Raw genomic sequence first — 144,179 nt, forward strand, 5'->3', positions numbered from 1 at the left:
CGGAGGTTCTAACCACATCCTCGCACATTCGAAAGTCTTAGATTGTAAAAGAAAAGAAAAAAAGGGTCAGAGACTGACTGAGGGAAACCTGCAAATTAAGTGGATTTACGCTTGGGGAAGGGAACCCCATGAACTGTGTTGAATTGAACTATTGGAAAGGCTACAAGCCCAAATGAGGGAGACCTGTGTTGAATTTAGAAACTGTGTTTGAACTGTGAAAAGAAAAGGCGTGAACTTTGTTCAACGTTAACGTGGAAGGCCAAGCGGGCCCAATCCATGTTTATGAAGTGCCTTTTGATGTTTTGAGCCAGAGTGTGTCATCCTTCCGATGTGTACCGCCTTACTCTGTGCTGTCCAACGTGGGGAAGAGAGATGACTCAACCCCTTTTTTTTTTTTTTATTAATTTCATTATAACACTGACTTTCCTTTGCATACACATTCCCCTTTGCACATTTTGCATAAGAGATAGGGCAGGCATTCGTATTTTTTAGTATAGGCCATTTTGATTTGATAAAGATGGACTAGGAGTGTGTTTTCTTTATTATTTGATGGCGAGACTACTCCCATTGCAGCTATAGGGCAAAGTAGGAGTTTTACAAACCCCAAGAACTTAATAAAGGTTTTCGAAACTGGTAACTTTTGTGTCAATGTCATACCTGTGATACCATGTATCCCTTACATGCAGAAGATGGTAAGAAATGGAACAGTGAAAGAGGAGCAGTATTCAGAAGAAATGAAGAACCAGAAACAATTAGAAGAGGGGAGCATCAGTCAGCTGAAGAGCAAAGCCATGCACCTCAAGGCCTGACTGAAGGAATAACCAGTGCAAGAATGCGTGACTCATAAGAAGAGGGACTAAGCGTGCCCAGGTGGGAAAAGAACCCAGGAAAGTTAGGCGACTATGAACTTTATTACATTTGTATCATATTCAAGGAGGTGTGTGCAACCTAGTCTGCTTTCGGTCTCTGTACCCTGTCATCGTGCAAGGACATACGCAAGAGGCAGAGGCCGAGGCGCGGGAGCAGTGCGTAGGAAGGCGCGCGCAGTGGGAGGGAGAGGAAATGCTGCAGGGTTTGTGGTGCTCTCTCCCAAGACTTTACAGAGGTATTCTGTCTTCTTTAATATAAAGACCAGTAATCAGTGTGATAAATAAACCACATCTCTAAATAACCAAACCTGAGTGAAGCCTCATTTAAGGGTTGTGTGCACTTTGTTGAAACGCACACCTAACCACAAAAGCCTTCCTGCTGTCTGAAATTTCACTATACCCTCTTTTCTATAAACTATGTCTTCACTTCAGTTCTCCCTCTGAGCCTTTATTGAATTGTTTTCGTATGAATAGGCTTCGGCGGCAGCATTTCATGTGCTTTGAAGTCTGTTCTGTTTTTCCAGAATCTCCATACCTTCGGGTGTGTGCGTAAAACCCGGAAAACGCCGGAACGGTACTTTAATATATAAAAAGGCAGCAAAACCCACCTGAAAATGATGCAAACACAAATGAACAATATTTTGGAAATGAGAAAGCTACAACAATATGCTCTTCATTAACTAATTACGGGCCAAAATATACATTTTATCACGAAAAGGTATCTGGTGCAGTACCATAACATACAAAATGGATGCAAAACCCACCTGAAAATGTTTCAAACATGCACGAAGAACATTTTGGAAATTAGGAAGGTTGAACAATGTGCTGTCATTAACCCATTACTGCCCAAAATCTACATTTTAACACAAAATGGTACCCGGAACGGGGCACAAAAGTACCTCAATATATAAAATTGCCGTTTACGTACAACTAGCCCTTCCTCCAGCCGGCGAAGTTCTTCCATTTTCTGGGCCGCCTCTGCTATTCTTTCTCTCCTCTCGGCATCGTTGGACTGCGCCTGGAGGTCTAACTGTGAAATCTCATTTCTGAGTTTATTTTCTATCAGGGCCCTCTCTCTTTTCTTGGCAGCCCCCTCCCTCATCAGTATACCCCTCCATGTCGCCTTTCCCGCCTCCAACACTGTGTTTCTGGACACCTCCCCCGTATTATTCAGTTCAAAATATTCTGTGATTTCCTTCGATAATTGCTCCCGGAATATGGGGTCTTTCCAACGTGACTGTTACAGAGCCATTTTGAGTTTTTGTGCGGCACCGCTATAAGACTAAGGGTAACGGTGACCATATCGTGGTCCGACCAGGAGATGGGGGTGATCACTGCTGTGGACATTGCATCGATTAAGCTGGGGGTGAGATATATGTAGTCAATTCTTGTATATGTGGAGTGTGGGTTCGAGTAAAATCCCGCCTGATGGGGGTGTAAGTGACACCACGTGTCATGTAATCTGTATATGTTCATCATTTTGATCACTTTGGTGCGGCTGCTATCGGTGGTTCATTCGCTCGTGGGTTGCCGGCTTGTCTGTCAAGTGTAGGGGCTGCCCACATATTAAAATCGCCTCCAAAAATAACTTCCCCTTCGGCCTCAAGCATCACCTTTGGGACCATATGCTGGAGGTAGCAGGACTGTCCTGTGTTGGATGCATAAATGCAGGCTAGTGTGATGGTAGTGTTGTGTAGACTACCTACTAGTACGATTGCTCTACCTACCACATCCGACCAGGTTTTGCTAACCTCGAATTTGAGTCCCTTTCTGATCAGGATACCCACCATGGCTTTCTGTAGGGGGCCTGAGCTCCAATATTCAAGCCCAAACCTGGTGTAGAGAACCTTGCGTTCTTCCCCACATATATATCTAGTCTCCTGGAGAAAGAGTATGTCAAGTTCTGCAGCATGGGGTCTGGCATGGATTCACATGCTCATGAATATTCTCCGTCGTCAGACTGGGAATACTTGGTAAAGAAAAAAATCAGTATCAGTTTTGTTTCTGATCTGTCTTTCTTAGTAGTAACCAATCACTGGTCTCTGGGTCATACTGCCCCCAGCCAATGACTGCCCTCTCCCTAAGCCCTGCCCCTGGCAGCCATCCTCAGATTTTTACTGCACGTTCAAGTGTTGGGAGTCCTTGTGCTGAGCTCTCAAGCTTTTTTCTGCGTTTTGCGCTTTTTCAAAGAGTTTATTCTCATTTTTCGATCAATCGAGCCTCAAGCTCCACCGTTTCTACTTCCGATCAACGGGGACCCGTTTTGTATTTTTCCACGCCCCTCAAAGGCGATGTTTTCTTCGAGTTACCCTTCTTGGAGGATTCCAGAAGATTCTGCGTCCTACCTCGTGGACATGGCCCAGGACTAGGGAAGCTCGACACCTGGATCCGAGCTGTTTAGGAACTGCCGTGGATGCGGATTACAGAATGTGTTCAAGGAGGACGGGCATTCGAGATGTCTCTACTGCCTTCACGAAGACAAGACGCACGTGGAGAAGGACTGTGCGTTTTGCATGACCATGTCGGAATGGACTATGAAGGATCGTTGGTCCCGCCTCGCCAACTGGCTGGAAGGAAAGAGCCCAGCAGGGGAGAAGAGGAAGAAGTCTGATCCGTCTCCTAAATCCTGTGAGGGCACTCGGGCGACGGGGGCCCAACAAAAGGCAAAGCACCGCAAGTCCGCAGGCACTGGGAGCGCCGAACGGTCGTGCTCCTCGGCTGCCAGGCAGGGCGTACTTTCTCCGACGGCATCAACCATGAGCCAACGCTCTGGCTCGGGGAAGAGAAAATCCAAGAACCCGGCTAACCTTCTGGAGAGGCCCCGGTCGATCTCGAAGGAACCAGCCGAGGGGGAGCGTGGCAGTGACCCTTCCCCCAAGGTGAAGGCCTCTAGCGCACACAAGGTGTCGAAGGCCTTGATTCACCCGGCTAAGGCCTCTATCGAGGGAGTCGCGGCGGCCCTGGCAAAGCCTGTGGAGGCTACCCCAGTGGAGGCGACCTTCTTGGGGCCCAGAGTTTCTCTGCCACCACGGAGGGAATCCTCTTTTCAGCCCATCGAGAAAAAACCTGTGAAGACCCCGGTGGAAAAAGAGGGGGGGGCGCGGTGGCCGTTGCAGACATGGACACAGCTGCATAGGAGGACCTGGTTGAAGTCGTGAAGGGCCTCGACAGGAGGTTTGAGGAGGTCCGATCCCACAGGAGGGACCCCGAGGAGGCGGACGAAGAGCGCGATGGTGGCACTGACGAGGCTCCTGTGGAGGAACGGCAACCATCACGCCCGTCGCAACCAGTGCCCGAGCCTCAGGAAAGCTCGGCGGCCATTTTGATGGCAATCCAAACCTTATGTACGGAGATAAGTCCGAGATTGCCCCTCACCCCGACGGACGATCCAGCAGAACCGGGCCCGTCGGGAAGCCCTCCAAGCAAGCGGAGGAGAGTTCATCCCCCTCCGCCTTTCCAGCCCTTGCGGCCCACTCAGCCTTCATCCCCTTCCCCTGATCCAAGGGATGACACGGGAACGGATACGGACATGACGGGGACGGATGACGACGGTGGTGACAACGGGATGGGTCTTCTGTCACCACTCCCTTGGGCCTCACCGCCCGACGAGATTGGCTCCTTCCACGCCATGATTGCCAGGGCATCCAAGCTTATCCAGCTCTGCCCCGAAGAGCAGAAGAAGGAAGGCTTCCTCTATCAGCGGCGCGAGGCCAAGAGGAAGACGGTCCTCGTGGTACCATTGATTGACGATATCTGGGAGGAGGGACTGTCTCTCCTGAAGAACCCATCCACGATGCCTGCCAAGAGGCATAGGTACGAGAAGAAGTACCGGGTCCCCGATTCTGCCCCATTGTGCTTTAGGGCACAGCCAACCCCCGACTCGGTCGTCTCGGTGGCGGCCAAGAAGAAGGCGGTGGGGGTGTCATCCTCAACTTCGACCTCCCCACCAGATGGCGAGGGGAAGATGCTGGACGCAATGGGACGACGAGTCATCTCGTCCGCGGCTGTTAGGCAGAATCCTGTGCAGTTCCCTTAGGGAGCACTACACAAGATTAGGACTACAGGCGAGAGCAATAAATCCCCTTTGGTATCAGTCTGTACCACAAAGATTTAGTTGGTAGCTGTGGCTGAGCAGTCAGACTTATCTCAAGAGGGAGATGAGCAGTATTCAGGGTTTACACAATAGGCCTACTGTACTATGGCACAAGGAAACACTGACCAAAGCTTTGTATTAAAAAGTAGATATATTTATTTTATACACTTCTAATAAAACACATGTATCACAGTCATCAAGCAAGCTAAATTAAGTCAAAGGAAAAATATACACACATACAAGTTAAATTGTAGGCCAAGTGAACCAGAGTGAAAACTGAGCAAAACGGCACAGTGACAACTATACACAAGGGATCCTCTAACAATTCCTCACAAGGGAGGAAAAGCACAAGTTATCTAGAAATAGGTTCTTATACACCCTAGTACCACTTCCCATCAGTTTGCGAACCAGTTCAGCAAGACAATGCATCAGTATAGGCAATACTTAAAATGAAAACTGAGTAAAATGGCATTTCACAATGATTAGAAAAGGGAAGGAAGGGGTGGTTGTAAGAATTAGGTGCACCAACACAGTTCTCAGTGAGACTCAATCTAAAGAAAGCAGGTCTAACAAATGTGACCAGAGTCAGTAGGCCTGTGCCAGAGTCGGTGGTACAGGGCAAGGGCCCAGGAGCAAAATGTTCTTGTAGCTGCAGTCAAGTCTTTGGTTAACGATTTTGAAAAGGTGGATGCAGAGGGCGAAAGACAATGTTAAGAGAGCGGGGCGGCCAACCCAACAGGTAGGTAAAGGATTTAAAACACCTTTAGTGCTACCGCGTGATGAAAAGGCGGCCTGGCGGAACATTGTACCTTAAAATGAAGAAGTGGCTCCTGTGGTGGCGGTTGTTCCTGGTAGTTCCTGCTGTTCGGGTAATCCAGCAGAGGAAGAGAGGCTCTCGTCATGGAGGAAGGTTTGAGTTACTGCACTACCCAGGGATGAAACCAGCCGTGGTGCTGCCCGACGAATAAAAGGTACGCTCCTTTAAATCGCGGTCTGGGTGGACTGGTGCCTGGCTATCTGGCCTCCGAGTACAGGGTACGGGAGATTCGACCTAGGCAGGTGCGGGAATGCGATTGGCAAACTGGTTGGCCCCACCAGCTCAAGGGAAGAAGGCTCTTGCAGGTGAAGATCTTCTCTCGTCGTGTGGAAAAAAGTGGTGAGACGCTGCAGCAGGGCTTCACCGGTGGTTCAGTCGTTGCAGATGTCTTTGGCTTCTCTCCTCTTAGGCTTCTTAGTTCCAGTGGCGACGTCTTGCTCTTCCAGTCCTCAAGACCCTGATTTTATGCAAAAAGACCCACATTCATACAGCCTAGCTGTCACTCACACAGTGGAGTGGTCATCTTGGTGGGAGACCCTCCAGCCTATCAGGATAGAGTGCGACATGGGTTTCTGAGGCAACCCTGTCCAGGGGTCCTACTCCCCCTCCCACACAATGGACCCACCCCAGACTCAGTGGCGCAGAAAGGAGGGTTTCTTGGTGGAAGCCCGCCAAACGGACGAACAAAGGATCCCCGACCTGGGTTAGGAGAGACACGAGAAAGAATTCATATTAAAGTTCTGGCAAATGAAACCTACTGGAGCAAAGTTAATATTAAAATGCACCGGTGGTATGTTAGAGGCTGTCAGAAAAAGTGGTAGCCTCGAACAATGGGAAAATCCCACAGGGAAATATTTGCGGTCGAATATTTATGGTAGTAACCACTGCCACCAGCCAGAAACTTTTGAGAGAGGGACTTTATGGTACCCCCTCGAAAATGAACCTAAGGGAAAACTATTAACCCTTTCCAGTACCTCCATAGTAAGATGGGTTGCACTGGTCAAGTTCATAAGATTTGACTAGTAAAGTCAATGAGGACTTTACATGCCCTAGGAGACAGTCGTCAGTCCCAGGGTATGGAGTCTATGTTTGGGGGTCACTATGGCACCCCTGTGTCACTCCACTGAGGGTGCTGTGTAACACATGTAAATAAAGATGGTTCCTATGGGGGAGAGAAAATCCCATAGGCATTAAACACAAACATAGCCTAGAACACACATAGCAAAAATGCCTAAGAGTGGGAAAAAGAGTCTCGCTCTTAGCAGGTAAAAAGAAACAAACCTTCAAATCCAGCAAAGCTGCTGGGGGACTCTATAGGTAAGGGAAATTAGCCATAGAATGAGAACTCTCCCTAACACTCGCCCCTCCCCCCCATACCAAGGGACAGGAGGATCTAATCCACTCCTGGATGAGTCTCTTACCTCTAGACGGTTATAAACATCCTCGAGAGACCATCAACATTTTGGTGGTGACATCCTGACCTGTGCTCAATGGTAAAATCAAATCCTTGGAGGCAGATTGACCATCTTAGCAGTTTTGGGTTTTCCCCTTTCATTTACATTAACCATCTCAAGGGTTGGTGGTCTGTTTAAATGATGAAAGTAGATCCATACATGTATGGTCTAAACTTCTTCAAAGCCCACATAATGGCAAAACATTCTCTCTCAATAGTTGCCCACCTTGTTTCAGGTTCCTTCAGTTTCCTACTGATAAAGCAAATGGGGTGCTCCCTACCTTTCTCATCCAGTTGACCGAGTACTACACCTATACCTATATTGGAAGCATCTGTTTGTACAAAGAAGGGTTGGTGGTAGTCAGGAGCTTTGAGAACTGGAGCTTGACAAAGGGCTTTGTTCAGGCTTTCAAAGGCCTGATTGCACTTCTCATTCCATTTGATATTTTTAGGGAACTTAGGTGAAGAGATTACATTCAGTGGAGAAGCTATGGACCCATAGTTATCAATGAAATTCCTGTAGTACCCAGTGAGGCCTAGGAATGCTCTCACCTGGGTTTGAGTAGAAAGGGTTGTCCAATTTTGCACAGCTTCAATCTTGCTGAACAAAGGCCTTATTTCCTCCACCTCCTACCTCATGCCCAAGGTAGACCACTTTACTCTGACCAATTTGGCACTTGCTTGCTTTTATGGTGAGATGGGCCTGTTCAAGAGCCTGCGAAACAAATCCTAGGTGGTCATGTTCTTTCCAAGTAGGGCTGAACACTGCAATGTCATCCAAGTATGCCATGCAGAAGTCCTCCATCCCATTCAGAACCTGATTAACCATCCTTTGGAATGCAGCAGGTGCATTATTTAACCCAAAAGGCATAACCTTAAATTGGTATAAACCAACTGGGGTGGAGAATGCAGTTTTCTCCTTGGCATGGTCAGTCAGGGCTATTTGCCAATAGCCTGACGTGAGGTCAAATGTGCTGAGGAACTTGGCTGAACCAAGTCTATCCACCAGCTCATCTGTCCTTGGCAAAGGATGGGCATCAGTCTTAGTGACTGCATTTAGAGCTCTATAGTCCACACAGAATCTCAACTCCTTGGATCCTGCCTTTGGTACTAACACAACTGGGCTAGACTATGGACTAGTAGAGGGCTCTATTACACCGAGATCAAGCATCTTGTTGACCTCTCCTTTGATGTGGGTTCTTACATTTTCTGACATATTGTAGCCCCTGCTTTTGACAGGTAAACAGTCACCACCAGTTTGGATATCATGCTGGCCCCAAGGGGTCAAGCCTGGTGCTAGAGAAAACAGGGAGGCAAATTGATTCAACAAAACTTTGCACTCCTTCTGTTGCTCAGGTGTCAGATTAGAAGAGAGATTAACTCCTTCTATTTTCTCATCCAAAGGTTTTCCTCTGAGGAGGTCAGGTAGAGGTTCACTCTCCACCTCCTCTTGAGCTGAAGCTAGAAGCAAAGCTCCCAGTTCTGGTCTCGAGTCATAAGCTTTTAGACGGTTGATGTGAAAGACTCTAGGAGCCTCCTTAGGATTGCCTAAGTCCACCAGATAGTTCACCTCTCCAAGTTTTCCCACATCCTTGAAGGGTCCCATCCATTTGTCCTGTAAGGCCCTGTGCCTTGTTGGGACCATAACAAGAACTAGCTGGTCTTGAGCGAACTCAACCATGTTGGCCTTCTGGTCATGCCAATGCTTGACCAGGGCCTGACCTGCTTTCAAGTTATCACTTGCCTCAGCCATCATGTGTGACATTCTCCTCTGGAGTCCTATCACATAGTCAGTGACTCTGACTGGCGTGGGGGAAGGAGCACTCTCCAACCCCTCCTTGATGAGGGCCAATGGACCTCTGACCGGATGGCCATAGAGAGGTTCAAAGGGACTGTAACCCACTCCCTCCTGAGGGACTTCTCTATATGCAAAGAGAAGGCATGGCAGTAGTAGACCCACTTTTTCTTAAGAGGGTCCTCTAAAGCTCCTATCATGCTCTTCATGGTTCTGTTAAACCTTTCTACCAACCAATTTGTCTGAGGGTGGTATGCTGTTGAGAACTTGTAGGTAACTCCACAGTTTTTCCTCATGGCCTTCATGTAGTGGGACCTCCTGTCGGATATTACCTCCGTAGGAAACCCAACCCTGGTTAAAATACCAAGGAGGGCTTTAGCTACAGCCGGAGCTGTAACAGTCCTCATAGGAATTGCTTCAGGGAACCTAGTAGCATGGTCTACTACAAGTATAAACCTGTTGCCTGAAGAAGTTGGAGGATCAAGGGGACCAACAATGTCGATTCCTACCCTCTCAAATGGTACTCCCACCACAGGGAGAGGCACTAGAGGTGCCACGTTCTTGGAGCCACTTTTACCAGAGGTTTGGCAAGTGTGGCAACTCTTGCAATGCGTATCTACCTCAGCCCCCATTTTAGGCCAATAAAAGTAGATAGAGAGCCTTTCCTTGGTCTTCTTGAAGCTCAAGTGACCAGCCAAAGGTATCTCATGGGCTAGTTGCAAGAATTGGGGTCAGTTTGCTTGGGGTACTACAAGTCTTTTGTAGTCCCCAGGGAGTGACTCTGTTGGTTCACTATAGAAGAGACCATCTTCCCAGTGTAACCTATACTTTTCAGGCTCTTGCCCTTGAAGCTGAGAAGCTGCCTGGTGGCGAAGACCTTCCAGAGTTGGACATTCTCCTTGTCCCTTACTGAAGTCTGCCCTTTGGGCTCAACCTTCTGCAAGCAAAGACTGCAGCTCAGGATGGTCCACAGGGTCAAGATCTCCAATGAGTTCCTGGCCTCCTACTAGATCTGAATCTTCAGGCTCTAGTTCAACCACACAGGGTTGTACCTCACTCTCAGCCTCAAATGGAGGAGGAATCACAGGTGTGATTTTTGACAACCTAGGAGATTTCCTGGTTGGCAGTACTGGAGGGTTCTCTGCTGGTTTCTTCATTGAAGTCTTGGGTTTCCCCTTTGCTTCTGGTTGCTTGGAAATAGCAGTTAATAACTCCAGTGGAGTAGGAGTGATTTATGTTTCTAACATCTCCTCAGGAGAGCCTCTCAAGGTCCTCTCCCTTGAAGGTCTGGAAAACTCCTGTAATCTCTTACTAGGAGGTCTGGGAGTACTTGACACTACTCCCAGGTCTTTCAGATCATTGCCCAACAGCACCCTTCCTGGTACTTCAGATTGTACACTCACGGTTATCCTGACATTCATTTCATTGCACTGGATGAGAGCTGGTAATTGGGGAAGAATCTGCACAGGCCCTCCAGCTAACTTGGTGAGGCGTTTGGGTGCCTTAGCATCATCCTCCACCTTGAAAAAAGATTTGTCCATCACAGTTATGCTGGCCCCAGTGTCTCTAATGGCAGGAGTCTCCTGACCATTGACTAGGACGCTGTCTTTATAATACTCTTTAGTATTAGGAGGGATAGAATTATACACATCTAAATTCTGTTGTTCCCGCAACCCTAGAGATACTAAAGATACACTAGCTGAGACTCCAATGGGATCTTCAGCTAGTAGTTGAAAGTTTCCACTGACCATATGTACTTCCTCCTCTGGAGCGAAGGTTAAGGAGACAGTGTGGACCCCTGAAGGTTTACCCTTACATCTGGCATCCCCTTTCACATGATCAGTAGAGCCACAAACATAACATTTCCCAAATGTCTTTATGAATGGTGGCTTGTTCTGACCTCCTTCTGGTCTGGGACCAGAGGGTGCACTAGCCCGATTAGGTTTCCCTTGTGGCTTACCCTTCGAATTTTGTTTGGGGCCCTCTTTGGAATTGGAATTATTTGAATTCTCTTTGTTGTCTTTCTTAGGCTGCTGTCCCTCATCCTTTTGCTGAGTTACCCCTGAATCCTTGTGAGTAGCCCTGTTGGCAACCCACAAGTCAGCAGCCTTAGCTAGCTTCTTAGAATCAAGTTCCTTAGAATCAGCCAAGTGCTGTCTGAACTCAGGAGAGCAGGCATCATAGATAGACTCCATCATGACACGATTTCTCATTCCTTCATAAGTGTTAACTCTATAACCCTTAATCCATACCTCTAAGTTCTTCAAACACTCATTCACCCAAGTAGCCCAAGGGGTACTATCATGCTTTTTGAGGGTCCTAAACCTCTTAAGGTACTGGGAAGGAGTCTTCCCAAATCTAGCTATTAAAGCTAACTTTACACATTCATAATCCATCCTATCCACCCCCCCAACTCCATTACCACATCAGGTGCAACAGGGGGGAGCCTAGAGAATAACCAGGGGATCAACTGATTCCCTGTGATATCCTGGAGCCCATGATTATATTCAAACATAGCAAGCCAATCTAATACATCCAACGTAGGTTCATACATACCCACAATCTCTTTAGGCATCCAGGGTCTTTTTGGACTGGAAGATCTAGAGGATTCGGGGAGAGAAGCATTTTCCAAAGACAATTTCTTCATCTCAAGCTCATGGTTGAGCTCCATTTCTTTGAGCCTTAGTTCCTGATGTCTCTGTTCAGTTTGGGCACTAATTCTTTTGAATTTAAGTTCAAGTCTCATTTTTTCTAGAGGGATACATTCAGGACTTAATGTGGGACCTGGTAAGGGTCCATTAGCTACTGGTCGAGGCCTTTGAGCAGGTAGAGGGCCAGAGGGGGTGACATTGTTATCCTCCTCTTCCTCATCTGTCTCAACAATAACATCTTCAACATTATCCTCATTACTCTTTGCTACATTTGCTGGGGTAGTGGGCACTACAGCACCACTATCCACACTTTGTTTCTCTAACAGTCTATCAATCATTTCTTGTTTCTTGCCTTTGACAGGAAGACCTTTCTGTCTACACAGATCCCTTAAATAATCAGCAGTATTAGTAAGGAGGGTCTCTGGCTGTAACTTTCCATAACTTTGACATTTGTTTAAAATAAACTTGTTGTGATAGTTAGCCTTGTGGTTATTTGAACCAAAGCACTAGCAGAACTCTAAAATTTAAATCCAATACTTTTATCCTCACCGCTGTACACCAGTGTTAGGCAGAATCCTGTGCATTTCCCTTAAGGAGCACTACACAAGATTAGGACTACAGGTGAGAGCAATAAATCCCCTTTGGTATCAGTCTGTACCACAAAGATTTAGTTGGTAGCTGTGGCGGAGCAGTCAGACTTATCTCAAGAGGGAGATGAGCAGTATTCAGGGTTTACACAATAGGCCTACTGTACTATGGCACAAGGAAACACTGACCAAAGCTTTGTATTAAAAAGTAGATATATATTTATTTTAAAACACATGTATCACAGTCATCAAGCAAGCTAAATTAAGTCAAAGGAAAAATATACACACTCCCAAGTTAAATTGAAGACCAAGTGAACCAGAGTGAAAACTGAGCAAAACGGCACAGTGACAACTATACACAAGGGATCCTCTAACAATTCCTCACAAGGGAGGGAAAGCACAAGCTATCTAGAAATAGGTTCTTATACATCCTAGCAACACTTCCCATCAGTTTGTGAACCAGTTCAGCAAGACAGTGCATCAATATGGGCAATACTTAAAATGAAAACTGAGCAAAATGGCATTTCACAATGATTAGAAAAGGGAAGCAAGGGGTGGTTGTAAGAGTTAGGTGCACCAACACAGTTCTCAGTGAGAATCAATCTAAAGAAAGCAGGTCTAACAAATGTGACCAGAGTCAGTAGGCCTGTGCCAGAGTCAGTGGTACAGGCAAGGGCCCAGGAGCAAAATGTTCTTGTAGCTGCAGTCAAGTCTTTGGTTAACGATTTTGAAAAGGTGGATGCAGGGGGCGAAAGACAATGTTAAGAGAGAGGGGCGGCCAACCCAACAGGTAGGTGAAGGATTTAAAACACCTTTAGTGCTACCGCGTGATGAAAGGACGGCCTGGCGGAACAATGTACCTTAAAATGAAGAAGTGGCTCCTGCGGTGGCGGTTGTTCCTGGTAGTTCCTGCAGCGCGGGTGATCCAGCAGAGGGAAAGAGGCTCTCATCGTGGAGGAAGGTTCGAGTTACTGCACTACCCAGGGATGAAACCAGCCGCGGTGCTGCCCGACGAATAAAAGGTACGCTCCTTTAAATCGCGGTCCGGGTGGACTGGTGCCTGGCTATCCGGCCTCCGAGTACAGGGTACGGGAGATTTGACCAAGGCAGGTCCGGGAATGCGATTGGCAAACTGGTTGGCCCCACCAGCTCAAGGGAAGAAGGCTCTTGCAGATTAAGATCTTCTCTCGTCGTGTGGAGAAAAGTGGTGAGACGCTGCAGCAGGGCTTCACCGGTGGTTCAGTCATTGCAGATGTCTTTGGCTTCTCTCCTCTTCGGCTTCTTAGTTCCAGTGTCGACGTCTTGCTCTTCCAGTCCTCAGGACCCTGCTTTTATGCAAATAGAGCCCCATTCATACAGCCTAGCTGTCACTCACACAGTGGAGTGGTCATCTTGGTGGGAGACCCTCCAGCCTATCAGGATAGAGTGCGACAAGTTGCTGAGGCAACCCTGTCCAGGGGTCCTACTCCCCCTCCCAGACAATGGACCCATCCCAGACTCAGTGGTGCCGAAAGGAGGGCTTCTTGGTGGAAGCCCGCCAAACGTACGAACAAAGGATCCCCGACCTGGGTTAGGAGTTTAGAGAAAGACACGAGAAAGAAGTTATATTAAAGTTCTGGCAAATAAATCCTACCGGAGCAAAGTTAATATTAAAATGCACCGGCAGTATGTTAGAGGCTGTCAGAAAAAGTGGTAGCCTCGAACAATGGGAAAATCCCATAGGGAAATATTTGCGGTCGAATATTTATGGTAGTAACCACTGCCACCAGCCAGAAACCTTTGAGAGAGGGACTTTACGGTACCCCCTCGAAAATGAACCTAAGGGAAAACTATTAACCCTTTCCAGTACCTCCATAGTAAGATGGGTTGTACTGGTTAAGTTCATAAGATTTGACCAGTAAAGTCAATGGGGACTTTACATGCCCTGGGAGACAGTAGTCAGTCCCAGGGTATGGAGTCTATGTTTGGGGGTCGCTACGACACCCCTGTGTCCCTGCACTGAGGGTGCTGTGTAACACATGTGAATAAAGATGGTTCCTATGGGGGAGAGAAAATCCCATAGGCATTAAACACAAAAATAGCCTAGAACACACATAGCAAAAATGCGAGTGGGAAAAAGAGTCTCACTCTTAGCAGGTAAAATGAAACAAACCCTTCAAATCCAGCAAAGCTGCTGGGGGACTCTATAGGTAAGGGAAATTAGCCATAGAATGAGAATTCTCCCTAACAGCGGCGACGACGATTAAAGCGGCCAACGCCCTAGCGATTGTGGCCCGCTACGACAGGAGCTGTGGTACAAGATCGCTCCCCTGCTGGACTTCCTACCAGACGACAAGAGGTCGGAGGCCCTGGAGATCCTGTAGGAAGGTGAGGTGCCTTCGGACCACACCATGACGGTGGCCACGGATATCGTTGACACCGGATTCCGCCAGTTGGGCAACAGTGTTTGCCTCCGACGGCGGGGATGACTCAAGGCAACTGATTTCCGCCAGGACGTGCAAACCAGAGTTCTGGAAATGCCCTTCGATGGAAAAAACCTGTTTGGGAAAACAGTGGATGAGTCGCTTCAGGCCATCAAGACCGACACAGAGACAGCTCGGGTCTTGGGAGTGTTGCAGCAACGACGGCCGCCCTTTCGGAACGCTGAAAGCAGACAGGGTGCCACCAAGGGATCCGGTGGCGGCTCCTCAACATACCACCAGGCATCCCTCTCCTCATCGCAGGAGGCCTACAGAGGACGCAGCAAGTCAGGAGGATCTCGTTGTCGTCGCCAACGAGGACAAGGCGGCAAGGCCGCTCCAAGCAGGATTGAACTGGCCGTAGCGTCGGGCCCCCACCGAAGCACCCCGGTGGGAGGCCGGCTGGCGAAGTTCGTTAGCGTGTGGGAATCCATCTCCACCGACCATTGGGTGCTGGATGCCCTGGCCCACAGGAAGATTCTTGAATTTCTAAAGAGGTGTCCCTGCATTCCTTGTGTGGCCAGGAAGGAAAATCACATCCCTCAACTGCTGTTGAAGTAAGGGCGAAGCTCAAGAAGGGTGCCATTGAGCTTGTCCCGAAGAGGCTCCGGGGCTCCGGAGTGTACTCAAGGTACTTCCTCGTCAGAAAGAAGACAGGCGGTTGGCGCCCCAACCTGGACCTGCGACGGCTAAACAAATACATCAAGGCACAAACGTTCAGGATGGTCACCATCCAGCATGTGCTGGGACAGCTGGAGGAGGGTGACTTCCTATCGTCGCTGGACTTGGAGGATGCTTACTTCCACATCCCCATTCTAAAAGGGCACCGAAGGTTTCTGAGATTCGTAGTCCAAGGACGGCACTACCAATTCAAGGCCCTACCATTCGGACTGAAGTTGGCACCCAAGGTGTTTACCAAGTGCCTCGTGCCAGTGGCGGCACGGCTGCGCCTGCAGGGGATCCACGTCTACCCCACCTGGATGACTGGCTCATCCGTGCAAGGACAAGAGAACTGGCCATCGAACACACAGCGGAGACTGTCCAACTTCTCACGGATCTGGGATTCTCCATCAACTACTCGAAATCCCACCTGGTCCCGGCGCAGGTCGCACTGTTTCTGGGAGCCAAGCTCGATACAGTGGCACGGTTGGCCTCGCCGTCGTAGGAGAGGACGAGGACCATCTTGGGCAAGGTGCAGCGCCTCCTGGCCATGGATGTGGCCAGGGTGAGATCCATCAAGTCTCTGCTAGGAATGATGTCCTCATGCATCTACCTGGTGCGCCTGTGCAGGCTACCGATGCGTCCTCTACAAGAGTTCCTCGACGCCCGTTGGATGCAAGCGACGGGCAGCTTCGAAGACAGGTTCCCGCTAAACGAGGTTTTCTGCCAAGCGATTCGATGGTGGGGCACCCGCACGCATCTCGCGGCGGGCAAGGACTTTCAGACCCCGGCACATCAGGAGACGGTGACGACGGACGCCGAGAGGCCTTCGGCTCCCGGAGGAGAGGTTTCTCCAAATCAACATCCTGGAACTCCGAGCAGTGTTCTGGGCCCTCAGGTCGTTTCTCCCGTCCCTCAAGGGCAAGGTGGTGAGGATCTTCACTGACAACACCACCACGATGTTCTACATCCAGAAGCAGGGAGGCACCAGATCCCCAGCCCTCTCCAAAGAAGCCCAGGATCTGTGGCACTGGGCCGTCACCCAGGGGATGTTTCTGGTTCCCTTCCATCTAGCAGGAATAAAGAACGTCGTTGTCGACTCACTCAGCAGGGAGCTGCGCTTGTGCCATGAGTGGGAACTGCATCAGGATCAAGTGGATCAACTTTTCCAACGATGGGGCAAACCCCAGATCGACCTGTTTGCGACGGCGACAAACTCCAAGTGCCAGAGGTTCGCCAGCAGGTTTCCCCAGCGGAGGAGCATGGGTGATGCTTTCTCATTCCCCTGGGACGGCCTGTTCCTTTATGCATTCCCCCCATTGCCGTTGCTGCTCCGACTCATCAACCAACTCAAGAGGTCCCGGTGTAGGATGATCCTCGTCGCACCGGCGTGGCCGAGGCAGATCTGGTTCCCGGACCTTCTGGACTTGTCAGCGTCCCCCCAGTCAGACTGTCGACGGACACAGATCTTCTCTCCAGAGAAGGAGGCGCCATCCTCCATCACGACCCGGAGTCACTGAACCTGCAGGCCTGGCTCCTGCAGCGCTAGAGTTTGGAGGGTACAATATCCTGGTGGACTGCAAGGAGGTGCTTGCAAAGGCCAGGGCGTCCTTGACTCTAAAATGCTATGGACACAAGTGGAAGAGGTTCTCTGTCTGGTGCCATGCACAGAAGATTAACCCTCTGCGAATTACGGCCCCCCCAAGTGCTGCCGTACCTGCTGTCGCTGGCCAAGGCGGGGCTGGCTCACGCTTCCATCAAGATCCATCTTGCAGCGATTTCCCGTTACACCAGAACTACGGGACGGTCATCCCTGTGGTCTCATCACCTGGTGAAGGAATTTATGAAGGGACTGTTCCGATCGTTCCCGCCGGTGAAAGCTCCAGCCCCGGCGTGGGAGCTCAACGTGGGGCTGACCAGGCTCATGGGGCCGCCATTCGAGCCTCTGCATTCGGCACCATTGAAATTTCTGTCGTGGAAAACAGCGTTCCTTGTGGCCATCACCTCCGCACGACGAGTGGGGCTGATCCAGGCCCTATCTTGCAAGCCTCCATACTTGACTTTCCACGAGACGAGGGTAGTGCTGAGGACTCACTCCTCCTTCATGCCCAAGTTGCCGTCGGACTTCCACCTCAACGAGCCCTTGGTGGTGCCAGTTTTCTTCCCGTTGCCTTCATCGCCGGCCGAGAGGACTTTGCACTCGCTGGATGTAGCTAGAGCGCTAAAGTTCTACGTGGACTGCACGAAGAGTTATCGGAGGACATCACAGCTTTTTGTGAACTTTGGACCTGTGAATCAAGGGAAGGCTCTCTCGAAGGCTTCCATTTCCAGATGGGTCTACGGCTGCATCATGCACTGTCATCGGTTGGCAAAAAGAACACTACACGCAGTGTACCGACCGTTGCCCGGACGTCCAAGAGCCCATTCGACCAGAGCGATCGCTGCTACCACGGCGTTCCTGTCTGGTGTGCCCCTGCTGGACATCTGCAGGGCTGCTACGTGGAGGTCGACGCACACCTTCACGAGATTCTACTGCGTCGACCGGGATTCCAGGGAGGAGTCCAGAGTTGGCCAAGCAGTGCTGCGCAACCTGTTCGCCTGAAGGTGGGCCTGGTGAGGAGGTAAGAGTTGCTTAATGTTGAGTTTATGTAATGCTTAATGTTGAGCCTTGCCACCTCCCGTGGTTGTGCATGTGTGTACTGCTATGTATTCTTATATTCATGCCAGACCCCATGCTGGAGAAGGAACAAGTTACTTGCCTGTAACTGTTGTTCTCCAGCATGGTCTGGCATGGATTCACATGCGACCCCTCCCTCCTACCCCTCTGCGGCTCTTCACTTGGTCATACTGCCACTTTACGTGCTACAAAATCTGAGGATGGCTGCCAGGGGCGGGGCTTAGGGAGAGGGCAGTCATTGGCTGGGGGCAGTATGACCCAGAGACCAGTGATTAGTTACTAGTAAGAAAGACAGATCAGAAACGAAACTGATACTGATTTTTTTCTTTACCGAGGATTCCCAGCCTGACGATGGGGAATATTCATGAGCATGTGAATCCATGCCAGACCCATGCTGGAGAACAACAGTTACAGGTAAGTAACTTGTTCCATTGGCTCTTTTGAATTCTTGGGAGACTAGTGGCCTTTTTGTGGAAGAATTAAGTCCCTTGACGTTCAAAGTGCCAGTCTTGATGGATCCGGGTCTGTAAGCTATTGTGTCAGCTATCTGCGCCATCAATATTTTGCCTGATCATTGGTTCCCACCTGTTACAATTCAATGTCAACATTCTAAAGTTACATGCCACATTATTTTCGCCTGTCGCAACCATTTTGTCTGCACCTCTTCCTCCCTCCTGCCCCACTTTGAACATTCGTGGCGTCCGATCCATCTGGGTTATCTTGACCAGATCAGTTTCGGACCACCAGTGAAGATCTTACCCCATTTGGTCCTTAAACTTAACACTTCTATTTAAAGTGAGGCCCCCATAGTTCCCCCTTATTCCGTTTCCGTTCCAAAAGCAATCAACACTTCTACTGCAAATGAGTTCCTCGTGTTTTCCCTCCCCCCCATTTGTTTTCGGATCACTTCTTCGTTAGAATCTTACTTTCTATTAGGTCTATCAGTCTTGCCCATTTGTTAGTTTATGTCTGGCCTCGAGGTTGGAGCACTGTGCTCGGAACAAGCCAGTAAATTTCCCTCTCGGATCGACTTTTGATCAACTTCTTCGATCTGATCTTAGATGTTCAGTGTTCCATGTCGGATGGTGCATTCATCCTCCTAAACTTCCATGCGCCAGGGATCTTCTTTCATCTTGCTCCTTTGACCCTCCACTCTACGTCTCTATTTCTTGCATTGTCAGAGGCTGATCCTCCGTCCTGCCCTCCGACCATGTCCGCTATTCATCCGGCAATGTCCTTTTCAGTTTTCAGTTGTATCGCGTTGCCCTCCCATTCAAATGATAGTGAGAAGGGGTATACCCACCGATATCTTACTGCCTTATCTTTTAAGAATTTGGTGAGTGGGAGACACTTCCTCCTCATAGCCAAGGTAAGGTAAGAGAAGAGAGATCTTGGTAGATGGTTATATTTGCTCCTTCCAAGGGGATGTGCGTACCACGCCTGACCTTGTCTAGGACACAAGCCTTATCTGTGTAGTTGTGGAATCTGGCCAGTATTGTTCTTGGACCTCCAGATGTTCTGCCTGCACGATGAATGCAGTCGAGTTTTGGCTCGTCAATTTGAGTCGCCTTCAAAGAGTATTTTTATCAATGCGTGTAGTGTTATTTTTAGCTCAAGGCCCGTTTCCTCCTCTTTTTCAGGAACACCAAAGACACAATCACAGCTCTTTAAACTACATAGAGGTGTCTAGCCGTGGAGTCTTGGTTCGGCTGAGTTAAGCAAGGATGCCTTCAGACTGATTCCAGGAATTAGTTATAATGTTGATGCCTTTTCTGGGTTTATTGTGGGCTTGACAAGACCGGTATGTTGCAGTGAGGAGAGAATGGGGGGAAACCGCTTTGTTTTGTTTCACCAGAGGTTCCTCTTTACTCACACCGCATGGCTGTTCAAGATGGGGACTGATGCGTGTCCCCTAAAGGCACTCAAGTGTGGGACCTTGTACCGTTCTCCAAACTTTGGATGAAGGGCCGGTACAGTGGTAGAGGGGTCCCGGGCTTTATGGATTCCTTTCTCCACTCCGGTTTTGCTGTGCGGGGGGCTGCGTGTGCTTGAGGCCACGTAGTCTATTGAAGTGATGGACGTTCTGTGCAGCGATAGTCGATGTGTTTATGTGGTTCACCCTGTGGTATGGTTCCGTCTCTGTTTCCTTTACTTCTTGCTCCCAGTGGTGCGTGTTGTCAGGCGTTTCATGGTGAGAACAATATTGGATTGACTACTGATTGGGTTCCCCCCTTCTTGTGTAGTGTGGCCTAATGTTCCTTAAATGAGTTGTGGGCTCAGATTGGGCCGTGGCCTTACCCACCGCAACGGCACTAGAGCGGTGCATGAAATGTGACTGATTTGTGAGTTTAAGCAGTGGTCACTCACCATTCTTTTCTTGCTGCATTTTGGTTCTCCGCCTCATGGATGGTGGTGCTTCGGAGATCTTGTGCCTCTTCCGGGGTCTTGGGGCCTTCCGCTTTGTGCAGTCCCCGGGTGTGTTAGCATGGTCTTGGGGAAGCTTGGGCTATGGGACGACACCCCAGCGTTTTTTGTCCCGGTCCTTTCCGGGTGGTGCCTCTTTCTGTGTCGGTTAAGTGGTCAAGTATTTCTGTGTTTGCACACCGCAGGCGCTTCAAGGCGGTGCACCGTCTAGGCCAAGGTGAGTCCAGCGGTGACCGCTCCTTGCCGTTGCCGTGATGCGTGGTTCTGAGGCTCAGGCGAGCATGTTGTTACGGAGCCCAGGTCTGCTCGCTGTCCTTGTTTCTATCCTCGGAAGAGTCTCTATTTAGTCCTTATTTCTCTCGAGGATAGTGTAAGGTGACCTGCGTGGCAGACACCTACGCTGCGCTGCAGAGTAGTACCTCGGCCTGGCTGTCCCGAGAATTTCACATGCGCCTACACCAGTTTCAATTTTGTGCAGCCGGAGCTCTGAGCACCGTCATTTGCAGATGGTGATTTCATGGGGAGTTCTTCTCCAATTTTCACTGGGTTTTCTTCTGCTGGGCGGAGGACACTCATAAAGCTGTGACCCAATTTCTGTCCATGGGGGACCCCAGGAGTCCACTGCAAGGACCATAGGGGCAGAGCTTACACAGAGTGAGTGATCATCCATGCGCCCCCTGGTGGCCAGTCACCAAAATCTACATTTTAACACAAAAAAGGACCTGGAAAAAATCGGAACAGTACCATAATATATAAAAAGGCAGTAAAACCCACCTGAAAATGATACAAACACTGAGGAGAACATTTTGGAAATGAGGCTGGTTAAGCAATGTGCTTTCATTTATCCACTAATGCCCAGAATCTAAATTTTAACACAAAAAAGTACACAAAAGGTACCATTATAAATAAAAACTCAGTGAAACCCATGTGAAAATGATGCAGACACGCATGAAGAACATTTTGCAAATGAGAAAGGTGAAACAATGTGGTTTCATTAACCCATTACTGCCCAAAATCGACATTTATCACGAAAAAGTGCCCGGAACGGGCCAGGACGATACCCTAATAAATAAAAAGGCAGCAAAACCCACCTAAAAAAGCTGCAAACCCATTATTCACTCGTGATGTATCTGCCAGTACCCAGTATGGTATGGTAATGTTTATTTATAAAGCGCTTATACACAAGGCAAGTGTTTCAAAGCGCTCAAGGAGGGTGGGAACATGGGGAAAAAACAGTCGTTCCGAACCCTTGAAATTCTGAGACGATAATCGTCTGCACAGCAGAGTAAGTGCGTATAATACAATTAACAGTTGAGACACAGAATAGGCATGACAACGATTTAGCAGTTTTACCAAGTGCAATTAAGGGGTGAAGACAGGGGAGAACAGACAGACGATCTTCAGGCACGATGCATTTGGATCGTGCAAGTGAATAGACGGTTACCAGGGAGGGGGGTTCCAAGTGCGCCCAATCGGTGGAGACTGGGGTAGGTGCAGAGAGAGACACTCTCTGGGTCATTTCTTAAGTGCGAGAGAGGACTGGCGGGGGAGCCAGGGTCCTGTGAGACTCTGAGGTTTGCCAGGCGGCCAGTCAGCAAGCTGTTAGGAAAAGGAGGGCAGGGTAGAGGGAGAGAGAATGAAGAGAAGAAGAGGAAGGTCTTAAGGAGCTACTAAAATAAAGCTTTAAGTAGCTAGAAAAAGGCATTGTTCACAGCTAAGTCACTTTTTTTATCGACAAAAATCTCAACTGCAATAAACCATCCTCAAAAACTATTTAAAACCATTGCTGACTTTGTTAAGCAGAATACATATGCACCAGTGAAGGCCTCATCTGTGACCCACGCTAATGGCTTAAATAACTTTTTCAGAGACAACATTTTGAATATTGAAAAAAATATTAGATCTCGCAGAAATCGAGATAAAATCCTGCAACGTGAGGTTGTCAGCCAAACTATAGAACATATGGGACCAATAATCCAGTTCAGTTTTAAGCAATTATCAGCTGAGGATATTATAACACTCCTATCTGAGCTAAAACCCACAAATGATTCATTCTTCCCATTGCCAGCCTTGGTTGCTAAACGATTCTGTTTGGAACTTACACCTTTCATGACTAACTTCGTCAACCTTTCACTCGCCCAGGGATTAGACCTGGATGCTTTGAAAATTTCGATTGTCACTCCTTTGCTGAAAAAGGTTGGACTGGACCCGGAAGATTATGGCAATTATCGCCCTATCGCGGGTTTCCCCTGGCCTGGCAAAATCCTAGAGAACGTAGTTACTAAACAGTTATAGGATTTTGTTGAAGAACATTGCTTACTCCATCCCTTGCAATCTGGTTTCCGTCCATACACGGGACAGAGACTGCACTGATGGCGGTTTGGGACGATATGTTGCAGGCAGGGGATGCGGGGAAACTCTCCCTGCTTGTAATGCTTGATCTCTCAGCCGCATTTGATATGGTGGACCATGGCATTTTGCTAGATCGTCTAAATGATCTGGTTAACGTGGACCCTGGGGCACTTCAGTGGTTTACATCCTTTCTCACCAATCGTCAACAAAGTGTCTGGTTTGGAGGATTCCTTTCAGAAATCCTCCTCCAGTGCTGTGGTGTGCCACAGGGATCGGCTCTCTCCCCACTCCCGTTCAATATTTATCTTCGTGCCTTGATGAATATCCTGGAAAAATACCATCTCAGGTTTCACTTTATGCTGATGATACTCAGCTGTACATCAGGCTCGATGATGTAGAGGATGCTCTGGCCCTGGTTACCAGATGTTTAGAGGAAATAGGTACATGGATGGAAGAAAACTGGCTGCAACTGAACCCAAAGAAAAAGGAGGTGATTTTGTTTGGCCCTAAACATCTTTTTGACGGAGGAAAATGTCCTTGCGGTGGAAGATCGGATTAAATGTAAGACTGGTTGCCTGGTCTATAGATGTTTGCATGGGATGGCATGAGTATATCTGATAAATAAATTGAAACAATACCAACCCACCCGCACCCTTAGGTCAGAGGATCAACTCCTCCTTGTAATTCCTAGGATGAAGTGCAGATCTAGAGGAGACCGTTGCTTTTCAGTGACCGGACCCAGATTGTGGAATAATCTCCCGTTATACCTGAGACAAGCTAACTCTCTGATGAGTTTTAGAGCAGGTGTCAAAACCTATCTTTTCAAAAAATCCTAAGATCTTGGATTACTCCTCAGTTTGTGTTGTTTTCAATATGATCCTGTTGTTCCTCTCTGCCAACTTCACTGTTGGTTCACTGTTTTTCGCTCCATCTGCGCCAGGATACGATTTGGTTCATTGTGCGCGCGTTTACAAATGCTTAAAAAATTCAAATTCAAAAATCAAATTCAAATTCAAGGAGTTTCCTGGACTTAAGGAGATCAGGCTCAAGACGGAGGGCGGCAGGGAGGCTATTCCAGATGGAGCTCCCCGGCGAGAATAAAGATCTCCCTCCAAAGATCTGCTTAGAGAACCGGCTCACTCGCACAAAGTTGGAGATAGATGAGCGGAGGGCTCTTGAGGGACAGTATTTAGGAAGGCAGCGTTGTAGATAGGTAGGTCCCAGGCCCCAGAAAGCCTTGTGGACAATGCAGATGGTCTTGAACTTGATCCTTGCAGCCACGGGGAGCCAGTGAAGGGAGAGAGATTCTGTCCCTGGGCTTGAGGCCAAGGATAAGTCTAACGGTTCTGTTCTGGATGAGTTGCAGAGGGCGCAGGGCAGAAGCAGGGAGGTTGAGGAAGAGGCTGTGGCAGTAGTTCAGCCTGGAGATAACCAGAGCTCTGGAGATAGTGAGACGCTGGGGGGAAGTGAGAAAAGGTAGAGTACCTCTGAGGATGTGTAGCTGATAGTTAGACTTTTTAGAGATGTCTGAGATGTGAGAGGAGATGTGAAAGGAGAAGGAGAGAGTGGAGTCGAAAATTACCCCAAAGTTTTTAGCCTTGCAGGTGGGTGCGGGAAAAGGACCAAGGGAGGCCGGCCAGAGTGAGAATGGGAAAGCGGGAGCATATGAGATATATGGAGTATAACAGATAAAGGTATCAGGGTATGCCAGAAGGGCCGGGAGGATAGCTCGGAGGCAATGCGTTTGTGCGGGTCGTCCACATAATTTGTATAATAGATGCCCATGCCATCAAGGATTTCGAATAGGGGTTTGGTAAAGATATTTTACAGGTTAGGTGAGACACAGGAGCCTTGGGGCATGCCGCAAGAGATGAGGGAAGAAGCTGGCGTTTTGATGCCAAAAGCGGCAAATGATTTTAATGATATGGGCACTTGTATTCAGAGGGAGAGCCATGGCCCGACCTGGGTTGCGTCCCAGTTGCGCACACCCACAGCCCGGGCTACGGCCCAGTCCAGCAGAGCAGTCCACGGCTGGGGCAGGTGGGGTACCAGGAACCAGGGAGCTGATCTCTTCCACCATAGGGGGGTCTGTGACCCAGCAGACAGACTGGGACATCTGGCCAGGGTTGGCTTAACCTTCCGGTTCGGGAATTCCCAGTCATGTACCGGAGATGGAGCCCTGAATGGCCACCTTTCCTCTCCGAGCTGGCCCCTTGCCTTGCAGATGCGCACACCCACAGCCCGGGGCGCCCTTTGCTCTATGGTCTGGTCCAGCAGAGCAGACCGCGGCCGGGGCAGGTGGGGAACCGGGAGCAGGATCCCTTCCACTGGAGGGGCGGCCGCAGCTCAGCAGATGGGCGGGGACATCTGGCAGGGTTAGCTTAACCTTCAGGGGGGAGCATCCCCAGCCACGCACTGGAGAGGGAACCCTGAGTGGCCTCCTCGCTTCTCTGAGCTGGCTCCTGAGCCTCTATACCAGACGAGCGCGCTCCTCTCTCTGACCTGGGGGTGTTGGTGGGTGCAACCAGGTCGGAAGGGAAGTCCTGAGTGGGGGCAGGCGGGAGTCGAGGGAAACCTGGCTTTTCTTGAAGGATGACTACCCCGGTAGACAGGGGCCCGGGACGCTGGTCAAGCTCTGAGCCATGGTGCAGCTGGGCCTACTCGGCGGTCGGGCGTTTAGGTTCCTGTAACGGATTTAAAGACACAGCACACTCCAGACCAGGACTCTTTCCACTGGCACACTCACAAGGGATGTGGCGCACAATAAATACTCTTTTGAATTTTATTGATTTCGGATTCTGCTTTAAGAAGGCACCCAACCCGTCTCACGCCCCCCCCCCCCCCCTGACAAACACCCTGTGTCACAATGGACCATGAACCAGGCCGGTGTGTAATAATGATATATTTATTTATTTTTTAAATTCAAATGCAAAATCAAACAAATCAAATTTAGGGCAGCAATCACCAGTGGGGTGATAAGATGCAGAAAAATGTTATAATACAAATAATTTAACTTTCTGACATTTGACACATAAGTTTTAAATGGATATGGAAGCAAAGTCACTTTTTGCCATACTTATAGAGAGCACAACTGTTAGGCACTCCCCCTGCAACACTCCCCAAAACACCTGCTGACTAAGTTTTGTGCGGCTGGAAAGGAGGGACAAGGAGTCACAAATAAGAAGGAGGAATCGGATTGTAAATTCGACCTACAACCCCAGAATGGGAAGCCAAAACGAAAATGGAACCCTTGAAAAAGAAGCAAAATGGCACTCAAAATTCACTGGATAGCTAGAGGTCAGTTTACATGTGCGCTAGAATAGATAGGACAGGAATTTGTGTGGCTGTACTAAAGAGGCAAGAAAGCTTACAAGCTATAAGGCAGGGAACTAAAGCAACATGAATACAGGTAATAGAATTGACTTTGGGAAGGAAAGCAATGCAGCAAAAATCACACGTGGCATAATTACAATTTTTTATTTTTCACGGATTTAAACAAGCACACAGCGAAGAAACTGGGCTAAACAATCAAAATCGGAAATCGTTTTTTCTGATAAAGTACAAAGGCACATAGCAGATAGAATGCTGAAGTGAATGGAGGACTCTTATGGGGTGACAGTAAGGGTTTCTTTATAGGAAATGCAAATCGGATTTTATAATCAAAGCAATCACACGGGTTAAAATCGGTTTTGCTCACAAAATGATTTGTTCTACTGAGACAGTATTTTAGTGGCTAGATTATTAAAGAAAGACACTGCACGCAAAGAGGTTAAATAGCAATTTTAACCAATTTGCGCCGCACACCTCCTTATGGGGGAATTAATTATTTTATTTCAAAAGTGGTGCTAAGGATTTACACAACTAGTTGAAAGGATTTGAAAAGAATTACACTAACAGATATATACTACACAGAATCTTCTAAGGACCAGATAAACAGAGGATGCTGAAAATTTGGGAAATCACTAGGGTTCTTATGGGATTTTTATAGGGTTTGGACAGAATGCAAGGTAACATAGCGGGTATGCAGCATTTTGGTACTGGGGAGGGTGATACTTACAAAATGCACTTGAGTTGGGTAATTTGGACAGCTAACTGGGTCTCTGGACAGCGAGGCTAGGGTCTGGTCACAAGCAGCGGCTGGGCTCTCCTTTATGGGAACAGCTGGGGAATAGGGGTCTGGACTCTGGATTCTCCCAAAGGGAATCAGCGGCCTCTCCTCTTTTCTCCCTGGATTTCTGGGTCTTCCTGGATCTAGATGGGTGGTACTGCCTGGATATGGATCAGGATAGGTGGTTCGGGATCAGGATAGGTGGTCTGGGGTCTTGTAATCTTGCAGGGTGAATTTTGAATGTCTGGGTTTTTTTAATGTCCTGAATCTCCCTATGCCTCCTTCTTATATAGGCAGGATGACATCAGAGGATTTTTACAATGTGGGCAGAGGTAATCTGAACATACCCCTTGGATGCGATAGCTCAGGCTATGGGTGTCCCCTCCTCCCTGTGGGCGCTTTGGTTCCAGGGAAGTGACAACTTTTTTTTTAAATTTAAAATGTTTTTTGGTTTATATAATTACACCTTTACATTTGTATTTATCAAAGAAGGAGCTAGATACATCGGTAAAACAGGAAAAACGAAAAGAAAGAAAAAGACATTTTAAGACTTTGGAGTTTCCAAAACAGAGGACAATATTAAACTAGATTTGGGATATAATGTCAATCCAAAAGCGAATCACAGCAGTAATCATTCTTTGATTGTTTCCAGATAATATAAGCGACCATCGTTCATCTGGATCCAAAGGTCTTGTCGAAGTTAAGTATAGCCGCGCAATTGCCATGTGTTTTCCTACAAGTGTAGTACATTCCATCAAGAGATGGTATATTGTTTCAATCGAGGCCTCTTGCATACAGAATCTGCACGACAGATTGTGATTTGTGGAGCGGTTTCGGATCCCATTAATTTGCGGTGTAGGTAAAATATTCAATCCTAGACGAAGGAATAGGTCTCTGATTAGCTGATCTGGAAATAGGTTGAGATAAGGTGGAAGATCATTTGTCGCTCTGTTGTCATTTGAACAATTCAGCGTTAATTTGTATTGATTTTTAATGGTTTGGGTTCTTATCCAGTCCAATCTTGTTAATTGCAGTTTCGCTTTTTGCGGCCTATGGAGCAGGGTGTCCATCGTGATGTCATTATCGACCATTTGTGCTTGAACAAAGTCTTTACATTTGGTCAGAGCTGCAGCATTGATATTCGTTAAATTGGCACATAATATGTCCCATGCAGGAATAAGGTCATCATTCAAAAGTTTTCTTAGCAAATCCATTTTTTTTCCATTTTATTAAAGAACTCAGGGATTGCAGGCTCAGTTCAAATCTAATACGGGCAGCAGGGACAGCATTTGGCAATGAGAGGACTTTTGACCAGAAGATACGTTCCAATTTATTCCATAAATGATCCTGAAGGTTGATCATGGTCTCTCTGCCATATGTAAGGATTGGGGCTGCCTTCTGCTTGTAAAAAAGGATGATCGGTTTAAATGAATTTTTTGTGGATAATTGAGCCTTGACATGCTAACATTCTTACTTTGGCTATTTAATGAACTGCCCAAGGTTGTTCAGTTTTAGAATGGTTAATCCACATCCCCAAGTATTTGAATGTTTTGACTTGGGTGATTTTTTCACTATTCAGAAAGAAAGAGGTAGTCTTAACTGAGGAGCCACATTCCGAAACGAGAGCCATCGCTTTAGTTTTTTTGATGTTTATTTCAAGCTCATTAGTGATCATGTTGTTGTGCATGTTGTTCAATGTGAGTTGCAGTCCTCTTGGAGTCTTTGAGAAGAGCACAATGTCGTCTGAGTATAATATCGTTGGAATCAGTGTAGAATTCAGTTTCGGGGGGTTAATTAAGGGAGAGGCTAGTGAATCTTCAAAATCTGAGGTGAAGAGGTTATAAAGCGCAGCCGCTACGGGGCAGCCTTGCTTCAATCCATGCCATACTTTGATGGGTTTAGATACAAGGCTGGCTTTAGATAGTCTGATCCGAATTTCAGTGTTTGAGTACAGGAACTTTATTGGTTCTATGATGTTATGTGGACATCCCCATTTCGTTAACTTAGACCATAGGATGTTTCTATTCATTTTGTCGAAGGCCAAGTGGAGGTCAATGAAAGCAGAGTACGTCTGGGTTTTAGTTCTGTACGATTCATGTTTTATTAGATTCAAGATAAACAGGTTAGTCGTCGTGCCCACGAATTTCGTGAATCCTGTCTGTCTTGTCGCAAGTCTTTTCGCTCTCACTGCCCATTTATTAAGCTGCTGTAATGGTAGGTTTGCGAAGAGTTTTCCCAGTGGGTCTAAAAGGGCAATAGGTCTGTAATTTGAGGGCTTGTCAGACGGGCCTTGTTTGTAAATTGATATCAGAAGGCTCTTTGCCATGAGCACGGTATGATGTTTGTTTTGTTCATTAAATCGAGAATTTGGATAAATAATGTGGCCCATATGTCGGGGTCTTTTTTGATAATAGACTTAGTGAGGCCATCCGGCCCTGGGCCTCTTGACACATTGAGCTTACTGATCGCTTCAGTAATGTCGACAAGGGACCAGTTGAGAGTCCATTTAGCATCATAGGGGGCCAGGTCTTCACCATGTCTGGTCGGGCGTTGTCGGTATAGGTGTTGGAAATGTAGTTTCCAGTTCTCTTTGGAAACTTCAGAAATCTGATTATCACTTTTCGATCATTGGTGATTTAGGAGCTTCCATAAGTGGCGGGTATTACCTGGTCCCAGTGCTGGCAGCATGGCCTCTGCATCATGTTGTTCCACTATCATCTTAGTATTTTTCATCCAATTTTTGAATTTTTGCTTGGCTTTTTTGATTTGAGCGTTCTGAGTAATGGAAGGGCCTTTTGTTAGTTGTTTTATCCATTGCCTTAGCTCTTTCTTCATCTTGCAGCGATTTCCCGTTACACCAGAACTACGGGACGGTCATCCCTGTGGTCTCATCGCCTGGTGAAGGAATTTATGAAGGGACTGTTCCGATCGTTCCCGCCGGTGAAAGCTCCAGCCCTGGCGTGGGAGCTCAACGTGGTGCTGACCAGGCTCATGGGGCCACCATTCGAGCCTCTGCATTCGGCACCGTTGAAATTTCTGTTGTGGAATACAGCATTCCTTGTGGCCATCACCTCCGCACGACGAGTGGGGCTGATCCAGGCCCTATCTTGCAAGCCTCCATACTTGACTTTCCACGAGACGAGGGTAGTGCTGAGGACTCACCCCTCCTTCATGCCCAAGTTGCCGTCGGACTTCCACCTCAACAAGCCCTTGGTGCTGCCAGTTTTCTTCCCGTTGCCTTCATCGCCGGCCGAGAGGACTTTGCACTCGCTGGATGTAGCTAGAGCGCTAAAGTTCTACGTGGACTGCACGAAGAGTTATCGGAGGACATCACAGCTTTTTGTGAACTTTGGACCTGTGAATCAAGGGAAGGCTCTCTCGAAGGCTTCCATTTCCAGATGGGTCTACGGCTGCATCATGCACTGTCATCGGTTGGCAAAAAGAACACTACACGCAGTGTACCGACCGTTGCCCGGACGTCCAAGAGCCCATTCGACCAGAGCGATCGCTGCTACCACGGCGTTCCTGTCTGGTGTGCCCCTGCTGGACATCTGCAGGGCTGCTACGTGGAGGTCGACGCACACCTTCACGTGATTCTACTGCGTCGACCGGGATTCCAGGGAGGAGTCCAGAGTTGGCCAAGCAGTGCTGCGCAACCTGTTCGCCTGAAGGTGGGCCTGGTGAGGAGGTAAGAGTTGCTTAATGTTGAGTTTATGTAATGCTTAATGTTGAGCCTTGCCACCTCCCGTGGTTGTGCATGTGTGTACTGCTATGTATTCTTATATTCATGAGCATGTGAATGCATGCCAGACCTCATGCTGGAGAAGGAACAAGTTACTTGCCTGTAACTGTTGTTTTCCAGCATGGGTCTGGCATGGATTCACATGCTCATGAATATTCCCCGTCGTCAGGCTGGGAATCCTCGGTAAAGAAAAAAATCAGTATCAGTTTCGTTTCTGATCTGTCTTTCTTAATAGTAACCAATCACTGGTCTCTGGGTCATACTGCCCCCAGCCAAGTAGCTAGAATGAAGAGAAGAGGAAGGTCTTAAGGAGCTACTAAAATAAAGCTTTAAGTAGCTAGAAAAAGGCATTGTTCACAGCTAAGTCACTTTTTTTATCGACAAAAATCTCAACTGCAATAAACCATCCTCAAAAACTATTTAAAACCATTGCTGACTTTGTTAAGCAGAATACATATGCACCAGTGAAGGCCTCATCTGTGACCCACGCTAATGGCTTAAATAACTTTTTCAGAGACAACATTTTGAATATTCAAAAGAATATTAGGTCTCACAGAAATCGAGATAAAATCCTGCAACGTGAGGTTGTCAGCCAAACTATAGAACATACGGGACCAATAATCCAGTTCTGGTTGCTAAACGATTCTGTTTGGAACTTACACCTTTCATGACTAACTTCGTCAACCTTTCACTCGCCCAGGGATTAGACCCGGATGCTTTGAAAATTTCGATTGTCACTCCTTTGCTGAAAAAGGTTGGACTGGACCCGGAAGATTATGGCAATTATCGCCCTATCGCGGGTTTCCCCTGGCCTGGCAAAATCCTAGAGAACGTAGTTACTAAACAGTTATAGGATTTTGTTGAAGAACATTGCTTACTCCATCCCTTGCAATCTGGTTTCCGTCCATACACGGGACAGAGACTGCACTGATGGCGGTTTGGGACGATATGTTGCAGGCAGGGGATGCGGGGAAACTCTCCCTGCTTGTAATGCTTGATCTCTCAGCCGCATTTGATATGGTGGACCATGGCATTTTGCTAGATCGTCTAAATGATCTGGTTAACGTGGACCCTGGGGCACTTCAGTGGTTTACATCCTTTCTCACCAATCGTCAACAAAGTGTCTGGTTTGGAGGATTCCTTTCAGAAATCCTCCTCCAGTGCTGTGGTGTGCCACAGGGATTGGCTCTCTCCCCACTCCCGTTCAATATTTATCTTCGTGCCTTGATGAATATCCTGGAAAAATACCATCTCAGGTTTCACTTTATGCTGATGATACTCAGCTGTACATCAGGCTCGATGATGTAGAGGATGCTCTGGCCCTGGTTACCAGATGTTTAGAGGAAATAGGTACATGGATGGAAGAAAACTGGCTGCAACTGAACCCAAAGAAAAAGGAGGTGATTTTGTTTGGCACTAAACATCTTTTTGACGGAGGAAAATGTCCTGACGGTGGAAGATCGGATTAAATGTAAGACTGGTTGCCTGGTCTATAGATGTTTGCATGGGATGGCATGAGTATATCTGATAAATAAATTGAAACAATACCAACCCACCCGCACCCTTAGGTCGGAGGATCAACTCCTCCTTGTAATTCCTAGGATGAAGTGCAGATCTAGAGGAGACCGGTGCTTTTCAGTGACCGGACCCAGATTGTGGAATAGTCTCCCGTTATACCTTAGACAAGCTAACTCTCTGATGAGTTTTAGAGCAGGTGTCAAAACCTATCTTTTCAAAAAATCCTAAAATCTTGGATTACTCCTCAGTTTGTGATGTTTTCAATATGATCCAGTTGTTCCTCTCTGCCAACTTCACTGTTGGTTCACTGTTTTTCGCTCCATCTGCGCCAGGATACGATTTGGTTCGTTGTGCGCGCGTTTACAAATGCTTAAAAAATTCAAATTCAAAACTCAAATTCAAATTCAAGGAGTTTCCTGAACTTAAGGAGATCAGGCTCAAGACGGAGGGCGGCAGGGAGGCTATTCCAGATGAAGCCCCCCGGCGAGAATAAAGATCTCCCTCCAAAGATCTGCTTAGAGAACCGGCTCACTCGCACAAGGTTGGAGGTAGATGAGCGGAGGGCTCTTGAGGGACAGTATTTAGGAAGGCAGCGTTGTAGATAGGTAGGTCCCAGGCCGCAGAAAGCCTTGTGGACAATGCAGAGGGTCTTGAACTTGATCCTTGCAGCCACGGGGAGCCAGTGAAGGGATTTCAGCGCCAGAGAGATTCTGTCCCTGGGCTTGAGGCCAAGGATAAGTCTAACGGTTCTGTTCTGGATGAGTTGCAGAGGGCACAGGGCAGAAGCAGGGAGGTTGAGGAAGAGGCTGTGGCAGTAGTTCAGCCTGGAGATAACCAGAGCTCTGGAGACAGTGAGACGCTCGGGGAAAGTGAGAAAAGGTAGAGTACCTCTGAGGAGGTGTAGCTGATAATTAGACTTTTTAGAGATGTCTAAGATGTGACAGGAGATGGAGAGAGTGGAGTCGAAAATTACCCCAAAGTTTTTAGCCTTGCAGGTGGGTGCGGGCAAAGGACCAAGGGAGGCCGGCCAGAGTGAGAATGGGAAAGCGGGAGCATATGATATATATGGATATATGGAGTATAACAGATAAAGGTATCAGGGTATGCCAGAAGGGCCGGGAGGATAGCTCAGAGGCAATGCGTTTGTCTTCCAAGACAACGCATAGCAACAAAGGTTTGAATCCCGAACGCGCTCTTAGAAACTGGTCTCCAGTATTAAGAGCGTTATAAAAGAACAATTATAATATAATAATATGCTTTGTGGTAGAAGAGCACAGTCTTATCATGGAAGTGCTCGAACATATTTATTTATTTTAGCATTTATAAAGCGCATTAAACCCATACGCATCAAGGCAATGGTTACATGAGTACAAGCATCGCAATACATCATCAACATCATAACAAGGATAAATTGTTCCAAAACATGGGAGTGCAAAGAGTCTTAGGTAGGGGGTCCAGACAATGGAGCATCCTGAGTGAACAGCAGACTCTTAAGGGGTTTCCGAAAAACCCAATGCGATTGTTCATATCTGAGGTTGTGGGGAAGGGCGTTCCAGTTCTCAGTAGCAATGACCGGGAAGCTCAATACCCTAGATCTCTTAAGTCTGAATCTCGGGGGAACCAGTAGGTTGGTATAGATCGACCGTGTAGGCAAGTGCCTTGGTGCAGTGTTAACAAGGCATTTATGCGTGATAGCCAGAGTTTTGAAGATGATCTGCTGTCGGATAGGGAGCCAGTGCACATTTTTTCTAGCAGCAGTGATATGCTGCCACCTCGGGATGTTCAGTGCAGCACTGAGAGCATTTTTTTGAATGAACCGCAGTTTATTGAGGATTCGAACGGAAGTGCTTGCAAATAAGGCCTTGCAATAGTCCAGTCTTGACCCTATAAACGCCTGGCAATAGTGAGGCAGTTGTCGGCAGAAAGTGCCGGCAGGCATTAATCAGTTTCATAGTCTGTGCAGCAGAAGATGCAATGGCGTTGACCTGCCTGTTTAGTGACAGTGCAGTGTCTAGTTAAATGCCCATGGTTTTGACCGGGCTAGATACTGGTATTGTGATCCTATCAATGGTAAAGGATTTGTAGTTTTGGTCAAGTTTGTTGAGAGTGGTTTGTGAACCAGTCAGGAGGATTTACATCTTCTCATCGTTGAGGTATAACAAGTTTGCGGCCATCCAAGCTTGCAAGGTTTGGTAAATAGAATGCAGTGCCTTAGAGTTTGATGTGTAGTTACCCTTTAGTGGTAGGAGAATGTGCGGGTCGTCCACATAATTTGTATAATAGATGCCCATGTCATCAAGGATTTCGAAAGGGGTTTGGTGAAGATATTTTACAGGGTAGGTGAGACACAGGAGCCTTGGGGGATGCCGCAAGAGATGAGGGAAGAAGCTGGCGTTTTGATGCCAAAAGCGGCAAATGATTTTAATGATATGGGCACTTGTATTCAGAGGGAGAGCCATGGCCCGACCTGGGTTGCGTCCCAGTTGCGCACACCCACAGCCCGGGCTACGGCCCAGTCCAGCAGAGCAGTCCACGGCTGGGGCAGGTGGGGTACCAGGAACCAGGGAGCTGATCTCTTCCACCATAGGGGGGTCTGTGACCCAGCAGACAGACTGGGACATCTGGCCAGGGTTGACTTAACCTTCCGGTTCGGGCATTCCCAGTCATGTACCGGAGATGGAGCCCTGAATGGCCACCTTTCCTCTCCGAGCTGGCCCCTTGCCTTGCAGATGCGCACACCCACAGCCCGGGGCGCCCTTTGCTCTATGGTCTGGTCCAGCAGAGCAGACCGCGGCCGGGGCAGGTGGGGAACCGGGAGCAGGATCCCTTACACTGGAGGGGCGGCCGCAGCTCAGCAGATGGGCGGGGACATCTGGCAGGGTTAGCTTAACCTTCAGGGGGGAGCATCTCCAGCCACGCACTGGAGAGGGAACCCTGAGTGGCCTCCTCGCTTCTCTGAGCTGGCTCCTGAGCCTCTATACCAGACGAGCGCGCTCCTCTCTCTGACCTGGGGGTGTTGGTGGGTGCAACCAGGTCGGAAGGGAAGTCCTGAGTGGGGGCAGCCGGGTGTCGAGGGAAACCTGGCTTTTCTTGAAGGATGACTACCCCGGTAGACAGGGTCCCGGGACGCTGGTCAAGCTCTGAGCCATGGTGCAGCTGGGCCTACACGGCGGTCGGGCGTTTAGGTTCCTGTAACGGATTTAAAGACACAGCACACTCCAGACCAGGACTCTTTCCACTGGCACACTCACAAGGGATGTGGCGCACAATAAATACTCTTTTGAATTTTATTGATTTCGGATTCTGCTTTGAGAAGGCACCCAACCCGTCTCAAGCCCGTCTCACGCCCCCCCCCCCCCACCCCCTGACAAACACCCTGTGTCGCAATGGACCATGAACCAGGCCGGTGTGTAATAATGAAATATTTATTTATTTTTTAAATTCAAATGCAAAATCAAACAAATCAAATTTAGGGCAGCAATCACCAGTGGGGTGATTAGATGCAGCAAAATGTTGTAATACAAATAATTTAACTTTCTGACATTTGACACATAAGTTTTAAATGGATATGGAAGCAAAGTCACTTTTTGGCATACTTATAGAGAGCACAACTGTTAGGCACTCCCCCTGCAACACTCCCCAAAACACCTGCTGACTAAGTTTTGTGCGGCTGGAAAGGAGGGGCAAGGAGTCACAAATAAGAGGGAGAAATCGGATTGTAAATTCGACCTACAACCCCAGAATGGGAAGCCAAAACAAAAATGGAACCCTTGAAAAAGAAGCAAAATGGCACTCAAAATTCACTGGATAGCTAGAGGTCAGTTTACATGTGCGCTAGAATAGATAGGACAGGAATTTGTGTGGCTGTACTAAAGAGGCAAGAAAGCTTACAAGCTATAAGGCAGGGAACTAAAGCAACATGAATACAGGTAAGAGAATCGATTTTGGGAAGGAAAGCAATGCAGCAAAAATCACACGTGGCATAATTGCAATTTTTTATTTTTCACGGATTTAAACAAGCACACAGCTAAGAAACTGGGCTAAACAATCAAAATCGGAAATCGTTTTTTCTGATAAAGTACAAAGGCACATAGCAGATAGAATACTGACGTGAATGGAGGACTCTTATGGGGTGACAGTAAGGGTTTCTTTATAGGAAATGCAAATCGGATTTTATAATCAAAGCAATCACACGGGTTAAAATCGGTTTTGCTCACAAAAGATTTGTTCTACTGAGACAGTATTTTAGTGGTTAGATTATTAAAGAAAGACACTGCACGCAAGGAGGTTAAATAGCAATTTTAACCAATTTGCGCCGCACACCTCCTTATGGGGGAATTAATAATTTTATCTCAAAAGTGGTGCTAAGGACTTACACAACTAGTTGAAAGGATTTGAAAAGAATTACACTAACAGATATATACTACACAGGTTCTTCTAAGGACCAGATAAACAGAGGATGCTGACAATTTGGGAAATCACTAGGGTTCTTATGGGATTTTTATAGGGTTTGGACAGAATGCAAGGTAGCATAGCGGGTATGCAGCATTTTGGTACTGGGGAGGGTGATACTTACAAAATGCACTTGAGTTGGGTAATTTGGACAGCTAACTGGGTCTCTGGACAGCGAGGCTAGGGTCTGGTCACTGGGCAGCGGCTGGGCTCTCCTTTATGGGAACAGCTGGGGAATAGGGGTCTGGACTCTGGATTCCCCCAAAGGGAATCAGTGGCCTCTCCTCTTTTCTCCCTGGATTTCTGGGTCTTCCTGGATCTAGATGGGTGGTACTGCCTGGATATGGATCAGGATAGGTGGTTCGGGATCAGGATAGGTGGTCTGGGGTCTTGGAATCTTGCAGGGTGAATTTTGAATGTCTGGGTTTTTTGAATGTCCTGAATCTCCCTATGCCTCCTTCTTATATAGGCAGGATGACATAAGAGGATTTTTACAATGTGGGCAGAGGTAATCTGAACATACCCCTTGGATGCGATAGCTCAGGCTATGGGTGTCCCCTCCTCCCTGTGGGCGCTTTGGTTCCAGGGAAGTGGCAACTTTTTTTTTTAATTTAAAATGTTTTTTGGTTTATATAATTACACCTTTACATTTGTATTTATCAAAGAAGGAGCTAGATACATCGGTAAAACAGGAAAAACGAAAAGAAAGAAAAAGTAATTTTAAGACTTTGGAGTTTCCAAAACAGAGGACAATATTAAACTAGATTTGGGATATAATGTCAATCCAAAAGCGAATCACAGCAGTAATCATTCTTTGATTGTTTCCAGATAATATAAGCGATCATCGTTCATCTGGATCCAAAGGTCTTGTCGAAGTTAAGTATAGACGCGCAATTGCCATGTGTTTTCCTGCAAGTGTAGTACATTCCATCAAGAGATGGTATATTGTTTCAATCGAGGCCTCTTGCATACAGAATCTGCACGACAGATTGTGATTTGTGGAGCGGTTTCGGATCCCATTAATTTGCTGTGTAGGTAAAATATTCAATCCTAGACAAAGGAATAGGTCTCTGATTAGCTGATCTGGAAATAGGTTGAGATAAGGTGGAAGATCATTTGTCGCTCTGTTGTCATTTGAACAATTCAGCGTTAATTTGTATTGATTTTTAATGGTTTGGGTTCTTATCCAGTCCAATCTTGTTAATTGCAGTTTCGCTTTTTGCGGCCTATGAAGCAGGGTGTCCATCGTGATGTCATTATCGACCATTTGTGCTTGAACAAAGTCTTTCCATTTGGTCAGAGCTGCAGAATTGAAATTCGTTAAATTGGAACATAATATGTCCCATGCAGGAATAAGGTCATCATTCAAAAGTTTTCTTAGCAAATCCATTTTTTTTCCATTTTATTAAAGAACTCAGGGATTGCAGGCTCAGTTCAAATCTAATACGGGCAGCAGGGACAGCATTTGGCAATGAGAGGACTTTTGACCAGAAGATACGTTCAAATTTATTCCATAAATGATCCTGAAGGTTGATCATGGTCTCTCTGCCATATGTAAGGATTGGGGCTGCCTTCTGCTTGTAAAAAAGGATGATCGGTTTAAATGAATTTTTTGTGGATAATTGAGCCTTGACATGCTAACATTCTTACTTTGGCTATTTAATGAACTGCCCAAGGTTGTTCAGTTTTAGAATGGTTAATCCACATCCCCAAGTATTTGAATGTTTTGACTTGGGCGATTTTTTCACTATTCAGAAAGAAAGAGGTAGTCTTAACTGAGGAGCCACATTCCAAAACGAGAGCCATCGCTTTAGTTTTTTTGATGTTTATTTCAAGCTCATTAGTGATCATGTTGTTGTGCATGTTGTTCAATGCGAGTTGCAGTCCTCTTGGAGTCTTTGAGAAGAGCACAATGTCGTCTGAGTATAATATCGTTGGAATCAGTGTAGAATTCAGTTTCGGGGGGTTGATTAAGGGAGAGGCTAGTGAATCTTCAAAATCTGAGGTGAAGAGGTTATAAAGCGCAGCCGCTAGGGGGTAGCCTTGCTTCAATCCATGCCATACTTTGATGGGTTTAGATACAAGGCCGGCTTTAGATAGTCTGATCCGAATTTCAGTGTTTGAGTACAGGAGCTTTATTGGTTCTATGATGTTATGTGGACATCCCCATTTCGTTAACTTAGACCATAGGATGTTTCTATTCATTTTGTCGAAGGCCAAGTGGAGGTCAATGAAAGCAGCGTATGTCTGGGTTTTAGTTCTGTACGATTCATGTTTTATTAGATTCAAGATAAACAGGTTAGTCATCGTGCCCACGAATTTCGTGAATCCTGTCTGTCTTGTCGCAAGTCTTTTCGCTCTCACTGCCCATTTATTAAGCTGCTGTAATGGTAGGTTTGCGAAGAGTTTGCCCAGTGGGTCTAAAAGGGCAATAGGTCTGTAATTTGACGGCTTGTCAGATGGGCCTTGTTTGTAAATTGATATCAGAACGGCTCTTTGCCATGAGCACGGTATGATGTTTCTTTTGTTCATTAAATCGAGAATTTGGATAAATAATGTGGCCCATATGTCGGGGTCTTTTTTGATAATAGACTTAGTGAGGCCATCCAGCCCTGGGCCTCTTGACACATTGAGCTTACTGATCGCTTCAGTAATGTCGACAAGGGACCAGTTGAGAGTCCATTTAGCATCATAGGGGGCCAGGTCTTCACCATGTCTGGTCGGGCGTTGTCGGTATAGGTGTTGGAAATGTAGTTTCCAGTTCTCTTCGGAAACTTCAGAAATCTGATTATCACTTTTCGATCATTGGTGATTTAGGAGCTTCCATAAGTCGCGGGTATTACCTGGTCCCAGTGCTGGCAGCATGGCCGCTGCATCATGTTGTTCCACTATCATCTTAGTATTTTTCATCCAATTTTTGAATTTTTGCTTGGCTTTTTTGATTTGAGCGTTCTGAGTAATGGAAGGGCCTTTTGTTAGTTGTTTAACCATTGCCTTAGCTCTTTCTTCAACTTGCAGCGATTTCCCGTTACACCAGAACTACGGGACGGTCATCCCTGTGGTCTCATCGCCTGGTGAAGGAATTTATGAAGGGACTGTTCCGATCGTTCCCTCCGGTGAAAGCTCCAGCCCCGACGTGGGAGCTCAACGTGGTGCTGACCAGGCTCATGGGGCCACCATTCGAGCCTCTGCATTCGGCACCGTTGAAATTTCTGTCGTGGAAACAGCGTTCCTTGTGGCCATCACCTCTGCACGACGGGTGGGGCAGTTCCAGGCCCTATCTTGCAAGCCTCCATACTTGACTTTCCACAAGACGAGGGTAGTGCTGAGGACTCACCCCTCCTTCATGCCCAAGTTGCCGTCGGACTTCCACCTCAACGAGCCCTTGGTGCTGCCAGTTTTCTTCCCGTTGCCTTCATCGCCGGCCGAGAGGACTTTGCACTCGCTGGATGTAGCTAGAGCGCTAAAGTTCTACGTGGACTGCACGAAGAGTTATTGGAGGACATCACAGGTTTTTGTGAACTTTGGACCTGTGAATCAAGGGAAGGCTCTCTCGAAGGCTTCCATTTCCAGATGGGTCTACGGCTGCATCATGCACTGTCATCGGTTGGCAAAAAGAACACTACACGCAGTGTACCGACCGTTGCCCGGACGTCCAAGAGCCCATTCGACCAGAGCGATCGCTGCTACCACAGCGTTCCTGTCTGGTGTGCCCCTGCTGGACATCTGCAGGGCTGCTACGTGGAGGTCGACGCACACCTTCACGAGATTCTACTGCGTCGACCGGGATTCCAGGGAGGAGTCCAGAGTTGGCCAAGCAGTGCTGCGCAACCTGTTCACCTGAAGGTGGGCCTGGTGAGGAGGTAAGAGTTGCTTAATGTTGAGTTTATGTAATGCTTAATGTTGAGCCTTGCCACCTCCCGTGGTTGTGCATGTGTGTACCGCTATGTATTCTTATATTCATGAGCATGTGAATGCATGCCAGACCCCATGCTGGAGAAGGAACAAGTTACTTGCCTGTAACTGTTGTTCTCCAGCATGGGTCTGGCATGGATTCACATGCGAACCCTCCCTCCTACCCCTCTGCGGCTCTTCACTTGGTCATACTGCCACTTTACGTGCTACAAAATCTGAGGATGGCTGCCAGGGCCGGGGCTTAGGGAGAGGGCAGTCATTGGCTGGGGGCAGTATGACCCAGAGACCAGTGATTGGTTACTAGTAAGAAAGACAGATCAGAAACGAAACTGATACTGATTTTTTTCTTTACCGAGGATTCCCAGCCTGACGACGGGGAATATTCATGAGCATGTGAATCCATGCCAGACCCATGCTGGAGAACAACAGTTACAGGTAAGTAACTTGTTCCATTGGCTCTTTTGAATTCTTGGGAGACTAGTGGCCTTTTTGTGGAAGAATTAAGTCCCTTGACGTTCAAAGTGCCAGTCTTGATGGATCCGGGTCTGTAAGATATTGTGTCAGCTATCTGCGCCATCAATATTTTGCCTGATCATTGGTTCCCACCTGTTACAATTCAATGTCAACATTCTAAAGTTACATGCCACATTATTTTCGCCTGTCGCAACCATTTTGTCTGCACCTCTTCCTCCCCCCAGCCCCACTTTGAACATTCGTGGCGTCCGATCCATCTGGGTTATCTTGACCAGATCAGTTTCGGACCACCAGTGAAGATCTTACCCCATTTGGTCCTTAAACTTAACACTTCTATTTAAAGTGAGGCCCCCATAGTTCCCCCTTATTCCGTTTCCGTTCCATAAGCAATCAACACTTTTACTGAAAATGAGTTCCTCGTGTTTTCCCTCCCCCCCATTCGTATTCGGATCACTTCTTCGTTAGAATCTTACTTTCTATTAGGTCTATCAGTCTTGCCCATTTGTTAGTTTATGTCTGGCCTCGAGGTTGGAGCACTGTGCTCGGAACAAGCCAGTAAATTTCCCTCTCGGATCGACTTTTGATCAACTTCTTCGATCTGATCTCAGATGTTCAGTGTTCCATGTCGGACGGTGCATTCATCCTCCTAAACTTCCATGCGCCAGGGATCTTCTTTCATCTTGCTCCTTTGATCCTCCATTCTACGTCTCTATTTCTTGCATTGTCAGAGGCTGATCCTCCGTCCTGCCCTCCGACCATGTCCGCTATTCATCCGGCAATGTCCTTTTCAGTTTTCAGTTGTATCGCGTTGCCCTCCCATTCAAATGAAAGTGAGAAGGGTTATACCCACCGATATCTTACTGCCTTATCTTTTAAGAATTTGGTGAGTGGGAGACACTTCCTCCTCATAGCCAAGGTAAGGTAAGAGAAGAGAGATCTTGGTAGATGGTTATATTTGCTCCTTCCAAGGGGATGTGCGTACCACGCCTGACCTTGTCTAGGACACAAGCCTTATCTGTGTAGTTGTGGAATCTGGCCAGTATTGTTCTTGGACCTCCAGATGTTCTGCCTGCATGATGAATGCAGTCGAGTTTTGGCTCTTCAATTTGAGTCTCCTTCAAAGAGTATTTTTATCAATGCGTGTAGTGTTATTTTTAGCTCAAGGCCCGTTTCCCCCCTCTTTTTCAGGAACACCAAAGACACAATCACAGCTCTTTTAACTACAGAGAGGTGTCTAGCCGTGGAGTCTTTGTTCGGCTGAGTTAAGCAAGGATGCCTTCAGACTGATTCCAGGAATTAGTTATAATGTTGATGCCTTTTCTGGGTTTATTGTGGGCTTGACAAGACCGGTATGTTGCGGTACTGTATGCGGTTTTTGCAGTGAGGAGAGAATGGGGGGAAACCGCTTTGTTTTGTTTCACCAGAGGTTCCTCTTTACTCACACCGCATGGCTGTTCAAGATGGGGACTGATGCGTGTCCCCTAAAGGCACTCAAGTGTGGGACCTTGTACCGTTCTCCAAACTTTGGATGAAGGGTCGGTACAGTGGTAGAGGGGTCCCGGGCTTTATGGATTCCTTTCTCCACTCCGGTGTTGCTGTGCGGGGGCTGCGTGTGCTTGAGACCACGTAGTCTATTGAAGTGATGGACGTTCTGTGCAGCGATAGTCGATGTGTTTATGTGGTTCACCCTGTGGTATGGTTCCGTCTCTGTTTCCTTTACTTCTTGCCCCCAGTGGTGCGTGTTGTCAGGCGTTTCATGGTGAGAACAATATTGGATTGACAACTGATTGGGTTCCCCCTTTCTTGTGTAGTGTGGCCTAATGTTCCTTAAATGAGTTGTGGGCTCAGATTGGGCCGTGGCCTTACCCACCGCAACGGCACTAGAGCGGTGCATGAAATGTGACTGATTTGTGAGTTTAAGCAGTGTTCACTCACCATTCTTTTCTTGCTGCATTTTGGTTCTCCGCCTCATGGATGGTGGTGCTTCGGAGATCTTGTGCCTCTTCCGGGGTCTTGGGGCCTTCCGCTTTGTGCAGTCCCCGGGTGTGTTAGCATGGTCTTGGGGAAGCTTGGGCTATGGGACGACACCCCAGCGTTTTTTGTCCCGGTCCTTTCCGGGTGGTGCCTCTTTCTGTGTCGGTTAAGTGGTCAAGTATTTCCGTGTTTGCACACCGCAGGCGCTTCAAGGTGGTGCACCGTCTAGGCCAAGGTGAGTCCAGCGGTGACCGCTCCTTGCCGTTGCCGTGATGCGTGGTTCTGAGGCTCAGGGGAGCATGTTGTTACGGAGCCCAGGTCCGCTCGCTGACCTTGTTTCTATCCTCGGAAGAGTCTCTATTTAGTCCTTATTTCTCTCGAGGATATGTAAGGTGACCTGCGTGGCAGACACCTACGCTGCGCTGCAGAGTAGTACCTCGGTCTGGCTGTTCCGAGAATTTCACATGCGTCTACACCAGTTTCAATTTTGTGCAGCCGGAGCTCTGAGCACCGTCATTTGCAGATGGTGATTTCATGGGGAGTTCTTCTCCAATTTTCACTGGGTTTTCTTCTGCTGGGCGGAGGACACTCATAAAGCTGTGACCCAATTTCTGTCCATGGGGGACCCCAGGAGTCCACTGCAAGGACCATAGGGGCAGAGCTTACACAGAGTGAGTGATCATCCATGCGCCCCCTGGTGGCCAGTCACCAAAATCTACATTTTAACACAAAAAAGGACCTGGAAAAAATCGGAACAGTACCATAATATATAAAAAGGCAGTAAAACCCACCTGAAAATGATACAAACACTGAGGAGAACATTTTGGAAATGAGGCTGGTTAAGCAATGTGCTTTCATTTATCCACTAATGCCCAGAATCTAAATTTTAACACAAAAAAGTACACAAAAGGTACCATTATAAATAAAAACTCAGTGAAACCCATGTGAAAATGATGCAGACACGCATGAAGAACATTTTGCAAATGAGAAAGGTGAAACAATGTGGTTTCATTAACCCATTACTGCCCAAAATCGACATTTATCACGAAAAAGTGCCCGGAACGGGCCAGGACGATACCCTAATAAATAAAAAGGCAGCAAAACCCACCTAAAAATGCTGCAAACCCATTACTCACTCCTGATGTATCTGCCAGTACCCGGTATGGTATGGTAATGTTTATTTATAAAGCGCCTATACACAAGGCAAGTGTTTCAAAGCGCTCAAGGAGGGTGGGAACATGGGGGGAAAAAAACAGTCGTTCAGAACCCTTGAAATTCTGAGACGATAATCGTCTGCACAGCAGAGTAAGTGCGTATAATACAATTAACAGTTGAGGCACAGCAAATAGGCTTGACAACGATTTTGCAGTTTTACCAAGTGCAATTAAGGGGTGAAGACAGGGGAGAACAGACAGACGATCTTCAGGCACGATGCATTTGGATCGTGCAAGTTCATAGACGGTTACCAGGGGGGGGTGGGCCAAGTGCGCCCAATCGGTGGAGATTGGGGTAAGTGCAGAGAGAGACACTCTCTGGGTCATTTCTTAAGTGCGAGAGAGGACTGGCGGGGGAGCCAGGGTCCTGTGAGACTCTGAGGTTTGCCAGGCGGCCAGTCAGCAAGCTGTTAGGAAAAGGAGGGCAGGGTAGAGGGAGTGAGAAGGAAGAGAAGAAGAGGAAGGTGTTAAGGACCTACTAAAATAAAGCTTTAAGTAGCTAGAAAAAGGCATTGTTCACAGCTAAGTCACTTTTTTTATCGACAAAAATCTCAACTGCAATAAACCATCCTCAAAAACTATTTAAAACCATTGCTGACTTTGTTAAGCAGAATACATATGCACCAGTGAAGGCCTCATCTGTGACCCACGCTAATGGCTTAAATAACTTTTTCAGAGACAACATTTTGAATATTCAAAAAAATATTAGGTCTCGCAGAAATCGAGATAAAATCCTGCAACGTGAGGTTGTCAGCCAAACTATAGAACATATGGGACCAATAATCCAGTTCAGTTTTAAGCAATTATCAGCTGAGGATATTATAACACTCCTATCTGAGCTAAAACCCACAATTGATTCATTCTTCCCATTGCCAGCCTTGGTTGCTAAACGATTCTGTTTGGAACTTACACCTTTCCTGACTAACTTCGTCAACCTTTCACTCGCCCAGGGATTAGACCCGGATGCTTTGAAAATTTCGATTGTCACTCCTTTGCTGAAAAAGGTTGGACCGGACCCGGAAGATTATGGCAATTATCGCCCTATCGCGGGTTTCCCCTGGCCTGGCAAAATCCTAGAGAACGTAGTTACTAAACAGTTATAGGATTTTGTTGAAGAACATTGCTTACTCCATCCCTTGCAATCTGGTTTCCGTCCATACACGGGACAGAGACTGCACTGATGGCGGTTTGGGACGATATGTTGCAGGCAGGGGATGCGGGGAAACTCTCCCTGCTTGTAATGCTTGATCTCTCAGCCGCATTTGATATGGTGGACCATGGCATTTTGCTAGATCGTCTAAATGATCTGGTTAACGTGGACCCTGGGGCACTTCAGTGGTTTACATCCTTTCTCACCAATCGTCAACAAAGTGTCTGGTTTGGAGGATTCCTTTCAGAAATCCTCCTCCAGTGCTGTGGTGTGCCACAGGGATCGGCTCTCTCCCCACTCCCGTTCAATATTTATCTTCGTGCCTTGATGAATATCCTGGAAAAATACCATCTCAGGTTTCACTTTATGCTGATGATACTCAGCTGTACATCAGGCTCGATGATGTAGAGGATGCTCTGGCCCTGATGTTTAGAGGAAATAGGTACATGGATGGAAGAAAACTGGCTGCAACTGAACCCAAAGAAAAAGGAGGTGATTTTGTTTGGCCCTAAACATCTTTTTGACGGAGGAAAATGTCCTGACGGTGGAAGATCGGATTAAATGTAAGACTGGTTGCCTGGTCTATAGATGTTTGCATGGGATGGCATGAGTATATCTGATAAATAAATTGAAACAATACCAACCCACCCGCACCCTTAGGTCGGAGGATCAACTCCTCCTTGTAATTCCTAGGATGAAGTGCAGATCTAGAGGAGACCAGTGCTTTTCAGTGACCGGACCCAGATTGTGGAATAGTCTCCCGTTATACCTGAGACAAGCTAACTCTCTGATGAGTTTTAGAGCAGGTGTCAAAACCTATCTTTTCAAAAAATCCTAAGATCTTGGATTACTCCTCAGTTTGTGTTGTTTTCAATATGATCCAATTGTTCCTCTCTGCCAACTTCACTGTTGGTTCACTGTTTTTCGCTCCATCTGCGCCAGGATACGATTTGGTTCGTTGTGCGCGCGTTTACAAATGCTTAAAAAATTCAAATTCAAAAATCAAATTCAAATTCAAGGAGTTTCCTGAATTTAAGGAGATCAGGCTCAAGACGGAGGGCGGCAGGGAGGCTATTCCAGATGGAGCCCCCCGGCGAGAATAAAGATCTCCCTCCAAAGATCTGCTTAGAGAACCGGCTCACTCGCACAAAGTTGGAGGTAGATGAGCGGAGGGCTCTTGAGGGACAGTATTTAGGAAGGCAGCGTTGTAGATAGGTAGGTCCCAGGCCCCAGAAAGCCTTGTGGACAATGCAGAGGGTCTTGAACTTGATCCTTGCAGCCACGGGGAGCCAGTGAAGGGATTTCAGCGCCAGAGAGATTCTGTCCCTGGGCTTGAGGCCAAGGATAAGTCTAACGGTTCTGTTCTGGATGAGTTGCAGAGGGCACAGGGCAGAAGCAGGGAGGTTGAGGAAGAGGCTGTGGCAGTAGTTCAGCCTGGAGATAACCAGAGCTCTGGAGACAGTGAGACGCTGGGGGAAAGTGAGAAAAGGTAGAGTACCTCTGAGGAGGTGTAGCTGATAGTTAGACTTTTTAGAGATGTCTGAGATGTGAGAGGAGATGTGAAAGGAGAAGGAGAGAGTGGAGTCGAAAATTACCCCAAGGTTTTTAGCCTTGCAGGTGGGTGCGGGCAAAGGACCAAGGGAGGCCGGCCAGAGTGAGAATGGGAAAGCGGGAGCATATGATATATATGGATATATGGAGTATAACAGATAAAGGTATCAGGGTATGCCAGAAGGGCAGGGAGGATAGCTCAGAGGCAATGCGTTTGTCTTCCAAGACAACGCATAGCAACAAAGGTTTGAATCCCGAACGCGCTCTTAGAAACTGGTCTCCGGTATTAAGAGCGTTATAAAAGAACAATTATAATATAATAATATGCTTTGTGGTAGAAGAGCACAGTCTTATCATGGAAGTGCTCGAACATATTTATTTATTTTAGCATTTATAAAGCGCATTAAACCCATACGCATCAAGGCAATGGTTACATGAGTACAAGCATCGCAATACATCATCAACATCATAACAAGGATAAATTGTTCCAAAACATGGGAGTGCAAAGAGTCTTAGGTAGGGGGTCCAGACAATGGAGCATCCTGAGTGAACAGCAGACTCTTAAGGGGTTTCCGAAAAACCCAATGCGATTGTTCATATCTGAGGTTGTGGGGAAGGGCGTTCCAGTTCTCAGTAGCAATGACCGGGAAGCTCAATACCCTAGATCTCTTAAGTCTGAATCTCGGGGGAACCAGTAGGTTGGTATAGATCGACCGTGTAGGCAAGTGCCTTGGTGCAGTGTTAACAAGGCATTTATGCGTGATAGGCAGAGTTTTGAAGATGATCTGCTGTCGGATAGGGAGCCAGTGCACATTTTTTCTAGCAGCAGTGATATGCTGCCACCTCGGGATGTTCAGTGCAGCACTGAGAGCATTTTTTTGAATGACCCGCAGTTTATTGAGGATTCGAACGGAAGTGCTTGCAAATAAGGCCTTGCAATAGTCCAGTCTTGACCCTATAAACGCCCGGCAATAGTGAGGCAGTTGTCGGCAGAAAGTGCCGGCAGGCATTAATCAGTTTCATAGTCTGTGCAGCAGAAGATGCAATGGCGTTGACCTGCCTGTTTAGTGACAGTGCAGTGTCTAGTTAAATGCCCATGGTTTTGACCGAGCTAGATACTGGTATTGTGATCCTATCAATGGTAAAGGATTTGTAGTTTTGGTCAAGTTTGTTGAGAGTGGTTTGTGAACCAGTCAGGAGGATTTACATCTTCTCATCGTTGAGGTATAACAAGTTTGCGGCCATCCAAGCTTGCAAGGTTTGGTAAATAGAATGCAGTGCCTTAGAGTTTGATGTGTAGTTACCCTTTAGTGGTAGGAGAATGTGCGGGTCGTCCACATAATTTGTATAATAGATGCCCATGTCATCAAGGATTTCGAATAGGGGTTTGGTGAAGATATTTTACAGGGTAGGTGAGACACAGGAGCCTTGGGGGATGCCGCAAGAGATGAGGGAAGAAGCTGGCGTTTTGATGCCAAAAGCGGCAAATGATTTTAATGATATGGGCACTTGTATTCAGAGGGAGAGCCATGGCCCGACCTGGGTTGCGTCCCAGTTGCGCACACCCACAGCCCGGGCTACGGCCCAGTCCAGCAGAGCAGTCCACGGCTGGGGCAGGTGGGGTACCAGGAACCAGGGAGCTGATCTCTTCGACCATAGGGGGGTCTGTGACCCAGAAGACAGACTGGGACATCTGGCCAGGGTTGACTTAACCTTCCGGTTCGGGCATTCCCAGTCATGTACCGGAGATGGAGCCCTGAATGGCCACCTTTCCTCTCCGAGCTGGCCCCTTGCCTTGCAGATGCGCACACCCACAGCCCGGGGTGCCCTTTGCTCTATGGTCTGGTCCAGCAGAGCAGACCGCGGCCGGGGCAGGTGGGGAACCGGGAGCAGGATCCCTTCCACTGCAGGGGCGGCCGCAGCTCAGCAGATGGGCGGGGACATCTGGCAGGGTTAGCTTAACCTTCAGGGGGGAGCATCCCCAGCCACGCACTGGAGAGGGAACCCTGAGTGGCCTCCTCGCTTCTCTGAGCTGGCTCCTGAGCCTCTATACCAGACGAGCGCCCTCCTCTCTCTGACCTGGGGGTGTTGGTGGGTGCAACCAGGTCAGAAGGGAAGTCCTGAGTGGGGGCAGCCGGGAGTCGAGGGAAACCTGGCTTTTCTTGAAGGATGACTACCCCGGTAGACAGGGGCCCGGGACGCTGGTCAAGCTCTGAGCCATGGTGCAGCTGGGCCTACTCGGCGGTCGGGCGTTTAGGTTCCTGTAACGGATTTAAAGACACAGCACACTCCAGACCAGGACTCTTTCCACTGGCACACTCACAAGGGATGTGGCGCACAATAAATACTCTTTTGGATTTTATTGATTTCGGATTCTGCTTTGAGAAGGCACCCAACCCGTCTCAAGCCCGTCTCACGCCCCCCCCCAACCCCTGACAAACACCCTGTGTCGCAATGGACCATGAACCAGGCCGGTGTGTAATAATGAAATATTTATTTATTTTTTAAATTCAAATGCAAAATCAAACAAATCAAATTTATGGGAACAGCTGGGGAATAGGGGTCTGGACTCTGGATTCTCCCAAAGGGAATCAGCGGCCTCTCCTCTTTTCTCCCTGGATTTCTGGGTCTTCCTGGATCTAGATGGGTGGTACTGCCTGGATATGGATCAGGATAGGTGGTTCGGGATCAGGATAGGTGGTCTGGAGTCTCGGAATCTTGCAGGGTGAATTTTGAATGTCTTGGTTTTTTTGAATGTCCTGAATCTCCCTATGCCTCCTTCTTATATAGGCAGGATGACATCAGAGGATTTTTACAATGTGGGCAGAGGTAATCTGAACATACCCCTTGGATGCGATAGCTCAGGCTATGGGTGTCCCCTCCTCCCTGTGGGCGCTTTGGTTCCAGGGAAGTGACAACTTTTTTTTTTTAATTTAAAATGTTTTTTGGTTTATATAATTACACCTATACATTTGTATTTATCAAAGAAGGAGCTAGATACATTGGTAAAACAGGAAAAACGAAAAGAAAGAAAAAGTCATTTTAAGACTTTGGAGTTTCCAAAACAGAGGATAATATTAAACTAGATTTGGGATATAATGTCAATCCAAAAGCGAATCACAGCAGTAATCATTCTTTGATTGTTTCCAGATAATATAAGCGACCATCGTTCATCTGGATCCAAAGGTCTTGTCGAAGTTAAGTATAGCCGCGCAATTGCCATGTGTTTTCCTGCAAGTGTAGTACATTCCATCAAGAGATGGTATATTGTTTCAATCAAGGCCTCTTGCATACAGAATCTACACGACAGATTGTGATTTGTGGAGCGGTTTCGGATCCCATTAATTTGCTGTGTAGGTAAAATATTCAATCCTAGACGAAGGAATAGGTCTCTGATTAGCTGATCTGGAAATAGGTTGAGAAAAGGTGGAAGATCATTTGTCGCTCTGTTGTCATTTGAACAATTCAGCGTTAATTTGTATTGATTTTTAATGGTTTGGGTTCTTATCCAGTCCAATCTTGTTAATTGCAGTTTCGCTTTTTGCGGCCTATGAAGCAGGGTGTCCATCGTGATTTCATTAGCGACCATTTGTGCTTGAACAAAGTCTTTACATTTGGTCAGAGCTGCAGCATTGATATTCGTTAAATTGGCACATAATATGTCCCATGCAGGAATAAGGTCATCATTCAAAAGTTTTCTTAGCAAATCCATTTTTTTTCCATTTTATTAAAGAACTCAGGGATTGCAGAATCAGTTCAAATCTAATACGGGCAGCAGGGACAGCATTTGGCAATGAGAGGACTTTTGACCAGAAGATACGTTCCAATTTATTCCATAAATGATCCTGAAGGTTGATCATGGTCTCTCTGCCATATGTAAGGATTGGGGCTGCCTTCTGCTTGTAAAAAAGGATGATCGGTTTAAATGAATTTTTTGTGGATAATTGAGCCTTGACATGCTAACATTCTTACTTTGGCTATTTAATGAACTGCCCAAGGTTGTTCAGTTTTAGAATGGTTAATCCACATCCCCAAGTATTTGAATGTTTTGACTTGGGTGATTTTTTCACTATTCAGAAAGAAAGAGGTAGTCTTAACTGAGGAGACACATTCCGAAACGAGAGCCATCGCTTTAGTTTTTTTGATGTTTATTTCAAGCTCATTAGTGATCATGTTGTTGTGCATGTTGTTCAATGCGAGTTGCAGTCCTCTTGGAGTCTTTGAGAAGAGCACAATGTCGTCTGAGTATAATATCGTTGGAATCAGTGTAGAATTCAGTTTCGGGGGGTTGATTAAGGGAGAGGCTAGTGAATCTTCAAAATCTGGGGGTAGTCTTGCTTCAATCCATGCCATACTTTGATGGGTTTAGATACAAGGCCGGCTTTAGATAGTCTGATCCGAATTTCAGTGTTTGAGTACAGGAGCTTTATTGGTTCTATGATGTTATGTGGACATCCCCATTTCGTTAACTTAGACCATAGGATGTTTCTATTCATTTTGTCGAAGGCCAAGTGGAGGTCAATGAAAGCAGCGTATGTCTGGGTTTTAGTTCTGTACGATTCATGTTTTATTAGATTCAAGATAAACAGGTTAGTCATCGTGCCCACGAATTTCGTGAATCCTGTCTGTCTTGTCGCAAGTCTTTTCGCTCTCACTGCCCATTTATTAAGCTGCTGTAATGGTAGGTTTGCGAAGAGTTTGCCCAGTGGGTCTAAAAGGGCAATAGGTCTGTAATTTGAGGGCTTGTCAGACGGGCCTTGTTTGTAAATTGATATCAGAACGGCTCTTTGCCATGAGCACAGTATGATGTTTGTTTTGTTCAATAAATCGAGAATTTGGATAAATAATGTGGCCCATATGTCGGGGTCTTTTTTGATAATAGACTTAGTGAGGCCATCCGGCCCTGGGCCTCTTGACACATTGAGCTTACTGATCGCTTCAGTAATGTCGACAAGGGACCAGTTGAGAGTCCATTTAGCATCATAGGGGGCCAGGTCTTCACCATGTCTGGTCGGGCGTTGTCGGTATAGGTGTTGGAAATGTAGTTTCCAGTTCTCTTCGGAAACTTCAGAAATCTGATTATCACTTTTCGATCATTGGTGATTTCGGAGCTTCCATAAGTCGCGGGTATTACCTGGTCCCAGTGCTGGCAGCATGGCCTCTGCATCATGTTGTCCCACTATCATCTTAGTATTTTTCATCCAATTTTTGAATTTTTGCTTGGCTTTTTTGATTTGAGCGTTCTGAGTAATGGAAGGGCCTTTTGTTAGTTGTTTTATCCATTGCCTTAGCTCTTTCTTCATCTTGCAGCGATTTCCCGTTACACCAGAACTACGGGACGGTCATCCCTGCGGTCTCATCGCCTGGTGAAGGAATTTATGAAGGGACTGTTCCGATCGTTCCCGCCTGTGAAAGCTCCAGCCCCGGCGTGGGAGCTCAACGTGGTGCTGACCAGGCTCATGGGGCCACCATTCGAGCCTCTGCATTCGGCACCATTGAAATTTCTGTCGTGGAAAACAGCGTTCCTTGTGGCCATCACATCCGCACGACGGGTGGGGCAGTTCCAGGCCCTATCTTGCAAGCCTCCATACTTGACTTTCCACGAAACGAGGGTAGTGCTGAGGACTCACCCCTCCTTCATGCCCAAGTTGCCGTCGGACTTCCACCTCAACGAGCCCTTGGTGCTGCCAGTTTTCTTCCCGTTGCCTTCATCGCCGGCCGAGAGGACTTTGCACTCGCTGGATGTAGCTAGAGCGCTAAAGTTCTACGTGGACTGCACGAAGAGTTATCGGAGGACATCACAGCTTTTTGTGAACTTTGGACCTGTGAATCAAGGGAAGGCTCTCTCGAAGGCTTCCATTTCCAGATGGGTCTACGGCTGCATCATGCACTGTCATCGGTTGGCAAAAAGAACACTACACGCAGTGTACCGACCGTTGCCCGGACGTCCAAGAGCCCATTCGACCAGAGCGATCGCTGCTACCACGGCGTTCCTGTCTGGTGTGCCCCTGCTGGACATCTGCAGGGCTGCTACGTGGAGGTCGACGCACACCTTCACGAGATTCTACTGCGTCGACCGGGATTCCAGGGAGGAGTCCAGAGTTGGCCAAGCAGTGCTGCGCAACCTGTTCGCCTGAAGGTGGGCCTAGTGAGGAGGTAAGAGTTGCTTAATGTTGAGTTTATGTAATGCTTAATGTTGAGCCTTGCCACCTCCCGTGTTTGTGCATGTGTGTACTGCTATGTATTCTTATATTCATGAGCATGTGAATGCGTGCCAGACCCCATGCTGGAGAAGGAACAAGTTACTTGCCTGTAACTGTTGTTCGCCAGCATGGGTCTGGCATGGATTCACATGCGAACCCTCCCTCCTACCCCTCTGCGGCTCTTCACTTGGTCATACTGCCACTTTACGTGCTACAAAATCTGAGGATGGCTGCCAGGGGCGGGGCTTAAGGAGAGGGCAGTCATTGGCTGGGGGCAGTATGACCCAGAGACCAGTGATTGGTTACTAGTAAGAAAGACAGATCAGAAACGAAACTGATACTGATTTTTTTCTTTACCGAGGATTCCCAGCCTGACGACGGGGAATATTCATGAGCATGTGAATCCATGCCAGACCCATGCTGGAGAACAACAGTTACAGGTAAGTAACTTGTTCCATTGGCTCTTTTGAATTCTTGGGAGACTAGTGGCCTTTTTGTGGAAGAATTAAGTCCCTTGACGTTCAAAGTGCCAGTCTTGATGGATCCGGGTCTGTAAGCTATTGTGTCAGCTATCTGCGCCATCAATATTTTGCCTGATCATTGGTTCCCACCTGTTACAATTCAATGTCAACATTCTAAAGTTAAATGCCACATTATTTTCGCCTGTCGCAACCATTTTGTCTGCACCTCTTCCTCCCCCCTGCCCCACTTTGAACATTCGTGGCGTCCGATCCATCTGGGTTATCTTGACCAGATCAGTTTCGGACCACCAGTGAAGATCTTACCCCATTTGGTCCTTAAACTTAACACTTCTATTTAAAGTGAGGCCCCCATAGTTCCCCCTTATTCCGTTTCCGTTCCATAAGCAATCAACACTTTTACTGAAAATGAGTTCCTCGTGTTTTCCCTCCCCCCCATTCGTTTTCGGATCACTTCTTCGTTAGAATCTTACTTTCTATTAGGTCTATCAGTCTTGCCCATTTGTTAGTTTATGTCTGGCCTCGAGGTTGGAGCACTGTGCTCGGAACAAGCCAGTAAATTTCCCTCTCGGATCGACTTTTGATCAACTTCTTCGATCTGATCTCAGATGTTCAGTGTTCCATGTCGGACGGTGCATTCATCCTCCTAAACTTCCATGCGCCAGGGATCTTCTTTCATCTTGCTCCTTTGATCCTCCACTCTACGTCTCTATTTCTTGCATTGTCAGAGGCTGATCCTCCGTCCTGCCCTCCGACCATGTCCGCTATTCATCCGGCAATGTCCTTTTCAGTTTTCAGTTGTATCGCGTTGCCCTCCCATTCAAATGATAGTGAGAAGGGGTATACCCACCGATATCTTACTGCCTTATCTTTTAAGAATTTGGTGAGTGGGAGACACTTCCTCCTCATAGCCAAGGTAAGGTAAGAGAAGAGAGATCTTGGTAGATGGCTATATTTGCTCCTTCCAAGGGGATGTGCGTACCACGCCTGACCTTGTCTAGGACACAAGCCTTATCTGTGTAGTTGTGGAATCTGGCCAGTATTGTTCTTGGACCTACAGATGTTCTGCCTGCACGATGAATGCAGTCGAGTTTTGGCTTGTCAATTTGAGTCGCCTTCAAAGAGTATTTTTATCAATGCGTGTAGTGTTATTTTTAGCTCAAGGCCCGTTTCCCCCCTCTTTTTCAGGAACACCAAAGACACAATCACAGCTCTTTTAACTACAGAGAGGTGTCTAGCCATGGAGTCTTGGTTCGGCTGAGTTAAGCAAGGATGCCTTCAGACTGATTCCAGGAATTAGTTATAATGTTGATGCCTTTTCTGGGTTTATTGTGGGCTTGACAAGACCGGTATGTTGCAGTACTGTATGCGGTTTTTGCAGTGAGGAGAGAATGGGGGGAAACCGCTTTGTTTTGTTTCACCAGAGGTTCCTCTTTACTCACACCGCATGGCTGTTCAAGATGGGGACTGATGCGTGGCCCCTAAAGGCACTCAAGTGTGGGACCTTGTACCGTTCTCCAAACTTTGGATGAAGGGTCGGTACAGTGGTAGAGGGGTCCCGGGCTTTATGGATTCCTTTTTCCACTCTGGTGTTGCTGTGCGGGGGGCTGTGTGTGCTTGAGGCCACGTAGTCTATTGAAGTGATGGACGTTCTGTGCAGCGATAGTCGATGTGCTTATGTGGTTCACCCTGTGGTATGGTTCCGTCTCTGTTTCCTTTACTTCTTGCTCCCAGTGGTGCGTGTTGTCAGGCGTTTCATGGTGAGAACAATATTGGATTGACAACTGATTGGGTTCCCCCCTTCTTGTGTAGTGTGGCCTAATGTTCCTTAAATGAGTTGTGGGCTCAGATTGGGCCGTGGCCTTACCCACCACAACGGCACTAGAACGGTGCATGAAATGTGACTGATTTGTGAGTTTAAGCAGTGTTCACTCACCATTCTTTTCTTGCTGCATTTTGGTTCTCCGCCTCATGGATGGTGGTGCTTCGGAGATCTTGTGCCTCTTCCGGGGTCTTGGGGCCTTCCGCTTTGTGCAGTCCCCGGGTGTGTTAGCATGGTCTTGGGGAAGCTTGGGCTATGGGACGACACCCCAGCGTTTTTTGTCCCGGTCCTTTCCGGGTGGTCCCTCTTTCTGTGTCGGTTAAGTGATCAAGTATTTCCGTGTTTGCACACCGCAGGCGCTTCAAGGCGGTGCACCGTCTAGGCCAAGGTGAGTCCAGCGGTGACCGCTCCTTGCCGTTGCCGTGATGCGTGGTTCTGAGGCTCAGGCGAGCATGTTGTTACGGAGCCCAGGTCTGCTCGCTGTCCTTGTTTCTATCCTCGGAAGAGTCTCTATTTAGTCCTTATTTCTCTCGAGGATAGTGTAAGGTGACCTGCGTGGCAGACACCTACGCTGCGCTGCAGAGTAGTACCTCGGCCTGGCTGTCCCGAGAATTTCACATGCGCCTACACCAGTTTCAATTTTGTGCAGCCGGAGCTCTGAGCACCGTCATTTGCAGATGGTGATTTCATGGGGAGTTCTTCTCCAATTTTCACTGGGTTTTCTTCTGCTGGGCGGAGGACACTCATAAAGCTGTGACCCAATTTCTGTCCATGGGGGACCCCAGGAGTCCACTGCAAGGACCATAGGGGCAGAGCTTACACAGAGTGAGTGATCATCCATGCGCCCCCTGGTGGCCAGTCACCAAAATCTACATTTTAACACAAAAAAGGACCTGGAAAAAATCGGAACAGTACCATAATATATAAAAAGGCAGTAAAACCCACCTGAAAATGATACAAACACTGAGGAGAACATTTTGGAAATGAGGCTGGTTAAGCAATGTGCTTTCATTTATCCACTAATGCCCAGAATCTAAATTTTAACACAAAAAAGTACACAAAAGGTACCATTATAAATAAAAACTCAGTGAAACCCATGTGAAAATGATGCAGACACGCATGAAGAACATTTTGCAAATGAGAAAGGTGAAACAATGTGGTTTCATTAACCCATTACTGCCCAAAATCGACATTTATCACGAAAAAGTGCCCGGAACGGGCCAGGACGATACCCTAATAAATAAAAAGGCAGCAAAACCCACCTAAAAAAGCTGCAAACCCATTATTCACTCGTGATGTATCTGCCAGTACCCAGTATGGTATGGTAATGTTTATTTATAAAGCGCTTATACACAAGGCAAGTGTTTCAAAGCGCTCAAGGAGGGTGGGAACATGGGGAAAAAACAGTCGTTCCGAACCCTTGAAATTCTGAGACGATAATCGTCTGCACAGCAGAGTAAGTGCGTATAATACAATTAACAGTTGAGACACAGAATAGGCATGACAACGATTTAGCAGTTTTACCAAGTGCAATTAAGGGGTGAAGACAGGGGAGAACAGACAGACGATCTTCAGGCACGATGCATTTGGATCGTGCAAGTTCATAGACGGTTACCAGGGGGGGGTGGGCCAAGTGCGCCCAATCGGTGGAGATTGGGGTAAGTGCAGAGAGAGACACTCTCTGGGTCATTTCTTAAGTGCGAGAGAGGACTGGCGGGGGAGCCAGGGTCCTGTGAGACTCTGAGGTTTGCCAGGCGGCCAGTCAGCAAGCTGTTAGGAAAAGGAGGGCAGGGTAGAGGGAGTGAGAAGGAAGAGAAGAAGAGGAAGGTGTTAAGGACCTACTAAAATAAAGCTTTAAGTAGCTAGAAAAAGGCATTGTTCACAGCTAAGTCACTTTTTTTATCGACAAAAATCTCAACTGCAATAAACCATCCTCAAAAACTATTTAAAACCATTGCTGACTTTGTTAAGCAGAATACATATGCACCAGTGAAGGCCTCATCTGTGACCCACGCTAATGGCTTAAATAACTTTTTCAGAGACAACATTTTGAATATTCAAAAAAATATTAGGTCTCGCAGAAATCGAGATAAAATCCTGCAACGTGAGGTTGTCAGCCAAACTATAGAACATATGGGACCAATAATCCAGTTCAGTTTTAAGCAATTATCAGCTGAGGATATTATAACACTCCTATCTGAGCTAAAACCCACAAATGATTCATTCTTCCCATTGCCAGCCTTGGTTGCTAAACGATTCTGTTTGGAATTTACACCTTTCCTGACTAACTTCGTCAACCTTTCACTCGCCCAGGGATTAGACCCGGATGCTTTGAAAATTTCGATTGTCACTCCTTTGCTGAAAAAGGTTGGACTGGACCCGGAAGATTATGGCAATTATCGCCCTATCGCGGGTTTCCCCTGGCCTGGCAAAATCCTAGAGAACGTAGTTACTAAACAGTTATAGGATTTTGTTGAAGAACATTGCTTACTCCATCCCTTGCAATCTGGTTTCCGTCCATACACGGGACAGAGACTGCACTGATGGCGGTTTGGGACGATATGTTGCAGGCAGGGGATGCGGGGAATCTCTCCCTGCTTGTAATGCTTGATCTCTCAGCCGCATTTGATATGGTGGACCATGGCATTTTGCTAGATCGTCTAAATGATCTGGTTAACGTGGACCCTGGGGCACTTCAGTGGTTTACATCCTTTCTCACCAATCGTCAACAAAGTGTCTGGTTTGGAGGATTCCTTTCAGAAATCCTCCTCCAGTGCTGTGGTGTGCCACAGGGATCGGCTCTCTCCCCACTCCCGTTCAATATTTATCTTCGTGCCTTGATGAATATCCTGGAAAAATACCATCTCAGGTTTCACTTTATGCTGATGATACTCAGCTGTACATCAGGCTCGATGATGTAGAGGATGCTCTGGCCCTGGTTACCAGATGTTTAGAGGAAATAGGTACATGGATGGAAGAAAACTGGCTGCAACTGAACCCAAAGAAAAAGGAGGTGATTTTGTTTGGCCCTAAACATATTTTTGACGGAGGAAAATGTCCTGACGGTGGAAGATCGGATTAAATGTAAGACTGGTTGCCTGGTCTATAGATGTTTGCATGGGATGGCATGAGTATATCTGATAAATAAATTGAAACAATACCAACCCACCCGCACCCTTAGGTCGGAGGATCAACTCCTGCTTGTAATTCCTAGGATGAAGTGCAGATCTAGAGGAGACCGGTGCTTTTCAGTGACCGGACCCAGATTGTGGAATAGTCTCCCGTTATACCTGAGACAAGCTAACTCTCTGATGAGTTTTAGAGCAGGTGTCAAAACCTATCTTTTCAAAAAATCCTAAGATCTTGGATTACTCCTCAGTTTGTGTTGTTTTCAATATGATCCAGTTGTTCCTCTCTGCCAACTTCACTGTTGGTTCACTGTTTTTCGCTCCATCTGCGCCAGGATACGATTTGGTTCGTTGTGCGCGCGTTTACAAATGCTTAAAAAATTCAAATTCAAAAATCAAATTCAAATTCAAGGAGTTTCCTGAATTTAAGGAGATCAGGCTCAAGACGGAGGGCGGCAGGGAGGCTATTCCAGATGGAGCCCCCCGGCGAGAATAAAGATCTCCCTCCAAAGATCTGCTAAGAGAACCGGCTCACTCGCACAAGGTTGGAGGTAGATGAGCGGAGGGCTCTTGAGGGACAGTATTTAGGAAGGCAGCGTTGTAGATAGGTAGGTCCCAGGCCCCAGAAAGCCTTGTGGACAATGCAGAGGGTCTTGAACTTGATCCTTGCAGCCACGGGGAGCCAGTGAAGGGATTTCAGCGCCAGAGAGATTCTGTCCCTGGGCTTGAGGCCAAGGATAAGTCTAACGGTTCTGTTCTGGATGAGTTGCAGAGGGCACAGGGCAGAAGCAGGGAGGTTGAGGAAGAGGCTGTGGCAGTAGTTCAGCCTGGAGATAACCAGAGCTCTGGAGACAGTGAGACGCTGGGGGAAAGTGAGAAAAGGTAGAGTACCTCTGAGGAGGTGTAGCTGATAGTTAGACTTTTTAGAGATGTCTGAGATGTGAGAGGAGATGTGAAAGGAGAAGGAGAGAGTGGAGTCGAAAATTACCCCAAAGTTTTTAGCCTTGCAGGTGGGTGCGGGCAAAGGACCAAGGGAGGCCGGCCAGAGTGAGAATGGGAAAGCGGGAGCATATGATATATATGGATATATGGAGTATAACAGATAAAGGTATCAGGGTATGCCAGAAGGGCCGGGAGGATAGCTCAGAGGCAATGCGTTTGTCTTCCAAGACAACGCATAGCAACAAAGGTTTGAATCCCGAACGCGCTCTTAGAAACTGGTCTCCGGTATTAAGAGCGTTATAAAAGAACAATTATAATATAATAATATGCTTTGTGGTAGAAGAGCACAGTCTTATCATGGAAGTGCTCGAACATATTTATTTATTTTAGCATTTATAAAGCGCATTAAACCCATACGCATCAAGGCAATGGTTACATGAGTACAAGCATCGCAATACATCATCAACATCATAACAAGGATAAATTGTTCCAAAACATGGGAGTGCAAAGAGTCTTAGGTAGGGGGTCCAGACAATGGAGCATCCTGAGTGAACAGCAGACTCTTAAGGGGTTTCCGAAAAACCCAATGCGATTGTTCATATCTGAGGTTGTGGGGAAGGGCGTTCCAGTTCTCAGTAGCAATGACCGGGAAGCTCAATACCCTAGATCTCTTAAGTCTGAATCTCGGGGGAACCAGTAGGTTGGTATAGATCGACCGTGTAGGCAAGTGCCTTGGTGCAGTGTTAACAAGGCATTTATGCGTGATAGCCAGAGTTTTGAAGATGATCTGCTGTCGGATAGGGAGCCAGTGCACATTTTTTCTAGCAGCAGTGATATGCTGCCACCTCGGGATGTTCAGTGCAGCACTGAGAGCATTTTTTTGAATGACCCGCAGTTTATTGAGGATTCGAACGGAAGTGCTTGCAAATAAGGCCTTGCAATAGTCCAGTCTTGACCCTATAAACGCCCGGCAATAGTGAGGCAGTTGTCGGCAGAAAGTGCCGGCAGGCATTAATCAGTTTCATAGTCTGTGCAGCAGAAGATGCAATGGCGTTGACCTGCCTGTTTAGTGACAGTGCAGTGTCTAGTTAAATGCCCATGGTTTTGACCGAGCTAGATACTGGTATTGTGATCCTATCAATGGTAAAGGATTTGTAATTTTGGTCAAGTTTGTTGAGAGTGGTTTGTGAACCAGTCAGGAGGATTTACATCTTCTCATCGTTGAGGTATAACAAGTTTGCGGCCATCCAAGCTTGCAAGGTTTGGTAAATAGAATGCAGTGCCTTAGAGTTTGATGTGTAGTTACCCTTTAGTGGTAGGAGAATGTGCGGGTCGTCCACATAATTTGTATAATAGATGCCCATGTCATCAAGGATTTCGAATAGGGGTTTGGTGAAGATATTTTACAGGGTAGGTGAGACACAGGAGCCTTGGGGGATGCCGCAAGAGATGAGGGAAGAAGCTGGCGTTTTGATGCCAAAAGCGGCAAATGATTTTAATGATATGGGCACTTGTATTCAGAGGGAGAGCCATGGCCCGACCTGGGTTGCGTCCCAGTTGTGCACACCCACAGCCCGGGCTACGGCCCAGTCCAGCAGAGCAGTCCACGGCTGGGGCAGGTGGGGTACCAGGAACCAGGGAGCTGATCTCTTCGACCATAGGGGGGTCTCTGACCCAGAAGACAGACTGGGACATCTGGCCAGGGTTGACTTAACCTTCCGGTTCGGGCATTCCCAGTCATGTACCGGAGATGGAGCCCTGAATGGCCACCTTTCCTCTCCGAGCTGGCCCCTTGCCTTGCAGATGCGCACACCCACAGCCCGGGGTGCCCTTTGCTCTATGGTCTGGTCCAGCAGAGCAGACCGCGGCCGGGGCAGGTGGGGAACCGGGAGCAGGATCCCTTCCACTGCAGGGGCGGCCGCAGCTCAGCAGATGGGCGGGGACATCTGGCAGGGTTAGCTTAACCTTCAGGGGGGAGCATCCCCAGCCACGCACTGGAGAGGGAACCCTGAGTGGCCTCCTCGCTTCTCTGAGCTGGCTCCTGAGCCTCTATACCAGACGAGCGCGCTCCTCTCTCTGACCTGGGGCTGTTGGTGGGTGCAACCAGGTCGGAAGGGAAGTCCTGAGTGGGGGCAGCCGGGAGTCGAGGGAAACCTGGCTTTTCTTGAAGGATGACTACCCCGGTAGACAGGGGCCCGGGACGCTGGTCAAGCTCTGAGCCATGGTGCAGCTGGGCCTACTCGGCGGTCGGGCGTTTAGGTTCCTGTAACGGATTTAAAGACACAGCACACTCCAGACCAGGACTCTTTCCACTGGCACACTCACAAGGGATGTGGCGCACAATAAATACTCTTTTGAATTTTATTGATTTCGGATTCTGCTTTGAGAAGGCACCCAACCCGTCTCAAGCCCGTCTCACGCCCCCCCCAACCCCTGACAAACACCCTGTGTCGCAATGGACCATGAACCAGGCCGGTGTGTAATAATGAAATATTTATTTATTTTTTAAATTCAAATGCAAAATCAAACAAATCAAATTTAGGGCAGCAATCACCAGTGGGGCGATAAGATGCAGCAAAATGTTGTAATACAAATAATTTAACTTTCTGACATTTGACACATAAGTTTTAAATGGATATGGAAGCAAAGTCACTGTTTTGGCATACTTATAGAGAGCACAACTGTTAGGCACTCCCCCTGCAACACTCCCCCATACACCTGCTGACTAAGTTTTGTGCGGCTGGAAAGGAGGGGCAAGGAGTCACAAATAAGAGGGAGAAATCGGATTGTAAATTCGACCTACAACCCCAGAATGGGAAGCCAAAACAAAAATGGAACCCTTGAAAAAGAAGCAAAATGGCACTCAAAATTCACTGGATAGCTAGAGGTCAGTTTACATGTGCGCTAGAATAGATAGGACAGGAATTTGTGTGGCTGTACTAAAGAGGCAAGACAGCTTACAAGCTATAAGGCAGGGAACTAAAGCAACATGAATACAGGTAATAGAATTGACTTTGGGAAGGAAAGCAATGCAGCAAAAACCACACGTGGCATAATTACAATTTTTTATTTTTCACGGATTTAAACAAGCACACAGCTAAGAAACTGGGCTAAACAATCAAAATCGGAAATCGTTTTTTCTGATAAAGTACAAAGGCACATAGCAGATAGAATACTGAAGTGAATGGAGGACTCTTATGGGGTGACAGTAAGGGTTTCTTTATAGGAAATGCAAATCGGATTTTATAATCAAAGCAATCACACGGGTTAAAATCGGTTTTGCTCACAAAATGATTTGTTCTACTGAGACAGTATTTTAGTGGCTAGATTATTAAAGAAAGACACTGCACGCAAGGAGGTTAAATAGCAATTTTAACCAATTTGCGCCGCACACCTCCTTATGGGGGAATTAATTATTTTATCTCAAAAATGGTGCTAAGCACTTACACAACTAGTTGAAAGGATTTGAAAAGAATTACACTAACAAATATATACTACACAGATTCTTCTAAGGACCAGATCAACAGAGGATGCTGACAATTTGGGAAATCACTAGGGTTCTTATGGGATTTTTATAGGGTTTGGACAGAATGCAAGGTAACATAGCGGTGTATGCAGCATTTTGGTACTGGGGAGGGTGATACTTACAAAATGCACTTGAGTTGGGTAATTTGGACAGCTAACTGGGTCTCTGGACAGCGAGGCTAGGGTCTGGTCACTGGGCAGCGGCTGGGCTCTCCTTTATGGGAACAGCTGGGGAATAGGGGTCTGGACTCTGGATTCTCCCAAAGGGAATCAGCGGCCTCTCCTCTTTTCTCCCTGGATTTCTGGGTCTTCCTGGATCTAGATGGGTGGCACTGCTGGATATGGATCAGGATAGGTGGTTCGGGATCAGGATAGGTGGTCTGGGGTCTTGGAATCTTGCAGGGTGAATTTTGAATGTCTGGGTTTTTTGAATGTCCTGAATCTCCCTATGCCTCCTTCTTATATAGGCAGGATGACATCAGAGGATTTTTACAATGTGGGCAGAGGTAATCTGAACATACCCCTTGGATGCGATAGCTCAGGCTATGGGTGTCCCCTCCTCGCTGCGGGCGCTTTGGTTCCAGGGAAGTGACAACTTTTTTTTTTAAATTTAAAATGTTTTTTGATTTATATAATTACACCTTTACATTTGTATTTATCAAAGAAGGAGCTAGATACATCGGTAAAACAGGAAAAACGAAAAGAAAGAAAAAGTCATTTTAAGACTGGAGTTTCCAAAACAGAGGACAATATTAAACTAGATTTGGGATATAATGTCAATCCAAAAGCGAATCACAGCAGTAATCATTCTTCGATTGTTTCCAGATAATATAAGCGACCATCGTTCATCTGGATCCAAAGGTCTTGTCGAAGTTAAGTATAGCCGCGCAATTGCCATGCGTTTTCCTGCAAGTGTAGTACATTCCATCAAGAGATGGTATATTGTTTCAATCGAGGCCTCTTGCATACAGAATCTGCACGACAGATTGTGATTTGTGGAGCGGTTTCGGAACCCATTAATTTGCTGTGTAGGTAAAATATTCAATCCTAGACGAAGGAATAGGTCTCTGATTAGCTGATCTGTAAATAGGTTGAGATAAGGTTGAAGATCATTTGTCGCTCTGTTGTCATTTGAACAATTCAGCGTTAATTTGTATTGATTTTTAATGGTTTGGGTTCTTATCCAGTCCAATCTTGTTAATTGCAGTTTCGCTTTTTGCGGCCTATGAAGCAGGGTGTCCATCGTGATGTCGTTATCGACCATTTGTGCTTGAACCAAGTCTTTCCATTTGGTCAGAGCTGCAGCATTTATATTCGTTAAATTGGCACATAATATGTCCCATGCAGGAATAAGGTCATCATTCAAAAGTTTTCTTAGCAAATCCATTTTTTTTCCATTTTATTAAAGAACTCAGGGATTGCAGGCTCAGTTCAAATCTAATACGGGTAGCAGGGACAGCATTTGGCAATGAGAGGACTTTTGACCAGAAGATCCGTTCCAATTTATTCCATAAATGATCCTGAAGGTTGATCATGGTCTCTCTGCCATATGTAAGGATTGGGGCTGCCTTCTGCTTGTAAAAAAGGATGATCGGTTTAAATGAATTTTTTGTGGATAATTGAGCCTTGACATGCTAACATTCTTACTTTGGCTATTTAATGAACTGCCCAAGGTTGTTCAGTTTTAGAATGGTTAATCCACATCCCCAAGTATTTGAATGTTTTGACTTGGGTGATTTTTTCACTATTCAGAAAGAAAGAGGTAGTCTTAACTGAGGAGCCACATTCCGAAACGAGAGCCATCGTTTTAGTTTTTTTGATGTTTATTTCAAGCTCATTAGTGATCATGTCGTTGTGCATGTTGTTCAATGCGAGTTGCAGTCCTCTTGGAGTCTTTGAGACGAGCACAATGTCGTCTGAGTATAATATCGTTGGAATCAGTGTAGAATTCAGTTTCGGGGGGTTGATTAAGGGAGAGGCTAGTGAATCTTCAAAATCTGAGGTGAAGAGGTTATAAAGCGCAGCCGCTAGGGGGCAGCCTTGCTTCAATCCATGCCATACTTTGATGGGTTTAGATACAAGGCCGGCTTTAGATAGTCTGATCCGAATTTCAGTGTTTGAGTACAGGAGCTTTATTGGTTCTATGATGTTATGTGGACATCCCCATTTCGTTAACTTAGACCATAGGATGTTTCTATTCATTTTGTCAAAGGCCAAGTGGAGGTCAATGAAAGCAGCGTACGTCTGGGTTTTAGTTCTGTACGATTCATGTTTTATTAGATTCAAGATAAACAGGTTAGTCGTCGTGCCCACGAATTTCGTGAATCCTGTCTGTCTTGTCGCAAGTCTTTTCGCTCTCACTGCCCATTTATTAAGCTGCTGTAATGGTAGGTTTGCGAAGAGTTTGCCCAGTGGGTCTAAAAGGGCAATAGGTCTGTAATTTGAGGGCTTGTCAGGCGGGCCTTGTTTGTAAATTGATATCAGAACGGCTCTTTTCCATGAGCACGGTATGATGTTTGTTTTGTTCATTAAATCGAGAATTTGGATAAATAATGTGGCCCATATGTCGGGGTCTTTTTTGATAATAGACTTAGTGAGGCCATCCGGCCCTGGGCCTCTTGACACATTGAGCTGACTGATCGCTTCAGAAATGTCGACAAGGGACCAGTTGAGAGTCCATTCAGCATCATAGGGGGCCAGGTCTTCACCATGTCCAGTCGGGCGTTGTCGGTATAGGTGTTGGAAATGTAGTTTCCAGTTCTGTTCGGAAACTTCAGAAATCTGATTATCACTTTTCGATCATTGGTGATTTAAGAGCTTCCATAAGTCGCGGGTATTACCTGGTCCCAGTGCTGGCAGCATGGCCTCTGCATCATGTTGTTCCACTATCATCTTAGTATTTTTCATCCAATTTTTGAATTTTTGCTTGGCTTTTTTGATTTGAGTGTTCTGAGTAATGGAAGGGCCTTTTGTTAGTTGTTTTATCCATTGCCTTAGCTCTTTCTTCCTTGAAGCTATAATTGGGTAATAGGCATGCTTGTGTTCATGTACTGACGTCGTTTTCTTGTTGTTATTTTTCTGTTGTAAGTTATGAAGTAACCATTGATAGTTTAATTTCTTGTTGTCTTTCATTTTAGTGGAGCAAAAGATTTCAGGGAGTTGGTTGATTTGCGTTTTCGTTAGTTTCAATCGAGTATTTGCGTTATTTATGCCAAGCTGCGGCAGTTCTAAGTATGTCGAGCTATGGCTTGGTGTCAGCCAGTTCTTATTAGAATGTAGTGGTCACTATCTTCGACGTAAATATTTTCTGCACATTGAATGGGTGACCGGATGGTACTTGATCGATATATATAATCAGTGATTCCACTGCTCTGATCTCGTGACCATGTAATGGTGGGTAGGTTCGTTGTTGTGTCAATCGCATCGAGGTGGAGCATATTACGTTGCAGCATCTCTTTAGACCATCTTCTTGCACGCTCTTCTAGTTTATACTCATCAAGTTCTTGGCTCGATTTGGAGAACAAATGTGTGTTCAGGTCCCCACAAATTATGAAGTTAATAGCTGGGTAGGTGAGTGTAGCTTCATCCATTGTGGAGAAGAAGGTATCTATAAAAAGTTTGTCCGTAATACTTTGAGGATTCCAGTATGTGTTTAGCACACCAAGATATTGATGCTCATTGGATGGATGTTGGTAGAATCAGATTCCTGGAGGAGAATTATGATCTGAATCCAGGGGTTGACATTTTCATGTTTAACTTCTTGCAACTGGGTGTCCATCCTAATTAGGGTCAAAAGTCCTGCGGAAGGACGTCCTTCTGGATTTGAAATTGCTGGATTCATGAATAGATTAAAGCCATCACACACCGGCTTTTGGTGGAGCCATGTTTTCTGAAGGCATATCACATCGGCTGTTATGAATTCTGCTCTATTTTGTCCGAAAAGATGACGATGGCCTCTCGTGTTCCATGAACAGACAGTGAGCAAGGTGGGAGCATGGTCGCTTGGTTGCTAATGCTGAGACGTTGTGTCAAAATGTCTGAAGGAATCATTCATCACTCTCTTGATCGGATAACGATCCATCTGGTGATTTGAAAACTCTTGCTTATCTTTTCCGCTAACGTCAGAATAGGTATAGTTTCTCTGATTGGTATTGGTGCTCGAAAATGATGAGCTACTTGATGTCGTAATTTGTGAATACATGGAGATTTTACTGGAGATGTTATGTGAGTCATGTTGCACATCTGGGTTGACTTCAATGGTTCTCAGTTGGAATCCCAGAGTTTGAAAGGCATCTGTTTGAGATGTAATTGTTTTTAGGATATTATTAGAGCTACAATCTATCCATATTGAATCCAGTTTATCTGGATTGGTGAATTCTACCAATTCAATATCCTTTGTTGTTATTGTGGTTAAGCCAGGTATGGCGTGTAGAAGCCGGAGTAAATTTGTTCGATTTAGGATCAGGGTTTTGTCATTTCTGCCCATTCTTTCCAGCTTCAATGTATACCTTGTAGAGAAGTTTAATGGGTCTATGAATTGTGGGAGTTTCAGAGAGACTGGTTCTTGCTGTGGTAATGAAGTGTCGTTTAAAGATGTGTTTGATATTGCTGTACCATCTAGATTTATTCTAGACGGTGAGTCTTCAAGGTGCGCAGATGCTGCAATAGGTGAGCCAAATGAAGAGGCTACCAAAGAGATTTCAGAGCGGGTGTGTTCATAACAATCTATTGTCAGTTGAGAAGATGCATTCAATTGAGGGTCATTATAAGGACTTGGGTTCTTATCTGGATCCGAATACGTCGAAAGATTTATCAGAAGATCCAATGTTTCTGGATCTATGTCAACGTGTTGGGTACTTGCCTTAGCAGGTTATTTGTCTTCAAATCGGTCTATCTTTGATAAGTGCTTACTGGATGGTATAGATTGGTGGGCCGCAGGAAGCGTTAAATTCCTGAGGAAAGCTCTAGATCCCTTTGTTGCCTTTGTTTGGGTGGTTTAGGTACTTGTCGTTTGGATTCAAATATACTGAACATCTCTTTGGCCTCCATAGAAGATTGTTTCATGTCGGTGGGCTTTCCAGGAGCCACGCTTACTGGAGCTTTGTCGTGCAGGGAAGGATCTTTATTAATCGGAACTCTAGGTCGAAATGCCATAGGGGTCGAGTCAGGCAAAAGTTTGTCCTTGGTAAGATCTATAAGTACCACTTTCTCACTGGAGGGTGTGATGAGAATTGGAAGATTCAAGTAGGCATATTTGTTCAGTGGCAGTGCCAGAGGAGCTGTGAGAAGAGGAAGATCAGTTGCATGTGTAATGGGATTTTGGTGATCCTGGGATTGACAGTAAGAATCTGTGGGTTTAGACATATTAGCTCGCATAAGATCGATAAGGGCATCTGTAAGATGAGTTTTTTCCGCCCTGTCTTTGCGAGCTATGTCTGCTAAGCGTTGTTGCCACAGTAGGCTCGCTTCTGCTTCTACTTTGAGTCGAGTTTCCAGATTAAGCATCAGAGCTTCATGTATTTTTTGTTTAGTGAATATGGAGGCAAGAATTGTTACTTGATCTTTAGCAATTTCGGCTTGGGCTTCCTGGAGCTTCATATAAGGTATTAATGCTTGGGTGCATACTGCAATAAGCATGTTTTGAAGGTCCACCATTGTTGTGGCGACGGATTCCTGTGGATTATGTCCCTCTAAGCAGTCTGCGTGGTTTCCACTTTGTGAATTTGGTTGCTTAGGTACGGATATTGGCCCAGTGTGGAGGGCTGCACTGACTGGCGTGCTTGTTGTAGGATAGTTTTGATGTTTGAGATTCAGTGGAGGGTGATTGTGAATCATGGATCCAGGAGCTATTTGATTTTGTAGGGCTTTCTTTTTGGTCTCTTGCAGTTCCATTAATGCTTCTATCTCCATTAGGTCCAACGAGAGTCTCTGTAGATGTTGGTTGCAGACCAGTTGTGAGAATTGATGTTGAGGTAGTGTATTAGAGCGTCGTTCATGGAGAGATTTCCATTTTAGTTTGGCAATCTCGGCTCGCTCTTTCTGTCCAGGGCCTTGGATTATGCCATCTAGTGCTGAGTGTATTGGTGGCGTAGGACCCACCTCGCTTGGAGGGGACTAACAGGTATGCTCTGCTGGACCTCGTTTAATGGAGATGTAGAGGTCATTGTTAGTATTGCGCCAGTAGTCTTGTGTTGATGGGAGGGTGTTTCCAGTAGATTCTGTATTTGAGTCTGATGCCTAGTTTGAGGACCTGCAAAGGCAGTGTGTTGCATTTTCTTGTTTTGTTGCAACAATATCAAGTGGGAGCGCCATAGTCTCAGAACTACCACTTGGTTAATGCTCTTCACAATTTAAGTGAAAATGGGAATAGGCACTGGATGGAGAAGGCTTGTCTGCAGTCCCCACGCAGATGTACATATATTTGACAGTAAAGGCGATTGTTTGTTTGTTATTGACGTTTGAATGAGCCTCGGATAAGAAAACTACCATTTGGTTATTGCGCTTCACAATTTAAGTAAAAATGGGGATAGGCACTGGATGGAGAAGGCTTGTCTGCAGTCCCCACGCAGATGTACATATATTGACAGTAAGGCGCGTGTTTATTTGTTATTCATGTTTGAATGAGCATGAGATCTGAAAAGATCCGAGTGGGTCAAAGGATTACCCGCAGTCCCCACTCGAAAAGATCTCTAAAGGTCAAAGGAATGATGAGAGGGGCTTTCTTCAAAGGTGCTTTAACATTCGGAGAATTCTGCAGAAAGACTGCGTGGGTCAAAGGACTAGCCCGCAGTCCCCACGCGGTTATAAACGCCTGTTACTCGAGCGAAATGGGGAGGGAGATCAAAGGAGCAAATGCAGAGCCCGGGGCACTCGCCGGAGGTGTGTGCCACGCAGACGGTTGTTTGAACTGGGCTAAAGGAGTGAATGGAAACAGGGAAGGGGGTTCAGGGTGACGGGTGACGTTTGATATGAAGCACAGGAGAACAGGCAGTGTTTGCTTACTGTAGCTTACCAGGGTTCCAAAGGCATTAGTGATCCCACGATGCTTGTATGGGTGACAGCGAGGTCAGAGTGGTTAAGCTGCTACGCGCTGCCTCCGCTGTGCCTTCGAACGCCGCCGAACACTGGCAAACACCACTTGCCCTCCACTTTCGCTTGGCTTTCGCTGGGGGAAGTGCTGATAAAGGTTCTTCCTGGTATTCAAGCACCGCCTACAGGCAGTTAAAGGAACAGAGTCAATATTGCACAAAGAAAGGTTCCAACACCTGCAAACACCACTTGCCCTCCACAAAGAATTGTTCCCCGGTGGATGACGCTGAGGTTTTTGCAGGAAAGGTAGGCAATAACCTTGGGCAACTGTTTCCAATGCCCAAGTATCTGAAGTAATAGCCTGCATTCTGTCAGATGCTGTGATAACTTGCCTCCTACTGCAATCTTGTGTACGAAGACCTCAGAGTGGCTTTGGAGAAGATGACGCAGTTGCTGAAGGTAAGGCAGCCACTGCTGTTGCGGTTTTAGTACCTCTCCCCTGTCCACCACTGGGGAATCTTGAATGTCCTCTTTGAGCTGGCTCTCCTCTGCTCTGTCCGAATACGGAATAATAGTGAAAGTACCTACCCCTCCAAGGCGCACCTCTGTGGCAGTTTTGAGTTTGTCTTATTGCAGCTCCAAGGGATTTCTCATGAGCTTTATTTCCAAATAAATTGATATTGATATTTTATTTCTATCGCGCTCGTACACAAGTGTTTCAGAGCGCAAATTTGTGCCGTCAAAGGGCATCTTGAGAAGTCTGGATTGTACGTCTGGGGAAAATCCTGACTTTCGCAACCAAGCAAATCTTTGAATCACTCTACTAGCCGCCATGGCTCTGCTGATACTGTCAACAGAGTTGAGACCAGTCTGGAGGGATTCGCACATCGCATCTTTCCCATCCTTGACAATGTTAAGGAAACCGTCTCGTACCCCCACCTCAGGGATATGGTCGGCTGCCATAAAAACGCACTCCCAAAGGGTGTGGGCAAATCTCGCTAGCGTGCACGTAGCATTGGCAGATTTTAAAGCCATACTGCCAGCCGAGAAAACCTTCTTGGCCATGGTGTCATAACGTTTATCATCTCTATCCTGCGGTATCGTAGGATAGGCATTTTGTCTACCGGAGGGAGTGGCTGCTTGCACTACCAGATTTTCCGGTGCAGGGTGCTTAGTAAAAATGGTCAGAACTAGAGGCTCTGTATTTGGCTGTTAATTTTTTATTCACAGCTGGAATAACCTCTGTTGTTTCTCAATTGGAAGCCACTCTCCTTTGCAAAGCCTGATGGAAAGGGACAATTGGGTCCTCCTGTGGCCCTTTGTCTAGTATATCTGTGAGAACGTCCTGTTCAAAAACAGGCGTGGGTCTCGACCATCCCATATATTGCATCACCCTTGTCATTAGCTCTCTGTTTGCTACCTCTGCATGGTCTCCACGGTCTGCCTTTCCAAAATCAATCTCAGGAGAGGTATCACTAGCTTCATGAAGACATTCCTGAAAATTCTTCATGCGAGAGTCCTCTGATACAAGTTCATCAGGCACTGATGGTGCCCCATATTGCAACCCAAAGGGTTCATAAATTAAAGAGAGTGCTTTAAAGTAATCTGCTTGTGGTAGAGGTGTATACATTTTTTCAATTGAAGTAGGCATCATGGTAGTTATCACAGGAGCTGAAAACGTTGAAATTGTCGGCATTGATGGCCTTGATAAAGGCGTTGATGGCTTCGATGGTTTCGAGGAAAGCGTTGATGGCTTCGACGATTGTGTAGAAGGGATTGACACGTGGCGCTGTGGAGGTCAACACTCGAGACGTCGATGGCTTCTCCATCGTTATTGGCGCCAATAGCGCAGATGACGCACTTTTCGGTCCTGTAATAGAGGTTTCCTTCAACGTCTATGACGTCGTTTTTTTTTCTTTGATGAGAATTTCTCTCGACTCGAGGGATGAGATCGCTCTCGAGGAGACTACGTGGCCGGGTCCGAAGACACACGGCTCTTGTGCTTCTGAGGTCTTTCGACTGGAGCATCACCTTTAGGTGTTGTCGAGGAGGGCAAGGCCACGTTCTCAAACATTTAGCATACAGAGCCGTAACTCCTCCCACTGTGCTGGTGTACTAGATTTGGAAGGACAAACAACCCATTCCCACTGTGCTGGTGTACTAGATTTGGAAGGACAAACAACCCATTCAGGTGAACTGGATGACGAGGTGGATGTCGACCTATGGTACCTCTTTTTTTCCATGCCTCAAAATAGGGGAGTGGTGCGAACCACTTCTCCAACAGGAACATTTAGACCTCTTTCGACAAGAAGTTGTTCTCGACTCGTCTGATATCTTTCGTTTAGATGGAGTAGAGGGGGACTGTTGAGGCTTACCTGTCGCCAACTTCCCGCTACGCTCTCTGAAGGCTTTGGCCGTCATCGACAGGCAATCCTCCCACTCCGAATATGGATGATTTGATCCCAAACACCACAGGCAGATCCTGTACGGGTCCATCACAGACATCTTTGCACTGCAGTCACGGCACTTCTTGAAGCCGGATCGAGGAGTGGGCGACGCCGATAACAAAGCCATGTCGCATTGAAACTCGAAGTAATAATGATGAATTTTCAAAGAAAACTCGAATAAGATTTTGAAAGTATTCCTGTCAGGAACTAGGCGTTACGCATCCGAAGCTCGGAAAAACTGAACTGAGGCCAACGGGAGCTGCGCATGCTACATGTACCTGCGATGACGTCAACATTGAGACGGAGCCCTCTGAGGGATATCGAGTTGACAAACATTGACGCACCGCGCCCCTATTTTAACTATCAAAGATAAGGAATACATGGGAGGACACAATCCATACCAAGAGGGTGAATACTGTGTCTCTCCTAAAAGAGTCATCCCATTCCCTTGGGTCCTTCTACTCCCAGGTGATCATCCAGCTAATACCACCATCAGGGTTAGGATCTGGTAGCGGCTGCCATCCATTGGCCACTGGGTGGAGACTTTAGGCAGGGATTCTGTGGGGACACTGCAGGATTCATCAGAGTAGCCGGCATGTGGACTGGCATCTTTTAATAGTAGCGCAGTACTGCGAGGTCTGTACCTAGGAATGCGCATCCATTGGAATTAGTCCTTGGTCAGGTGTTGATGAAAGAGCCATGTTTTGAGAGATTTGCGAAATTAGAGAATTGTGGCTGCATTCCAAGCAGACACCGGAATTGAGATCCAGAAGGTAGGTGAATGACAGGAGGAGGATTGTTTGCGGGTCCTCTCTTTGCGGACGAGTTGTGATTCAAGTCGGTTGGTTGATTTGCTGTGCAAGGAGTATGTGCCACCAGATATATGGAGCTTAACCGCCAGGTACGCTGGTGTGCTTCTCGTGACTGCTTTGTAGATGATACATGCAGTCTTGAACAGTAGTCTGGCTTGGAGTAGAAGCCAACATAGTTTGCATAGGATTGGAGCGATTCGGTCAAATTTCATGCTCCCATAATAAGAAGTGCTGCAGCGTGGTGGACTGTTTTTCGGGGAGCCAAGTGAGTAGCAGGGAGCCCTGTCAGAAGAGCATTTCCCCCATCGAAGTGCAAGACCACAAGGGCCCGCACTACAGTCCATAGATCCTGCGGCAGGATGAAGGGCTTGATTTTTTTAAGGTTAGAGATTCTGAGTCAGGCTATTTGGGCCTTCTTGTCTATGTGTTTCTGGAAGGACAGGCTGCTGTCAATAGTGAAGCCTAAGTATTTTGTTGAGCCTGAGAATTGTGGATCAAATCCTTCTAGGCTCCTCTTGGGATCTGTTTGAGGGAGCTTTATCAATCAGTAAAATCAAACATCTGCCTGCCAGTGTTATATGCAGTGTTATAGCTAAGCTGTCTGTTGAGAGTTAACAGCTTAATTGTAGCTTTAAATGTGAGACTGGTATAATAGAAATGTCTTAACCAAGTGTGCCTTCAGCAACTATATTTGTTCCATGCACTGAATTCCTGTTAAAAACAAGCATAACAAAATCCTGTATTGTATATGCTATTATATAGGCATTTGCCAGGCACTATTATCACATGGCCACAGAATCATACCACTTTCCGGCTGTTGCCATCTCATGGTCAGGTAGTACAATTATTGTAGTGCCTAACAAATGCCTATCTCATTCATGCTTACACAAAAGCCACTACTACTGGCTTTTTTAAGCTTTGCAATATGTGACAGATTTTTCAAATTCTTGAAAACAGCATATGTAGCACTATGTAAAACACAGAACAAACAAAAAAAGTTATAATCGAACGTCTAATTATAGCCCTTTTAATTTGCTAGGCCTAGTTTAGCAACACATTTTTGTATCAGCCAATGAAATTGATCCAAATATTGGTATCATGGATAATGGGGATCAAAGACCATACCAACAAAGATAACTTCAATTCAAAGTGGTTTATTCGGTATCTATAACAGTGCAGGGGCAAAATAATAAACGAGTATTGCATAAACTCCAATTAAAAAACTTGTCAGGATATGTCAAGTGATTTGTAGTTAGTTCGAGGAAACTCAAAGTTAATGTCTATGAGTCTCAGGAGGTACCAAGATTTCCCTCCTGTAAAGTGTAAAGGGTTGACAAAGAAAAGTCCTCCTCTAGCCAGCCCCCTTTGGTAAGTGTATCCATTTTGCTCCTCTGTTATCTCTTTGTAACTTTGTGTCCCTTTGGTCAGCGGCCGCCTCCCACTCAGAGCTTCGGTCTTCGCTCACTCCTAGATCCCCTCTCTGCTTCAGGTTTTCACCACTGCCACCTTCTGCATCCCTGTGGGCACCACCGATCACTCACTATCTCTCCTACTTCATGTCTATAGGTACAATTGTTTCCTCTTACCAACTCTTTCTCTCCATCATCTACTTCACTCTTTGGACCCCACTTGGGAGACCCGCCCCTCTATCACCTTTCTCGCCCCTTTGGCATCATCTTTCCTCAATCCCCATCTCTCTACATCGAGCACCTTCTTCACCTCTTTGGGTACAATTGTCTCCTCTTGGCAACACTTTCACTTGCCAGATTCTCCCCTCTATCACCTTTGTCGTGCCATTGGTTGCAAGTTACCCCACTCTCTAACTCACGCTCATTATAACCTGCTTCACCTGTTCTGACAGGCTTGTCGCCACTTTCCATTTCTCTACTCCTCTGGCATTCGTCACCTGTTTGTGCAAGTCATCCCTCATTCTACATGTCTCTTCTACTATCACCTGTTTCAACTCTTTGGGCTCATCCCTATCTCAAGTCACCTTTACTGTCTTTTGCCACCACAACGTCACTCCTTAACAGCAGTCCCAGTTGGGTTGTCTCTCACACCTTGTTTTCTGGGTCTCTCCTCCAGGCTCATCCCTCTGGACCTCTCTTTATGCCTTGTGAAAAACCTGAGGATGATCTCTTATTAAGGTGGCCAGGGAAAGACCATCGCTATTGGATCTCGACCCTTGGGGTGGACGAGCAAGGGAGATTCACCTGTGTATGGGGTCCTCAGGGAGTGGGGAAGAAACACCTGAAAGCGAAACATGGTATTCCCCATTTCCTGACAATTATTTGCTCCAACATTCCCTCTTCCTTTATGGGATACTACAACTCCCATGGTTCCCCTCCTTTCTTGTCTAACCCAACTACTGAGATGAGCAAGAGGAGGACTGAGACAAGGCAGGATCAGGCACTCAGTCGCAATCACACACACCTGAAACTCATTTACGCCTACCCAGAGTATAAGAGATGGAGCACAGAAAGACACAGCAAGCGAGTTGGATCCCGAGCAGGAACACAAGCTGGAGATCACACAGGCAGGCGAACTGGGTTGCCAAGTACCCTGTTGGAGAATGGAGAGTCGAGACACTAAGGGCCAAAGAGTTGGAAAGGCTGCAGCAAGCGTGTCGAGGGATCTGTGTCACCACAGAGCCAAAAGGGGGTCGCTTGAGCAGGTGCGCGTTCCCCTTAGCATGTGAGAAAGCCTGGGAGTGTAAGAAAGGCAGCGGAAGAGACCCTGACCTTGACACGTCACACGCGGTAAAGAGAAACACAGCCAGTATGGTATTGTTTATATAGCGCCTATACACAGGCAAGTGTTTGAAAGCGCTCAAGGAGGGTGGGATCATGGGGAATAACAAACAGTCGCTCAGAGCCTTTGAAATACTGAGACAACAATAATCTGCACAGGCAGAGTAAGTGAGTAAAAAATACATTTAACAATTTGGGAGACAGCAAATAGACCTGCCAGCGATTCTGAAGTATTAACAGTGCAATTAAGGGGTGAAGACATGGGAGTACAGACATACGATCTTCAGGAATGGTGCCTAATGATCGAGCAAGTGCAAAGAGGGTCAAAGGGTGGGGGAATCAAGTGCACCCAGTCGATTGAGACTGGGGTAACTGCAGAGAGAGCCACTCTCTGGGGTTAATTTCACAAGTGCATTGAGGGCCCTGTGGCAAGTGCGAAAGAAGACTGGCGGGGGTGCCGAGGACATGTGAGACTCTGAGGTACGCCCAACAGCCAGTCAATGTGCTGTAAGGAAGAGGAGGGAGAAGGGGGAAAATGGAGAACTTGGTTAGCAGGGTAAAGGTAGAGAGAAGGAAGAGGTGAAGAGTAAAGTCTTGAGGAGTTTCTGGAATTTAAGGAGATCAGGCTCAAGATCACGATGTCGTGGTTAACTGTGTCAAGGGCAGAGGAGAGGTCGAGGAGAATGAGGATAGAGGGGGTGTTAGTGTCAAGATTGGAGAGCAAGCCTTCACAGGTGTTCAGAAGAGCAATTTCCATGCCTCTGGATGCTCTGAAGCCAGATTGATTGTCGTGGAAGCAACCAATAGGTTCAGTGTGTAGGGTCAGCTGAGAGATAGCCAACTTCTCCAGGAGTTTGCCCAGGAAAGGAGTGATGGCGATAGGGTGGTAGTTTTCCGGAATGGAAGGGCAGCAGAGGGTTTCTTGAGCAGAGGGTGCACAAGGGAGTGCTTCAGGGCAGTTGGGAAAGCTCCAGTGGAAAAGGAGTGATTACAGAGATCAGCTAAGGCTAGGGCGAGGGAGTCGATATTGTCTTTAATGGTTTTGGAGGGGAAGGGGTCCACCTGTTTCGATGAAGCCTTCATAGATCGGACTTGTCTGGTGACCTCATCTGGTGTGACGGGCGAAAAAAAAGAGAGGGTAAGAGGAGGAGTGGCCAAGGGAGGCTCTGATGTTGGTGAATGCTGCATCTGGAAGAGAGGGTGCAAAGGATGTCTTGGGTTTTTGTGGTGAAATGTGCAGCCAGGGCCGAGCAAAGGTCCTGGGTGGGTGTGACAGAAGACGAGGTGCTGCAGGATTGGCCAGTTCCTTGCAGACTTTGAAAAGTTTGGCCGTGTTGTTTGATGCCGCTGAGGTGCAGGCTTGAATAAAGACTCTTTTCTTGGTGCAGATGCAGAGTCGATAATGCCTTTGAAGGAGGCCGCTGACCAGTTTGTCTGGTGGTTCGCCCGACGCATTCCATTTCTGCTCAGCTGCCCTACACTTGCGTTTAAGGGCAGCCAGGTCGGAGTTGTACCAAGAGTTGAACTTTTTGGAAGGCTTCAGTCGGACCCTCATGACAGGGGAAAGAATGTCAAGAGTGTGAGAGATTGAGGTTAGCGAGGGCTGTGTTAGGGTGGGAGTCAGCCGAAGGTGTGGGTGGAGGAGAGTAGGAGGCGGAAAAGGCAGCCACTGTCACCTTTTTCATGGGTCTGGTGACTTTGAAGCCAAGTGGCTGTGCTGGATGTATTGCTGCAAGAGGAGAGGAGAGCGTCAGGTGTGTTGAGAGAAGAGAGTTGTCATTCCAAGAGAGGGAGGTAGTGAGAGGTGAGTCCAAAGCCGAAGAGCGGTTTGTGAAAGGCATGAGGCGCAAGTGAATTGCATTGTTGCAAAACAAAGACACGCGTGTGACGAGAGACGCGATGAAGATAAAAGCTTCAATGGACCGTTTTGAAAGAGTTTGATAGGAAACAAAGTCACGTCAAGGCAGTGTGTACGTTACACAAACTCAGAAATACTTTTGGAAACTGTAAAGCAGAGAAACAGCATTGCCAAACAGAAGGGAAGCTGTGTAGAGCTCGGAGTGTGAGCGATAGGAAAATTAAAAGCAGTGAAAATATTAAGTCTTTTGGAGTCATCAAAGGGGGTCTCGGACCGTGATGAAAACTGAGAAGAGGGTCTGGGACCCACAAGTCAAATTGGGAAAAACTGTGAAACCAGTTCCAGGGGACACGATTGAAGTAACAGATAGCGCCAGGGGGCACAAACTGTGTAAAAGGCCTGGTAACAGAGTGGCCCCACACAGGGCTGATTCAGATACTGTGCGTTTGAGAAAGTCTCGATTACGAAACTGGAACAGGAAATGCTGGGGGCACGATTGTATGATTAACTGTTTGAGCCTCACCGGCTGTGGGTCCGCACAGGGCTGGCGAATACTGTGCATTTGCGAAGGTCTCTATCAAATGAAGGTTTGTTGAACTGTTGGGGAAGAGATCCCCATTGTAAAAGAAGAAAAGGCTGCTGGAAGAGGCTGCAGCCTTTGTGAAGGTTTGTTGAACTGTTGGGGAAGGGAACCCCATTGTGAAACAAGAGGAAAAGGCTGCCGGAAGAGGCTGCAGCCTTTGTGAAGGTTTGTTGAACTGTTGGGGAAGGGAACCCCATTGTGAAACAAGAGGAAAAGGCTGCCGGAAGAGGCTGCAGCCTTTGTGAAGGTTTGTTGAACTGTTGGGGAAGGGAACCCCATTGTGAAGCAAGAGGAAAAGGCTGCCAGAAGAGGCAGCGCTTTTGTGGAACTGATACTGTGATACATATTTATTTTATTTTGACACTTATAAAGCGCACAAAACCCAGAGGTAGCTAGACTCTTTTAATTTAAGAATACGGTTACAGTAAGTGCTTCAGGTTACAGAAAAGGAAGATGTGAATTACATTGTGGAACGTGCAAAAGGTAATACATCATACGCCAAATGCAAAAGAGCAGTACATGGTGATCACATCCATGCTGCCAGGCGGCAGCAAGATGCAAAGTCAAATCAATGGGACAATACATGGTGTGTATACCCCATGTTGAAGGGCGACAGCAGCACACAGATGTGAAAGTCCAGCAATGGGCAAATACATGGTGCCTACCCCAAGTTGCAGGGCGGCAGCAGCACAAAGACGCAAAAGTCCAGCAATGGGCAAATACATGGTGCGTACCCCATGTTGCAGGGCGGCAGCAGCACACAGATGCAAAAATCCAGCAGTAGGCAGATACATGGTGCCATCCCATGTTGCAGGGCTGCAGCAGCACAAAGATGCAAATGTCCAGCAATGGGCAAATACATGGTGCCTACCCCATGTTGCAGGGCGACAGCAGCACACAAATGCGAAAGTCAATAAATGGGCAACTACAAGGTGCCTACCCTATGATGCAGGGTGGCAGCAGCACACAGATGCAAAGGTCGAAAAATTGGCAAATACATAGTGCCCACCCCATGTTGCAGGGCAGCAGCAGCACACAGATGTGAAAGTCTAGCACTAGGCAAATATATGGTGCCTAACCCTTGTTGCGGGGCGGCAGCAGCACACAGATGCAACATTCAATCAATGGGCAAATACAGGGTGCCAACCCCTTATTGCAGGGTGGCAGTAGCACACAAATGCAAAAGTCAAACAATGGGCAAATACATGGTGCCCACCCCATGTTGCAGGCCAGCAGCAGCACACAGATGTGAAAGTCACACAATGTGCAGGGTGGGGGCACACACAGCTACACAGGCGACCGTGGGGGCGGGTGGGATTGTACACACAGCATCACAGGCTACCGGGGGGGGTGTACTCACAGCATCGCAGGCGACCGGGGTGGTGTGGGGGTACACACAGCATCACAGGCAACCAGGTGGGGGGCTACACACAGCATCACAGGCGACCAAGTGGGTGGTGGGGGTACACACAGCATCACAGGTGACCAGGCGGGGGTGGGGGTACACACAGCATCAGAGGCGACCAGGGGTAGGGGGGTACACAGAGCACCACAGGTAACCAGGAGGAGGGGGTGTGGGTCCACACAGCATTACAGGTGACCGGGGGGGGGGGGTCACGCAGTATCACAGGCAACCGGGGGGGTACACACAGCATCACAGGCGACAGGGGAGGGTACACATAGAATCACAGGCGACCAGTGGGGGCTGCACACAGCATCACAGGTGGCCAGTGGGGGCTACACACCTCATCACAGGCAACCGGGGAGGGGGGTACACACAGCATCACAGGCAACAGGGGGGTACACACAGCATCACAGGCGACCAGGGGGGCTACATACATCATCACAGGCACAATATTGAACTATTCGTGTGTCAGGCAAGGGAAGCCTGAGAGACTTGTGAGAATTCTTTGAACTGTACTTACTAGTCACCTTGAAAGAACATTTAAAGAGCCCCGGTGACTTACACTTGGGGAGGGGAGTTGTGAACCAGCTCCACTGCCATTCTGACTTTCTTTTTGATGCACTCTTTCATTTTTACATACATTTTCCCACCCTTAGTTATTGTAAAGCTTGAGGGCAAGTATAGCTTTCTGACTTTCTTTGTTTGACTGACTGACATGGACTATGTGATTTTACTTTGATAGCCGAGACTACTCCCATTATAGAATTAGGGCCAGTAGGAAGGAAGTCTGCAACCCCATTCAAAGCTTAATAAAGGTGTTGACACGTGCACCTTTGTGTCTGTGTCTGACCTTTGATACCATGCTTGATTCACAGCCTGCAGGGCCTCTTTCACTCTCCTCCAGCTTTCTACAAAGCAGCTTCTGCTTTCTTCTTCTGGTTTCCAGTCCCTTCACCCACTGCTTCAATCCTCAGGATGGGCCTTCTGCTTTTTATAGGGCATTAGGCCTGCCACCCATCCTCTCTCTGGGGGAAGTGTATTCAGGTGTGTCAGCTGGGATGGGACTGACTGTTGCGTTCTACCCCATGGGATGGTCTACAACCCAGGTGTGGATTTGGAATTGACCCACCCCTCCCCTTTGGGGTTTCTCACTCTGTCTGCCACACCTCAGGGCCTACCTATTAGCTTCTCCCTTGGTATAGCGAATACGGCTGTGTCTTTGGGCAGCTGGTGCAGGGATGGACTAATAGGCCTGCCTCTGATGGGGGCTCCTGATTGTAATGTAGGACTTGGGGTTGGCAAGTCTATCCTCTTGGGTGCTCCCCTCATAGATGGTAATGCTTTAGACTGCCCCCCAGAATGGATTCCCTGAATATCCGGGGCGGGCTGGGAAGGGGAGCTAAGGGGAAATTGCCCGCAGGCTGGCTGGGATGTTGCTCCCTGTGACAGAGCTGCAAAATGTAAGGGAAATCATTCAAAAAGGTAAAACCCTTCAGAATCTGGTCTGAGGGCTGAAATGCCTGCTTGGCTATTGTTTTGGTGGGGTGAGATACACATCTTGATAACAGTAATGTTCCAGATGTGTGTCAGTGGCCGCCACACAGTGCGTGTGTGAGAAGGAAAAGAGACTAGCGACACGGGCATGGTCATACCACCCACTGCCAATGTAAGCATTTAAATGACCACCACTGTGGCCATACACCAATGGTCTTTTACAATTTGCTCAGCACCTTATCATAGCTCCTACTTGCCAAGAAAGCAAGCGTCCTTATGTTATTAGTGTTATAGAAATGGCTGTTGCATCGTTTGTGGTACTCACTTTTGGGCACAGTTGTAAAACATGTACAGAAAGATGTGACATTCAGATATTCGTTATTAGTAGACTACAAACTAAGTGGGTCCTTCAAAGCTGGGGGATTCTTTTTATGAACTACCGCTGGAAAAAGTTTGTGAGTGAGGGATCGGAGATGCCCACATTTTCACCCCCTTTCCAGGGCCCACTGTAAAAACCTTTCTTACTGTATTGAAAGGAAATTCCTGCACTTTCCTTCTGTACCGTAAAAAAAGGATAACATTGGATCCAATTTGGCCTTTTTATTCCCGCCTCTTCAGTGGAGGTAAAAAGAGGCACATTTTTTGCCAGAAAGTCTAACTGAAATACTGCCACCATTATTACTGTGGAGAACTGCAAGTGGCATTTTATCAAAACCTGAATTGTACAGACAGTAATATCGATTACATTTACCAAATACAAGGTGGTCTACCATCTACATCTGATCCAGGGCAATGGAAGGAGTGAGTGACAAATAATTGGTGATGGAGCAATGTGGGCAAACAAAGCGGGTACGAGTGAGGGGTTTGAGCTAAGAGTTAAGGCCGGGTTCACAAAATCTCCTTGCCCACTCGCATAGCTGTAGAGATTTCATGAAAGGCGAGGGCCATTCGCATGGGCCTCTCCCTGCATGGCTACTACAGGGATGTAGGAATCTTTAATTACTCCTTCGTCCCGTCCCCTTTCCTCCATACTTATGGGACATTCCCCCATCCTGTGGGACGGGACCGGAGCAGTTTGTAAAAAGCATCACATTTTTCAAAAATGTGTCCTTCTTCTCTTTTTATGCGGGGTACTGCACGATGCCGTAACCCCGCCCTCCTTAGCTCTGCCCAGCGGATGGCCCATCAGTCCTTTTCTCTGCATGTTCGGGGCTGGACGCACTTGCATCTTCGGAAGATTTTTTCCTTCCAGTGTCATTCTATCCTGCTCCAGTTTAGCGGTCGCGTAGTAGTCCGTAAATGCTGGTTCAGTAAGATTTGTTTAGAGTGTTTAGGACCTGTGTGTCTACTGCGATTCCCTGTCGGTCAGGTCACTTCAACGTCGCCTTGAGCGGTGGGAGGAGGTGTTTCAGCACATTCCTCCTCCGCATTTTCAGAGATTTATCAACGAGAAGAAGAGACGTCTGGTAAGTTCTTTAGTTTTTAGGGCACCCCAACCAGGGGACTCCTTCCCAGGGTCTTCCCGGTCCGGGAGGGGCTTTAAAAGCTCTCTTACCGGGGTTTCGCTTGATGTGCCTTTCAGGCCTAAAAAAGGTACCAGAGTTTTCTCCGAGGGCCTCCGTAAGCGGCCTGCCTACACCAGATTACAATCCAAGGCCCCTCCTGTGAGGGCTATTTAATGGCCCGGTTCTACTGAGGCGGTGGGTACCGGAGCTTGCTTCGAGGTCTACTGGTCTGGAGCTTCCCATACAGACACGGGGGCGCGCCGTGAGGCCTCGCTATAGGCTTTCTGTACCGAACCAAGGTTCGAGGCCCCTTGTGAGGGAGCTGTTACCGGACTCAGGTCCGAGGTTCCTCTGTCTGAGGCTAAGGTGACCAACGGAACTGAGAGACTGGTTAAGGTCTTGTCGGTGAGGTGGATTCCTCAACATTCCCGTCTTTGTGGTGATACCGGTTCTGTCGAGCGGGCACAGAGTGAGGTCGCTGACCGTAATTCCTCTGTTACTGCTTCAATCATCTATTATCCATTGTATTTACTGCATTGTATCCATAAAACCATTGTAATTACTGTACTGCATTGTAACATGTAACCAAGCTGCGAATAACCTTGTTGCTCCTGTGCCCTCATCCCCTCGGGTCTGGTGCGCAATACAAATGAATAAACTAAACTAAACTAAACCGGCATTGCCGAGGTTCCTCTTTTAGAGGCTAATTTGGCTAATAGCATGTCTCAGAAACATCCTAGGCCACACAGTACCGGCTCTGCTGAGGTTTCTTGTGTCAAGACTAAAGTCAAAACCCCTGACCCGTCTGTGGAGACCCCAGCCTCACTCACACATGTGACGCAGTTCTCCTCAGGTGCTGACAAAATGGCGCCCATTCCCGTGCAAACAACGGCGGCCATTTTGGATTCTTCCCTTACACCTACGGCCTCGGCATTGGGTGCTGGGAGTGTTTTTTTCAGGTGAACATCGATTTCCTTGTGCGAATCCTTTTCGTCCAGTTTATTACGGAACGCTCGGATGCCATTACCGCACATGGTCTCGCTTCCTGCTGCATCTGCGCCTTTGATCTATGTTAATCCGGCTGGAGAGGACCCTTCTTGGCAGGTCTCTCCCTTACGGCCCTGGAGCTACTCCTCTCATGAGAGGCCTCTGCCCACCCCAGTGTCTAAGCCTTCGGCGGAGGATGCCTTTTTCGAAAAATGGCAGAGGCTCATGCACTCTGACCCCATGAAGGAGTATTTCAGAGGTCTTTTTAGGGAAATCTGCCCTCCAGTGCCCAATCCTGTGCCGACGGTTCATGCTGTAGCACTGGTTAATCCGGCAGCTGTTCCACCTCTACCGATTGGCCCACCTCTAGCCCTTCCGCTCCTGCCTCCCTTGTCTCCAATAGACAAGTCTTCGGCAGAGCCAGATGTGACGCAGGTCGATCCGGACCCGGTGAATGACACGCAAGGGGCTCAGGATAGCGATGACCAGCCCTGTCTGTTAGGGCGTTCCATGACCGGGTGCTGGACATGATGTGTCTACTGGATGTACCAGTACCTGAGGTACCCACTCCGCAATAAGGGGTGCTTTCCGAGGCATTCACCTTGTCTCCTCAGGAGAGTACCGGCTTGTTCCTCCAGAAGGACGTTTTTGCCGAGGTCCGCACGGTCTGGGATAAGCCACACTCTGGACTGCACATTAACAAAAAGATTGACGCTCGTTATAGGCTTCACACTTCGGAGGTGGTAGCCTTAGCGTCTTTCCCGCTCCCTTCCTCCACGGTGGTGGCGGCTGCCACGCTACAATCCAGACAGGCTTCAGCGTCATATACAGCGGCGGCTCAGGTTCTGGCCAAGGAGGACAAGCTGCTTGACTCCTTGGGGAGGAAGATCTTTGCTAATTCAGCCCTGCAGTTGCGCCAGGTGAACGCAGAGCTCATCTTAGTGGTGGCAAATTTGAAAATGTGGAAAGGTCTGTCAGAATTTGAGGAATTCATTCCTGTGGACAAGCTGGATGATTTTAAAGGTGGCTTGTCAGATGCCAGAGTCCTGGCGCAGGATATGCTTGAGGCCGCGGCACATCATGTTGACACTTCGGCTCGGAGCCTCATGCTTGGTGTAGACACCTCTCGTCAGGCTTGGCTTAGTGCCACAAAGTTTTCCAAGGAGGTTCAGGATAAAGTTCTGGACCTGCATTTTGACATCAAAGAACTGTTCCGTTCATCAACGGACGTAGAGCTGACTAAAACTAAGGACAGCACTCAGACAGCCAACTCCCTGTCAGTTCTCGTGAAACCACCATTCAGGGCTCAGAGAACGTCCTCTCAGCCTTAGTCCTCCTCTGGTTTTCGGGGGTTTCTGGATCGAAAGACACACAGAGTCGATCCTCCATCTGGAAACTCCCGTTGGTGTCAGGTGTCTACGTTTTTCTCTCGGGTCTTCTGCCTCTTCCTCAGGATCCCGTAGTCCCGCCACTGAGAAACCCGCTAAATGATGTTTTTCGGCACTCGCACGAGACCCTGCTGGGAGGGTGCATTGCGCATTGTGTCTCACTGGGAGGCGGGGCAGACCATCACCGAGGATCGGTGGGTCTTGTCTATTGATCGAGGCAGGCTTCCGCTTGCCCCTTTCCCCTACCCCACCCTTCAATCCTCCCTTCCAGAAGTCGGGAGACGCCCTCCCTCAGAGCCGAAGTCCAGAAGCTTCTGGATCTCAAGGCGGTGGAACATGACTCCCTTGGGGGAGCGACAGGAGGACTTCTACTCCCGTCTGATTACGGTGCCCAAACCCAACCAGGCTGGCTTGCGCACCATCCTAGACCTTTCCCATTTCAACCGTTCTCTTCCCAAGAGAATTTCAAGATGATAATGCCCGGTCTGATAAAGTCCTCGTTCCAGAAGGGCGTTTGGCTCAGCATGGTGGACCTTCAGGATGTGTATATGCATATCCTCATTTGGAGTCCACATCAGAAATACCTGCGTTTTTCTATGGGGAGGGAGCATTTCCAGTTTTGTGTGCTCCCGTTTGGTCTCAGCTCAGCACTGCGTGTCTTTACGAAGATGATGTCGGTCATCGCAGCTTTTCTTCGGCTACAGGGTATCCATGTGTATCCGTATTTGGACGACTGGCTGCTGCGCAGTCCTTGTCCACTGAAAGCCTCGAGCAACCTTCAGTCTCTCCTCCAGCTCCTGTTCCAACTTGGGCTGACGGTGAACTGGCAGAAATCCACCATGACAGTCTCTCAGGACTTGATTTTCCTGGGTTTTTGTTGAACACGATCAATTGTAGAGCGTACCTGATTGTGGACAGAATGGCAAATCTGTTGGCCACGTGTCAGGTGTTTATGCAGTCGGAGAGCATGTCGGCCTGGTGGTTCCAGAGGCTTCTAGGCCTCATTGCTTTGTGCGTGCCTGCTCTTCCTCTTGCTCGTCTCAAGATGAGGTAGATGCAGCTGGCTCTTCGGAGCTCATGGCTTCAAGCAGTGGATCCAGATTCCAAAATGATACTGGTTCCACCTTTCATGAGGACGGACCTCTTGTGGTGGTCGTCTCTCAGCAATCTGTCGGTGGGTGCTCCTTTCCAGGACCCTTGCCCACTATTGACTGTCACAACGAATTTCTCCCTTTTGGGTTAGGGTTGGATGTTGGATCATCTTCAGGTTTTCGATCTTTGGTCGCCACAGGACAGAGAGCTTCATATAAATTATCTGTAGCTCCTGGCAATTTGCCTGGCGCAGAAAGCGTCAAAACCAGGCAGTTTCAACAAGATGGTCCGTGTCCGCACGGACAATGCTGTGTCCATGTTCTATATCAACAATCTGGGGGTACCAGGTATCCTGCTCTTGTGGACTTTGCCATTCAGATTTGGGAATAGGCTATTCAGCTTGGTATCTGGCTGGTAGCAGTACACTTCCCGGGCCAGCTGAATGTCACTGCAGATACCCTCAGCCGATGAGCAGTGGTCAGCTACGAGTGGGAACTGAACACGAGATCCTCTGGGATATTTTTTGCTGTTCAGGTTTTGGTTCTCTGAGCTTCAGCATCTATCTTTGTGCCCGCCGCTCAAGCTTCTGCTGGCTCCCGAGCTGCTTCACCAGAACAATCGGCAGTTGTGGCACCCTTCCCCACAATCGTTCAGCTTGGCGGCCTGGTACCTGAGTTCAGATCTCTAGAGCATTTCAATTTGTCTGCGAACAACATGCGCATTATTCAGGCGGCCAGGAAACCCTCGACAAGGTCTCAGTATAGGAGTAAATGGCTTTGTTTCTGTCACTGGTGTTTAGCTAGACAGCTGGGCACCAGGGAGGCTACTATTGACATGGCCCTGTCTTTTGTTTCACATTTGCCAGAATCAGGCATTCATGTCTTGTCCTGCAAGACTTATTTATCGCCTGTCGCCGCTTATTTGTCCACTGACCAGTGCTCGTTTTCACTGACTAATCTGGTCATTAAAAGACAATTTGCAGGCCTCCTGCAACTTTACCCTCGTGTTCGCAACCTGCATCCAAGGTGGGATCTGAATGTGGTCCTTATGGCCTTGTGTCATAAGCCTTTTGAGCCCATGGCTACTGTCGATTTTAAGTACCATTCATGGAAAGTGTCCTTTTTGATTGCTGTGATTTTGGCAAGGTGTTTAAGTGAGCTTCAGGCCTTGTCGGTAGAGCATCCGTTCCTGACTGATAAAGATAAGGTTGTCCTGCAGACAAATTCCTCCTTTCTTCTAAAGGTGGTCTCTGATTTTCATTTGAATCAGTCAGTTTCATTGCCTGTCTTCTTTCCAGACCAGGCCTCAGAGGGCGAAAGGGTGCTGCACTCCCTGTACGTTAGACAGAACATCTGAGCCCAGGAACTTGTTGCAGCTTTTTGTGACCTTCAGAAATCCGCAAGGAAAGCCGGCCTCGAAAAAACAACCATCTCCCAATGGATTGCTGCCTGTTTTTCTGAGGCATATACCATTCATGGTCTTCAGGCCCCAAGGGGAATTCATGCTCATCTTGTTAGCGGCACAGCGGCTGCCGGTGCCTTCCAGAAGTATGTCCCCTGGGAGACCATCGCGAAAGCGGCTACGTGGGACTCCACATCAGCTTTTTGTAAACATTACTGTCTGAATCTGAGCTCCAGGGCCTATGCTCGGTTTGGTCAAGCTGTGCTTAAGAACCTGTTTCAATAAGGAGTTTCCATCCACCCGTATTTCCTCCCATAAGTATGGAGGAAAGGGGACGGGACATAGGAGTATAATAAAGACGCTCACCGTAGTGACTACCTTACTCCTAGTCCATAGTCCCCTTTCCTCCATACGCCCTCCCGCCGTCCCCTCTAATAAGTTTCCTCTGTTATTGCTTAAAGGTCTCAGACCTGGCGATAGAAAAGGACTGATGGGCGATGCACTGGGCGGAGCTAAGAAGGGCGGCGTTACGGCCGCGTGCGGTACACCGCTTAAAAAGAGAAGAAGGATACATTTTTGAAAATGTGATGCTTTTTACAAAGTGTTCCGGTCCCGTCCCACAGGACGGAGGAATGTCCCATAAGTATGGAGGAAAGGGGACTATGGACTAGGAGTAAGGTAGTCACTACGGTGAGCAACTTTATTATTGCTATTTACTGCAAACACACATTCTTTGTAGTAAATAGCCAATAGGTGTTTCACTGTGTGCGGCCTATGGGTAGCAGCATTGTGCCACATATGAAATCTATTAATGTGAAATGCACCATTTGACTGAAACCACTTGTAATTTATTATTTATTTTTTTCAAACTCTTTTTATTAACACATAACATTTGACATATCACAAGGCAGTATATTCACGTTATCGGGTGCAAAGCATTAACATAAAGAACAAACAAACAGTGAGACATTTCCGGGAGGCGACCAGAGATTTAGTAGAGGGAACGGTAGAATATTTGCCAAAGCAGAAAACATGGGATAAAATGGAATGGAAGAACCCTTAGTGGTGGAGAGGTTCCTGATCACACGTATTCTTCCAGGATCTCCCCGAGCGAGCTGCTCGAATCAGGTTATGATTGGATAGTCTTTTAAAGGCTGCCCTTTCCAGTCTGCATGTTCTGGTGAGTGAGTCTGACCATTCGGGGACAGTGGGTTGTTTTGCTGCCTTCCAGTGCGTCAGCAGCAGCTTACGTGCTACAAACATCATGAGGTCGATACGTTTGCACTTCAGTGAGTCGTCATGCCATTCTTCGTCGTCGGTACTAAGAATCAGTGCCTTTGGGGTGAGTGGGATGTCCGCCCCTTCAATGTTCGTGATCTTAGCATGGATCTTTTGCCAGTATGGGGTGATGGTGGGGGATGACCACAACATGTGGCCCATTGTTCCCGCCCCGACGCATCCCCTCCAGCACAGTCTCGTGGGCATGAGGCCCATGTTGTGTAGTTTGGCAGGAGTATAATACAGTCTTTGCAGTATTTTGTACTGGATTTCCAAGTTTCTTAGGTCAACAGAGATCGTTGGGATCGACGTAAAACATTGCTGGATGTCTATGGCATTGATTGGCATTTCTAGGTCAACAGACCAGGCTGCTGCGAGGGTCTGTAGCCTATTTTTGTTGTCGGGTATTGCCATTCGGTAGAAAAGTGCGGATGTGCGGGAAGCTGTTGGTGTTTTCATCCATTTCGGTTTTGCAAGGGTTGAGGGTTTGTGAGCGTGTGGCTTGGGTGGTGTGCCTGGCAATCGTGGTGTGAATGGTGTGGTACGCGAACCAGTCACCCACCCTCAGGCCCAGGATCCCGCTTGCGTCTTGGAACGCCATCAGTGCTCCCTCCTCTGTGATGTCCATAATCCGTAACATGGACCAAGAGTTTGGTTGGTTTCAGTGGATCGTTGTGGCTGGTCTGTACTGTAGGATCGATCGTATGCTGGCCCAAGCTGGTGCTTTCTTAGTCTGGATTGCTTGGGTAGCACGCAGAGTTGGCCCAATGATTGGATGGATCTTGGTGCTAGGTGGTATGTACTGTGGTGGGGTTGCCATGAGCTCCACAGGTGAGAGAGGGGCCATTGCCGGTAGCTCCATAGTCCGCCAGCTTGTGTCGTCTTCTGGGTTGAGCCATCTTTTGACCCCGCAGAGATGTGCAGCTTGATGGTATGCTCTGAGGGATGGGACCGCCAGGCCCCCGTTGGGTTTGTCTGCTTGTATTATAGATAGTTGGATCCGTGCTTTCTTGCCACGCCAGAGGAATCTGTAGATAGCTTTATCTAGTGCTCTTAGCATGTGAGGGGTCAGGCCGGTGGGAAGCATCATTGCTACGTAAATTTGCTTTGGGAAGGAGTTCATTTTTAGTGCATTGATTTTGCCTGACATGGACAGAGTCAGCGTGTCCCAACGCTCCAGGTCATTCTGTATATTGCGGAGGGTCCGGGGATAGTTGAGATTGCGGATCTCCGTTATCGTAGCGCTGATATGCAGTCTGAGATATTTTATTGAGTCCAATTGGAGCGAGAAGGGTAGCACCCTGCCTAGATCCCAGGGGATGTCTCTCCGCAGGGGAATGACTTCGGATTTAGCCCAATTGACTTTGTAGCCTGCCATAGGCCCAATGGATTGCAAAATGTTTTTGACGTACAGGAGTGAGGTGGGGGTGTTGCTGATGTAAATGAGCAGATCATCCGTGTATAGCGATACCTTGTGTTCTTCTGTACCCTGTTGTATGCCTGTCCAGTTTGGGTCGAGGCACATCTTTATCGCGACAGGTTCGATAGAGAGGGCATATAGTAGGGGCGATAGTGGGCATCCTTGTCTTGTGCCGGATTGGAGTGTGAACTCTGTGGAGGCCATTCCGTTAGTAACCACGGAGGCTGTAGGGTTGGTGTATAGAAGCTTGATCAGTTGGATATGGTGTGTAGGGAATCCATATGCGGGCAGGACGCGGAACCTGAATTCCCATTGGACCTTGTCGAACACCTTCTCTGCGTCGACTGCGACTATGGCGTCTTGGGGGTCCCTGTCGCCTGCGATTATATGCAGGAGCCTATGGATGTTGTCACTGGAGTGTCGCCCTTTTATGAAGCCGGTTTGATCTCTGTGGACGAGTTGCAGTAGGGTGTTCTCTATCCTTTGGGCCAGGCAATTGGCTAGTATTTTGTCATCTGCGTTAATTAGTGAGATTGGTCTGTATGAGCCGCAGGCCTCTGGGTCTCTGCCGCTTTTGTGAAACACTATGATGTTGGCACCCATCATAGATTCAGGGAGCTGTTTGTGCGTCAGGGCCTCTTTGAATACCACAGTGAGCTTGGGAGCGAGTTCTTCTGCTAACTTCTCATACATGTCGATAGGGATCCCATCCGGTCCCGCTGCTTTCCCCTTGGACAAGGACGTGATTGCCCGTTTGACCTTGGCTGTGGAGATAGGGGCGTCTAGGTCATCTATTTGCTCGGGTGGGATCTGGGGGATGGGTACGGTGCCCAGGAATGCATCTATGGCTTGTGGCGTGCATGTGTCTGCTGCGGTGTAGAGCTCACAATAGTATTCGGCAAATCTCTTGTTGATCAGTTCGTCCCCCACCACCCGGTTGCTGATGTTGTCTCTAATTTAGGTGATTGTCTGTGTGGCCTGGCGTTGCTTGAGGGTGAGCGCCATTCCACTGAGTGGTCTGTCGCCTTCTAGGTAGTATTTTTGTGCCCAGCCGGTGTAGGATTTCTGTACTTTGTTTGTAGTAAACAGTGTGAGTTTGTTCCTCAGTGATTGGAGCTGGGGTCTTATCCAGCTATCGTGAGCCTTCTTGTGCTGTAGCTCTAGTTGTTTCAGCTCCCCTAGAAGCCGGGCCTCTTTGTCCCCCCATCCCCTCCGTTTATGCGCCCACCGCATTGTACACTGTCCTCTGAGATATGCCTTGGAAGCGTCCCAGCACCTGTACTGGGTGTATCCCGGCTTTTCGTTGTTCTCCCAGAATCTTTCAGTGTCTTTGGTTAGTTGTTCTGTTATGTCAGGGTAGTGAAGGGGGCTGAGATTGAGGCACCACGTTGGAAGTCTACGGGGCATATCAGGGATCGTGAGGCTGAGTTTGACTGGTGCATGGTCTGACAGCGTGGTTGATTCGATTGAGCAGTTGTTTATCATATGTGCTGCGTTCTCAGGTATTAGCCAATAGTCTAAGTGGGAATAACTATCGTGACAGTGGGAGTAGAAGGTGAAATCTTGTCTATCTGGATGCATGTATCGTTAGGCGTCGACCAAGCGCAAGTCCTTCATAAGGGTTGTGAGGGCAAGTCTCTTCTTTGCGTTGGATATATTGGCGGGTTTCAGGACTTTGTGGTCCGTGGCTGGGTTTAGGTCTCCAACGATTATTGTGAGACTGCTCATAAATTGGGCACAATCCAGGAAGGCGCTGGTGAAAAACGCTGGGGAGTCTTTCGTGGGCGCGTAAATATTCAGCAGGGTGATCAGGCGTTGTGATAGCCGACCTTGAACTAGTATGTAGTGACCATCCTTATCGCTGTGTGTGTGTGTAGGATCTGTAGTGGAATCTGCTTGTGGATTAAGATGGATACCCCCCGCTTCCCGTGATGGGGTGAATGCGCTGCGGTTCCCACCAAGCCCTGGGTCAATTTCTCAGCTTCCACCTTGTTTAGATGGGTCTCTTGAAGGAAGACGATATCACTGTGGCTGTGTCGCATAGAATTCAGGATCCGCCTGCATTTTATAGGGTGACCTAGACCCTGAATGTTCAGGGTCGCCAGCGTTAGATTAGCCTTTGAAGGGGTGATGATTCCAGAAACGTGGTGAGGGGTCGCTTGGGGGTGTGTGTCCGCATCTCCTCGCGTGCTGGGTCTAGCTGCATATGCCTCTTGTCTCCTGTCAGTTCTTTTCAACCAGTGGGGGAACTTCCACTCTATATCAACTTCATGGTCTATCTATAGACCTAAGTATAAAATTATAACATTGGGTGGGCCATTTTCCCGGCCCATCTTCAATACAAGGCATAAAGGCCCATATATAGGATTGGTGGGTGTGAGCCGGGGGCTTGCTCCCACGTCCCATATATATCCATAGTGGGTATGGGTGTGGTGTTGGAGAGCATGGTTAAGGTGGGTATTGCTCTGACTTTGGCGTCCCATGTCGTCCACCCCTGTGTATGTGTGTAGATCTGATAAGGTGGTTTATTCTTGTCTAATTCTCTATTTTCCGTGTTGTATTATCCTTCAATTTGTATGTTCTCATTTTGTTTTGTTTTTATTTACCGTGTTTGGCCCCTCGGGGGTAAGTACGATTTATTATCTGTCTTGGCTTGGCTTTGGTATGGGCCTTAGGTGGTATTCTATGGTTTGCTACGGTCAGGCTTACATCCTCTGGGCTCTCTGCCCGCTTTTTGCCATCTCCCTTGTTTTGGTGCTGGGCATTCTGATGGTGGGGGGTGGGGTGGAGCGGGCCTGCGGTAGCGGGGGAGGCAGTCTCCCAGTCAACCGTTGTGATGTTTTGCTGTTGCAGAAACTGCCAGGCCCACTCTGGTTTATGGAATGAGTTCCATTGTTTGTTGATTAGCATGCACCATGTCGCTGGGAATTTTAGGTAGTGCCTGTGATCTGACGTTTTCAGTGCTTCGAACAGTGGGTTGAACTCTTTTCTGCATCTGGAGACCTCCACTGAGTAGTCATTAAAGATTTTAACCTCAGAGCCGCTCATGCGTATTGCGGGTGCCGCCCTGTAAGCTTTGAGTATGACCACTTTGTGTTGGAAATTGGGCAGCCTCATTGTTATGACCCTCGGTCGAAGGTTCGGTGGGGGTTGTGGGATTGGGGCTCTATGTACCCGTTCTATGGTAAATTCTCTTGTGTTTGGCAGGTTCAATTCTGCAGGAGCTCGTAGATGTAACCTTCTAGGTCCGGGCCTTCTGCGTTCTCCAGTATCCCGGTCACCCTTAGGTTATTTTGGCACGATCTGTTCTCTTGGTCTTCCATCTTCTCCCCCAGTTGTTGTACCTCCCGGATGACCCCATCTAGGTCTGTTTCCATGGAAGCTTGGTTGTCCTCCACGGTACTTATGCGTTGTTCGTTGTCAGTGGTCCTTTCGGCTTGTGTTGAGAGTTGGTTCGGGACATCTTGGAGGTCCCTTTTGATGTCCTGAACCATCATGTTGGTATCCTGGGTTTGCTGCCCAATCAGTTTAATTTCGGACAAAATGGCCTGCAGTTGCGCCTGGGCACCCGTATCAGTTTTGTTTCCGTGCCGATCTGCGGGGTATGGTTCCTGTCTTCGTTGCGTCCTTGCCGTCGAGCTGGTGTTGCTGGGTGGGTGCAGCGTGTTGCATGCCCCCTGTGTTATGGTTGCTGGATCTTTGGCAGCGCTGGGGGGCTAGTCAGTCACGGTCGGAGACGGGTCGATGGTGGTCCTTCTCTGCCTGGTAGTATTGTTTCTGGGGGTTGTGTCTCACTTATCCCGCTTATGTTTGTAGATGGTGGGTAGATGCGGAGGTAGCACCATCCGGTCGTGGGGCTGTTTCTGTGTCCCTTGTCGTCTTAGTGAGTGACCAGTTTATGATTTCGAGTGTCTCTGGGTCTCCTGAATTTGGGGGTGTTGCTGGAAGTGCTGGGCTTGCGGCCAGCCTCCAAGGGTCTCTCTGTCACTCTACCCAGTTATGCCGCTGAGTTCGGAGCTCATTCAGCCCAATGCCAGGATCTTGTTGGGAGCTCTGGTTATGGCCATATTCCTCCCTCTCTCAGGTCTCTGGAGGAGCATCCTTGATTTTTACGTGGGTTGCGGTTCTTTAGCCAGTGCAGGTGAATGGTCTGCCAGTTTGGAGCGCTGGCTTTCACGGTCTGGGCTCGTGGGGCTGCGTGGTCCGAGGTTAACGTGGTGCCCCCAGCCCCAGCATGCCAACCCCCGGGCGTGGGGAGCACAGCTCGGCTGTCCTCGTTCGCTTTCTCTCAGGTGTCCTGGGAGGTTGGGTCAAGGGTGGCTATCTTTCCCCCGGGAGGCCCGGTGTGATTCCTGCAGTGGCTGCGCGCTATGGTGCTGGGTCCACTCACGGGTGCTCTATTTGAAGTTGCCACGCCAGTCTGCCTTGTGTGTTGTGTTGGCCTCCTCTCCAGGTTGCTGCCTGGTTGTGTGCAAGTTGCTCTATGAGGCTTCCCCCTCCCATGCGCTGCTGGAGTGCGGCGTGTGCGGCCGCTGTGGATTCCCGCTCAGTGCAGGCGTGTGCTGCGTCTTCTCCCTCGTCAGTCGTCGGTCCAGGGATGTGTTAGTGGGCCCAACTAAGTTTGCGCTGCAGGGGCGTCCTGCATTCAGCCTCTGCAGTTATGAAGTGGGTCTTTGTGGGCACCCCACTCAGTCGTGCGGTGGGTGCGGTAGTCCCCTTGCATCTGCTGCGCTGCTCGCGGGGTTTTTACTTGGCTGCCTGGACTGCCGGTGTCTTTGCCATTCTACAGGACCCCACGCAGGTGTCTGTGTGCCTCTCAGCGTGCCCTATCTGGGTGGCAGGTGTGTTCCCATCCTCCGGGTGCCACCTCTCCAAGGGCTGGTGTGCCAGATGTCCAGCCCCTGTGTCCGTAGGTCTTGGATTGGGAACTACTGCAGTCCGGCATTCGTTGTTGTGTTGACACGTCTGCAGGGGTGCGATGCGTCGGTGTCCATGTCCCGCGCCACCAGGGCTGTGTTGGGGCTCGCAGAGGGGCCGTTGTTCGCGCTCAATTGTTGGCGCCTTTTTTGCTCGCCATTGCTGGCCGCCTTGTCGGGCTTTGCTCAGTGATTTCTCTGGAGCCGTAGTACGGTTTTTCCCAGGACTGCGCCAGATGGTGCTGCATCGGTTGTGCTGCTTGTGATCTCCTTTGCTGTGCGGCTGGAAGTGTTTCAAGGGCTGGAAGAGATATGCTCTAATCCACTACCTCCGGAGCTCTCTCAGCCCGCTGACATCTTGCTTGAGCTCTCGAGCGCCCCTCACGTGAAGGCACGTATGTTTATGTTTCCATGCCAGCATGTGCTTGGCTCTTGGCCTGAAGTCATACGCCCTGACTCGGATATACCAATGACTATTCTAATGTGACTAGGCCAGAATGCTGTCCTTGTCAAGAGAGGAAGGTGGAGTCTCAACACAAAACATCATTGAGCTGCTTCTGGCCCTACAGAGAAGACACGCCAACAGAAGGGAACAACATTACTAAACCCCACCCTGGTGCCAGAGTGTTGTGCTGCAATACATCTGTCCCTCATGCCACAGCCAATTCACAAGAGAAGATCAACCGAGGGGCCAGGCAGCAAAACACAGCGCTAGAGGATGAAGAGGCGCAACACTACTGTGACTGCCGCAGACACAGCAGTTTTCTGCAGCTCACCGGCTGGCGAGCCGATGTATTCCCAAATAAAATCCTAGACCATCAGGGACAATGGCAAGGGGTTCAATCCCTCCGTCCTAGGGCTTTAGGAAGTCGGGCAAAAAATACAAACTTGAACATTGCCCATACTGTGCTGTCATTACCGATGGTACGCAGCGAACCCGCATGGAGAAACTGGGTGGTGCTTAGCATCCTATATAATGCTTTTTTTTTTAAATGTAACCCCTTCAGGGAGGGGCTTAACACCTTGTAAATACTCCCCCTTACACATTGACCTCCTAAAAGGGGAAGATAGATCAAGATAGGCTAGGGAAATCTGACCAATCAGTGCAGAGTGAGAGGACACTGACAGGAAGGGTGGGTTATCTGGGTGTGGTCAGCAGGGAACTGGAGGTGGATCAAGAGATCAGCAGGAGGAAGGAAGAAGCGTGGATGCGTATTTGAAGAAGGGGCTTTATTGGTTTAGTGAGTGCCAGGGTACTGCAGAGTCAGTGGACATGTCGGCGTGGCAAGTGATTAGAAGGTGGTTTGGAGAGTGACTGTGAAGTAGAAAGTACAGAATGAAAGGAGGGTGTCAGTGTAGTTGTGGTTGGAGGTTGGAGTAGTAGTGGTTGGAGGCTGGATTAGCAGTGGAGTAGCAGTGGTTGGAGAGTAGCAGTGAAAATGAGAAGAGCATAGTGGTAATACCAAGCGTATCCAGTTGTATCCAGACTTGCAACATTATGTGTTACTACTGACTTCTGCAATTGTATTCACTCTCCCCTCTTGCTTCTCCACTCTTTTTGACTGCTTACTCTCTCTTCTGTCCTCCCCTCCCCTCTTTCTGTTCCTATATCCTCCCCTTACTTTCTTCTATGCACTTACTCTATCAGAATTGTCCCTGGACCTAGTATGATAGCAACCTCGTCTGTCGCTCCCCCATCCCCTTACTGGCCCCCCCTCCCTCCAGCACTATCTGAAACGTTGTCAGGCCTAGTACGATAGTCACATGTTTTGTTCCCCTCCTCCCTTTCTGCACCCCTCTCCCTCACCTTTTGTTTTCCTACGATAGTTAATTTCACATCCTTACTGTTCATGGCCTGTAAGAATGTCGTCGTATTTTCCCTTGTTCCCTCCCTTGCCTTGAAGCGCTTTGAAACACATTGTGTATAGGCGCTATATAAATAAACTATCATATCAGAGGAGTAGTAGTGGTTGGAAAAGAATAGTTGCAGCGAGGGGAGTCGTGGATGTGAGAAGAGGAGTAGTATTAAAGTGGGTAGAGTGGTAGTGAAGGAGAGAAGAAAAGAGTTAACATCAAAGAGTGTAGGCAGGAAGGTAGAGTGAAACATCAGAGGGGCCGAAGGTTAGTGGGGAGGAGACCGGGGACAGAAAGGGGAACATAGAAGCATAAGGTAAAAGTGGGCGTATGTGGAACGAGACGAATATCCCAGAGTGGCTTTAAGGGAAAATCCCGTTCCCTGTTGGAGCATTAACTCGTGATGAGAGTAGGGAAAGTTGGACCTACCTTGAGGGAGTGAGTGAGCCTGCACTTAGGGAACCATCTCGAGACTAAGAGTAAGAACTCAGACAGTAGGGAGTACAGTTCTATAGCTCTACCCAGGGGATATGGTAGCCTGGGCTAGGATGGACATCCCAAGGGAGAGAGGGGCGGCCCTAGCACCACCACCCCTAAATCGCATTCCAGCTCCGAACTATGATTGTACTGAACCATCTGTTCATCTTCTAGTGTAAACCTGTGAGATTATCCATGCATTCCTATGCTTCGTTATGCCATCCGGGACACTAGCTGCCCCACCTCTTGACAATGCTCTGAAACTAAAAAGGGTATGGGTAGGAATGAGATGTACGAGATGTAGCTTGCTGTCAAATTTCAAACTGGAACACTAGGAAACCTGAGCACAAATGCCAGATTTCTCATTTCACCAAATGATATCATCCTGGTGAAATAATGTTACTATGTTTGGTATGTGGTGGAGTTTCTCTGTGGCCCCGGGTCGCTAAGAAACCAGAAACATAACTGAAAGATGTGTTGCACAAAAAGAACAGTAATGCCAATCATGTCTACTAGGTATAAGTAACAATGTGTAGGTGGGGGAGAGGTTGGTGTTGAGTTTAGATGTCCTGGAAGTTGGGGCTACAGAACAATGGGCCAGAAGATTGTACTTGCCCCACAGGCCTAAGTTTCCAGTTTTCACCTCTGCCTGATCCAATCTTTTTCTAATTCATGTCCCATAATTTCGCTTGGGATAGGGTATTCCAGGGCATGCACCAGGTGGAGCTGAGCATGCCAGCACTGCTGCATCCCCTCCCTCGGTTGCCTTAAAGGGCCAGAAACTGCAGAATCACCAGCTTCAGGATAAGCACAAGCCCTGTACTGTAGGATAGGGGAGAGCTTACATTCCCAGATCCTGCATCGCCCTCAATTCCCAGATATTAGGTCTAGGCCCCTTAAAAGGACCTTGTCTGTAGTAAGTGCTATGTAACTGGCCCTTTCCCTAAGACGGGGGCCAAGTGAGGGTGACCAGGGGACCATTCCCATACCAACCATGGGCCTATCACCCGTTATCTTTGGGAGACCTTTGGTCCCCTTGACCACCTCACAGCAGCTTGCCAGAGTGGGGAAGCAGGCTTTGTCGCAACCAGGAACTCAGATAGAAGGAAAATGAAAGAAAGTAGATATTTATCTCATTACCGAAAACAGCTTCTTTGAGTACCATTCACCACTCACGCTATGCCTTCTGCTGCTGAGATGTTGTTATAGAGTTATTAGTGACACTTGTCTAGCTTGCCCTTCAACCATGCTAAACTAAACCCTTGTGTCTTACTGACCCTAGTGTGCGCTGGTTGCTCCGCTTATCTAGGGTTAGGGGATAGTAGAGAGGAAACTTGCCCTATCACTAACCTTCTAACTGTGGGATGTTTTTACCCATGCATCCAAGCCCTACCATACAACTGTGCATTACTGGCATTGAAAACATCATGATGGCCAGAACTCCCACAGGAGGGCACTGTGTGAGCACAGGAGGGCACTGCCTAAAACCACCATTGGGCTACACACACAGTAGCTGAAACCATTGGGAATGGCAATGCTGATTGCCAAAAGCAACCCAGAACTGTGGGGAATTCATTTTCATAATGTCAAAAATGGATGCAATACTGGTGCTCACCACTATCAGAAAGCCGGCGTTTTAAAACCACCAGACTTTTGTGTAAAACTGAACAAATGAACCCAAACCAGGCCAAGGAAAGACTTGCTTAGAGGTGGATACAATGTAAAACTATATTCTGAAATGACTTGAAGGAAGTAATTATTTAATGTATATATAAAAAATAGCTGGTGATGTCAGCATCTTAAGTGAATTTGGGTTTCAAGCCACTAAAATCGAAATGTTTAGAATAAATGAGTGACCTACTTGTGAGTGTCACATAGGTTGCAATTGTTTAAATGTCATAGTTTTGAACTTAGAATCAACATTCTAGCTGCATGTGCAAAAATTGTAAGTTGGATTTGAATGTAGAAAACTGGGAACTAAAGTGACATTTAGCTGAATTCTGCCTGACAACTACCCCCGACAGGAGTGGAACTGGCTCAGAAACTCTTCCCAGGCCTGGCTGCATTCTGCTGCCCCTGCCAAAAGGAGATGACACCTCTCTGATTGGATTAGGGGAGGAGCACCTGGAGACTGCAGGAAGTTGAACAAAGCCCTGTCCTGGACTCAGGCAAATGTTATATTGGGGGGGGTCGTAAAATGGCTTCCTCTTGGGAGAAACTGGGAGGGGTAGTGCCTGTGAGAGCAAACCGAGCTTGGTGGAAGTGGATAAACCAGAAATTCCACCATGTGCTTTGGAAAACCACACCCCTTTGGGGCCAGAGCATGATTTTAAAAAGATGGATAATTCACAGTGCGGACTTGTCAAAATTATATAAATAACATCATAATTTATGTGATTTTTCTGTGCACATTTTAAGAGGTGTTAGGACCCTGTGGTATGTTCTTGGGGATAGTAGCGGAAAAAAAGGTTGTTACTCCAAATGTATGCATGTTAAAAATCTGACACTTTATCATCTGAAACTCATATCCCTGGTGCACATTTGTGTAAAATCTGGAAAGGTTTAGAGGTCGTTATCTGGATGAAAAGGGGAGAATTCTGTCATCAGTGGACACGACATCGTACAAAGACAGGGATCGGATGGTTTGGTGCTACAGGAAATATGTTAACTGGACCTATAATATGAGACAAATGGTACATAGATAAATATGTATTTGGGTCAGAAATAGATTTGTGTGCAATTTGACAAGGGGAGGTTCCTCTGACCATAAAACCTACAGCATCACTCTGACACTCCATTTCTTTCCCCCAATCAAGGGAGAGTGGAAAGCTTGGCCAATGATAAGTGAGAGGGGCAGGCTTAGCTAGGCCCAGGCACACACCCATTTTCAAAACACATAAAAGGAACATTGAAACCCAGGTAGAGACATTCACTTTCCACTTTCTTGCGGGACGCTTTGCCAGGAGACTTCAGACTTCACATCCAGAGATCCAGACTTCAAATCCATCAATCTCCAGAGACCAGAAATTAACTCCAGAATTTGTAGCAGAGAGGACTGAATCCACAAGCTGAATCCTCTTCAGCAGGCCTCAAAACCAACCAAACTATTCAACAGCCGGGCGAGCTGTTTGAATTCTTTGCCAAGAACTTTTGCAAGAACCTGTAGCAGTATCCAGAAAGCAGTTCTGTATCCGGAACCAGAGAGAACCAGAGACCAGATCGCTGTGAAGAACTGCTAGCAGAAGTCCAGCCAATCCTGACCCGATCGGTGACGAAGTCGCATTCTATCTAGTGTGAGTACTCAGCTAGCACTGTGCCAAAACCAATCTCTTAGTTTAAAATAATCTAATCCAAACTATTTTAGCCTATTAGAACTGCCTCCTAAAATCGTGTCATTCTGTCATCTTTAAAACTGTAAACTGTCATCTGTCATTCTGAGCTTTAAAATTTCAAATCCGAAAAACTACCTTTACTGTCATCTTAAAACTACGATTCTGAGCTTTCCAACAAGCCTAGAACCGACTTCCTATTCCCTATAGTGCCTCCGTAATTGCGCTCGACGCACGCGACTAAATTTGCCGCGATTTGACATTTTGCTTAATTTCAGCCACGTGTAAAAATATTTGTCCTTGCTTTCCTTGCTGAAATTCGTGTGCAACCTGACAATCATTCATAGAGCATTGCTAAAGTGATCCTGAATTAATTTAAGTAGCTGTCACCCACCCTGAACCTCTATAGGGAATTAAAAGCCTTTTTAGCATATTTTTCACTTAATTGCAACTACATAAAAGGATTTTGCCTGTGTTTAAAACTCCTACCTGTTTTCCTCTAAGCTTGCGAGGGGGGAACTGAATTATATTTGATTGCATTCCTGAGAACTGTGTGCTTTCCTCCCATCTCTTTACCTTGCATGGGGGGGGGGTGAATTGTCAAAGAAAAGTGATTACATTGTCTTTTGTTGAAGTCATATCAAGTTTATTTTCTGTACTGCATTTTCATTCATCATTGCATTGTCTTTGAAGCCATAAAAGCATTCTCAGCTACTTTATCCTCTCTATATCACTTCGAAGCCATCAAAAAGAGTGTACCACTGTAACATTATCCATTGTTAATCACTATCATCTTCACAAGTGTGCTAGCAAACATTAATTTATCATAAAAGTGTGATATATATATATATATATATATATATTGTTTAATTTTCAAATAAACCTTTTAAATTTGCAAAACAAACCTACTTCTTGGCTCAGCGGGGTCGGGGGGATTCTGAGAGAGGGGTGTTATATAAGGGTTGTCATCCAGAGTAAATGAACTGGACATACAAATACATCAATAAGGGCTTCCATCAGCATCCCAGACTAGACATTGACTTAGCTGTAGTGTTGAATTGAAGTCGCTTACATAACACACTCAGAGAGAACACTCTGATTGTTTAGATAAATGTAATAGGCACATGACAAAAAAATCAAGGCATGTGTCGTCTGCCTAGCAAATGAAAGAATTCATATATTTTATTGATATTCTTTGTTCGGCAGAAAAAATAAAAAAGTAGGTGAAAATCTCTTGGATTTTTATAAAAGCAGGGTGTTTATCCATTTTCAAATAGAAACCGTGCAGTTGATGTCTATGGATTCAGTCGAAGACACCAACTGGGCAAGGCTACTGTCAGATTTTACTAGGCAGAGTTTTAGTTATTGATATAACCCCATGTAAACCACAGTATGTGCCCCCTTTCCCAAGGGTTAAACTATGGTTCGATCTGACTCCTTCTTGAGTTGGAAGGATCAATATGCAGCTTTTCACCATGTCACTGGTACGTTTTCATGAAAAGACTGGAAAGAGCCTACCGGTTTCAGTGGACAATTGCAGTTACGCCACTTTCTTCAGGGCTAAATTGCAGCACGTTTCTGGGTGCTGCTTAAATCATTTTCAGCTATGTATGTATGATCTTTGGAAAGGGTACCACACCCTACTCTCTTGTGGAGACTTTTCACAGAATTGTTCTTTGGAGGGTATGGTATACTTAGTTGCATATCTTCATCCTGGGTGCCCCAATTAATGGCATGCCATTGTACCTTTCCCAGAGCTGGCTGAGAGCTTGTCTGTTTCCTTTCGTGTAATCCGAAGCGTTCCGCAGGTACTCGCTCTTTCCAGTCTTTTCATGAAAACGTACCAGTGACATGGTGAAAAGCCGCATATAGATCCTTCCAACTCAGGAAGGTACCTGCGGAACGCTCCGGATTACACCCAAAAAATGCTTTTAGTTCCCGGTCACGCAGATATTGCGGGCCGGGCTACTAATAGCTATATGACCCTCGCACCGAGGGCATTACCGGCACATTATCGGCTTCGCTCGGCCCTATAAGTATGGGCCCCGGGGCACTACCTGAGTCGGTAATGCCCCCGCTGCTCGGGTCATATTGCTTTAATAATAATTCTACTACTGGGACTTTGTTGCCAGCATATATCCTGAAAATTGTGCAAGTCTGTAAATGCCCCATGAAAGCCTCAGTAATCACGTGCCATCACAAAGAAAATGTGAACAGCGTGCTGATAGGCGAAACAATGTCAGCATCATTTCTGTGGTTATTCTCTTTAGCTTTCTGCACCTGTAAAAAACTGGCCTTTTTACAGAGATTCCACATCCAGGTCTGTAACACAGTTAAAATGTAGCTCACGCACACATGCACATTGACATCCCCATTGAGTAACCCCAACAAATGTCTCCAGGGAATAAACATTGACGGCATTTTATTTATTGAGTTGTTTGTTCGTTTGAGCACTTTGTTTTGAAGAAAATACACAGAAACAAAGTAGATTGAAGTCACATGATTTTTTGAGTAAAATGTCGTGCCCTAGGCGACAGCTCAGACAACATATTTGTGCTTGTGCCGAAAAGGCTAACTGTAGGAATACAATGTATTCCAGATTAGGGTCCTGGTTTCCCTTGCTCTGCTCGAATGATTCCCAGATAATTATAGACCAAAGTAACCATGAACATCATAGAAAAAGAAAATTGTACACAATTTCAAAGAGACAAAAACAAAGAAAAATAATGATAAGTAACCAAATCACAAACTTTGCACGAGTATATTATAACAAATTGTTATAATATACTCATTGTGGAGATTGGGTCAGAAGCGGCCTCTGTAGTTTGTCTTACGAGTTGTTCACGAGCTACAAGCTCACGAGAGGTGCGGCTTGACACGCTAGTCGGTGAAGGTGAAGGTGCTTTCCTCTGATCCTCTGTGCGTGTGCCTGTGTGCGGCTGAGGCAGCGAGGCAGTGAGCAGCGAGAGAGAGAAGCCTTCCAGCTGACTCCAGCTGACTCGCGACTGTGCAAGCGTGTCTGAGGCCGAAAGGCGTGCAGACTCCCAGCTGACTCCCTGCAGTTTGTTGAACGGCTCAGCATGCTTACGTAGTGGACGGTGACGGTGAGTGCACACGAGACTTCGGGTTGCTCCATACCCACAGCGCTGTTCGTTGTGAGCAACAGGTGAGCTGAGTTAAGTTGGAGTCAGTGAACTCCGGGTGGGGCAGTCCTTACGAGATGGGGCTGTTTAGCTTGCCTTCTTGCGGTGGTGTGGAGCCTGAGAGGGGGTGGTGTTTTACTGCCTACACTCTCCCTCGTTTTGTTTTTTCCTTAGCGTGCAAGAAGTCTGCTGTGCCGCGGTTCATTAGAGCACGTGTGTAGCTACTATTTGGGGACTGCAGGCTTCAAGGCCTTTGACCTGAGGTGACCAGAGTACCGGTGCCCCTGGTGGAAGGCAGTGACTTTGAGATTAGTCTTATTGATAGAAGCTTGGTGTTTTTAGGGGTTGTGGCAGAGTGTCACAGTGACTGCAGGCTTTTGCCTTTGAGCTGTGACTTCTGCCTGTAATTCTCTGTGGTGATTATTGCCACTGTACTCTGATTCACCCCTGGATTACCTTAAAAGGGAACCATAGTAACAGTTTCTTGATCAGTATATTATGGTTACCTTGAGAAGTGGCTTTGGGGCCAGTACCTGTGATATGGAACCTGAACAAGCCCATAATTTGGGGGCTAGATCACACTTGAATGCCAACTTAACACAAAGGTCCCTGCCTGTACTTGTATCTGCGGCAAGCGACAGCAGAGTGTGTGCGGATGCTACTATTAAGGGGCCAGTTGGTGAGAATGTTACCCTAACTACTGCATTTATTAATCCTGGTCAGGTGGACTTGCATGTGGGTGTACTTCCTCTAAATCTTTCACATTCACATGAAAGGACTTTGGATACTTTGACAAATGTTCCATTAGATGCTGGACTGCTGGAAGTAACTGATGCAGAGTTCCTCCAGGAAACTGAAGTGATGGCTGCTCCTCTGACTATGAGAAAAACTGTTAGATTCCATGCTTCTACTCCCAACCCATCGGGTCCGTTAAATCCAGTGCTCAAATGGGAAAACCTGGGATGACTGGTGGGCTGGGGGGATCATTTTCAGACTGGGGTGCATCTAAAATGTCATCTAACTTTAACAGATCTAATGTTTTTGTCTTTGGCAATTGTGATGTGGGTGAGCCCTCTAGGAATGTTCTTCATCATCTGCCTGCAAGCTATGGGGGTCATTTGAAACAACAAAGCCCTCTAAGGTCCCCTCTTGTTATACCACAACAGGATTTAACTCAGGAGAGCTGTTTGGAGGATTCGTTCCACAAGGTGGCTAATGCTACTAAGGATTTGTTGCAAGATAATATTGACTTGGATTTATCACCTGCTATGCCCTCTCATGCTAATGCCCTCCCTAGTTTGACTACCACAATGAACTCCCCGATTGTTCCGTGTACTTCTAAATCAGGTTTATCCTCTGAAACTCAGCCTAAGAAGGGGATACCTAAACGCTCGTCTGAGATGGGGATATGTGAACTAATTTCCCCTCTTTTGTCTAATTTACACATTAGTTTGAATTTGGCATTAAAGGCCTTATGTGCTATGCAGGAAACTCTGGGGTGGGGGGGGGGTCATGGCAGCTCAGCAGAAGGCATTTAATGATCTTACCGTTCATATGTCTGGTTATAAGAACCTACTTAATAATCTGAATTCTATGAATAGATCTGCTGCTACGAGCTTTAATGCTCAAGATGATTACAATTCTAGATTTTTGATGCAGGCTGAGCAAATGTCTGCTATTCTGCATGCACTTTTGGTTAGACCCCAGGTAGATACTGTAGAATGTTGCCCCAATGGTGGGGAGTATGAACAATCTGAAAGAGATGTTCATGTTCCGTCAATGGACAATCAGGTCGAGGAACGCATTTGGCCAGTCCTTCAGCTTTGTTAGAAGTTATGGGCTGTTGGAATGATAGTGCTGCGGAACATGAGGCCATTTTGGTGGTTGACTCTATTGTCCCTACTGCTGAAAATGATATGGATATACAGTCTGTGCCTATTAATTTTATAAGCGTCAAAAGGCGTAGGAAGAAAGCAAAAAAAACACAAAAAGAAACAAAAAACATGGCCTCTGTGAAGATTAGGGGGAGAAATTCCAACCTCAAGGCCATCCACAATTTAAAACATCATGAGATATCTGATAAAGAGGGCTGTGTTGAACAGATGGAGGAAGCTTCTGAGGTTGTAGTCTTGATGAACAGCCCTGGCCTGGTTCATGGTACTATTAAAGGTGATGGAGCACGTCTGAAGACTCTCGGCTCCTCTAGGAAAACTAAAAGGGGGGCTGAGGGTGATCATTTGCTGGAATGGCCACAAACGAATCAGACTAAAATGACAGCATTTGGTAAGGTGATCAGTACAACGCATGCTTGCACATCTACTAGCAGCCTAGTGTGGATATTAATGTCCCAGCTGCCAATCTGGTGGCAGATACTGGTCTATCTGGGATAAATCAGGCAGACAGACAAGTGGATCAGCCTAGGAGAGATATATTGGTGCCCAATGTTGTGGTGGGGCATTGCAGATCTCGGATGGGTGGGGCCACAGGTCCAGTTATGGCAGAACAGGTTGGTAGTAAGGCTCCTAGTCAAGTCTTGGGTGGAGCTGTACCAATCTCCTCTGGGCCTAGTTTGGGCTCGCAGGCTGGTTTGGGGGCAAGTGCGGTGCATGTGAGTGCAGCAGTGCGACCCAGCAGCAAGATCATAGGCTCGATGCCTATTGAGAAAGGTATAAAGGTGACTAACCTCAACAGGGTAAGGTTATTGGCTCTTTTCAAGGCAATTCTGCTTCTTAGATCGATAACTACTGACGATATAGATACCATATCTCTCCCTAGAGTAGCTAATGGCAGAATGGTCAGTAATTTCCACTCAGGTATGGTCGCCACCATGGTTTGGGACCAACAGTGCTATATACAATCCATGGGATTTGACCTGGTGAAACTGCAGAACTCTGCTGATGCAAAAACGTTTCTCTCTTTTGTAAAACCTGTGCCATCTATCCCAGAAACAGTTGTGAGGCCTGCATCTGTACCTACGGGTGACTCTGGAACTGTAATATCGCTTATATCTAATCTTCTGGGTAATGGTCAGGACTGGTCTTGGATACAACCTGCCCTTAGATCTTTAGAAGGTCTAAGGCTAGGCACATACATGCATGACAGGATAGTTATTGAAGTAGTATCGTGGAATACCTGCGGCTGCTCTAACTTGTATAAACTGTTGCTTAACTCTACCTGTGCAGGTATTCCTAGAATATACTTACTTGAGGAGACCATGCTGATGGCCAATCCTGTACTAGAAGGGTACCATACTATCTCTTGTCCTGCGGTTAGGGGTGATGAGGGGCGTCCGAGAGGAGGTCTTACCATTGCTATATATCATAATTTGGGTCTTTCGTGGGAAGTTCACTGCTGCTGATTTGGCTGATCATGTGCCTATCTTTTTCACCTTGTCTATTCCTATGTGTACCCCTTGTATTAGACCTGATCTTGCAGGATTGGAATGCGATAATAGGGGTACTTAAGTGTTGTGGAATAAGAAAATTGTACATTAATTTAACCATCTTCTTTCTGTGCCTCTTCAAAAGCCTATTTCTGTCTTATATAGCAGTGACCTTGAGGTTAGCGGCGGTACTTCTCCATATAACATCATCTTGGCCTGTATTCGCAAGGGTTTAGGGTGAAATGGTCGAATGCAATAGTTTCGAATGCAATAGTTTGGAAACAAAAGGACCGGAAAAAAAAAATCAAATGGAACTTTTTTTTTTTTGGAGTGTCCCCCTGAAAAAAAAAACGTTTTTAGGCTAAACCCCATTTTTTTTCCTATACAAAAGCTTAAAAAATATAAATACATTTAAAAAAAGGCATTCTTTTTTTTCGGTCCTTTTGTTTCGAAACTAACGAATTTCGAAACAATGTATTCGACCCTTTGACCGGACACCATTCGCAAGATTAGGGACTCAACTAATTTTGTGAGTCTTAATAAGAAAGTGCTGCAAAAGAAAATAACTTGCAGCTCTGAGGAAAGAGGGATTCACACCCTGTGAATACGTGAAACTCAAACGTGCGATTATCTTGAGGCATAAGAATTACGTCAAATTCCTTAGGATAGACGCGTACTCTCTTTGCCATCAAAATATGTTGGAGTCTCTGTGCAAGGGTAAAGATGGCCACTTTTGGTCCATGGTAAACAGGCTGTTGGGGAATGTCAAAGGGAGCAGGGATTGCCCCAAAGACTCGGCTTCTTGGGATTCCTTTTATACTAAGACATATGCTCTGCCTGAGGCTTTTGGAGCTTTGGATGACTATGATTTGGGCTCTCCTGTGAAGGGACTTTGTAATTGGAACAAGGAGGATATAGCTTGGGTGATTGCCAGACTTAAACAATCTATGGCGCCTGGTCCTGGTGGCATTCACCCCTTTGTTCTTAAAGAAGATCCTGGAACTTGGGTTGAGATTTTAAAATCTATGTTCGACCATATCTTTCTGTCTCATACATGCCTGATTCCTGGTCTAAGTCAATCATAGTACCTATTTTCAAAAGGGGCAATAAACTTGATTTGTCCAACTATCGTCCAATAGCTTTAACGCATGCCAATAGTAAGGTTTTTTCTATTTTGCTGTTAAGGGACCTTAACAGTGTTATTAGGGAACGTAACCTTCTAAGTAGGTTTCAGGTTGGGTTCCGTGCTGAGCTTGGTACTTCCTTGAATGCATCTATTCTTTCTCACCTTAGACATTATGTTCATCATTCCAATGTTGGGGATGTTTATCTGGCCTCGTTGGATATGACTAGTGCCTTCGATGGGGTGATAAGATCTAGGCTGTGGCATAAAATGCTTTCCTTGGGCATTTCTCGTAAGATGGTCCAGTTGATTGCCTTACTTCACTCTAAAACATCTGTCTGTGTACGATTAACTGAGGATGGTGTTCTTTCTTCCGAAATACCTACCTGTACAGGTGTTAAGCAAGGATGTACTCTGGCCCCTACTCTCTTCAACCTCTATATGTGCAATGCTGAGGGACTGTGGCAGGGTCCCTCCATCGCACCTGCAAGGTTGGGGGGTGTTAGGTTGGAGTGGATAGCCTATGCGGACGGTTTTAAAACAATGTGTATGAGACATCTATCCTATATCTTAGTACTTAGCACAAGGTGGTTCTAAAAATTGACCATTGAAGGCACACCTAACCATAGTAATTCATAAACAACATTCACATTTCTGCTTTTCACATATAATCATCTTCCTCTGTTCTATCCTTCCACTCACCAAATTGCTCTAATCCATAACATCTCATATGTGCAATGCTCTGTTTACACAGTCTCAGTATCTAAAATCAACTCCAAATGCTTTTATTCAACAATTAAATCACATAATTTCTGTCACTGCACCCTCAAAATTTCTACTTCTAGCTATAGCTATTTGAAAATGGCCCATGTACCCTATTGAATGGCTTACCATCTGCCCTCATGTTGGCATGCCCCGTTTTCCTCAAAACATTGTTTCTTAAAGAGCGTCTCAGTGGATGTTTTGAGTAGGATTCTGTAACATGATAGGATCTGAAAAGGCTCTCGCCTCTGATTAAGAGAAGGACACAGTCGATCAGACTTTGGAGCAGTATTTGTGTTTTCTTGTAAATGCCATTAAGGCTATTTGCATGGTTCACATCCATGGCATTTTGCATCAAAGTGTTATGCACCAGGGTCATCATGTAGACTTCCTGCCTTGTGGGCGACCGGACAGTGGTGCCAGCAGCTGCCTGGTCAGAGGATTCAAGGGTGCAGAGGTCTACCTGCCTGTGTGGCCCATGATATTGGGGATCGCGCAAACGGGGATCAAGATGATTGTCGTGTCCCGAAGTGTTTCAGCTATCTTTTGATATTTCAGGTGAGTTAGCCATCCACTCTTAAGGCTCCCTTTTCTGATATTTATGTTGTGTAATAACTTGAAAGAAATCCCAAATTCTCATAACTGCTTCACACTTCCTTCCTGTTAGGTGATGAACTATGTAATGGTATAAATGGTGAAATACAATGGAGTCTGTTCAGAAGAAGGTTAAGCCGACAACTCATCCTGTCTCGTTGACTGCATGGTCGTTGTGTTGCGATATTTCATACAGACTCAGCTGGATCGATCCAGTACACCTTAACTAAAAGTCATCTGTTAAATGAAGTTCATTTCTGCTAGGTGCCTTTTTGTCCTGTTAGGCCTCTCACCCCAGAATCACTCCACATACCTCTGTTTTCTCCAAAGATGGCTCTGCTGCACCAGTACAGGTTCATCCGGTCCTCCTAGGTCTTCCAATGCTATCTATTGCTGTTATTGGTCCTCGTAGGTCTTCCAATGGTATCTACTGCTGGTATTGGTCCTGCCAGGTCTTCCAATGGTATCTATTGCTGGTATTGGTCCTCCTACGTCGTCCAATGGAATCTATTGCTTTTATTGGTCCCCCTAAGTCTCCCAATGGTATCTATTTCTGTTATTGGCCCTTCTAGGTTTTCCAATGGCATCTATTGCTGTTATTGGTCCTCCTAGGTCTTCCAATGGTATCTATTGCTGGTATTGGTCCTCCTAGGCCTTCCAATGGTATCTATTGCTGTTATTGGTCCTCAAAGGCCTTCCAATGGTATCTATTCCTGCTATTGGTCCTCCTAGGCCTTCCAATGGAATCTATTGCTTTTATTGGTCCTCGTAGGTCTTCCAATGGTATCTGTAATTCTTGAAGCATCTGTAAATTAGATGGTTAAGAACCCCTCGCCTAATGATAATGATCGAGTGCCCGCTATATCCTGCATTGTTACTGATAGTTATACTCGATCTGTTGGTTCTGTGACAGGATCACAATTATGAAGGAATGTTTCCAGTTTTAATTTTCGAATGAATGTGTCTATCTGCACCTTCTTTAATTTACTTCACAACTTGGAGCAAATGATAGGACTTTGTGAAGGACATTGATAGATTGAAATCTAAGTTGTGCGTCTGCCACTTCTGGTAGGCGTGTCTTCATATCTGAGACCTGGTGCCTCTTTACGAGGTTGGCGGAATGGGTCAGACCAGACATCCTTTGCGGGTCCCGCAAGGGGACCAGGGAGATAATAACGGGCCCGTTGTTAACAGGCCCGTTATTAGCTCCATCCCCATTCCCATTGAGCCCTAGGGCTCAAATGGGAATGGGGATTGTTTTTTTGAAGGAGGAATTACCGGGTCCTCCAAGGTTGGAATGACCCGGTAATTCCTCATTCAAGGAACCCGGACCTGGACACGATTTTGGAGGCAGCCATGGCGCTAATATCACCATGGCTACCTCCAAACTCGTAATGTGGCCCCTGGTCTTGTTCTCACTCTTCTGATCTCTTCTAATTCTCCCACTTCTGTGTCCTCTTCCTGTAGTACCTTGTCTCTGCGTCAATCTGTTGGCATATCTGTTCTTCTGAAATCGGACTTGTTTGCTGGTACTTGGCCTGTTGCCTACGTCATCTTGAGAGAGCTACACCCTTTCCTCTCTGTAATAAAGGGCATTTCAACTCATGTGCCATCTGGAGTAATAATAATACTTCAACACAATCTTCCCTCTGACCTTCAAATCAGAATGCTCGTAGAATCTTGACTACCTCTCTAGAATACCAATCATGAGATGCCCTGAGGATTTAAGGATCCCGGTTGCATGACATTGAACTGCCCTGGAATATATCAAAGAAATGTACTACTAAGAGCCAAGAAGTGGCAAGACCCAACCTCAACCTGTACCCACTACAGCTACCAGTTGTACCCCTCAAGTAACCCCTCTCTTTACTAAAAATCTTGTAAACCTGCACTTTGCTCAATCCCTTCAGACGGCCCACCAGGGCTAGAGTACTTCACTGACTCCTACCGTACCTATCTTCTATAAACAACCACACTGTCAATCCATGCTGCCCAACTTGGTTAGTTGTGCTTCCCTTACAGCACCCTGCGCACAGGTTATAGGTACTCATCAACACTACATGTATTCTGCATCTGCCATTCCCACTATCAGACTAATACCCCCAAATCTGCCTTCTTACAGAGCCATGTACAGCAAGACCAACATAATTGGCAGGGGGGCACTAAACAAAGACCACTAACCTTACCTTACCCATGGTGTTGGATGTGTGTTCATTATCCCATCTATGGTCATGGATAGTCATGTTGTTTTTGTGCTTTGTGGTTTTTCTGCCTTTGAGAAAGCTCTGGATCCTCTTCTAGGTAATGTAACCTGAATCTTCAGACCAAGCAGGAAAAGGGGTACCACAAATGTCACCCAAAGCCAAAAATGTGGTGGGTTGATGGTGTAGAGGAGGAGGCAATTGCCTCTACCGGAAGTTCGGCCCCCATCCTGCATATATGTTGGACGCTGGAAATGACGACGTGTGCAACGCCACTAATGGTACCTGTTCCAGGAAGGATCCTCGGAGCAAGGTATCCATTCAGAAAGCCTTACATGATGTACCTGTGGAGAAATGACAGTCTTTTAAAGGAAGGTCTCGAAGAAGTGTGAAATGACAATGGCAAGAGACTGGTGATGTCACATGAAGCAGGAATGACACACCAAGAAGAGAAGCCAAAGGAGAAAGTATATGGACCTTATAGAATCTGATGATGAAGTAAAGAATTAAGTAACATTTCATGTTTGGAAATGAAGATTGCGCATGCGAAGAGTGCTGAAGAAAATGAAAATCGTTTTATAACTGTAAGATTCTTCAATGCAAGTAGACTAAGTAATCATGAGGGCTGGCAATACGTAGTGAATAGACTGCAGGTAGTGCCGCCAATATATATATATATGTGTGTGTGTGTGTGTATAGAATCTGCATGTTCCACGTCGTGTTTTAGCAAACGTGGACCCCATGAACGAAAAGGACTGAAAGTGTGGCGCAGCAAAGAAAGACGGCTGACGACGAAGGAAGAATCAAGAAGGTGTGTCTGGCACTGTGTCAAGGGTTGAGGCAGGCAATACACTGTATTCGAGAAGATACAATTAACGTGAGAAGCGAAGCAAGCTTCTTTTGAGGTGCAATGGAAAAACATCTACGGGCCTCATTACGAGGCTGGCGGTGGCTGTGTCTGTACAACAGGGACGGCTGCCGTGGTATTCATTTTTTTCCGGCACCCAGAAAAGGGCAATTAACGGATCATTACGACCTTGCCGGAACCATTAATTGCCCATTTCTGCATGCCAGAAAAAATTCTTCCCCATTCCCATCTGAGCCCCTTAGGGCTCAATGGGAATGGGGAAGGTGGTAGCACCGGGAATGTTAATAACAGTACCGCTGCTACAGTCCTGTTCTGCTTGCGAGTGCCGGTACGGCCACCAGGCCAGACCTGGTGGCTGCAAAGGCACCCACGGGCAGAACCCGTAGTATGGCGGTACGGTTGCAACATTGCCGGTAGCGCTACCGGGACCGTTGTTTGCCTTACCACCATACTTGTAATGAGGCCCAATGAGTGCCAAGTTTTCTTCATTTAATAGTATTAAATGCGAGGAAGGAGCTAAACACGGTCTCCTGTCACATGGTGTAGATGGAAATAGACGTTGGGCACGCCACATCGAGAGTGAAGGTAAGACTGAGCACAATCCCTTTTATTCTCAGGCTGCACTGATACTCTACAAGGACGAGTTCAAAGACAATTTGAATGGCAGATAGCAGGAGTGATAATGGATGATGGGTTAATTGGGTGGGAAGGCATGGTCAAGTCTGCTCACATGCACTTGGGGTACCAGCTTGCGTGCTGCTAGCGAGTAGAATATTCCAGAAGGGTACAAGCATGCCAACCAATCATGGATGGCCACGTAGCAAAGAGCCCTATAGTTTGAAAGCCAATGAAACATTGTGTATTCTATGACAACGAAGACGACTTGCACTAGGGGTTGACATAAGTTGTTACCCTATTTATAGAGACCCACTCACGATCCTATCCCCCATAGAAAGTATACCTAGATGTTCCCATTAGTCCCTTAGTCCTATCACAACCCCAAGTAGGTTTTCTTAGCTTGCCACGTAGTATGATGTCAATGATGACACATTTTTAGTATATAGGTGTGTTCTTATGTGTTTTGCGTTGAGCTTATGCTTTGCAACGTCTATTAATGTCCGTTGTACTCCCTGTTTTAGATAATTGCAAATAAAACAGCTGCGATTTTCCACCTTCCTGAGGCGGTATTATTATTGGTGTCAGAGTAAATTCTGCATCCCCATCCATCTGATAAATCGTTACCTCGTTTAAAGGGCCTACGGGTTCATGTGGTAGCAGAGAGAGGATGGTTCTTTAAAAGACCCATTGACCAGTAGGTCTCCAGTTTTTTGGACGATCGGACACCCTCCGCCATCTAGCCGGAAGATTGCGAAGATTCCCGTGGAGAGCAGCCGATATAGAAAACTTGCAAGAAGATCGGTATAGGTTGGACGGGTTCCTCTTTGATGAAATCCCTCCTGGTTTCCACAGGCGCTGCGCGGATGGAAGGCGATGGTGGTCGATTGGAGGAGGAGGGACGATACCGAAGATCTTGAGCTGAAAAGCGAATGGTGAGTAGGTTGAGGGGAATTGGCAAAATAAGGGGATGGGATTGTGGTAATGTAGAAAAGTAACGGGGGTTGGTTAAAGAAGATGAGGAGCGTCCATAGATAACAAGGAGTGTTTAATGAAAACGAGGAGTGTTTTAGAGAGCGCGGTTTCCTACCTCAAGGTAGGTCTAGAAGGAGTTATTTCAAAACCAGATTGGGGTATAAATAGGTGGCACATAAACAGGTTTTTGATAGGGAATGACTCAAACTCCAAGCAGAGTATTTTAGGGGATAGGAGAAAAGGACTACCATGGTGTATATGTGAAAAGTCGGCTATTTTGTCTGTCTGTCTATCTGTACGTAGTGTATTTGAAATGAAAAAAGGTGTCAAAGAGCGACAAGAATAAGTTGTGTAATGTTGAAATAGAAATAAAAGGTCATTATTTTCTTTTAGTCATTGTCGGCGCGACCGAAAGGACAGTTGAAGTAATTGAAAAATAGAGACTTTGAGCGGCGAAGGTTGGAGCGCGCTCATATTTGTGGTTTTTCTGAAACGTATCTGTGTAAATGACGGTAAGTCATGACAGTCAATTGAGACTCGTAACAATGGGAGATATTACTCCATTGACGCACCTGTGCAAGATTTTGCCAAAGCACGTGCCCAAGCTCAAGCAGTATAGTGCAGAATGGGTAAAAGGTACAGCAGATAAAATGTTCTTGCCATAGCCACAAGGGGATTGCTGTTGAAAGCGGTATTGCAACACATGACCACATACGTGCACGCTGTGTACACGGGGAAGAAATGGTGAGTAGATTGAGGGGAATTGGCAAAATAAGGGCATGGGATTGTGGTAAGGTAGAAAAGTAACGGGGGTTGGTTAAAGAAGATGAGGAGTGTCCATAGATAACAAGGAGCGTTTAAAGAAAACGAGGAGCATTTTGAAGAGCCCAGTTTCCTACCTCAAGGTAGGTCTAGAAGGAGTTTTTTCAAAACCAGATTGGGGTATAAATAGGTGGCACATAAACAGGTTTATGATGGGGAAGGGGATTGCTGTTAAAAGCGGTATTGCAACACATGACCACAAACGTGCACTCTGCGTACACAGGGAAGAAATTGGAGAAGAGGTTAGCTATTTTAGAGATCTGGAAGATGTATCAGGAAGAGAGAGAGGATCCGCCACACAAGGACTGGATGCTTAATCAGTGTAAGGAGGAAGGTGTTGAGCCTTCTGCTCCCCTTGCCTCGCTTGTAGTAAAAAGCGTTGACACAGAAAGCACAGGTTTGTATCCTTTAAAGGAACTGAAAGAAGCTACGCGTTATAGTAACCTGATATATGGACCGCCTGCTTATAGCAGTGATGATAGCTCGGATGAGGCTAGAAGAAAGGAAGAGAAAAGGGAACGATCAAATGTAACTACAGATATAGAATGAGAAATTAAGAGATGGAAAGGCGAAACTGATAAATCTGACGAGCTAACGCTCATACAGAACGAATGGATGGGAGGACAAATATTGCTCAAGCTTGATGGGAAAAGCATTGAGGAAGTTAGGCAAAGGGAAGACCAGGACGAGCAGGACAGAAAAGACAAGGAACAAAAAAGCAATTGAAAGAGGATGAACATAAGAGGAAGAGTGGGCAGAGACGAGAACAGCAGTATATAGAGGAACGACAAAGAAAGGAAAAAAAAGGCAGAAGAACAAAGGAAATATGATAACAAACAGAAAGTAATTGAAGAACGAGATAGGCAAAAAAGGAAGAGAGAAGGAGAGGAAGCGCAGAAATTAAGGGAGAAAAGAATACAAAGACGAAGGGAAGAAGAAGAGCGTAGGTCAAACGAAAGAAGGGAAAAGACAGGAAGAAGAAAAAGATAGGTGGGAAGCTAGAAAGTGAAGAGTTAGATGAAGAGAAAGAACAAAAAAGAGGACAAAAGTAGTGTGACATTGATTGCATTCAGAAAGAGCTAATGGAACCAAGTCCATTAATATGCTGAGGAAAAAAAGAAGAATTCCTCCTGGCACAGGAAGCAAAGTTAGGACTGTCTGAGGTAACCCTCGAAGAGGATTTTGACATAAAGAGCATAGGATCGATAAAGCCTTTCAAGATTTGAGAAAAGGAAGCAAACCGGGAAGCCGAGCGAAGGAAGAACAGTCCTGGTTTTCAAATTGCAAAGTGAAGAAAGAGACCTGTTCAGTTTTGAGCATAGAGCCTTGTCCTTAGACAGGCTGAATTTAGATAAGGGTGAAGGAGATGATAGCCATACTAGTTGGGGACTAGAAATGTCAGACGAAGAGAGGGAAATCTTCTGTGGGGAAGAGGGAGGAGGTGCATGCAGTCCCGAGGGATTCCTACAGACAGATAAGGAAGTGAGATGGTCTCATCTAGAGCAGCCTAAAGATAGGACGCCAGATCCTGCAGCATATCTAGAGCGACCTAAAGGACGATGCATAGTGAGAAGGGAGAGTCGCCACCATATGTGAGCAGGCTGAGGTCATTGTCAGGCAGAAGGCGATCAGGAACCGCTGTCCCCACTATGGATAGACAGACAATGGGAACCTATTGCAGATTTGGGTTTACGCAATTCCCTTCATTAGCGAAAGGTGGGGCCAGACTGCATTATATTCCTTGGCCACAAATGGATAAAGATAATTTAAGGTGTAAACTACCCAGTTTGATGGCGTGAGCAGGAAAAAAGGCTGATGACATTTGGGTGAGAGCAGGATATTCAAGTGTTATGGCTCAGAACACAGCGTACGATGGAGCGCAATTTAACAATTGTAGAGCAGATGTCTGGAGAGCACTCAGGGTACAGAATCCAGATACATCAGATATGGGAGCACTTATGACATGTAAAAAAGTGAAAGATGATGAAGATTCACTTGCTTACATTCAGAGCATTCAGGAATGGTGGACTCTTGAAACGTAGGACGTGTGGGGAAAATCAGTGACAGTATTTTACCACATTTTACGTCAGGTCTTGCCAGAGCAGGTACAAAGGCAACTCAAGAAACTAGTGGGAATGGAAGCGAAGCCATGGCCAGAAGTACAGTTGACTATAGTGCATCACTGTCGACTGATGCAAAAATAATAAGAAGGAAGATGCTAGGAAACCTGAGAAAGCCAAGTTAGTTCAGAGTAAATTGTAGAGGTACGCCATAGAAGGGGCAGTACTGACAAGCGGAGAAGGGTTGGGAATGCAGCAAGCAGTGGGTACATCGCAGGCGAATAATCAGTGTCAAATGGATCAGGGAGGAAATGGGTTTTTGCCGCGAGGCAGAGGAATGGGCTACAGAGGAAGGGGTGGTTTTCAGAATATGCAGAATGATAATCAGAATGTGCCAGGAGGATTCAATAGAGGAGGACAAATCAGAAGAGCTCCTCCTGTATATTGGAAATGTGGGATGACAGGGCACATTGCGCGTACATGTGGAAGTCAAGGGTATGTACAGAATGGGCAATACTTGAAAGGGGGTACAGTTTATCCTCCCTCCAGTATATAGATCACAAGCTTGGGATGGGTTTGCCCAAGATCAAACAATTTTTCGAGCACAAGCGCTGCAGATGCAACAGGCATTGCACTCCACAAGGGCAATCACAGCACAAACCCATGTAGATGCAGCAGAATACAAACACAGGACAGCTACTGACACCTAGAATAGGGGGTGTTACCATGGTAGGAGGAAATCCTTTCACAGGAACGGGTATAAGTATGTATCCACATTATGACAGCTCACAGGGCAACTTGATGTGTTCAGTACTATCAGTGACACCATACCCTCAAGAGGAACCACGAACCAACGGTTGATGTGATGATAGGAGGCACATCTTTTTCTTTTTTATTAGACACTGGGGCTACTTGCTCATGTATACGAGACGGAAAATACCAAATGTCGGGAAATGCCATGAATGCTCAAGTATTCTCTGGAGCTACAAGTCGAGTTCATTTTACTAACAAATTAGCAGTCTCCATAGAAGAGTGTGACATGTCTATTCCATTATTGTATGCAAAGCAGACACCGGTTAACATTTTAGAACGAGACTTAATGACGATTTCTTTTACTGATGAAGGCATAGTATGTTCTACTCCAGGGATACAATATGTGAATGTGGGTGAATTTATATTGGCATTTACATGGCAATCAGCAGGCATGTCGTATGTCCGCAGACAAAACGCAGCCCTCCGGACCAATCGGGGTCCTTTCCACGGAGCGAACAGGAGAATGAGTCTGCACAGCCAGATATCACACATTTTTTCACACCTACATTTTGCCTGTTTTAAAAAAAGTACTGGACGAATTTCCACCAAATTTACCAAAGCACGCTTTCAGGACCAAGCCGCCGCTCCTGCAGCAAATTAGGTGAACATCCGTCCAGTGGTTTGGGCTATAGGCGTGAGCACATTTTTTTCCATTCAGTCTATGGAAAATAAAACCCATTTTGGGTTTGAGTTGGGGAGCTGTGAACTCCTCTCCACAACTGTTATATTCTGCTTTTGAAGGCTGAAAAAATCATCCATCAAAAATATTTTTTATGAAGGGCCTTCAAAATGCGGCAATAACACATAGAACCCTCCAGACATCTTTACTGGCCCCAAACTAGTCCCTGCAGTCCTACACACAGCCACCCACCTTCCACGGGGGCATCATTGATTGGACTATGTTGGCTCATTGTGACCTTCTGTGTGGTGCACAATGTCTGTACTGTGCATGGCCATCCATGTCAGTCAGTTAACTCTCATGTCCTTTCACCCGAGTTGCAAAAGAAAAGTAGGAGTTAGAGGTAGAGATTGTGTGGAATCTGATTAAAAATTAATCAGTAATATGTGTCATCATTTCCTGTTTTGGTTGCCTTCTATAAAAATCAATTATTTATCAAAAGAATAACTACCAATGTAAAAGTGATAGAGGTATTGCAGTAAATTGTGACCTACAGAAAAAAGCAGTGTAAAGGAGAAACCATCCTAAATAATAAAAGCGGTTAATGACACTAACAAGGAAATCATTATAGCTTTAAAATGAAGTTCAATAGACAAAAAAAAAAGGGACGGGAGGGAGAGTGTAAGGGAGAAAGGAAAAATGAATAGACCATTACTACGTAAAAATGTATTGCAAAAGCAATACAGTATTTCACATTTGAGTCACAGGAACTTATAAAACAATTTAAAAAACCTATACAAGATACACGGATAGCGTAGAAGTTAAACAAAATGTAACACCTATGCCCATAACCTTAGGGTATTTATTAATATTACATTAACCACAATCCCCAGAATATGTTCAAAGAAATAATCAACATCCTTCACTTAAACATAAGATAAGATAATCGAGAAAAATTGAAGGTAATGATATCTTAACATGTTAGAAGGCGGACAATCCATTATTGGTTTCCAGATGTTTTCATCAAACTTATTTTGTTTCATGCATTTAAAATACGAGTGCAACCCTGGTTCAGTGATATTATTCCACACCCTTGCAGAGTAGATAGACAATAAATCAACAGAGGACCAAAGGACCTTAAACTCAGCAGACAACATTCAGTGTCTCAGGTGGGGGAAGTTCTTATGAAGTTACTGAGTCAACTTGGGAATCAGATGGAAGGTGGAAAACTGAACAATGAGGTTCCCTCTGCAGGAGTAGAGAAGATTGGCTAGCAACATTAACCTGGGGGGATCGGCAGCGTAGATTAAGCTGAACACCGATCCGACATCCAGCAGAAACAATGACAGAGTCTGTGCGAAATATTGTGCACTAAAAGGGACTGCGGCTAAAAGGAGTATGTGCAGCTTTATGCAAAATGGCCAATCTCAGGAGAAAATACTGCAATAGATTTGGACCTACTGTCAGGTGAAATGCAGGCCTAATAGGGGGTGGAGGGAAGGTTAAAGGCAGAATGTCACTGGCATAACAGACCCATGGGAGCCACTGAGAGTGAAGGGTGCTGAGAGTGAAGGGTGCTCGGGTGGAGGCAGGAGGTTCAGAGATGGAATGAGAGACAGGAGGAAGACGGACCGTGAAGCAGAGTGTTGAAGAGTCTGTGAAAGAGTTAGTCAGGAGTGCAGATGATATATTGTGTGTGACAAAGAGTAGATCCCAGTGGAGAGAGTGAAGGTGTGATTGTGTATGTGAGAGTGAATGGTGGTGGAGTGGGCTTCAAGAGGTAGACGAGGGGTAGGGAAGAGTGTAGAGGGTGAAGGAGAACATAGAGACTGAAAGTAGAAGCGATAGCCAGGTGCTAGAGATGGAGAGAGAGGTGACTGGTAGAGAGGGAGACAGAGAAGCAGGAGTTATAGAGGGAAAGTATGAAGGGTGGAGAGAGTGGTAGGTGGAGGAAGGAAATCGAATAGATCGATCAGAGGGGAGTGTGAGAAGATTGGAGGGATAAAGGAGGAATGAGGGAAAGGAGATTTAGACATAAATGAGAGAGGGGGAGGGGAGAGTAAAGAGGCATAAGATCAGGGAAAAGAGTGAAAAGGAGTGAGCGAGAATGAAAGAGTGTCTGAACGAATACAGGCACAATCTTAAAATCATCAGTAAGAGCATGAGTGGGGGATATTAGAGTAGAGTACTCTTAGAAAGTCCAGGAGGAAGTCTCCTCCTTTAGGCCCTCCTAGGGTTGAAAGGTTACACTAGATAGTAGGGGTTATGGTTACTTTTATTCACACTGACCTTGGGTGATAGGAAAAACAAAGAGGTGATGGCTGGAAGGTTTAGACTGAATCTTTGCCTGCCAAGCCATTAGAGAAGGGGAAAGACCATATGCAAATCAGGCTTGGCCCCACTCCAAAAGGGGCAGTCCAGCCCGAACTGCTAGATCAAATCTCTTCTGCACGAGACCACAAGCATCCCCAAACATGTTTCACCCTTGTTGGGGCTCATCAGTGAAGAGTAGCTTGGGTCTCTAGGCCCAGCAGGCACGGGACCCACATCTGGGCATATTCGTCCCACTCGGGGTGACAAAGCAAAAACAAAGAAGTGATGGCTGGAAGGTTTAGACTGAATCTTAACCACTGGCATTGCTCGGGGCAACCCTCCAGACCATCGTTCTTCGCCTGCCAAGCCATTACAGAAGGGGAAAGACCATATGCAAATCAGGCTTGGCCCCACCCCAAAAGGGGCAGTCCAGCCCGAACTGCTAGGTCACATCCCTTCTGCACGAGACCACAAGCATCCCCAAACATGTTTTGCCCTTGTTGGAGCTCATCAGTGAGGAGTAGCTTGGGTCTCTAGGCCCAGCAGGCACGGGACCCACGGCTGGGCATACCTGTCCCACTCGGGGTGACAAAGCAAAAACAAAGAGGTGATGGCTGGAAGTTTTAGACTGAATCTTGACCACTTGGGTGATAGGAAAGCATGGGTTAGAGTGGAGGGGAATGGAAGCCCTCCAATGGTCAAGAGTCACTTATAGTCACTCTGACCTTGGGCGAATGGAAAGCATGGGTAAAGGGTGGAGGGGAATGGAAGCCCTCTCATGATAGAGAGGTTACACTAGATAGTAGGGGTTACTGGTCGCTTGTATTCACTCTGATCTTGGGCTGTATGAAAGCATGGGTTAGGGGGAGGAGAATGGAAGCCCTCCCATGGTAGAGAGGTTACAGTAGAGAGTCAGGGTTACTGGTCGCTTGTGTTCACTCTAACCTTGAACGATAGCAAAGTGGGGGTGGAGGGGAATGGAAGCCCTCCCATGGTAGAGAGGTTTCACTAGAGAGCAAGGGTTAGCAGTCGCTTATATTCACTCTGAACTTCGGAGATAGGATAGCATGGGTTAGGGTGGAGGGGAATGGAAGCCCTCCCATGGTAGAGAGGTTACACTAGAGAGTAGGGGTTACCGGTCACTTGTATTCACTCTGACCTTGGGTGATAGCAAAGCATGGGTTAGGGCGGAGGGGAATCGAAGCCCTCCCATGGTACAGAGTTTACACTGGAGAGTAGGGGCTACTGGTCGCTTGTATTCACTCTGACCTTGGGCGATAGGAAAGCATGGGTTATGGTGGAGAGGAATGGAAGCCCACACAGGGTAGAGAGGTTACACTAGAGAGTAGGGGTTACTGGTCGCTTGTACTCACTCTGACCTTGGGCGATAGAAAATATGAGTACGGGTGGAGGGAAATGGAAGCCCTCTCATCGTAGAGAGGTTAAACTAGAGAGAAGGGGTTAGCGGTCGCTTGTTTTCTCTCTGACCTCGGGTGATAGGAAAGCACGGGTTAGAGTGAAGGGGAATGAACGCCCTCCCATGGTCAAACGGTTACAATAGATAGTAGGGGTTACCGGTCGCTTGTATTCACTCTGACCTTGAGTGATAGGCAAACATGGGTTAGGGGGAGGAGAATGGAACCCCTCCCATGGTAGAAAGTTTACACTAGAGAGTCAGGGTTACCGGTCGCTTCTATTCACGCTGACCTTGGGTGATAGGGAAGCATCAATTAGGACCGAGGGGAATGGAAGCCCTCCCAGGGTAGAGAGGTTACACTTGAGAGTAGGGGTTACTGGTCACTTGTATTCACTCTGACCTTGGGTGATAGCAAAGCATGGGTTAGGGTGGAGGGAAATCGAATCCCTCCCATGGTACAAAGTTTACACTAGAGAGTCAGGGTTACCGGTCGCTTCTATTCACGCTGACCTTGGGTGATAGGGAAGCATCAATCAGGACCGAGGGGAATGGAAGCACACAGGGTAGAGAGGTTACACTAGAGAGTAGGGGTTACTGGTCACTTCTACTCACTCTGACCTTGGACGATACCAAAGCATGGGTTAGGGTGGAGGGGAATAGTAGCCCTCCCAGGTTAGAGAGGTTACACTAGATTGTAGGGGTCATTGGTCGCTTGTATTCACTCTGGCCTCAGATGATAGGAAAGCATGGTTTAGGGTGGAGGGGAATGGAAGCCCTCTCATGGTAGAGTGGTTACACTAGAGAGTAGGGGTTAGTGGTCGCTTGTATTCACTCTGACCTTGGACGATAGGAAAACATGGGTAAGGGTGGAGGGAAATGGAAGCCCTCTCATCGGAGAGAGGTTAAACTAGAGAGAAGAGGTTAGCGGTCGCTTGTATTCACTCTGACCTCGGGTGATAGGAAAGCATGGGTTAGGGTGGAGGGGAATGGAAGCCCTCTCATGGTAGAGAGGGTGTACTAGAGAGTAGGGGTTACCGGTCGCTTGTATTCACTCTGACCTTGTGCGATAGGCAAACATGAGTAAGGGGCGAGGGGGATTGAATTCCTCTCATGGTAGAGAAGTTACACTAGAGAGCAGGGGTTAGCAGTCACTTGTATTCACTCTGGCCTCGGGTGATATGAAAGCATGGGTTAGGGTGGAGGGCAGTGAAAGCCCTCCCATGGTCAAGAGGTTAAACTAGATAGTAGGGGTTACCAGTCACTTCTATTCACTCTAACCTTGGGCTATAGATAAGCATGGGTTAGGGTGGAGGGGAATCGAAGCCCTCTCAGGGTAGAGAAGTTGCACTAGAGAGTAGGGGTTAGCGGTCGCTTGTATTCACTCTGACCTTGGGCGATAGGAAAGAATGGGTTACGGTGGAGGGGAATAGAAGCCCCCCATGGTAGAGAGGTTACACTAGAGAGTAGGAGTTACCGGTCACTTGTATTCACTCTGACGTTGGGCGATAGGAAAGCATGGTTTAGGGTAGAGGGGAATGGAAGCCCTCTCATGGTAGAGAGGGTGCACTAGAGAGTAGGGGTTACCGGTCGCTTGTATTCACTCTGACCTTGAGCGATAGGCAAACATGAGTAAGGGGCGAGGGGGATTGAATTCCTCTCATGGTAGAGACGTTACACAAAAGAGTAGGGGTTACTGGTACTTGTATTCACTCTGACCTTGGGCGATAGCAAAGCATGGGTGGAGGGGAATGGAAGCCCTCCCATGGTAGAGAGGTTACACTAGAGAGTAGGGGTTAGTGGTTGCTTCTAGTCACACTGACCTTGGGTGATAGGAAAGCATGGGTTAGGTTGGAGGGGAATGGATGCCCTTGCAGGGTAGAGAGGTTTCACTAGAGAGCAAGGGTTAGCAGTCTCTTGTATTCACTCTGACCTTGGGTGGTAGCAAAGCATGGGTTAGGGTGGAGGGGAAAGGAAGCCATCCCATGGTAGAGAGGTTTCACTAAAGAACAAGGGTTAGCAGTCGCTTGTATTCACATTGAGCTTGGGTGATAGGAAAGCATAGGTTAGGGTGGAGGGGAATGGAAGCCATCCCATGGAAGAGAGTTTACACTAGAGAGTAGGTCTTACCGGTCGATTGTATTCACTCTGATCTTGGGTGATAGGAAAGCATGGGTTAGAGTGGAGGGGATTAGTAGCCCTTGCAGGGTAGAGAGGTTACACTAGAGAGCAGGGGTTAGCAGTCGCTTGTATTCACTCTGGCCTTGGGCGATAGGAAAGCATGGGTTAGGGTGGAGGGGAATAGAAGCCCTCCCATGATAGAGAGGTTATATTAGAGAGTAGGGGTTACTGGTCACTTGTATTCACTCTGACGTGGGGCGATAGGAAAGCATGGGTGGAGGGGAATGGAAGCCCTCCCATGGTAGAGAGGTTACACTAGAGAGTAGGGGTTAGCGGTTGCTTCTAGTCACACTCACCTTGGGTGATAGGAAAGCATGGTTTAGGTTGGAGGGGAATGGAAGCCCTCGCAGGGTAGAGAGGTTTCACTAGGGAGCAAGAGTTAGCAGTCGCTTGTATTCACTCTGACCTTGGGCGATAGCAAAGCATGGGTGGAGGGGAATGGAAACCCTCCCATGCTACAGAGGTTACACTAGAGAGAAGGGGTTAGCAGTCGCTTGTATTCACTTTGACCTTGGGCGATAGGAAAGCATGGGTTAGGGTGGAGGGAAATGGAAGCCCTCCCATGGTAGAGAGTTTACACTAGAGAGTAGGTCTCACCGGTCGCATGTATCCACTCTGACCTTGGACGATCGGAAAGCATGGGTTAGAGTGGAGGGGAATGGTAGCCCTCACAGGGTAGAGAGGTTATACTAGAGAGTAGTGGTTACTGGTCGCTTCTATTCACTCTGACCTTGGGCGATAGGAAAGAATGCTTTAGGGTGGTGTTGAATAGAAGCCCTACCATGGTAGAGAGGTTAAACCAGAGAGTAGGGGTTACCGGTCAATTGTATTCACTCTGACGGGGACGATAGGAAAGCATGGGTGGAGGCGAATGGAAGTCCTCCCATGGTAGAGAGGTTACACTAGAGAGTATGGGGTTAGCGGTTGTTTCTAGTCACACTGACCTTGGGAGATAGGAAAGCATGGTTTAGGATGGAGGGGAATGGAAGCCCTCGCAGGGTAGAGAGGTTTCACTAGAGGGCAAGGGTTAGCAGTCGCTCGTATTCACTCTGACCTTTGGCGATAGCAAATCATGGGTTCGGATGGAGGGGAATGGAAGCCCTCCCATGGTAGAGAGGTTACACTAGAGAGTAGAGGTTAGAGGTTGCTTCTAGTCACACTGACCTTGGGTGATAGCAAAGCATGGGTTAGGGTGGAGGGAAGTAGAAGCCCTCGCAGGGTAGAGAGGTTAAACTAGATAGTAGAAGTTAGTGGTTGCTTCTAGTCACACTGACCTTGGGTGATAGGAAAGCATGGGTTAGGTTGGAGGGGAATGGAAGCCCTCGCAGGGTAGAGAGGGTGCGCTAGAGAGTAGGGGTTACCGGTCGCTTGTATTAACTCTGACGTTGTGTGATAGGAAAGCATGGGTTGGGATGGAGGGGAATGGAAGCCCTCCAATGGCAGAGAGGTTTGTTAGGGAGAATTCTCTCTTTAGGCTGAATTTCCTAACCTAGTGAGTCCCCCAGCAGCTTTGCTGGATTTCTGGAGTTTGTTTTTTTCTCCTGCCAAGAGTGAGACTCTTTTTTCTCCTACTCATGGACATGATTTATGGTGTTCCTTTGACTGTTAATGTGTTTTATGGGCTATGGGGTCCTTTACTCCATAGGATCTCATGTGTTTTTACTATGTGTGTTACACAGCACCCTCCGTGCAGTAACACAGGGGTGTCATAGTGACACCCCACCATAGACTCCATACCCTGGGACTGACTACTGTCTCCCAGGGCATGTAAAGTCACCATTGGCTTTACTAGTCCCAAAATATTAACAGAAACCGGTACAAACCATCATATTGTGGACGTACTGGTCGGGGCAATTCGATTGCCCCGGGCTCTGTTAGTCGAGGGGGCACGTCTCCGTCCCCCCTGATCGAGTTTTGGCTGGTGGCAGTGGAAACTACTTTTTATATTCGACCGCAAATATATTCCTATGGGATTTTCCCATTGTTCGAGGCTACCAACTTTAATTATTTAATTCTCATAGCCTCGAACATACCGCTGGTTTATTTATTTAATATTAATTCGCCGGTTGGTATTTTTTGTCAGGACTCGATTCTAAAATGGCGTTTGTGTTCTCTTCTTTGACTCCAACCCAAGTCGAGCCCTTTATTCCACTTTTTGGCGGGCTTCTCCACAGAAGCCTCCAAAAGTGGTGCCACTCTGTCTGGGTACAACAGGGTGTGTGGAAAGGGGTTTAGGCACCCTGGACTGAGTTACCTTGGTAACTCAAGTCGCACTCTTGTGTGATTGGCCCAAGTGGTGAGCCGGCCGGCTCACCACTTAGCATGTTTGATTGACAGCTAGGCTGAGTGAATGGGGGTGTGCTGCATAAAAGCAGGGCTTTGGGGACTGGAACTTCAGAAGTCTCCACAGGACCTGAGAATCCGATGAGGGAGAAGCTGAGCCGACCTACCACGATGACACCACCGGTGGAGCCCTGTGGAACCGACTCACCACTTCCCGACGACAGAGAAGATCTCCCGGCTGGAGAGGCTTCTTCCCCTGACTGGTGGGCACAACCAGTTTACCTTCTTCTCTTCGCACCCCAGACCGGCTTGTGGTCGAATTGCCCATGCCAAGCACCCCGGCAACCGGATAGCCACTTACCACTGGACCGCGAACCAAAGGACTGCTCCTTTTACCTGAGAAACTCCACGGCTGGTTTCTTCCCTGGCAGTGCAATGGACACCTGTCTTCCTCCCCGACGAGATCCTCTCTTCCCCCGGACGAAGCACCAACTTGCATCCGCTGCCAGGAACAACTGCCCCCGCTGGAGTATTCTCACCACTTTAAGGTACCGTGTCTGCCAGGCCTCCCTTTCTAAAGATTGCTACAAGGTAATAATAACCCCTTAACCTTCTGGACTGGGCTGGCCGCCTTGACCCTCAAACTGGTCCCTTTCTTTGGTCAAACTCCTTTTTGAACCTTTGCAAGACTCTTGTGCACTACAACCGTGTGACCTTGGACACATTTCGTTTTGATCCTCTTAAAGTGGATCTGGCTTACTGACTCTAAACTCACGGTGTTACTTTGCCTTCCTCTCTTGTTGTGTTCGTGAAAAAGTGTTGGGATCTGTTTCAATTTATTCTCTGTTTTTCTCTCCCTTTTAAAACGAATTATTAGAGTGCCATCTGCGTTAAGCGCTCACCGCTGTCTGAAAATAAGTGGGGCTTTACTTAAGACTTGTCTAATATTCTTCTAAGGGAGTGTATATCTTTTAGTGACCGTGTTTTTGAATTGCTTACTATTAGTGCCTGTGTGTTTTTCTAGATGTGGTTTTAAATAAATAATTATATCTCTTTTACACCAAGCTCTGGTCAGTGTTTACTTGTTCTACTAAGTTCGGGTGATAGAAAAGCAGGGCTTATGGTGGAGGGGAATGGAAGCCCTCCCATGGTAGAGAGGTTGCACTAGAGAGTGGGGGTTACCGGTCACTTTTATTCACTCTGACCTCGGATTACAGGAAAGCATGGTTTAGGGTGGAGGGGAATGGAAGCCCTCCCATGGTAGAGTGGTTACACTAGAGAGTAGGGTTTACTGGTTGCTTGTATTCACTCTGACCTTGGGCAATAGGAAAGCATGGGTGGAGGGGAATGGAAGCCCTCCCATGGTAGAGAGGTTAAACTAGAGCGTAGGGGTTAGCGGTTGCTTGTATTCACTCTGACCTTGGGTGATAGGAAAGCATGGGTTAGGTTGGGGGGGGAATGGAAGCCCTCTCAGGGTAGAGAGTTTACACCAGAGAATAGGGGTTAGTGGTTGCTTGTATTTACTCTGACCTTGGGCGATAGGAAAGCATGAGTTAGGGTGGAGGGGAATGGAAGCCTTCCCATGGTAGAGAGGTTACACTAGAGAGTAGGGGTTACCGGTCGCTTGTCTTCACTCTGACCTTGGGCGATAACAAAGCATGAGTTAGGGTGGAGGGGAATGGTAACCCTCGCAGGGTAGAGAGGTTACACTAGAGAGTAGGGGTTACCGGTGGCTTGTCTTCACTCTGACCTTGGGCGATAACAAAGCATGAGTTAGGGTGGAGGGGAATGGAAGCCCTCGCAAGGTAGAGAGGTTAAACTAGATAGTAGGGGTTACCGGTCGCTTGTATTCACTCTGACCTTGGGAGATAGGAAAGCATGGGTTAGGATGGAGGGGAATAGAAGCCCTCCCATGGTAGAGAGGTTACACTAGAGAGTAGGGGTTAGCAGTTGCTTCTATTCACACTGACCTTGGGTGATAGGAAAGCATTGGTTAGGGTGGAGGGGAATGGAAGCCCTCTCATGGTAGAGAGGGTGCACTAGAGAGTAGGAGTTACCGGTCGCTTGTATTAACTCTGACCTTAGGTGATAGAAAAGCATGGGTTAGGGTAGAGGGGACTGGAGGCCCTCCCAGGGTAGAGAGGTACACTACAGAGTAGGATTTTACCGGTCGCTTGTATTCACTCTGAACTCGGGTGATAGAAAAGCAGGGGTTATGGTGGAGGGGAATGGAAGCCCTCCCATGGTAGAGAGGTTGCACTAGAGAGTGGGGGTTACCGGTCGCTTTTATTCACTCTGACCTCGGATTACAGGAAAGCATGGTTTAGGGTGGAGGGGAATGGAAGCCCTCCCATGGTAGAGTGGTTACACTAGAGAGTAGGGTTTACTGGTTGCTTGTATTCACTCTGACGTTGGGCAATAGGAAAGCATGGGTGGAGGGGAATGGAAGCCCTCCCATGGTAGAGAGGTTAAACTAGAGTGTAGGGGTTAGCGGTTTCTTGTATTCACTCTGTGTAACGCTCACCTGATTCCCGTAGGGGCGCCGGTCTTGACTGGGCGAATACCGTATCTTCAAAGGTGATGTGTAACACACGGTGGGCTCTTTGGGCTGGACCTCTGTGCACTGTATGTCTGACTCGAAGGGTAAGATGTCTGCAGATAGAAAATATGGGATTTATGGACTGGGTTATTTAATGTCTCTCTCTTCTTCCCCTTCTCTTCTCCTGTAGAACCCCAAAGGTTAACGCTCTCACCTTAGGTAAGTGAACGCCGTGCTCTCCATCTGCCTCGGGGCAGGGTGCTGTAACCAGTTTCTTCACTGGATAAGGGGGGCAGGCCTCTTGACTTCAGAGGACTGCTGTCCGTCGTTTACTGCACGAACGGTAAGTTTCGAGTAGTTCAAATGTCTTTAAAAGTCTTTTTAATGATGTCTCTTGTTTTGCAGGGTTCCGGCGATGGCGGATGATGGGCTGAAGTGAGTCGAAGATGGGACCCGTGTGAAGAATAGAAGCGCCTGGAAGCACGTAAGTAAGCGCTTGCTGCCTGCTGCACGATGCGCTCTAACAGTCTTTTATCTTGCAGGTACAAGTTCGGAGCGGCTGCAGGGTGCCGGAATACCCACTGGGTTAGGTGTGGAAAGGAGTAATGGCACGTGAGTATTAAAGTTACCCAATGTCTTTAACCGCACCTTGTTTTGTCTTTCAGATGCGGGATGCAGCGCGAAGGCCTCCGGAGCGTGCGAAGAGTTGGTAAGCTTTTGTCTTGCAGATGCCGGAATGCAGTGCGAAGACCTCCGGAGCGCACGAAGAGTAGGTAAGCCTTTGTCTTTTCAGATGCCGGAATGCAGCGCGAGGCGTTGGTGACAGCCGATGGACCGACCAGGTAAGTGAAGCGCTGTCACTGAAGACCGTAATGCTAACCTGTTCTTTCTTGTCTTTATAGGTGTTGCTGAAGACTGGTTTCAGAATGGTAAGCCCTTTTTTCCTTAGACCCAGGAACAGATGCAGAAGACACGATGAGCGTTCTGCTGCAGAGGATGCAGAATAACGCAAAGCAAGATTCATCCATCGGGTGTGGTTTAAATAGTCTCCTGTAGTGCTTAGGTGTCTCCTTCCACAGCCTCGCCTAGGTAAGAAAAGAGTTCCTGCTTTCTAGAAGAGTTCCAGTGTTCTGAACCTAGGGAGTGGCTCCTGCCCCACCCAACAGGAAAAGTAGTCCCAAACAGAAGAGGATCAGAGGCTCAACTGGCAGGTAAGTAAGCAGCATGGTCTGCTGCAGGTAAGTGAAAGGAAGCGCCCCCAATTTCAGCACGATCCTCCCCGCAATGAGAGACAATAAGGGACTCTCCCGTAGTGGGAATAAGACCAAGACAGAGTGCGGGTGAGCGTAAGTAGGAGTTTATCCAAAGATTAGGGCATGCAAAGAACTCTGCAACCTCCGAGAGCGCTCTGTCTGACAATAGCAAAGACAGGCGTATTTCTAATACAAAAAACGTCATCAGAACCTACACACTATAGGGGGCACAAGTTAATTGGGATTGGGTGGCGTCGACTAACTATAGGTGTTGCTGCAGCGTGGTTGGTCTTGGCGTGAGGACGTCACTGGTCAGCCTCGTGGGTTGGGTTGGGCCTGGCAGGCCAGCTTGAGGTCATCCGAGCGGTGTTGGTATGCTGGGGCAGCCTGTGACAAAGATGAATACCTTTCCTGACTCGTTTGCCCTAGGCCATGCACACTGCAGTTATTCAAGAAACGACATCTAAGTTCATCAATAAATCGCTCAGTAGTTTGTCTTATAAAATAAACGCAACACATGAGGAATGCACCTCGTGAGAGGTCCGGTGGTGGTCGGGTGGGGTGAGATTTACCTGTGTCCTATTGACCGGTATTTTAGGTCGAGGGGCTGGGCTCTGGGGCCTGAGCCGAATGGTACATGTCTGTCTGCCGCGTTAGAAGTTATTATATAAATGGGTCTCTGTGTCTTGTCCTAGTGATGGGGGTCGTCTTTGCACGGGGTCATGTTTCTTGGGGTGGTCTAGGGGGAGGGTTGTGGAATTTACGAGAGGGTGCTGGTAGATCAGTGGATTCAAACGTGGGTTTATTACCGTGCTGTAAATAACACAGGTGGCGGGCTGTGGCCTTGGGTGCGGTACCGGGGCCTCTGACTCTCTGAAGCGGCTCCAGCTTGGTTGGGGGAGGTGAGGGAGCGCGGCACATGCCTTAGCTTCTTTATCTGGCAGGCTTGGTAGGGTGGGAGGGAGAATGGCCTTGCATGTATTCACAAAGGTTTTTTCCTCGTGCGTTGCTAACTTTTGAATGCAGAACTTTTATAATGTTCCGCCTTATTTTGATGTTATTTAAACACACATATATATTTCAATTTCGTTACACATTTCTTTAATACAGTCGGTCCGAGTACCTTTTCGTTACCTAACATTATATTTACTACATGGTGTGATTATTTTATGTACATTAGACGTTACACGAGGTAGTTCTAGGTTATGGCCTACAGAGATTAATGCTCGCTGCTTTAGGTGATTAAGAAAACATATATGAGTTCAGGTTTCTACATAAAGTTGTAAGAACACTTATACAGATAAAGGCTACACATTTGGTCGACATCTTTCTCTGTGGTTATAGCAGCACTAGTCCAGACCTGGGGTGGTATCATGTAACGTTGCATCTTTATAGTTTATTCACAGTTTACAGGATCTGTTTAAACAGAGGTAGTTCGTTAATACCAATACTTGAATTATTTTCTACTTTCTTCAGCTAGTGATGCTTCAGCTTTTTTCCCGTCACCCTGGCCTCGCGGACCAGGTCGTGCGGGGTGCAATATTCCATTGTGAACGATGAAATGTTACAGTGTTAACATCTCGGGTTAGCTCATACCCGACTTTCTCATGGGAACGCGCTCGCAGCGGATCTACCAGGGCTACTGCGGCGGCGGAGATGCATGAAAGGCCCTCCAAAGGTGGGGGCCTCGTTACAGTGTGCTGAACTCACGCCATGTTTGCTAAACAAGATGGCTTCTAGGCCTAACTGAATTTTGGTATATGCAGGGAACGGATATGTGTGGGCAATGTCGTCGGCGGGTGACCCCTCCTCCACCTGGGCCCGGGTGGCATGAGGGGACGGCCACCGAGTCATGGTCCTCACCTGGGGAGAAGGCTGCAGGTGAGGAGGGCCTCGCGGCCAGTCCTCCCCTACATTTCCCCCCTTTCGTTACTAAAGTAACGAATTCTTTAGCTCTTCTAATCTTCTACATTCTTGCTCCTCCATCACTGCGTCATCCCATGCAGGTGTTCCTTTTCTAGGCATCCAGGCTCTGCATACCCCCCTCAAGCTCTCACCTCTTCTAGCATACTCATCTGGGGTACAGGTTAAATATATACAGTCACCAGTCCCTTCCAAGTCTACCCAGACCTCCTCATACCATTCCAGTTCCACATCTCGGGGCTCTTTGATAGTGGTGTGCCATAGTTTATCTACTATGTACTTATCACGGCACATAGGCACTAACTGGTATCTGGGAGTGTTATCTGTTCCTGTCTGTACATGTGCCTCTTGTGTCGCCTTAATTGTACCACCAGAGTTGCCCATTGTCACCATCATCATCGCACCGTTAGGGACTGCATTAGCACAACATCGGAGGCCCACCTGGCATAGGCAGAACACCACGAGGAGGACCACCACAACTGGTATCAAGAACTTCATCGCCAGTCCAAGCCATGAGGGAACCCAGGAGAAGATATTGTCGAACCATGAGCTATCTTTAGCCCCACCTTCCAGCTTCATCTTCTCTCCCAGGTTATGTACTGCTTCAATGACGTGGGACAGGGACCCATTTTCTGCGTCTTCAGAAGGTACGAACGTGCAGCACGCACTTCCTATTTTTCGGCAAACACCTCCATCGATCGCTGTTAGCAGGTCCAGAACATACCTGTTCTGCATGGTCATTAGTCGCAGAGCTCGTAGTTCCACCTTTATTATGTTGAACCCCTCTTCAGTGTCATTGGCCAGCTGAATCAGTTCCCACCGTGTGATCTGGAGCCATTTTGCATTTGCTCTTGCTTGGACACTTGAAACTAGTGAGGCAAAAAATGTTTCCACGGAGCTAAACAGGCGATACCTGTCTGGGATTTGTGCCAATAAATCGGATGATGCTTGTGATATGTAGTTTGATGCTCGCTTGTTCCGTGATAGCTCCTCTTCTTTCCCTCCGGAGGACAGGACATAGAGGTGCGCTTCTGCAGTGGGAGACGTCGCATCCTTGTTCACGTTTCCTTGCGTCCTTTTATTTTCGTCGACGTGACTTTCTGGAATCACCATTAAGGCCGAATGCAAAGTGGCCATCGAGCAGCTGCCACTCCATGCCTGGGGAAGGTGCAAGTAAGCCTGATTCCCGCATACCCAGTATGTGTCCATTAGTGCTGCTGTTCCTTTTTTCATGTCTGGGATGGTAAGAGTTTTGTTACAGTTTTTGTTCGCTCCCATTGCCACTTTTCCTTCTCCCTTGAAACATAGTTCGTTTTGTATTTCACTTTGTAGCTTGAAGGGTTTCTCCATCGCTGTTACCCATGTTAGTTTAGAGATGTGTTCTTTCCATATTGGTAAGCACGTTTTTTCCATCCACCGCAGCTTGTCTGGTTGGACACCTCTCAGTGCTTCCGCTTTGCACAGTACTTCTTCATCTTTCCATTTGTTTTCGGAAAACAGCGTCCCTTGTATTGCAAAGAAAGGTTCTTTAAGACAGACCACTCCAGACGCTTTTGAATAGCACGTTTTGTTGTCCTGTATCATTTTGAAAGAGACATCGTGTGCTTGAAAGGTGTTCTTTATTCTACACAGTGTGAGATGAAGGAGACATTGGGCATCCACAATGGGCAATTCTCTTGGCAACAACACTTTGGGCGTACCTGATGCATGGGGGATGAGCGAACAGACATAGCAGCTTTCATTGGTTGTCTGTTTAGCTGTTGTACTCATATCTGCATACCATTTATTTGCTTGGTGGGGGTGTCGTGGGTCTTCCATCTTATCTAATCCTAACCCATAATACTCATCATACCCCCTCCTGCTTGTCTCTCTTCTTCGCCTACTTCTCTCCCCCCTCCTATACCTTTTAGTTTCGATAGGTGAAAGAATAGGCCCCCCTTTCTCATTCCCTCCCCCCTTTTCCAATTCCTCATATATGAACTTGTGTTCTGTCATCGTAATTACTTTTCCATTTTCCTCAATAAACAACAAATCGCTGTTTTGTATCGGGGCGGGAAGGGTAGTGGGGCTGTTATATATTTAAGGTAGGACCATTGTGTCATTTTTCATATCTTTATCTCTTGATTGTAACGGGGCAGCAGTGGGTGGTGCAGTGTAGTAACCCCAAACAAGACGTGATCCATCCCAGACCAAAAAATCACCTTCTTTGATATTCATACTTGTAATTGAATTCGTGCCAGGGGCAAGGGTGGTGTTACTCCCCCCTCCCCCCTCGTTCATCTCGGTAGAGATGAACGCTATGACCCAATATGTCACTAGGCAAAACATTGAGATGAAGAACACAATAACACACATTGATAAACCACATTCGTATGAATATGTCAATCTATCTACTAACATTTCTCTAAACCTAACAAATCTATTAGTTGCAGGCTGCCCATTCGATGCCATAGTAAATCCTGTTTGAAACATAAAAGTGCATTAAGTACAAGCATGTAAACATTTATAACGTTGTGACATTTTTTTTTTTTTTTTTTTTCCGACAAAGTATGGGAATGGGTGAGGGAGGGGGTGTGTCCACAAACAAGGTAACTTTGCAATCATTATTATCCGTACATTATTTCACATATGAAGAGGAAAGTTGAGAGAAAAAACTTTTCTAAAACAAAAAAACCTACAAAAACCTTCAAAAGTTGTAAAAAATTATATATATATATACACATATTTATTTCAGTACACTTGTCGTGCGCCAGTCGCGGTCAATGTTCATCACTTAATGCACAAAAAATTCCCATCATTCATTCTGCACCACTTCATTGTCCGCAGTTGCCTGTGCCTCGTCCTGTACCTCACCTTCCACGGCGCTATAGGCTCTGCGTACGTCTGTTAAATGTACCCAGTATCGTAGGCCCTTCACCTTTACTGCTGTGGGTGTGCAAAACACTACCTCATAAGGGCCATGGAAACGTGGCGCATTCCACCTTCGCACAAAACTTCTGACATATATGAGGTCACCAGGCATTAGTTGTAATGGGTTTTCAGGCAGTGTCTCTGTTTCTGTTGTGTTCCCCTCCTCTCTTGTAGAGGGGGGGGCTAGTTGCTTTGCAATTACGCGCGCTGCCCGTGTCAGTTTTTTCAAATACTCTGTGAACTCCTCTCCCAATAACGCTGCACTTCTGTGTGCATCAGAACGTTCACGGAGAGGCGAATGCGCTGTGTGCATTCTCCTTCCCGTGACGATCTCATGCGGGGACAAATGGTGGTCTTTACTTGGCTGATTTCGTAACTCGAACAGGGCCAAAGGCAGGCAGTACATCCAGGTCTTTTTAAGGGAAAAACACAGTTTTGACAATCTGCTTTTTAACAGACCGTTCATCTTTTCCACTACGCCATTACTTTGAGGATGATAAATCGAACATAATTTGTGCTTTATTCCCAATAGCGTAGTCACTTCCTTGAATAGTTCATTAACAAAATGTGTGCCGTTGTCTGAGCGAATAACGTCGCAAATCCCCCAGCGCGGGAACACTTCCCGCACTAGGAACTTCGCGGCGCCCTTCGCGTCTGGGCGCGCACAGGGGCCTGCCTCCACCCACCTCGAAAATGGACATACAACCACAATCATGTAGCGAGCCCCGTTACATCTTTCTCCCATGTCTACATAATCAATGTGGAGCTCCCTAAATGGACCATTTGGTTTTGGTATCGTTCCTCTCAGTGTGCGCAATGTCATACCGGAGTTGTAAATCTGACATGTCGTGCATTCTAAAGCCAGCCTTGTGATGTGTTCATGGAGGCAAGGTGCAAACCAATCTTCTTGTATGTCCGCCATTATGTGTTGCTTTGCGTTATGTGCAGGAAAGTGTAGTTGTTGAAATGCTATTTCTAACAGTTTAACTGGCATTACCGCTTTTCCTGAACTTTTTTGTCGCCACAATAAATCAGTCGGCGATTTGCTGCATCCCCTCTTAGTCCACAGCAATTTTTCTTCTGCACTAGCTCCCTCTTGCAGCTCTATTATTTCCTGTGTGGGCATCATGTTGTATCCTGTGGGGACCTCTTGGCTTGCTGTGTGGTGCAACATGTACTCTCCTACTGCACCTTTCTGTAAATACGAAGCTTATTTGGCAGCGGCGTCTGCTGCCGCGTTCCCCAAAGATATAAAATCTGTATTTGTGGTGTGGGCTTGGCATTTTACGATGGCCACTGCCGTGGGCTCTTGCAGGGCCTCAATCAGTTCTTTCAATAATTCTGCATGTTGAACTGGTGTTCCATCTGCTCGTCGAAACCCTCTCCGCCCCCACCGTGCCAACCCGCCGTGTACTGTTGTTGTCATGTATGCTGAGTCGGTATATATTGTCACTGCGCACCCCTTGGCGGCATGCAAGGCTTCTATTAGCGCTATTAGTTCTGCTGCTTGGGCTGAATAGTGTGATGGGAGGCGGTGTTGCACTAGTGTCTCGTATTCATCTTCTTCTAATCGTACAACTGCCATACCCACATGTTTCTCTCCTGTCTCCATGTCTATTGATGCTGACCCGTCCACGAAATACACCTCTCCCTCGTTCAGGGCATTCTCAGAAATCACTTGATCCTGACCTTCGTCACCTGTGTATGTAGCGCAATTGTGGTTCTGCATGTCCTCTACGGTGCACGCCTCTGTGATGAATGTGGCCGGGTTCACTGTTTTACATCTTACTATATGGATGTTTGCGCTGGACAGTATTATTTCATATGCTGTGGCTCGTTGTGTCGTCAATGTGCTCTTTGATCGCTCTAATATTGCAAATAGTGAGTGTTCCACAAACAGTGTCACAGGACAGCCCATCACTATTGTGGCACTTTTCTCAATTGCGAACGCGGCTGCAGCTAGGGATTGCTCGCACGCGAAATGACCTTGCATAACTGCGTCTAGGGTGCCACTATAGTAAGCCAGTGGTTTGTGCCCTAACGATGTCTTTTGTGTCAGTACTGCCGTCATCAGTGTTCCTTTGCAGTGTGAAAATAGGAAGAATTCGTGCCCATAATCTGGGTTTGCCAGTACTGGAGCACTTTATATCAGTTCCTTTAGTGAGTTAAATGCTGTGTTCATCTCTCCTGTCCATTCTATGTGTTTGTTGTCCTGCTGTGCCTCTTTTAGAGCCTGTAACAAGGGCCTTGTGTATGCTGCATAATCCAATATCCATGCTCGGCAATAGTTGCACATACCAGAAATTTCTGCATCTCTTTTACTGTTTTGGGTTCCCCAACTGCTCTAATCGCCTGTGCTCTGTCTGGTATGATCCGCTTGCCATCCTTTGATATCAGCTGTCCCAAGTATAGGACCTCTGTTAGACAGTATTGTAACTTCCCCTTGTCCACCTTGTACCCTTTATTGGCCAATAATGTCAGGAGTGTTATTGAGTCCTTTCTGCACTCTTCCTCAGTTTGTGCACAAATCAATAAATCATCAACATATTCAATCACCGTGCTTTCTACAGACAAATTCCCCAGATCTTCATGTAGTACCCTGTTGAATATGCTTGGGCTCTCGCAATATCCTTGTGGTAGTCTGCAGTGTTCGAACCTCCTCCCCCCTAGTGTAAACGCTGTTAAGTACCTGCTCTCCTCTGCTAAGGGAATCGAGAAAAATGCATTTTTTAAGTCAATGACTGTGAAGTGGGATGCCGTTTTCGGAATGTTGCACAGTATTGTCGCCGGGTTCGGGACTAAAGGGAACTCCTTCTGAATCACATCATTGAGTGGGCGTAAATCTTGTATCATCCTCCATGAACCTCCCTTCGCCTTTTTAATCGGGTAAATGCATGTGTTGCATGGGGAGTTTGAGGGCACTATTATTCCTTGTGCTAGCAGTGCATCTATTGTCTCTCTGATCCCTTCTTCTGCTTCGCGTGACAATGGATATTGTTTTACCCGGGGTAGAATTGCTCCCGGTTTCAGTTTTATTACCACAGGCTGAACCTCGTGTAATAACCCCACATCATGGGGGCCATTTGTCCATATGTTAGTGGGTACTAACCTCATGTCGTCATCAAAAAAGGCATGTGGTGCTTCTACTACTGCCATTAATTCAACTTGAGTTTTTCTGGCTGTAACTACAATGTCACACGGCATTGCCAGTTCCATCACTATTTCGCCATCTGTCTCAGTGTCAGAAAATAGCTCCTCGTCCGAGAGCTCCCTCAGTGGGATATTTGCATTTACACACAGTACTGTCCGCCACTCACATCCTTCCATGTCAACGCCAATCACACATATTCTGTTTGCTGACACGTGTACTGCGTGTAAATCCAACGATAGCACTGACCCGGGAGCAGTGTCGGGGCTTGCTATGGGGCGGAAGAGGAACTCGGCTGGAATCCTCCAATCCATCCTTTTTAGTTCTGGTACTATGAGAGCCAATGTTCTCATGCCCTCAACAAACATCTCCTCGTTTCTTGGTAACCCTCTGATCTCTTGCATGATTGTGTGGCCGTGTATTACTGCTAATATGCGGAGGGGGCATATGCCTGGCGTCGAACATACGATACCGCTCCCTGTGAATGATATTGTCATATTTAGTTTGCTTAAGAGATCTCTCCCCAGCAAATTAATGGGAGAGTGTTCATAGTACAGTAAGGGTGCTTTCACTGTTTTACCCCCCACTGTCACATCCAATGCCTCTGTGTAAGGAACTTCAATTACAGCCCCAGAGAACCCCTGCGTCTCTAACGTTCTATTAGATAACGGGAACCGGCCCTCTCTAATGCATGATTTCTCCGCTCCCGAATCCACCATGAATATGAACTGCTTGTCTCCTATCTGCGCTCCTATCAATGGTTCCTCTGATGCATTGTGGGTCGTAGATAGTACTGGACACGCAAGTGCTCTCTGTGGGCTGTCCTATGCGGGGTGTCTCATTGCCCCCCCTTGATCAAAAATGTTCCCCGAAACTACTGACACCCCGCTGTAAGGTGCGGGAGCAGGAGCTCCGTTAGCTACTGTGGCGAAAGTGTTACCTGGCGTGTATTGCATATTGTCATTATTCTGTGGGTGGTTTTGTGTTCTGTACTGATGTCCGTGTGGTTGTGCGTTACTTCTTTGTCCTACATTTTCCGGTTGTTGGTATTGTCCCATGGGGAGGCCATAGGGGCTTCCTGGGTGGGGGTGACCGTACTGTTCTATCTCCTGGAACCCGTTGTTTTGTCTGCTCCTGCACTCTCTTGAGTAGTGCCCCCATCTCCCACAATTCCAGCAGCTCCCCTGTGGACCTCTGGGACCCTGCCACCCATTTCCTCCCATTCCTCCATACCCTTGTCCTCCTCTTCGGCCCCTGTACCCACCTCTTCCCCCTCTTGGGGCCCACTCTTGCCACGTTGGACCTCCATTCTGCTCCTGCTCAGTCCACTGTCGTTGTCCTTGTCCTGCCCAATTTGCTGCTATTCTTCCTTGTATTGCTATTTGCCCCTCCTCTCCTTCGTCTCCCTCCCTCATGAGTGGGAGCCCTGCTACCGCTGCTGCAACCTTCACCAGTTTTGATTGTACCAACTTTGCCTCGTCTGCCAACCTTTTCTGTGCTACTTCCTTCTCTCTCTCTTTGATCCTTTTGCAATGGTGCACTATTATACTTTGGATCTCTGGCCACCCCTTTGCCTCAACGCCCGCTATTTTATCGAGTGCCTTCTGCACCTCTTTTGGGAGCCCTCTCTTAATGATAAAATAGAATAGAGATGTGGATTGGTGCCAGGGCGTGCCCGTTTCCGCTCTCCACATCTCCTGCACCCGGAGAATGTAATCCATAGCATCCTCCCCGTCATTCATTGTACATTGCATCACTGACTGTAAGTCAGGGGTATCTGGGAATGTCTCCCTCAGTGCGTCCCACACCCTTGCTCGTACTGTATTAAAGGAAGCCCCATCATGGCGATCACAGTCCAACGTCACTGCCGGGAAACCAGCCTTAGCCCATACTCTGTCCGCTTGATCTCCTACTGCTGTTACTAGTAGGCTTTTCACTTCGCCTATTGCCAACGGTATGCCGGCGGTATGTTTCTCAAATGCATATATCCACTTGCTCGCCCCTCCTGACAGCTGGGGCAATAATTTCATTAAATTAGCCTTATCCATCTGAGCCCATGGTATATAGTTTGGTCTTCCCCCCCCTCTGTGTATCAATGGAAGTTGTAGCTTCCCTTTTGCGGTTGCACCCTCCCTTTCCTTAGTCGCTGCGGACTCCAACGACGCCATCTTCCCCACCCTATTTCTTAGTCGTCCCATCCATTCGTCGTCTATAGTCCCTAGCGAACATGCACCGTCCACCTCCTCGCTTTCCCCCCCTACTGCCATACTCAACCTATCACTCTCATCCAATCCTCCTCTGACATCACATAACAAGTCCTCTCTGATCCCTCTCTCTCGTGATACATCACCAATGCTCCCTTCTACTGCTCCTATCTCTATTATTCGTGTCGGCTCTTCCTCAATTCTGAACAGTATTTCTCCCTTTTTCCATCCTTCCTCAATGTGTCTACTTTCGCTCGACGCTCTAGACGTGCGTCCTGATTGTATAGGGGTGCACGCCGTGCGCTCACATATGTCTTTTATTCTTGAGAGTTCATCCCTTGCCACAGTAAGCCTTGACTCTAAGTCACTTGTTAGCTTCTCTATATCCACCCTCTGTGTGCTTCCCTGGGCGCGCTCTCTGGTGCTTTCGTATGGCGGGGGGGCTGTTGGTCTTTGTAGTGTACCAGTTGTGGGGGGAGGCACATAAGTAGGGTCGCTATATCCTGCTGCGGGGGCTGGTTTAGGTAATATCGGGTACAAACTAATCACCTCCGTAGGTTGTTCCGTACTTAGCTGTTCCTTTTCCTCTCTTGGAATCATCAGTGGATTATCTGTGGTGGGAGGGAGATCACTATTTGGTGCCGGAGCTTTGGGTGGTGGTACTTCCTCAAACAATCTCCAGAGGTCTAATATCTCCTTCCTATTTTGCCATTGCTTCCCCTTATACTTGAGGCTGATGCATGCTCGTACCATATCAAGAACGCTTTTGTCAAAAGACCCTCCCTCGGGCCAAATCTGGGGCAGACCCTCCCCTTTCAATTCTGTTACCCATTGATCGTGATATTTATTTATTCGTTCAGCGTATCCCGGTAAGCTCTTACAAATATGTGACAGGGGAGTTTCGGCCCCCATATTCTAAATCTCTAACACAGTCTTGTCCACCTTTTTTACTTTTAGTTAGGTGTAGATATGTGTATGTATACCTGTATGGCACAGACAAGAGCGGACGTCTCAAAAATTATCACCCAATTTTATTCACTGCGCAAGTCCTTTCTCACTTACCATAGCTCATCTCCTTCCCATTCCCATACACTCTCATGGGATTTCACTCGCAACTGATCAAATACCAGTTTTGGTCAACACTCTCTGGCGCCACCTCGCGGTCAACCGTTCGTCTCCAACACTCACACGGTGCGCGCACCCTTCACAATGCTTTTCCACTCACACCTCGTCTTTTTTCCTCCCTTTCCTCCCTGGCCAGTTGTCCCTGTTTTCCTGCTAAGGTTACTATGTTCACGTCTGTACGTGCTACTACTTAATCCCCACTCCTAAAAATGTGCTCCCTATTTTATAGTTCTTCTACAAGTATATTTACCTTATACCCTTTTCGCTTTCTCCCCCTGCCCCGTGGAATGGAAAAAAGAAATAGAGAGAGTAGCAATCACTAAAAAAATATTCCCGGTGTCTCCTTTTGCCAGACACCAATAACTTATTTCTTACTTCTTCATATATTCCCAGTACTAGTTTAGATAGCACTATGCGGCGCCGCCTTCCACCCCCTTTCGGAGCTAGGTTTCCGTCACTTCTACCACTTCACTTATTTCTTACTCCTAATGGCCATATGCAAAGAAAAGATAAAGAAAGTTTCAAGACCCGTCTTTAGTAGACCCCCGTTATTCTTCTCCTCTACCTGTCCCCGTTCCTCTGTTCACAATTTCCCCTCCCTTCCCCTTTACGATCGCTCGCACTCAGTACTCACGTGCCCGTCTTGAACCGATAGTCTCCGAAACTGGGTCCGTCCAGGCGGTGTCACCGGTAACTCAACGGTCAGCCCCTGGCTCCGGCGAGCGGCACTCAAAGGGGATTTTTTTCCAATCGGGATCCCGTACCCTTTCTCATTGAGTGCGCACTTCTTATTGTGCCAGTCGCCGTTGGCGGGCAGCCTCCCGGAGCCGGCTCACCGTGCGTATCCCTTCTCGACCGGAGATTCTCGTGCTACAAGGGGGTCGTTAAAAGGGAGTTAGGAAAAATAATTTGGAGATATCACGCTATCGGGGTCACCACTGAAAGGAAGCGCCCCCAATTTCAGCACGATCCTCCCCGCAATGAGAGACAATAAGGGACTCTCCCGTAGTGGGAATAAGACCAAGACAGAGTGCGGGTGAGCGTAAGTAGGAGTTTATCCAAAGATTAGGGCATGCAAAGAACTCTGCAACCTCCGAGAGCGCTCTGTCTGACAATAGCAAAGACAGGCGTATTTCTAATACAAAAAACGTCATCAGAACCTACACACTATAGGGGGCACAAGTTAATTGGGATTGGGTGGCGTCGACTAACTATAGGTGTTGCTGCAGCGTGGTTGGTCTTGGCGTGAGGACGTCACTGGTCAGCCTCGTGGGTTGGGTTGGGCCTGGCAGGCCAGCTTGAGGTCATCCGAGCGGTGTTGGTATGCTGGGGCAGCCTGTGACAAAGATGAATACCTTTCCTGACTCGTTTGCCCTAGGCCATGCACACTGCAGTTATTCAAGAAACGACATCTAAGTTCATCAATAAATCGCTCAGTAGTTTGTCTTATAAAATAAACGCAACACATGAGGAATGCACCTCGTGAGAGGTCCGGTGGTGGTCGGGTGGGGTGAGATTTACCTGTGTCCTATTGACCGGTATTTTAGGTCGAGGGGCTGGGCTCTGGGGCCTGAGCCGAATGGTACATGTCTGTCTGCCGCGTTAGAAGTTATTATATAAATGGGTCTCTGTGTCTTGTCCTAGTGATGGGGGTCGTCTTTGCACGGGGTCATGTTTCTTGGGGTGGTCTAGGGGGAGGGTTGTGGAATTTACGAGAGGGTGCTGGTAGATCAGTGGATTCAAACGTGGGTTTATTACCGTGCTGTAAATAACACAGGTGGCGGGCTGTGGCCTTGGGTGCGGTACCGGGGCCTCTGACTCTCTAAAGCGGCTCCAGCTTGGTTGGGGGA

The sequence above is a fragment of the Ambystoma mexicanum genome, chromosome 4p (assembly GCF_040938575.1).
Source record: "Ambystoma mexicanum isolate Mex_15411 chromosome 4p, UKY_AmexF1_1, whole genome shotgun sequence".
Taxonomy (NCBI): domain Eukaryota; kingdom Metazoa; phylum Chordata; class Amphibia; order Caudata; family Ambystomatidae; genus Ambystoma; species Ambystoma mexicanum.